The 144179-nt window shown below is 44.9% G+C and overlaps 2 protein-coding genes across 2 annotated transcripts in view; both read left to right on the top strand.

The window, feature by feature from the left end:
• LOC120930396 (F-actin-capping protein subunit alpha-2-like) overlaps positions 1–44238 on the top strand; it is a 54890-nt gene extending 10652 nt beyond the window's left edge. The window contains exons 2-11 of the mRNA XM_040341588.1: positions 6435–6579; positions 19529–19592; positions 23853–23904; positions 26154–26217; positions 29545–29751; positions 29877–29956; positions 33673–33751; positions 35610–35681; positions 37776–37838; positions 43294–44238. Of these exons, the coding sequence (XP_040197522.1) occupies positions 6435–6579; positions 19529–19592; positions 23853–23904; positions 26154–26217; positions 29545–29751; positions 29877–29956; positions 33673–33751; positions 35610–35681; positions 37776–37838; positions 43294–43434 (967 nt within the window). The 3' untranslated portion in view covers positions 43435–44238. The remainder of the gene's footprint in view (positions 1–6434; positions 6580–19528; positions 19593–23852; positions 23905–26153; positions 26218–29544; positions 29752–29876; positions 29957–33672; positions 33752–35609; positions 35682–37775; positions 37839–43293) is intronic.
• A 20785-nt stretch (positions 44239–65023) lies between these two features.
• Positions 65024–115516, top strand: LOC120931870 (F-actin-capping protein subunit alpha-2-like). The gene is made up of 10 exons (XM_040343771.1): positions 65024–65125; positions 73718–73781; positions 82546–82597; positions 87766–87829; positions 92276–92482; positions 92582–92661; positions 97004–97082; positions 98300–98371; positions 100368–100430; positions 114662–115516. The coding sequence occupies exons 1-10, from the start codon at positions 65087–65089 to the stop codon at positions 114800–114802; spliced, it is 861 nt and encodes a 286-aa protein (XP_040199705.1). The 5' UTR covers positions 65024–65086; the 3' UTR covers positions 114803–115516.
• The last annotated feature ends 28663 nt before the right edge of the window (positions 115517–144179 follow it).

Here is a 144179-nt window from a genome sequence, read left to right as displayed (position 1 = left end):
CATTTAGGAGAGAGCGTTCCAGACGTCCGAGGCATTCGTGGACATCACTGAATAGAGAGGGGGCTCAGGTAAATATTAGGAGAGCCAAGGGGAGCTGTTGCACACAGTTTTTTTTTTAAAATCTTAATGCATAGAATGCCTTTACAACCACTTTAATGTGTGTTGAAGCCGAAGCAAGAGTAAATGAGCCGTTGGGGCATCGTTTACACTTGCTTCAAAACATGGCTTTGTACAGGCTATTTTAGAGCTCTCTGAACGCCAGTCAAAGTTCCTGTCACTAAATAAAATGGTTAGTTTACAGTCCTGTTTGCTTTGGCTTTGCTTCAAAAGTTATACCCCATTTCACGTTAGTGGTGGTTCAAAGTGTCTTCAAAGCCTCCATAGAAGTCTATGGCAAAGTTCGCTTGAAGCACCTACAGCATTTGACAAGCTTTAATTCAGCTTTAGCTTTGCTTTGCAGGTATAAAATATCAACACACACACACAGGGCATCTTCCAGGCTTTATTAAAGCTTTAAAAAAGCATCACCGAAGCACCACCAAAGTGTCACAAAAGCATCAAAAACACATCAAAAAAGCTTGTTGAAGTGGTAGGCGCTTTAAAATGTGTTGAAGTCGAAGTGTAAATGAGCACAAGGCATTCCTTGCATGTAAGTAAAAAACACCCCACTAACTCTTATACACCCTGCCCTAAACACTTAGGCCCAGATTCACAAAAGAGATACGACGGAGTATCTCAGATACTCTGTCGTATCTCACAGAGTATCTATGCGACTGATTCATAGAATCAGTTACGCATAGATAGCCCTTAGATACGACAGGTGTAATTGTTTTACACTGTCGGATCTTAGGATGCAATACCTCGGCCGCCGCTGGGGGGAGTTTGCATCGTAAACCAGCGTCGGGTATGCATATTAGTAGTTACGGCGATCCACGACGGTTTTTCGCGTTCGCTACGTCGCTGCTAGTCTAGTCTCCCGTCACAAAGTTAGTCGTCGTTTTTGGTGCCCTAACTTTACACAGCACACGTATGTGCTGTATAAAGTATGGCCGTCGTTCCCGCGTCGAAATTTAAAAATGTTTTCTTCTTGCGTAAGACGTCCGGGAATACGAAAGTACGCTACGCACTTCGCCGTTCGAAAAAATGACGTTACTTCGCGCAAAGCACTGCGGGAATTTCAAAACGGAGCATGCGCAGTAGGTCCGGCGCGGGAGCGCGCCTAATTTAAATGGCACACGCCCCTTTCAATTACGCGGGCTTACGCCGGAGGCCGCTGGCGTAAGTTTTCTCGCAAGTGCTTTGTGAATCAGGCACTTGCGATGAAAACTTGCGGCGGTGTAACGTATCTACGATACGTTACGCCGCCGCGATTCTACGTGAATCTGGCCCACACTTACCTAACTCCTCTATTGATCCAGCGCTGTCCTGACTACAGCTCCTCTCACTTCCTGATCTCACAGGAAACACTTATGCCGCGTACACACGATCATTTTTCGGCATGAAAAAACACTTGTTTTTAAAAAATGTCATTTAAAATTATCGTGTGTGGGCTTCACATAATTTTTCGGGTTCTGAAAAACAACAAATTTTTTTTTCCAACATGCTGCATTTTTTAACGTTGTTTTAAACGATGTTGTTTTTCGGGTTGTAAAAAATGATCGTGTGTGGGCTAAAACGACATTAAAAACCCACGCATTCTCAGAATCAAGGTATAAGACGGGAGCGCTCGTTCTGGTAAAACTACCATTCGTAATGGAGTAAGCACATTCATCACGCTGTAACGGACAGAAAAGCGCGAATCGTCTTTTACTAACACGGAATCCGCTAAAGCAGCCCCAAGGGTGGCGTCATCCGCGTGGAACTTCCCCTTTAGAGTGCCGTTGTACGTCACTGCGCTTTGCTAGAGCATTTTTTTAAAACGATGGTGTGTGGGCAACGTCGTTTTAATGATGAAGTTGGAAAAACTTAGTTTTTTCTAAATGCCGAAAAACATCGTTTTTTTAATGCCGAAAAACGATCGTGTGTACGCGGCATTAGAGTAGTGGGTGCCATAGGCTCCTGTCAGTCAAACTCCATTCGTCACACATAGGGTGGCATTTAAATCACCGTCAGAAAAAAATCCTAGCGGGAAAACCGTTCGTCTGTATGGAATTCCGATGGGGAAAAAACCATGCATGCTCGGAAACAATTTGACGCATGCTCGGAAGTATTAAACTTATTTTTCTCGGCTCGTCGTAGTGTTGTACATCACCGCGCTCCTAAAGCTCGAAAGTTCAGAGAACTTATGTGTGACCGTGTGTATGCAAGGCAGGCTTGAGAGGAATACTGTCGGGAAAACACTTGTTTTTTCTTTTTCGATGGGAAAACCGCTAGTGTGTGCGGGACATAACAGTTTGGAGAGCGTAACCAATGGGAGTGTTACATTTCCGGCACATGCCCGAAATGAAACTGTTTTATGGATGGGTTTACTTCCGCTTTAAGGTTAAAGTGACACTATACCTTCAAGTTTTTTTTTTTTTTAAATAACAAACATGTCATACTTACCTCCACTGTGCAGTTAGTTTTGCACAGAATGGCCCTGATTGTCCTCTTCTGGGGTCCCACGGCGGCTCTTCCCTGCATTAGATAACCCCCTCTGGGAAGCACTCTCCCAAGGGATTTACCTTGCGGGCGCGCTCCTGTGTCATACTTTTGGTGTCCATAGCGTCGAGTGTATGACTCGGCCCCGCCAACCAAGTCATTGGATTTGATTGACAGCAGCGGGAGCCAGTGGCTGCGCTGTTATCAATCTATCCAACGAAGATCCGAGAAGCCGCTAAGAGAGCGACGTGGGATCGTGCCCACGTTAATTCGGGGTTCAGGTAAGTAAAACGGGGGGGCTGGGGCGCCGGACACTGCAAGGTGTTTTTTCACCTTAATGCATAGGATGCATTAAGGCCCCATGCACACGGGACGCCTGTGCAAACTCTGCCAAACACACGTTTTCAAAGGCTAAAACCGGCGTTTAAAAACGCCTGTTTTGCCGCGAACTTCGCTGCGTTTTACCGCGTTTGCGTTTATAAGTGTTTAGTTAAGAAACATCATAAGACCCTCCCTAAGCTCAAAAAACAGTATTATTTAACCATTTCAGCCATTTTGTGAGACCAGAGTGAGTAGCAGCTGAGAGAGCAGCAGTGTACTTGTATTTAGCGTGTCACTTGCCACATCACCTGCCACAAGCTGCGGATTGTCCACTTGCCACGTCACCTGCCACAAGTCGTGAATTGTCCACTTGCCACGCCACCTGCCACAAGTTGTGGATTGTCCACTGGCCATCTCACCTGGCCACAAGTTGTGGATTGTCACCTGGCCACGTCAACTGACCACGTCACTTGCCACAAGTTGTGGATTATCCACTTGCCATGTCACCTGGCCACGTCACCTGCCACAAGTTGTGGATTATACACTTGCCAAATCACCTGGCCATGTCACCTGCCACAAGTTGTGGATTGTCCACTGGCCACATCACCTGGCCATGTCACCTGGCCACGTCACCTGCCACATCACCTGGCCATGTCACCAGCCACAAGTTGTGGACTGGCCACGTCACTTGGCCACGTCACCTGCCACAAGTTGTGGATTGTCCACTGGCCACATCACCTGCCACGTCACCTGCCACTCCACCTGGCCACGTCACCTGCCACAAGTTGTGGATTGTCCACTTACCACGTCACCAGGCCACATCACCTGGCCACAAGTTGTGGATTGTCCACTGGCCACGTCACCTGCCACAAGTTGTGGATTGCCTACTGGCCACGTCACCTGCCATGTCACCTGCCACAAGTTGTGGATTGTCCACTGGCCACATCACCTGCAACAAGTTGTGGATTGTCCACTTGCCACGTCACCTGGGCACAAGTTGTGGATGTCCACTGGCCACGTCACCTGCCACAAGTTGTGGATTGCCTACTGGCCACGTCACCTGCCACGTCACCTGCCACAAGTTGTGGATTGTCCACTGGCCACATCACCTGCCACATCACCTGCAACAAGTTGTGGATTGCCCACTTGCCACGTCACCTGGGCACAAGTTGTGGATTGTCCACTTGCCACGTCACCTGCCACAAGTTGTGGATTGTCCACTTGCCACATCACCTGGCCACGTTACCTAGCCACAAGTTGTGGAATGTCTACTGGCCATGTAACCTGACTACATCACCTGGCCACAAGTTGTGGAGTGTCCACTTGCCACGACACCTGCCACAAGTTGTGGATTGTCCACTTGCCACAAGTTGTCAATTGTCCACTTGTCACGTCACCTGCCACAAGTTGTGGGTTGTCCACAATGCAATGCAAGCAATTCGGTTTTTTTTATGGTTTTTTTATGGTTTTTCATCATTTGCCATCATTTTTTAGATTTCTAATGTACAAAAATAGGTCACCTTTAAAAACGGCTATAAACGAAATCGCGGCAAAACGCCGGTACCACATTTTGCGTCTGAGGCCCCATACTCACGACCAAACATGTCTGCTGAAACTGGTCCGCGGGCCAGTTTCAGCAGACATGTTCGGTCGTGTGTGGGCGCGAGCGGGCCGAATTCCAGCAAACATTTGCCCGCCGGGCCTTTTCCCAGCAGACAAATATTCCTGGACTTGTTTTAAAACAGTCCGCTGGAATTCTGCCCACTCGGACATGTACGGTCGTCAGTACAGACCTACCGTACATGTCCAGGCGCCCGCCGTCCCTCGCATGCGTCGAATGACTTCGACGCATGCGTGGAAGCATTTTAAAGGCGGGCCGCCCACGTCGCTGCGTCATTGTCGCGGCGACACCGCGTCATCGACGCGGCGACACCGCGGACACGCCCCGCGTATTGTTTACGCGCGGACTTCTGTACGATGGTGTGTACAACCATCGTACAGAAGCCCTCTGGCAGACATGTATGGTGAAAACGGTCCGACGGACCGCTTTCACCATACATGTTTGTTCGTGTGTACCCGGCCTGAAACGTGGAAACTTTTGCATCTGAACCCATTTTTTTGCTTCTGAAAAAACGAGGATAAACGCAACTGCCGAAAAACGCTGAAAAACGTGACTGTGCGCATGGACACCAAGGATAATATTGAATGTGTTCAGGGGCAGTTGAAAAGGCTGTCCAACTGCCTCTGAACACGTGTTTACCAGCGTCTCGTGTGCATGGGCCTAAGGTGAAAAAACACGGGGGGTTACAACCCATTTAAGAAAAAAAGAGGGAGAAAAAATGCATCAAAAACGCACATGCAGAAAAGCACTGGAACGCATCCAGACTGCATTTCTATGGTGTGAACTGTCCCTCAATCATTCAACCAGCACATTTCCAGCCTCATTCACACTGGGTGAATTGTTATGTGAATGTTTTATAATCACACCCCGCGGTGTGAAGGAGCCCAGACTGGGTAAACAAGTGAAAGCAATCCTCCATGACAGGAATACAGACAGCATAACACCCTGGCACATACCTCCCAACATTTTGAGATGGGAATGAGGGACACCTATCAGCAAAAGTATGCTGGCATAGGACACACCCCCTGTCATGCCCCCTTAAAGGAGTTCTCCAAGCTAAAACTTTTAACCCCCGCTGTGCCCGGGCTGTAAAACTATACAAAATAAACTTTCACTTACCTGCCTACGATCCCCCGTTGTTCCGATATCGCCGTCCCGTTCTCCGGTCCCGGTCTCTTCCACTTCCTGCAGGTCGGTGACTCACAGTGCGCTCAGCCTATCAGCGGCCGCAGCAATGTCCCGTCGCGGCCGCTGATAGGCTGAGCGCACTGTGAGTCACCGACCCGCAGGAAGTGGAAGAGACGGGACCGGAGAACGGGACGGGCGATATCGGAACAACGGGGGATCGTAGGCAGGTAAGTGAAAGTTTATTTTGTATAGTTTTACAGCCCGGGCACAGCGGGGGTTAAAAGTTTTAGCTTGGAGAACTCCTTTAAAGGAAAATTGTACAAAAAAGAAGATTTGGTAAACCCACAAGTGTTTTTTTTTACCACTACTATTCCTTTATATTGGCTTTTGGAATTTACAAATGCAGCAATTTAGAAATCAGATGAAAGGTTTATAACCGGGAAACATTTTTTGAAAGATAAAAAGTGCATTTTATATACAACTAAATAGATCATACCAAAATGAGGGACAGATGAGGAGGAATGAGGGACAGAACAGAGGGACATTTCTCAAAATCAGGGACAGTTGGGAGCTATGCCCTGGCAGAGGTTCCAACCCCCCCAGTGGTGGCGTGGTTGTTAGAAGGCCTGTGCCCAATTGTGACAACAACCACCCTCTATACTTCTCATAAAATCTTCTATCTATAGAACAGCAGGGAAAGTCCAAACACTGAACTGGCGCAGTGTGGCAGGTGAGGGCGCTGTTTTGAGACATGTCACAGCACAGCGCGCTCCCGTCACCCCAGGCCGAGCGCGCCCCCGTTCCTTCTCCTGTGGGCGGGCCGCGGAGGGGACCTCAGACTCCGCCCACGTGTGTCGTGCGCAGTCAGTCAGGAAAAGGGGGTGAAGAAGATGGCGGATGTGGAGGAGCAGCTGTCTGATGAGGAGAAGGTCGGTGTTGTGTGATGTGTGTGAAGAATGAGCGCCTCTCCTTGTAGAGGGAGGGGTGCGGGGGAGTCCGGTGTAGAGGGTGGGGGTCCCCGGTATGTGGGGGGCGGGGAGGGGCCCGGCTGAGGTGTCTCAGGTAAGTGGGCTCCGGTCAGGGTGGGGTTGGCTGACTTCCGCCTCTTCTTCCTCCCAGCCGGTCCGCTCCTTGTACGGCCTCAGCCGAAAATAGGAGGCAGAAGGGCGGAGGCTGTCAGTGTGTGGGACATCCCCCCTGTCACCGGTCACCCTGCACACCCCCCACTCCTCCTCATTAGTCTGGGTGATGTCCGCCTATTACTGACCCCTGGGAACTTCTCCATCCTGGGTGTTTTGGTACTTCCTCCCCCCCTCCTGCTACTATGATTACCACCACACTATGACTGAAACAGGAAGTGAGGGAATCCACAACTAGTGTCCCCATTGGAAGATTCCCCCTCTATTCTTCTGGTGACAACCTAAAGTTTGGGATTTCCTTTCACTCTCGATAAGCAGCCCAAATAGAGAGTGTGATTCGCCCTAATGGGACACAGACAGCAATAAAAACCTGACAGGCTTTGATCCATCTTCACTCCAGAAGTTTCGGCATCCGTTTTCATTTAAGGTGGAATAGTTTTGGATAGAGTAGTTGAAACCTCCAAGTTTTCTGTAAAGTTTTTGGAAACTTTTTTTTTTTATCTATTCTCCTTCCCTGCTCTTTGCTGTGGTTTTGCACAGAGCAGTCCTGATTCTTTTTGGGTTCCCCACCATTGCTCTGGGCTCCTCCTCCTCCTCCTTGTTGTGCCTCTATGGGTCTTCAAACTATGGCCCTCCAGCTGTTCAGGAACTACAATTCCCATCATGCCTAGTCATGTCTGTGAATGTCAGAGTTTTACAATGCCTCATGAGATGTGTAGTTCCGGAACAGCTGGAGGGCCGTAGTTTGAGGATCCCTGCTAGGAAGAAGTTCTGTCTCTCTTCACAGGGCAGAGAGGCATCAGGGAGAGCCATTGGCTCCTGTTGCTCTCAGTCTGTGTCTATGGATGCTGACGGTGCAGCTCAGGATCAAGCCCGCAGCTGTACCACCATTGGAAGTGGCTTCCTATAGTGGCACACCTTTTGGGCTCGATACCGAGCCATGCTGTTGGCATCCATAGACAAAGACAGCAGGGCATCCACCCCACCTCTCAGTGTTTGAGAGCAACTGGAGCCAATGGCTCTCCCTGATGCTGCTCTGCCCTGTGAGAAGGGACAGAAGTGGGAGAGCTGCTGCTCTTGTGTACATCGCTGGATCGGGCTCAGGTAAACATAGGGGAAGGGAGCTGCACACAGAAGTGGGGTGTTTTTTTTTTGTTTTTTTTTACTTTAATGCAGAGAATGCTATAAACGGCTTAAACAAAAACCTATGGACTATGAGGACAAGCCTACACAAGATATTCACTTGGTGTCAAATCAGGCAGGAGCTCATACTTCATACAACATGGTTGAAGGTACAATCATATTGTGTAGTGTGTGGTCAGCTTTAGATTCCCTTTCCATTTCTTTTGTGGTGCCAAGTCATCAGAAGTCGATCTCCTATAGAATGAATCTGAGGCTGCTGCCATACAAACAACCCTGCCACCTGCGAAAAATTGTCAGAAAAAGTTCATTAACCACTTCAATACCAGGCACTTGCACCCCGTTCCTACCCAAGCCAACCTTCAGCTTTCAGTGCAGTCGCTGCTTAACCACTTAAGCCCCGGACCTTTAGGCAGCTAAATGCCCAGGCCAGGTTTTGCGATTCGGCACTGCGTCGCTTTAACAGACAATTGCGCGGTCGTGCGACGTATCTCCCAAACAAAATTGCTGTCCTTTTTTCCCCACAAATAGAGCTTTCTTTTGGTGGTATTTGATCACCTCTGCGGTTTTTATTTTTTGCGCTATAAACAAAAATAGAGCGACAATTTTGAAAAAAAAATGCAATATTTTTTACTTTTTGCTATAATATCCCCCAAAAACATATAAACATTTATTTTTTTTCCTCAGTTTAGGCCGATACGTATTCTAATGCCTATTTTTGTTAAAAAAAATCGCAACAAGCGTTTATCGATTGGTTTGCGCAAAATTTATAGCGTTTACAAAATAGGGGATAGTTTTATTGCATTATTTTTATTTTATTTTTTTTACTACTAAGGGCGGCGATCAGCTTTTTTCTTTTTTCTTTTTTGTGACTGCGACATTATGGCGGACACTTCGGACATTTTTGACACATTTTTGGGACCATTGTCATTTTCACAGCAAAAAATGCATTTAAATTGCATTGTTTACTGTGAAAATGACAGTTGCAGTTTGGGAGTTAACCACAGGGGGCGCTGAAGGTGTTATGCTTCACCTGGTGTGTGTTTACAACTGTAGGGGGGTGTGGCTGTAGGTCTGACGTCATCGATCGAGTCTTCCTATAAAAGGGATCACTCGATCGATGCAGCCGCCACAGTGAAGCACGGGGAAGCCGTGTTTACATACGGCTCTCCCCGTTCTTCAGCTCCGGGGAGCGATCGCGAGGGGGCGGCTAGAAACGAATAGCCGCACCCTCATCGCTCCCTGAGGCTTACCTGACCGCTGCATGTACCGGGGGGGTCTTGATTGGACCCCCGACCCTAGGAAAGGCAGCAACGTGCGGGCATGTCGTTCTGCCTGTCCGTGCCATTTTGCCGATGTATATGTACATGCGGCGGTCGTTAGGCGGTTAAATTACAATTGCGCAGTCATGCTACACTGTACCCAAACAGAATTTTTATAATTTCATTCCCACAAATGGAGCTTTCTTTTGGTGGTATTTGATCACCTCTGTGATTTTTATTTTTTGTTAATCAAAAAAGTTTCTTTTGTTTCTGTTACAAAATTGTATAAATAAGTATGTTTTCTTTTTCACTGATAAGGTGGCACTGACAGGCAACAATGACGTGGCACTGAAAGGCTGCACTGATGGGTACTTATGGTTGACACTGATATGCGGCACTGATAGGCATTGCTGATGGCACTGGGAGGCATTGGGGATGGGCACTGATTGGCAGCTGCCTGGGCACAGATTGGAATTTCCCTGGTGGTCTAGGGTGTCATTTCTGGTTGTCCAGTGTGGTGGTCAACGGCTTTTCCTGTTTACGTCGTGATTGGACCCGGCTGATCACGTGGTAGAGAGCCTCCGTCAGAGGCTCTTTACCGAGATCTGTGTAAAAGTGTGTCACACCGCACCACCAATCGCCACCCCCAAGGGCGCGCGGCAGCTGTTATCCTGCTGGATGTCATCTGACGCCCAGTCAGGATAAGTGAACCACCGCCCGGCTGTCATTCTGCTATAGGCCGGGTGGGAAGTGGTTAAAAAGGAGGTCTAGCCTCCCCACGAAAAATTAAGTTGGCTACAAATACTGCAGCTGCTGACTTTTAATATATGTACACTTACATGGCTGGGGTGCCGACAGCGTGAGCTCCCTGGAAAGGTAAGTTTCCAGTCACAGCCGATCACATATAAACAGACTTGATGGCTATCGGCATTCCTTTCCTCACGCCAGTCACAGGGGACATGTACACAGATAATCAGAGCACTGATCATCCATGTCTTGATGATCAGTGCAGCTTTATCAGCGCTCAATCAGTGAAGGAGAAAAGTTCTAATTTGCTAAATTTTATAACTAATACAAAGTTGTTGTTTTTTTTTTTTCAAAAATGTTGGTCTTTTTTTCTTTTGTTTAGCAAAAGAGTAAAAAAAAAACATTGGCAATTAAATGCCCTCAAACTAAAGCTCCTTCTGAAATGTATACAAATTTCATTTGGGTACAGTGTTGCATGACTGCGCAACAGAACGGAAAGCTGAAAACTTGGCCTGGTCAGGAAGGGGGAGGAAGTGCCCTTTATTGAATTAGTTGAACCACAAAGGTGTGAACCAGCCCTTTCAATGCCATCTCTCATCCTTGGGTTAATACTTGTTAAAGGGTTAATACTTGTTCTTTTCACACCTCCAATCTAAACTGTTTTAGGACCCTCCGACGAGCAATCCACAGGGGCTTGCTCTTCAGAAGGCTATGACAGGGAGGAGACGTTGTGTTGCCTGCTCCCCACCTGTTTTAATACCTAAAAGCACACACTTTTTTTTACAATTGTATACATTTGTGGTGCAACCCTATTCAGTATTGCCCAGTACAGAGGGTTTAATTTGCAGCAGCAGTATGTGTACACATCCGTTCCCTGCCTTCGCCGCTTAAGAAGGATTGGTTAGGGGGGCAGTAAAAATGTGGCTCAGCTTTGTGTAAACTATAAATGAGCCATCGATGAACGGCACTGGTTGAAACATTTTCAGCGTTTAGTAGTTTTGGTATTGTCAGATGTCTGTTTCCTGGCTGTGCGATGTGGTTTCTTACTACAGCCCCTACTTCCTGTAGTGAGTGGTAAGTATTAACCCTTTGCCGGAGTGCCTTCATATTTGAGTAAAAAAAAAAAAAGATGACAGTCATTTTACATCACGCTAGTTGTAGTTAAAAATACATAACCAAGTTAATTGGTGTTTTTATATCTGTGTGGAGTTCGGCTATAAAAAGAATCTGTCAGGAGTTGGGAAAAAGAAATCTCTCAGGTTTAAGAGTGCAAGCACCTAGAGATGCCTGTACATACGTGCCACAGCCCCTCGGGTACAGACAATACTGAGCTGGTCTGACTTCTCATTGGTGCCCAAAGCTTGTACGCCCCCCTCTGGCTTCTGTGCATTCCTGTTAGCCACTGATTGAGCCCATTAGAGAAATGTGTGGGGGTGAGAGGTAGCAGCAGCCTAATACTACCCAGAAGCTTCTGAGCCTCAGAACAGACTTATGTTTGGCTTAAAGTGAACCTGTGACAAGGCTGTGGACAATCGAGTCTTTACATATGGGTATCAAGCAGTAAAGTATCTATCTCTCTTCCAGTAGTGATTTGACAGCCTTCCGATCTTATGTAAACATGCGCATGTTTGTTGCCTACATCAAAAGGCTGTTATGCGCTTTGAGAATGAATTGCTTCTAAATGACAACAGCTACATATGTCATTGAGAGTTGGTTTTAACCGCTACCCACCCGGTCAATGTACATAAATGGCCAGGAGGGAGCTTCCCCCTTCTGAGCGATGTATGGGTACATCCACTTAGAACAGGTGCCTGCACACGCCCCTATCCTGTGATCTTTGGACACATCACAGATCAGGACATGGGCGCTGTGATTGGCCCTCCCGATCACATGATGGCTGTGTCCAATCGCAGCCATCAAACTGTAAACAGAGACCTGTGTCTGTGTTGTCTTCCTTGCTGAGCTCGGGGTGGGGGTAGCAGTAGCAGGGGGATGCTGCAGCTTGTGACAGCTCTGTGTGTAACTGATGATTTGTATTCAGTTACACAGAGATCACATATACTGCAGCCATCCCCACACAGTACACCAAGCACCACTGTCCCTGTGCAAAATGTAAAGTCCCCCCGTGCTCGTGGGCAAAGGTGAATGCACATGTTGGTCCTGTACACATACGTAAACAACTATAGCCCCACACATGAGGTATCGCCACAAAAGTCAGAGCAGGAGCAATAATTGTAGCACCAGACCTCCTGTGTATTATATTAGTATATATTTTTGATATCTGATTTATTATGATGTTACGGCTTACTAATTCTTAAATGCAGTGCATACATTGGCATTGTTTTTCAACAGACCAAGCTGTCCAGCAAAACTGGCAGTTAGAATGTTGAGACAAGCCTTTACCCCAAGGGCTCTTTCACATAGGCGGTCCACTGATCCCCCACTGAGCAGGTGTATGAGAGGTCCATCTTCGCTCACTATGCAGAGACGGACCTGTCTGACCCCCGATCTCCTCTATGGGGAGATCGGATGAAAAATAGGGTCTTCATCAGTCTGGCAGAGGGCTTGTAGTTTGCAATAAACAGGGAGGATGATGATGAGCAAGCACCTAGTTCATTCACAAGCCATTACGCTTTCATGCCCACTGTATTGAGCTGAAAGCTGTAGGGCTGGTGTGGGCCTGACATTGCACCCACGATCACTGATCACAGGTGCAATGCTTTACAGGCTCCTGTGGGGGGGGGGGGGGATGTTCATTTATTTAAAAAAAAAAAAATCTGCAAAAATATGTGCACTTATTCTTTCCCAGATGGTGAAGGTAGGCTTTAAAACATGTTAGCTGGAGTTTGGCTTTATTTGTTAGTGAAGTCTCTGTAGACATTGAGTGTACTGCAGCTAATTTTAGCACATTGCAGCTAAAAAGAACCCATATGTTACAGGCATTTAACCTCCCTTTTTTGTTTCTGCCTCTAAACACCCTTTAGTCAGTGTTAGCCTTTGTGTCCATGCACACATAGACATTTAGCGTCAGGAGAAAAAAACATCATCAATTGCACATTCAGAGAGGAGAGTTTGGCCAGAAAAATGTGCAAACACAGGTTTATGCACGTTCACATTTTAATGCATTATAATGACTAGAGTGATTTATAGGGGTGCACCAAATGGGACATTTTGTTGCTGAAAATGAAGGATACACTAGGCCAAAAACCAATACTGAAAATAACCGTTTAAAAAAAAAATATTTTTATACATAATTGTATTATATTCAACTTTTTAATTAATATCATCAATTTAAGATGATATGAATGTGTTGGCTATTATTTTAGTGCAAGAAAGGTCAAGTAAAATGCAGACCTCAGTCTCTAACCATCTCATGTATCATGTCTGCAATCTCTTACTTAAAGGAGAAGTCCAGGCTGAGCTTTTTAGGCTGGGTCTCTCCTAAGGGTCACAGGAGTACAATTAGTTTTGCACTCCTGTGACCCGTTTTCAGCAGAGAGCGGTCTGAAGTCCACTCTCCGCTGACGTCACTGCCATCCGTAAGGGCCAGTGGGTCATCCCGACTTCCAGGTCTGGATCCGCCAGCTGCACTAATTGATGGCTGTCTCAGCGTATCTGTGAGCTGCTGAGAGGGCCGCTACTAGCCCCTCCAATGAGTGCTGAGAAGTAGAGCAGAAGCTGTGCTGACTGACAGTCGGTATCACTCTGCTCGGGGAGGAGTGAGAACCGAGCCATCGGCGCTGTTTGGTGGCCCGGTTCTTGGTGCAGAGACGCCGGGGGACAGATGCAGCATCGGTCTGCATCCACCGAGGTAAGTATGAATAGGGAATAAAAAAAACCCCTATACATACTCTTTTAAACGCACTGCTAATAGTATTTGCAAAATTTCAATTCGGTGTACCTCTAGAAGACATGATACAAGAGATCAATGCAGCCTCAACAGTGACTGTCATATTCGGCTGGATCAGAGCGGCATCTCCATGTGTCCCGGAGCAGATTTGAATTGACTCGGCTGCAATAACAATGTCCCGCCTCCTGTGATCACGTTTTACTGATTCAATTTTCCACTATTGGATCAGTGTGCCGTCTATCACAGGAGGCGGGACATTGTTACTGCTGTCTGTGTAATTCTGACAGGCGCGAGTAGAGGAGAGACGATCGGCTGCTCTCCTGACGGGTGGGGTCTGTGTTGATTGTTTATCAGCGCTGCCCGCCCAGGACCACCAGGATGCTGCCGGAACCACCAGGGATGGCCACCACACTGGACCACCAGGTATGCCCCCCCTAGACCACCAGGCAGCTGCTAATCAAATGCCTACCAGTGCCAGAGCCACCACTGATGCCTATCAGTGCCACCCATAAGTACCGATCAGTGTTGCCTATCAGTGCCACCCATGAGTGCCCATCATTGGTGCCGCCTTATCAGTGCCCATCAGTGAAGGAGAAAACGTACTTATTTACAAAATTGTATAACAGAAACTTTTTTTTTTTTTTCAAAGTTTTTTTTCTTTGCTTAGCAAAAAATAAAAACCGCAGAGGTGATCAAATACCACCAAAAGAAAGCTCTATTTGTGGGAACAAAATGATTAAAATCTAGTTTGGGTACAGCGTAGCATAACCGCGCAATTGTCATTTAAATGGCGCAGAAAGCTGAGGCTTGGGCAGGAAGGGGGTGTAAGTGGCTGGCATTGAAGTGGTTAAGCAGTTTTTTTTCCTCGAGGAGGAAAGGTGTCTAAAAGAGCGCAGTGTGCATGAAGCCTAAATGTAATCGTGCATCTAACACTATCCTCTCCCCAGATTGATAATGTTGCTGTTTAAATGTGTCTCGGTTGCAACTCTGCCTAGAGTGGATACACCCTAAGGGCTCTTTTAGACCTGTGATTTGGGGGCAGTAGACCCTCATGAAAAAATGGATGTTACCGGCGCAAAAAATACAAATAAAAAGAAAAAAGGGGATGTTTTACTAAATGAATCCCTTGTTATTTGGTTTGCTGCAATCAAAAATGAATATCACTTGGGGTGATGTGCCAAGAATATTTAAACAATAAATGGATTACGCTAACCTATTAAATCCAAAATTGGCAAGTAATCTATCTTTATAACCCTAATAAAGTGTATCTTGTGCAGTATATCTATGTGCATATGTTACAAAAAGTATATATTTTGTGTGTCCCACTGTTTAAGTAAACCCTCATGGTTGAGTTTTTCCCTTTTTACATCGGAGGCAGTGGCCGGGGATGTATACGTGCAGCGACACTGCTTTGCAGCTGCTGCAGGAATTATACCCCCTGTTGCACTCGGTAGGTGTTATCATCTTTACAGTTGGAAACCACCCAGATGCCTGGGTCGGCAGCTGGCTCAGCCTCTCGTCTGTGCCACTGAGAGACTGAGCCAGCCACTCCCGCTCCCTCCACAGTCACCAGCTCTCTGCAGCCTGAAGACTGAAATCTGAGCTTTTCTTGGAATTTTCTAGGGCAGTCATCTACTTCCCAAACATTCCCTTTATTTTTTTATTTTTTTTTAATCTTGGTTTGTCCTCTTTTGCAGTTCTCAAATGGGAGGGTCTTGGTCTTGCCTTGCATGTCCTATATCCTATAGCGGGTTCCAGCTATCTCTTGTCGGTGTTATGGAAGATAATTGGAATATATATATATTTTTTTTTTACTAGTAATGGCGGCGATCTGCAAAATTTTGTTTTATTTATAGTGACTGCGATATTGTGGCAGACGTATCGGACACTTGACACTATTTTGGGACTATTCACATTTATACAGCTATAAAAACGCACTGATTACTGTATAAATGTGACTTGCAGTGAAGGGGTTAACACTAGGGGGCGATCAAGGGGTTAAATGTGTTACCTAGGGAGTGATTCTAACTGTAGGGGGAGGGGACTCACAAGGGGAGGAGACCGATCAGTGTTTCTCTGTACTAGGAACACACCATCGGTCTCCTCTCACCTGACAGGACATAGATCTGTGTGTTTACACACAGATCCACAATCCTGCTCTGTTACCGGGCAATCGCATGTGCCTGACGTCATTTGACGCCCGGCCAGAACGAGAGCCGCACCGCCCAGCCGTGATTTGACGGGCGGGAAGCAGTTATAGTAATACTAAGGCCTCATGGCACACTGGATATTTTTACAGCTACTGTTTTTGGCTTTAGACGTTTTTTTTTTCTACAGTCAATAAACTCTCTAGCATGTCATCCTGTGTGTCCAGAGGCGATTCAGTTCGCATGTGTTGCGCTTTACAAGTCTCTCACTCACTCATATAGGCTGTTATCAACTGTTTTGGCTGTAAAAAAAATAAATAAAAACTTAGTGGGTTCTGAGAGGAGTTTTTCAGCTCTAATGTCAACGGCCCAAAGATGCGGCTCACCAACGTTTAACAACATGTTTGATCCATTGGACATCAAAAAACTTTAAACTCTAACGCTGAGCCCTGGTTCACACTGGGTACGATTTGAGATGCGATTTGACATGTCAAATCGCATCTCAAATCGTCGGCAATGGCACTGTCCTAATCAGTGCGACGCCGCATCTGCGATTTCAAAAAGTAGTTCCTGTACTACTTTTTGCGATTTCGGGCCGCGATTTACATTAAATTGCGGCCGAAATCGCGGTAATATCGCGGTAAAATTTTACCGCGATTTTTGAATTCGCAGCAGTGTGAACCTAGGCTGAAACACGCTAAAAAAACGCTATTGCAAAAACATTGAAAAACTCACTGCAAAGCTACTGCCATTTTTATGTTATTATAACGTCCAGTGTGCATGAGGCCTAAAGCTTTGTTTGTTATTTGGGGGGCAAACTGTTTTATGCTTACTGCTCTGTGCAGTAGTTTTTCACACAGCAGCCCTGATCCTCTTCTTTTCAGGTCCCTTGCCGGTATTCTGTCAGAATTGGCAACCTATTAAAATGGGTAACGGAAGTGACGTTCCGTCACAACACCTCGATGGCCATCTTGCTACACCCCGCACTTGTCCGCAGTAATCCTGCAGTCAGAAGGTGACATCTTTTTACACCCAGCCAAGTCTTTAATTTCACACTTATTCTTACCAGTAAACTGAGCTTATATAGTGAAATACAGTATTTTATAATCCGTGCAGCTGCTTGCTGATCTCAGAGATTTGCTAATCTGACAAAACACTGCTGCTTTTATTCAGCATCAAAACAGTCTGATGGATTTAAAAATACTGTATCTCACTATATAAGCTCAGTTTATTGGTAAAAAGTGTAAAATGCAAGACTTGGGTGGGTGTAAAAAGATGTCTGCTGCCGCCTTCTGACTGCAGTGGGGTGTACCAAGATGGTTGTCCGTGTAGTGATGGAGCGTCACTTCCGTTGCCTAATCTGACGGGTTGCTGATTCTGACGGAACACCAGAATTCCTGGCTCGTCCCCCTCCAGCAGTGCCCCCAGAGAAAGCTGCTTGCCATGGGAGCAACACTTATGTGCTCGCTCCCAAGCTGCTTCTCTATGTGTTAATAAGACACACAGAGCCGTGGCTCTCTCCTCATTGGCTCGCTTGTTGTGATTGACAGCCGTGGGGGGCCAATGGCCTCCCGCTGCTGTCTCAGCCAATGAGGAGGAAGAGTCCCCGATCCAGCAGGACCATTGCTGGATCGGGGGGGGGGGGGGCTGCACACAAGGTTTCTTTTACTTGCCTACATTAGGTAAAAACCTTCAGCCACTTTAGCTAAAATCCAGCCACAGACAACATATTTTATGTAGCACTCACCTCTCTTGGCAACAATCCTCCAGTGTTTGTCTTTGGACATAGTGAATCTGTCTTTGTAGCTTTCCTGCAGCAGGTTGAAAGCTACAACAATTATACTTTCTATTAACTCGGCAAACGGGAATTAAAACAAAAAAAAATCCTCCAGGCAGACCTACAAAACAAACTTGTCATAGCAGTTTCGCACTGGTTTTTTATATTGTCCTAGAAGGAGGTGATTATAGTATTTGTGTATTTTCATTTAGTTTCTCTCCTCTCTTCCACAAGCGCTTTGATTTTAGGAAGGGCTAGTCGTTTTGTTTGCATAGCAATTTCACAGTCCATAATAATTTGACACGCGTACCGGCGCAGGAGCTGAGCATTTTTGAGCTGTGCAGCCCTGCTGTCTTGCATTCCTTCAGCTGATGACAGGTCAGAACATGGAGTGGACTTGCACAGAGATGGGGGAGAGAAAGAGGCTGTGTCTGAAATGTGCAGTTGGATTCTTCTACATTTCTTATGATCATTTCCTTCCCATGCTAGCAGTGCCACACAGGCAGCTTGTATACATGCATGGCACAGAGGTGGGAGGAGAGGAAGCCTTGCCACACAGGAGTCCTGTGTATGCTGCTGTTAATACAAGCAATACCATAATGTTGTATTATTAACATGGAGTGCAGTTTTGTACAACGGTGTATTCCAGCGAAGAAAGGTGTGTTGTCACCTTCCCTGTTGCCAGCTAAACACACCCACAGCAATACCCACATACCTAGAACCCACCTATAGATACAATCTGTAGGCTAAGGGCTCATTAGAAATGCCATACGGTGCCTTGGTGGATGCACCCTGTCCTCAGCTTCTGAGGCTGCATGTTTTTTTCCGCCCCCAACATAGCAGGGGGTAAAAAAAATTAGCCCATTAAGTTAACCTACCAGCATGTCTTTGGCGTGTGAGAGGAAGCCAGAGTACTCAGAGGAAACCCACGCAAGCATAGAGAAAACATGCAAACTTTGGGCATGCAGTGCCATGCTTGGGATTTCAACCAATGACCCTAGTGCTGCTAGGCGGAATTAAAAAAAAAATTAAATACAGGGTGATGGTATATATGGGTAGAAGGGGTTTAGGGCAGCACAGTGACTCAGTGGTTGGCACTTCTGCCTTGCAGCACTAGTTTTCAATTTAATATTGCAGCCAGAACACTATGCATGCGTGGGTTTCCTCTGGACACTCCAAAGTACTGCTAATGGGTTAATTGGCTTGATGCGTTCACATTCGGGAAAATGTGCGCGCATGTGCAGGTAAATGCCAATGCACAGAAGCATCGATGTTTACACGCGTACAGCCATTCAGTTCTATGACCGATTGTATGCCCCACCTACGGCCCCCTGGGCCGTAGGCATATTTTATTGGATTGCATGGGGAAAATAAAATGCTTTTTTGCAAGAAGCTATTGCCAAAGGGTAGCTTTGTCTGTCATGAAACAAAACCCAACATTATGGGTGTGTGTATTCAAATGACTTCAGTGGGTTTTCCTCAGTTCAGTTATTCAGCGTTGGGGAGCAGTTCCCTATCTGTCCGGTGGATCGTATCCGACGAAAGTTGTATAGAAAATTACAGACCATCCTTTCCCATTCGACTGCCCCATATAGAACAGCGGACTGTGTCTGTGCCCGTTCTGCATAACGGGCACGGACCTGTCATCCCTCACTGAGCAGGCACATCTGCTTGGCGGAGTTCACCCTGTCTGCTAGGGGCCATAATGTGACAGTTTCTTTTAAAAGTAAATTTGTAACTAATGGTCTTTATTTTTTTTAATGTGTGTGTGTGTGTTTTGTCATTGGGAATCATTGTATCAAATTTTTTGTTTTAGGTACGTGTAGCGGCAAAATTCATCATCCATGCCCCACCAGGAGAATTCAACGAAGTATTTAATGGTGAGCAATCCAGTTGATTTGTCTTCTTCTATTCGCTGCTCTCTACTGACATTTACAGATAAAACCAATAGGCAGCTTTTAAAATGCTTTTGTAGCTCAGGACTGGTTTCCAGGGAAATACAAGTCATGACCCTTAGTGGAGCAGTTAAACTGTATTCTTTTTAGGCCTCATTCACACTGGTCTTTTTTGAATGTTTTTTTGGGTGTGTGTGTGTGTGTTTTTTTGTTTCAAACGAGTGGGTTCTGAGAGGCGTTTTCAGCTGAAAAAACGCTCTAACGTCAAACTACGAAAAACGTGGCTCGCCAGTGTTTTTTTAACGTTTTTGATGCATATGCATAAAAAAATGCAATTGCAAAAACTTTGAAAAACTCACTGCAAAGCCACTGGTGTTTTTATAACATTATTATAAGGTCCAGTGTGCATGAGGCCTAAATGTTCTGTAGATTATCTGTATATTTCTGCACAGACTGAAGGGAAAATTTTAGCAGATGAATATCAAGCAAACGGCCCCAGAAGGCCCTTTCACCCCCTTCTTGCTCTCACACCCATAGCCAAATTCTTGTCGGATCATTTCGGCAAAAAAGGTACCCAGAATAAGAATTTACCACACAATTGGACTGTGAAATCCTTCCCCCCCCCCCCCCCCCTCATTTTATTAACCCTTTCATGCCTACACCTATTTCTGACATTTGTTGCCTACAAGTTGAAATGTGGAGAGGGGGGTGTGCCTTTCCGCCAATCAGCAATTTTAGCTATCTTGGCTGTATGCCCAGATATCACACTCTGTTAACCACTTAAGACCCGGACCAATATGTAGGTAAAGGACCTGGCCCCTTTTTGCGATTCGGCACAGGGTCGCTTTAACTGAAAATTGCGCAGTCGTGCGACGTGGAGCGACAATTTTATTTATATTATTATATTATGTGTATTTTATATTACTTTTTGCTATAATAAATATCCCATAATATATATGTGTGTGTGTGTGTGTGTGTGTGTGTGTGTGTTTTTTTATATATATTATTTTCCTCAGTTTAGGCCGATACGTATTCTTCTACAGACGATCACTGACAGCCACACTAGGAAGAACGGGGAAGGTTTGTTTACACTCGCCTCTCCCCTTCCTCCTCTCTGTGACCCGATCGTGGGACACTGGCGGCGAACAGGTCCGCGGTCACGGAGGACCGGGTCGTGAGCGCGCTGCCGGCGGCGTGCTCGCGACCCACGGCTGGGCATCTTAAAGGTGACGTACCTCTACGTCCATGTGCCCAGCCATGCCATTCTGCCGACCTAAATAGTCGTGCGGCAGTCCTTAAGTGGTTAAACAGGAAGAGAGAATTTCCTAACAAGTTCTGAACTTTCTAAACAGTCTATAAATGTGAAGAAAGCAGATATGGATGTAAAACCTATGTGGGGAGATTTGGTTCATCACTGTGTATCATCTGAGGCTGTTCACTTCACTGGGTGTATGGAGGGTTTACATCCACTTTAACTGGTAATTGTGTGGTCATGCAATGCTGTACACAATGAAATTTGCGTCCCTTTTTTTCTGAAAATAGATCTTTCTTTTGGTGGTACTTGATCACCTCTGGGATTTTTATTTTTTGCGATTAAACAAAAAAAAGACCAAAAATTTAGAAAGAAAAGATTTTCTACTTTATTCGTTTTTTTCATTATATAAAAAAACATGTTTAGTCCTACATTTAGGTCAAAATGTATTCAGCCACATGTCTTGGGTAAAATAAAATCTCAATAAGCTTATTTATTGGTTTGTGCAAAAGTTATAGCGTCCACAAACTAGGGTACATTTTCTGGAATTTACGTAGCTTTTAGTTTGACCGTGTATCTCATTTCGCTGCAGTTTTGTAAAGTGACAGTGATTTATTGATACTGCAGTTTGGGGGAGCTCAGCTGGCCGGAGGGGCTAAACTCGGGTGTCTCGGCTGATCCTGCTTTTGGTAACGCTAGTATAGATTTGATCAACAGTGAGGACAAGGGGGCACTCTTTACGTCTAGAGGAAAAGAGATTACACCTCCAAATACGGAAAGGTTTTTTCACAGTAAGAGCTGTGACAATGTGGAACAGACTCCCTCCAGACGTGGTTCTGGCCAGCTCAGTAGATTGCTTTAAGAAAGGCCTGGATTCTTTCCTAAATGTACAGAATATAGCTGAGTACTAAGCTTTGTAGGTAAAGTTGATCCAGGGTAAATCCGATTGCCTCTCGGGGGATCAGGAAGGAATTTTTTTCCCCTGCTGTAGCAAATTGGATCATGCTCTGCTGGGTTTTTTGCCTTCCTCTGGATCAACTGTGGGTATGAAGTTGGGTGTATGGGATTTTACTGTGTTTTTTATTTTGTTTTTTTATTTTTTGTGGTTGAACTGGATGGACTTGTGTCTTTTTTCAACCTGACTAACTATGTAACTATCAGTTCAAAGATATTAATCCGTTCAAACACTATTCTAGTAAGAGAGGTGTATGGTGTGTGTTAGCGCTACTGGCAATCTGACACTGATGTCACCTATACAGTAATTAGAAAAGAGATCTCTACACTATACTAATGACACAGTGACAGGGAGTAAAAAGGGTTAACTAGGGGGCAATCGGGGGGGGGGGGGGGGTTAAACCTTTATTGGGGAAATATATGGCAGGTACACTGACGCTATACAAGACTTACTCTGCCACTAACTAGCGTCACCTGTGACACTAACTACAGTGATCAGACAGTAAATCGGTACACTATGCTAGTGACACTGTGACGGGGTTAAAGGGTTACCTGGGGAGCGATCAAGGGGTTAAACCTTCTTTGGGAAATATATGGTGGATACACTGGTGCTATACAAGACTAATGCTGCCGTGACCCTAAATACAGTGATCAGAAAATAGATCTGTACACAATATTAATGACAGAGCGTGAAAGGGTTAACTGGGGGCGATCAGGGGTTTAAACCTTTATTGGGAAATATATGGGGGGTTACCCTAAACCTACCGGGTTCTACCACTACTGCGCAGCCGAGCCGCCTTGCCGCAGTATATAGGCGAAAGGCGGTCGGCAAGTGGTTGTAAATCTTCTCCTATACTCCGTGAAGTGACCGGCCTCAGATGATACACAGATATGGAACAAATCTCCCCACATAAGTTTTACATGTATGTCTGCTGTCTTTCCCTTTCTACGCTCTTTGGAAAATGCAGATTGTGTTAAAAATCTTTCTTTTTGAGCAGTACATAGGGGTGGGTGTGGAGTCTGGCCTTATACTGTCTGAGAGCTGATTGGAGGATAGGCACACACTCCTACTCCACATAGGCAGAGGAATGAAGGAGCATCCAGACCTGTATTATGAATAGATAATCTCCATGCTTCTCTACCTCAAAGATCCCTCCCCCACTCAAATTTTCAACTAATGTTATCTCGTGTGTTGGAGAACTTGTCAGAAATGACTGCTGATAACAGAGGAACGGAGCACCAGAAAGACTGATTGGTTACCGTGCACAACTGCGCCAGATTTTGCACTCTCAAGATTAGTAAATCTAAGGCAATGTATTGGTATGAAAATTTCATCAGAGGGAGATTGATTTGTGAATAAAAGCACCCTAGAATGTTTTCATAGTTTCACATTATTGCTGTATGCCTTCTGGTGCAGTATTAGGCTGGATTCACACCTGGGCATTTTTAGTGCATTTTGCATTTTGCAGCTTTGCACTACAGAACGTGTTTCATAGGAAACCATGTTAAATGGACTGTAGTACAAATCTTACAATGCAAAAAACACTAAAACTGCATAGGTGTGAATCCAACCTAAATCTGCAAAAATAAGAAAAATGGCAAAAAACGAATCCAAAAATAACACAACATTTAAGAGCCCTTTCACACTGTGCCACCCGAGCTATAGCGTCTGCAAAACGCCCTCTGTGTGAAAGGGGCCTTATCTTAGAACATAAATATTTAACACATTTGGTAAATAATGCATGTTTTTTTAGTGAATTTTCTACTTTTTAAATATTTTAACACAAAAAATCATGCTGTATTTCCAAGGTTAGATGAGTGTTGCCTTACCATTTCAGTGTGTATGAATCACTGTATTATCTACATCTTGTGGTAGGTGTCTACAAGTGGCAAGTGTTGCATACATCTAAATGTACAGCAATTGAACCTTCACTGAAAATCTAAATGACTTTTAGCTGTTAACTTTACATTTACTATGCTTGTATATAATTCAGTAATAATTCTAATACATTCCACTTTTGTATGCATTTCCTGTACAGATGTTCGGTTCCTCCTTAACAATGACAATTTACTCAGGGAAGGTGCTGCTCAGTAAGTTTTCATGTCGTTATGGTTACTCCAGAATTTACACAATTTACACAATGTTGAAATCCTGTACAACACATCTAAAATCTATTGCTGCACATTAGCCCACATATGTAGTTTAGCTAGAAGTGCACCATAATGTTCATTATGAAAGTTACAAGAAATGAATGTTAACCAAAAAGTGACCTGACAAATTTCTCCTTTTATAGCTGATGGTCCTAATCGCTGTAGTTTACATTTTCACCATGCGCTGACATTATTAAAACGTTATTGATAAACTTTGTACCGGTAATTGCCTTCTTTGTACCTTGCCAATGGAGGTACTTGTTGTATACTGCCCCAGTTAACAGGTAAACTTGAAAACCTTAAAGGGGTTGTAAAGGTAAAAAAAAAAATCCCTAAATAGTTGCCTTTACCTTAGTGCAGTCCTCCTTCACTTGCCTCATCCTTCGATTTTGCTTTTCATTGTCCTTATTTCTTCTGAGAAATCCTCATTTCTTGTTTTTCTGTCTGTAGCTACACACCGTAATGCGACACTTTCTCCCTGGTGTGGAGAAAGCCTCTTGAGGGGGTGAGCAGGAGTGTCGGGACGCTCTTTACTTTGCAGATAGAGAAAGGAGCTGTGTGTTAGTGGGCGTCCTGACACTCCTGCTCGCCCCCTCAAGAGGCTTTCTCTACACCAGGGAGAAAGCCTTGCATTACTGTGTGTAGTTACAGACAGAAGAACAGGAAGTGAGGATTTCTCAGAAGAAATAAGGACATTTAAAAGCAAAATGGAAGGATGAGGCAAGTAAAGGAGGACTGCACTAAGGTAAAGGAAGCTATTTAGGGAATTTTTTTTTTTTACCTTTACTACCCCTTTAATTGCACACCAAAACACATGCACGGAAAAAAAATTCTGCATTGAAAACGCATGGAAAGTAGGTTATATGGCTTCCAAATGCATTGTTTACACCAGTGCGGTCCGCTCCAGGGATTTCCAGTTCCAGAACATGTTGCATTATCCCTGTACTGTAACATGGTAAAAATGCATCAAAAACACACTGTAAAGCATAACAAAAAACATACTGGACCCCCAGTACAGTGAAAAAAGCATCTGGTAACACATTTAAAAACGCGCATGCAGAAACTCATCCGGAACTGATCTGGATTGTGTTTGTGGTGTGAACCAGCCCTTAATTTCCACTGCAGTCAAGTTGCTGGATATTGAAGAAGCAGCACGCCATTTTGGTCTTCCCTATGCTCTCCAATCCTGTAAACAGGTTCAGAGTGTTGGACAGAAATTAGAAACCTGATTTGCTACTATGCAGGTGATGATAGTATGAGGAAATGGAAGATGGTCATGTACAAGCTAGTAAGTAAAATATTTTCTTGTGCTCAGCCAACAAAACAACTTGATTGTGAGGGCTGCTTCCCCCTAAAACGTCCCAAATACTGGACCTACTGACAACATTAAAATAATGTGCTGTCCCTTTAAATATAAATAAAAAAGGAAAACCCTTTGAGTGCAAATGACCATGTATGAAAACTGCCAATAAAATTAATATAAATTTACACTTTAAATCGCACAAAATGTCTAACGTGCAAAATAAACAAATGTGAAAATACCAACACTGCGTATATTAATTTTCATTAATATAAAATTCAAAGCAACCAAAAAGAATTCGTATAAATTGTTTATATTGAATGAATGGTGGCAAAAAGTGCTCAGTGCTTGTAAACATCCACACAAGTGCTCAAGGTGCTCCTTGGAGAAAAAGAGGGGCCCCCTTCCCAATTAAGGCGATCTCAAATTACAGAAATCGAAAGCGCTCAATCTCCATGTCAAAGGTAGAGACACTCTCGCTGTCAATTTTTCATATGAATTTTTTGGTTGCTTTTGAATTTTACATTGATAAATTTTATATGCAGTATAATGGAATTTTCTCACGTTTGTTTGTTCACTTTTTGGACATTTTATTTTGTTTGTGTAATTCTAAAGTGTCAATTTATATTCATGTATATTCATATGTTTTTTATATTGTCTTGATGGTGTTGCTTTAAACCATTAGGAAACTCAATAAAATAGTAAAAAATAGACTGCAGTCTCTGACATGATATGTCCATAATGTTGCCTGTGGCATTTAATGGCATGAGAAAGGAAAAAGTCAGTTAATTTTGACATGGCCTGTTGGTTTGTGTGACGTGATTTTCTTTTTATTATGCTATGTCTGTTTTGTATTTACTTTAACTTTTTTCTTTCTTGTTCCATTTAGTGCTTTTGCACAGTACAACTTGGATCAGTTCACTCCAGTAAAAGTTGAAGGCTATGAAGATCAGGTACGTCTGTTTGCATAGCTTACTTTTTTCCCAGTATGTTTTACCATCTTCCATCTTTACAAAATGTAATGTTTCACTCTTAGAATCTGTCTGGAGCCATAATACGCACCCAACTCCCATTCTGGGTATTGGTTAAGCCTTCCAATCTAGAGAAACTGGCCCTTTCACAAGTTTCACATTTGTTACAGAAGGGTAGTGTACACAAATCACAATTGTTTGGTTTTAATGGTCATGATTTGTTTAACCACTTCAGCCCTGGAAGATTTGGCTGCTCAATGACCAGCCATTTTTTGCGATACGGCACTGCGTCACTTTAACTGACAATTGCACGGTCATGCAACGCTGTACCATAAAAAAAATGACGTCTGTTTAGAGCTTTATTTTGGTGCTATTTGATCTCTGCGGTTTTTATTTTTTGTGCTATAAACAAAAGAAGAGCGACAATTTTGAAAAAAACACTCTTTACCTTTTTGCTATAATAAATATCCTAATTTGAAAGAAAAAAAAATCCTCGGTTTATATTTATATAAATTTATACATTAATTGGTTTGCGCAAAAGTTTATAGTGTCTACAAAATAGGGGGTATATTTATGGCCAGTAATTGTATGGCCACTGTCCACAATGCGCCACTTCTGGCGCCTAGACACAGACTGGAGCAAAGCCGTTTAGTCAGTCTCCTGAATGTAAACACGGAAGCGACGTCACTTCCGGTTTACTCGGCTGCCAATGGCGCCGGATTTAAAAAAAATATACAGTATTCAGAATCACAGTTTTTAGCGATCTGAATACTTTTAAGTGCAAAGGAGGGATCAGGGGTCTAAAAGAGTACCTGTCACTAGAGGTAGACCAATATATCGGCCTGATTATTATCAAAATTAGGCCGATATTTTACACTGATCACCGTTTCTCCTCCCTTCTCCACACTCTGCGGCTCTGGCAGCATCAAGCGCCGTGCTGAGTTTAAAACTGACAAGTAACAGAGAGAGAGGTGCGGTCAGCTCGATGTCAGGGGTGGGCTGGACCCAGCAGCTATATTACACCAGCCAATGGGATGGTATCTGGGCGGGCCACTACATGTTTTCTAAAGCGGCCCAATCATTGGATGGTGTAATTTAGCTGCCGGGTCCTGCCCACCCCTGACATAGAGCTGACAGCTTCTCTCTCCTCTCTCACACAGTTACAGTTACACTCAGCTTGGTGTGAAACCTGCCAGTTCCAACCAGTGTCACCTGTCAGTTCCAAGCCAGTGCCACCTGCCAGTGCCATCGGTCAGTTTGAAACCAGTGCCACCTGCCAGTGCCATCTGTACTGAGGACATCAAGTGTGTGCTAGAGTGACAGGAGTAAGCAGGAAGGTGTGTGTGTGGTTTTTTTTTTAATCGGCCACAAAAATCGGCATGATATATTGGCCGCCCCAATTTCTAAATATCGGCCAGAGAAAAACCCATGTCGGTCTACCTCTGTCACCACCTATTGCTGTCACAAGGGATGTTTACATTTCCTGTGACAGAAATAAAAGTGATCGCTTTTTTTTTTTTTTAACAATATAAAAAAAAACTAATACGAAAGTCACACCCGTGTATGTAAATGGTGTTCAAATCGCACACGTGAGGTATCGCCATGATCGTCAGAGTGAGAGCAATAATTCTAGCACTAGACATCCTCTGTAACTCTAACCTGGTAACCATAAAAAAAAAAAATGAAAGCATCGCCTATGGAGATTTTTAGGTACCGTAGTTTGTCACCATTCCGCGAGTGCGTGCAATTATAAAGCGTGATATGTTTGGAATCTATTTACTTGGCGTAACATCATCTTTCACATTATGCAAAATAATTGGGCTAACTTTACTGTTTTTTGTTTCTTTTAAAATACATGAAAGTGTCTTTTTTTTTTTTTCCCAAAAAGCTGCTTTAAAGCACTGCTGCACAAATACCGTGTGACATAAGATATTGCAACAATTGCCATTTTAATCTCTAGATTCTAAGCCTTTCAAATCTGTGAGGTAAACTTACACTGGAGACCCCCAGTCCCGCTGTACCGGAGTCCCGTAATAACTCGCTGGCGGGTCCTGATTTGTCTGCGCTGTCCATGTGACTGTGACGACTAATTAGAATGCCTCCTATACTTACTGGGATCCATTGTAAGTTCACTTTACATATTTTCTGTAAAGGTGACCTCACCCTATGTAACGGTCACCACCGTTTACGATTTCCCTTCCATCAACCACGACAGCTTATCTGACACTCCACAATCCAGCAGACACGATCCATAAGAATTCCCTCAGAGAGACGAGACAGAGCTCTGTGTTCTGAGTCAAAATGTATGAACACTTTTAATGGTAACTCTCAGTCTTTTATATACAGTAGAACATATTAAAGTAATCAAAGGAACAAAAAACTCTCCACCCACACATCACTTCAATACACACTCTCTTAGACAATGACATCCCGTTGAGCTAATTATTCCCCAGACATTCCGTCTCCGACAATAAGTGATTCACCTGCAGAATACGCATTTCTATGTCGGACGTTTTGGGCACCGATCTAACATGACCTAATTACTACAGCTGAGAAGTCACATTCCACACATAGAACAGTATTAGTATACTTAATGAAAGGTCTTTGAGGAGCCAGGCTGTCTACCAAGCTCAAATCCACCTCACCCCAGTACAGACTCAATTACCATCTCAACAGCCTGTGCTACACAGAGGAATGAGTCATTATTGAACGGTAGAGTCACAATATTAGTTCTTTGCAGACATTAAGGATTGTATTGTGGATTACTGTCCATGCTAAAACAATCCAACATATGTCCCTTATTTCCTGGCTCAATACATGAATTAACAGTAATGTCCCATCTCATGTAATTTCTAATTAATATTCATCAGTCACCCTATGCCCAAAAGGGACACAGGATGACCCTAGACAAGAGTTATTAGTGACGCTGGCACAGGAGTACCCCTCATCCTTCAAAAGTCTCTGGTTGTCACGGGCCATTCTGTTACACCCTAGAACTGTAATCTTCTCATTATGGCATAAGGTCTTACCTGAACTTAGAAAACTGAGCAATGCCCGGCTATTGCAAGCTAAAAGTCTTTTGTTTCTGGGGCAGGTACTCTCATATGGTACAGCAAAATCCAACTCCCAAATTGGATTCCGGTTATGACCTTTCCTTTTTTATTTTTACTACCTGCAACTTAGGCAAGCACTTCAGGCTCCATTTCAGGACCAAATCCCTAATCTCACTAATTACCTGGTACAGATGATGTGGTAAAGGTTTAATGGATAATCATTGAAGGGAGAATAACATGTTTCTTTTCCCCCTAGGTATTAATAACTGAACATGGAGACCTGGGTAATGGGAGGTTTTTAGATCCAAAGAACAAGATTGCATTCAGATTTGATCACTTAAGAAAGGAAGCCAGCGATCCCAGGCCCCATGAGGGAGAAAATGCCATAGAATCCTGGAGGAATGTTGTGGACACTGCAGTGAGATCCTATGTGAAAGATCATTATCCTAATGGAGTTAGTACTGTAAGTAGAAATAAATCTTTGCATTTTCAGTGTTTTTCTGTCATGGTGCAAAAATTGATGAAGAAAAATTTTAGTTTAGTCACGTAGCGTTGTTTAATGAGCATTACATTTTGTTACCTTTTTAGGTATATGGCAAAACAATTGACGGACAGCAAACAATAATTGTATGTATAGAGAGTCATCAGTTTCAGGCCAAAAACTTCTGGTAAGTGTTTGTTTTTCTTAGAAATACGAAGACAGCTTTTATCTCTTGCTTTTATTTGAATGACGGTTTAGCCTGATATAAAAAGTTAGTCATTTGATCGCAAATGCTTTAGTCCACTTAACCACTTAAGCCCCGGACCTTTAGGCAGCTAAATGCCCAGGCCAGGTTTTGCGCTTCGGCACTGCGTCCGGACCTTTAGGCAGCTAAATGCCCAGGCCAGGTTTTGCGCTTCGGCACTGCGTCGCTTTAACAGACAATTGCGCGGTCGTGTGACGTGGCTCCCAAACAAAATTGGCGTCCTTTTTTCCCCACAAATAGAGCTTTCTTTTGGTGGTATTTGATCACCTCTGCGGTTTTTATTTTTTGCGCTATAAACAAAAATAGAGCAACAATTTTGAAAAAAATGCAATATTTTTTACTTTTTGCTGTAATAAATATCCCCCAAAAACATATATAATTTTTTTTTCCCTCAGTTTAGGCCAATACGTATTCTACCTATTTTTGGTAAAAAAAAATCTCAATAAGCGTTTATCGATTGTTTTGTGCAAAATTTATAGTGTTTACAAAATAGGGTATATTTTTATTGCATTTTTATTAATTATTTTTTTTTTACTACTAATGGTGGCGATCAGCGTTTTTTTTTTTTTTTTTTTTTTTGTGACTGCGACATTATGGCGGACACTTTGGACAATTTTGACACATTTTTGGGACCATTGTCATTTTCACAGCAAAAAATGCATTTAAATTGCATTCTTTATTGTGAAAATGACAGTTGCAGTTTGGGAGTTAACCACAGGGGGCGCTGAACGTGTTAGGCTTCACCTAGTGTGTGTTTACAACAGTAGGGGGGTGTGGCTGTAGGACTGACGTCATCGATCGAGTCTCCCCTATAAAGGGGATCACACGATCGATGCGCCGCCACAGTGAAGCACGTGGAAGCCGTGTTTACATACGGCTCTCCCCGTTCTTCAGCTCCGGGGAGCGATGGCAACAGAGCGGCTATAAACGAATAGCCGCGCCGTCGTCCCGGATCGCTCCCCGAGGTAAGCCGCACGCAGCGGAGGGGGTCCCGACCGGACCCCCGACCTGCGGAAAGGCAAGGACGTGTATATATACGCCCAACTGCCTGTCCGTGCCATTTTGCGGACGTAAATAGTCGTGCGGCGGGCGTTAAGTGGTTAAAGGGTAATTCCACTTACATGAAAAACAATATTGTGAATAAAAATCCTATATAATCCACTGTAATTTTCTGTAAATTTGGCAACCTGGAGGTGTTCTTTACTCTATTGGGCTACAGAATGCCCTCAGAATTGTAATTTTCTGCTTGTGTGATTGGCTGTTAGAAACGGTGTTAAACACATTCCAACTTGCAAATTTTTTACACATTAGCATGTATTCTTTGTGGTTTGGTCATGACTGCAAAAAAGAAAAAAAAAAAAAAAAACGGTTCTATTACCCACCAATCTACAACCACCTTGCTTTTGTTTACATTCTGGTAAACTACTGGAGCAATCCAGTCATGATTACCTCTGTAAGGGGGGCTTTTCATTAGGGTGAATGAGCAACCAGTTTCTACATGGTTCCCTTTTTAGCAGGGACTGGGGCAGTCAAGAGGTGAGGGGTGGACAAATGATCTATAAAATAAGGTACAAAAATGCCATTACATTTTTCTACATTCTACAATGATGATGACAGTGCAGTCATTCTAAAGTTCCCATACTGTCTCTTTATCTGCATCACAACTACATTTAATAATTTGCTAGAATTCTTAATAGTGCATTTTCTTGATGATGCAAAAATAGGCCCATTTTTAGGGAACTGATGCTTGACTTTTATTTTACTAGTCTGTAGTGATTACAACTGTTAGGGCTCATTCCCAAAGCATATGCATATTTTCTGCATGAAGGCTATCTGTAAAATGTATACCTAGGCATGTTTAGTATATATTTTTGTGCGTGGGTAAATTCAGTTCATATTTCTGTGGGTAATTGTCAGTTGTGTGTGTGTGTGTGTGTATAGGTTAATTTATTTACTATAGTGCTGTGTTTAGATGTGCACGGTGTATAGACTTTGTGCATCTAATAGCAGCATTTGTTGTGCCCTTGTGAATGAGCCCTTACAGCATATAAAATTGTCAAATTTGTTTCTGTATTAAATGTAACAATGTTGAAACCTAAAAACATTTTTTTACCTTCAATGCATTGCTTGAATTAAAGTGGTTGTAAAGGCAGAAGGTTTTATCTTCATGCATTCTATTCATTAAAATAAAAAGCTTTCTGTGTTCCTGAGCCCATTTCAATCCAGTGATGTCCACGAGTCCCTCGGCCACCTGGGAAACTCCCTCCTGATTGGCTGAGACACAGCAGCAGCGCCATTTGTCTTCCGCTGCTCCGCTTCATGAGAGAGAGGGGGCAGGGAGAGGGGGCAGGGCAGCAGCTCAGTGTCTGAATGCATACACAGAGCTGCAGCTCTGGTGCCACCATAGCAAGCTGCTTGCTGTGGGGGCACTCAACAGAAGGAAGGGGCCAGGAGCTCCTGCCAGGGACCTGAGAAGAGGAGGATCCGGGCTACACTGTGCAAAACCATCTACACAGAACAGGCAAGTATAAAATGTTTGTTATTTTAATAGAAGAAAAAAAAAAAGACTTTACATTCATTTTTAAGGTAAACATTTTCAGGTCCCCTGTGCCCTTCCCTGTGTGAAGGAGAATGGGGGGGGGGGGGGGGAATAGATGCAGCCGTGCACAGTGCTGATCTTTTTTCCCCTTTCTTCCTCTTCACACAGCATTCGAGCAGGAGCCATTGGCACTTGCTGCTGTCGGTCAAATGTAGTGAAGAAGTCCCACCGTGTAAATCTATGGAGCACGGCTCCATAGACACAGATCGAGAGCGAACACGCACCGTTTGTCCCCATAGAAAACGGCTTGCTTTGGGGACACACACAAGTAGAGGAGGAGCCAAGATTGACGCCAGGGACCTGAGAAGAGGTGGATCAGGACTGCTGTGTGCAAAACCACTGCACAGAGCAAGTGAATATAACATGTTGGTTTTAAAACCAAGTTCCACTCAAAAGTGGAACTTCTGCTTTAAGCACTCCTAACCACCTGACATGCCACATTTGGCATGTTGTTTTTGGGGGGGGGGGGGGGAGAAGAGTGGGTACTTAGTTGACAGGTATCCAGCTTTTGCCACCTAGGCAACTCCCCCTCTCCCCCTTCCTCCCTGCAATCTTCTGGAACCTAGAAGATTGCTCGGCCATTCAGGACACGCAGTGTGCACCTGTCTGTGAGGCCGCAAGCTGTCACAGCTGAGTGCCCACACTAGTGATGCCAGGGAGAAAAACAAGGCTTTGGGCAGCAGCATCACTGGACCGTGGGACAAGTGAGTGTGTTTATTAAAAGTCAGCGGCTACAATTTGTAGCTGCTGACTTTTAATAAAATGAAACAAATGGAACTCCGTTTTAATAAATAAATCGAACTTTAGTAACACTTTAAGCAGTTTGTTGCCTTTTGTCTTCTCAGGCCTTGTGGGGTAACTACCGTATATACTGCATACGAACATTTGAAAGGAGCCTTCTATTCAAATGTGCTTTTCACTAGAATATACATTGATCTGTGTATGTAAAATTTACGTTTTTAATGGTTGATTACCTCCTAGAATGCAGGGATTAGAAACTTTGGAGTAACTTTATTTGAACAATCGTTTATTATTATAGGAATGGACGCTGGAGGTCAGAGTGGAAATTTACCATAACACAATCTACCACAAAGGTGGTGGGAATTCTAAAAATTCAGGTACTTCACTGCCTGCCTTCTGTTGTAAAACAACCTGTATACTGTCTATTGCAGTCAGTTCTGTTCATCATTTAAATATCAAAGTCCATTTGTACTGCTTATTTGTGTGAATATTAGAATATATAAAGTTAGGGTTTGTGGATTTGTATATTTTGAAGCTGGCAATTTTGACATTTCACAAATTGTGCATTTATGGCTAAGCACCATTAAATGTATGCATTGTCATAACGGATTGCAGCACACTCGCTCGTGCTCTGTCTTTCTTTGTAATTGGAACCCCAACACTCTGCAGTAGAGTGCAAAGTAGCACACCACAACATGCATACAATATGCTGTAGTGCACTGCTTTGCAATATAGGATTATTTTATTTTTTTAGCTGTTGTGCGTTGGCAGCCTATTCATAATAAATAACTTGCCTTTAACACAGCGCACATTTAATCGTTTGTTACCCTTAAAAAAATTGATCCTGTTCCTTTAAAGCATGAATAACCGCACAGTGCTTGTGCTGTGTAATTTGGCCTCCTGTAACACCTGAAATACCTGACTGATCCTCCCTGCTTCTGCCTCTCCCCCCCCCCCCCCTCCCTTTTTAAAATGACCACGGTTTATCATAGCTGCGGAACCCTGACACTGGTCAGTTTAAGTGCCTGTCCTCTGTCGTCGTCTTCCCCCCTCTCTCCCTGTCAGTTCGTGACAGTTTCTGTCCCTTCCCCTCCTGCTGAAATAAAAGCGCACCTAATTATATAATTGTATGACAGTGGCTTAACAACCACTTTAAGGTGCAATGGGTTTGCTAAAGTGTGAATGACTCTTTAACCTTTTTTCTGCCGAGTTCATATGACATACAGATCTACAGGACCACTTCCTGTTGGCCAGGTCTGTGTGCTATATGAAACAAATAATCCTCCTTCTGATATAAGCTTTTGGTGTAAAACTGTTCAGCAGACTCTGCTGTGATTGGCAACTAACAATCCATTGATCAGAGCTATTCACCTGAAAATAAACATGTTTACCAGTCCCCTTTCTTCCATGAATAAACACAGTGAGCAATCGATACAGCTTCCCTATGTACCAATAACCACTTGCCAACCGCCTAATTGGGAATGCACATCATGTTTTTTACATCAAATACCGGGGTTATGGCTGCAGCTAGATGCCATAACCCGAGTGTCTTTCTTTCCCGTAGGTGGCCGGCTTACCAATTAAAATTTCATTGGGCAGGGGCGCCTCCAAAGATGCTCCTTGCGGGCCTTTTTTGGACGTCCTGCCAGCGCACCGCTCCAGTGTGAAAGCCCTCGGGCTGATGTTGCGCTGAGGAAATAGATACCTAACATGTCACGTTTTAAAATTGCACTAGCTCGTGGAATGGGTTCAAGGGCAATGAGCCCTCCCCCTGCTTCTTAAAGCGTCCAATGAGCTATTTGGACCGCTTTCGTGAGAAAGCCAGCCACCGGCTGAAAAAAAAAAATACCAGGATAACCAGCCACAGCCCCCCCGGTAAACCACAACATGTATGTGTTGCGGTCGGCAAGCGGTTTAAAAAGGTTCCTACACTACTTTGGTCCAGCTGTTATGCAAATTAAGTGCCTTAGACTGAAATGTAAACCCTCAAAATTTGCACCTGAATGTTATACATGCAACAGTTGTCCATTATCATTGGTCAAAGCCAAAGTTGCACTCCAAAGTCGCACAATTTTGGAGTGGTACAAGTGTGAATGGAGCTTAAGAGTTTCCAAAATGGCTTTAGTTTACTGATTGGTTACACTTGTATTCTGTAATTGTAATTTCTTTCATTAAAACCTTCATCATGGTAGTACTATCTGTAGCATATAACAGAACTTTGTACATTTTATATAGGTCCATTATTATGAAGATGGAAATGTACAGTTAGTGAGTCATAAAGATATTGAAGAATCGCTAACGGTGTCCGTAAGTATGTTTATCCATCCAGATCAAATTGCATATTGTGTGTTTCAGTAATCAAGTAGGAAAATCTGTCCATCGTGGATACTAATAGGTAGCAGGGTGACTCTCAAATGCTATCCAGTGTTTTTCCCCAGATTCTAAATATGTTCAGACAAGTTAATTATTTGAACAAAGTACTACTAAGCATGGGTCGAATAAGGGGATTATTCCAGGATAGTGGACAGAGACATGCAAATAATTCCTTTTAATCCCATTAGTTAACTGTACATCCAGAAACACTGATGTGCAGCATAGATAGTCATCGTATGTGTTATTTCAGTAGCTGAGCAGTGTCGGTTATAGCCAATGCTTTCTGTTATTCAAATGGACGCATGTTAAAGCGGAGTTCCACCCGAAAATGGAACTTCAACTTTAACCTCCCTGACGGTAATCCTGGGGTGGAAATCCAGTACCATTAGCGGTATCCCCGAGCCACACTCAGGATCGCATCGCATTTCCAGGCGGAGTTTACTTACCTTGTCCCCTGGATCCTGCAATGTCTGCCCGCTGTGTGATCGAGCTGTCTCCTCGCTCGATTCACACAGTGCCCGTGTGCCACCGAGCTCCGTTCCCTGCAATGTTACGGTGCACGGGTGGCGGAGATCGGCGCCAAATTCAATAAAATAAAAACACAATATATATACAGTATACTGTAATCTTACAGATTACAGTACTGTATAAAATAATTACACACCCCCTTTGTCCCTAGTGGTCTGTCCAGTGTCCTGCATGCACTTTTATATAATAAAGACTGTTCTTTCCGCCTGGAGACTGGAGATTGTCCATAGCAACCAAAAAGTGTCCCTTTTATGTCAAAAGTGGTTTTAGAGCAGCTAGAAAACAGCGATAATAAATTAGAATCACTTGCACAATTGAGCGATAGTGATTTGTGGGGAAATTCGTCATCAAACACAAAGTAATAATTTTTATTATTGGTTATAATTATTTATAGTTATTTACTATGTTAAAATGTATGATTTTGTGTTTCAAACTTTATCATACCCGGGATGTCTACTAGACTCTTGTTTGGACAGATTTAAGTGAGTTATTCCTAAGAATTACAGGCCTACAGTATAAAACGCCAAATTTCCTTGCAAAGCAATTGTACCGCTTTCAGCACCTAAAATCTGAAAGAATCATACCGCCAGGGAGGTTAAGGGAAGGTGAACCCCCCCATTTTGGGGGGGGGTGGGAGCAGACCTGACCCTATTTTTGGAGGGTTTTCGGCTCCCACTTCCTCCCAGGGCACTGCAGCGCCAGAAGGAAGTTCTCACACACACACCCCTCTGTGAGAGCCACAGCCAGGCTCCCACAGTAGTGATGCCAGTGCCACGGAGAGGAGCGGGGCTTCGTACACCCGCATCGCTGGACCCTGGGACAGGTAAGTGTCGGATTATTAAAAGTCAGCAGCTGCAGTATTTGTAGCTGCTGACTTTTTTTTTTTTAAGTCTGAACTTCGCTTTTAATGATAATGCTATTTAGGGAAAAAAATTGTACCTTTACAAACCCTTCAATAGTCACTGCATGCTGTTGTGTTTGTAAATTAGAGTTTGGTTGGCAACACTTGTCTTTTATGGATGGTTGGTTGTCATAACTCAGAACTGTCCCAAGAAAACTGGGTCATGGTATCACCCTGGGCGTATTTCAGGCACTTTTGGGCTAACGATAGCGCCTGAAAAACTGCTCCCCTGCAGTCTGTGTGAAAGCCCGAGTGCTTTCACACTACGGTGATTCGCTGGCAGGATGTAAAAAAAAAAATCCTGCAAGCAGCAACTTTGGAGCGGTGTACACCACCCCTGCCCATTGAAATGGGCGGGGGGCTTTGCGGGTGGTTTTAACCCTTTTTCAGCTGTTTGCGGGGGTTAAAAGTGCCCTGCTAGCAGCCAAATACCTCCTGCAAAAACAATGGTAAAGCACTGCTAAAAACAGCGGCGCTTTACCGCCGATGCCTAGGTGTGAAAGCGGTCTTGGTGTGAGGAACTTTTATTGTTCACCAACAACCTTCCAGTTTCTCGTTTGCACACATTTTCAGATTTTTAATGTATTTGTATTTTTCAGAATGATATTCAGACTGCAAAGGAGTTCATTAAGATTGTAGAGGACGCCGAAAATGAATACCAGGTATGTTTGTTCTGATTCAATTATTTTTATTGGATTTAAAAAAAAAAAAAAAATACATAACAATGCAGTAAACATACTTGTATAAAGTCACATCACTCATTGAAGCATCACTTAAGCCCTAAAAGGGGGGAGTGAAACATTTATGAAAATACACTCAAGTAATATAAGAATATACGGGAAAAAGGAGAGCAATGGGATGGGAAAGGAGAGATGCAGGGTAAGGAGCACTTGTACATAAGATGGAGAAGAAAAGCCCCAGAAAATATAGATTAACATATTCATTTGTCTAAACCAGGGGTGTCAAACTGGAGGCCCTCCAGCTGCTGCAAAACTACAAGTCCCATGAGGCATTGCAAGGCTAACAGTTACAAGCATGACTCTCACAGGCAGAGGCATGATGGGACTTGTAGTTTCAGAACAGCTGGAGGGCCGCCAGTTTGACACCCCTGGTCTAAACGCTACAGGAGACACATTAGTGCAATTATGCATACGAACTGACAAAATAAAATAACATCAATTATCCATCAATAATTGAAATTCTGCAGATTTTGTAAAGTGAAACCAGCATGCCCATTTATTGTAGAAGCTTTTAGAGGAATCATTAGATTGATGAATCAAATCTTCCATGTTTTGCTATATGTTGAACCTTACGCAGCCAATCAGAAATAGTGGGGGGAGAAGTCTGTGACCATTTAATGGGAATGCAGAGTTTGGCAGCATTGATAAGGTGTAGAACTATTGAATTTTTGTACACTGAGTTAGGTAAAGGAGTAATGAAATAAGTATTGTTCAGCTGTATAATCGGGGATGTACGTAGTAATAGTAGGTATCAGATTGTGGACTGTCTCCCAAAAAGGTTTAATATAATTACAATCCCACCATATGTGGAGCAACGTTCCAGGATTAGAGTTACAGCGCCAGCATAAAGAAGACACATTTGGGTTAAACTTGCTAATAATATAAGGGGTCCTATACCATCTAGAATAAAGTTTGTATCCATTCTCTTGGGTCGAAACATTTAAAGAACCCTTGTGTAAGCGGCGGAAAATAATTTCCCATTGGTCGGCTGAAAAAGAGATGTTAAGTTCTTCTTCCCACTTTAGATTCGTATTGTCAGTTTTTAAATCAAAAGCGGACTAGAACATAGCATACATTTTGGAAATTAAATGTCTCTGGGTAGATTTCTTAAGACATACATTTTCAAGCTGAGTCTTGGGTCTGTGCCAATTAGAGCATAAATTGGGTTTATTAATAAATCGAGTAATTGTCTCAAAGTCAAGAGGGGAAATGTTACTGTCAGGGTGATTTACAAGAAAAGATTCATAGGAAATAAGGTCACCCTGTTTGAAAAGAGTACCAACCCTCAACTCCCTATCAAGAAGTGGAATAATGGGGTTACTAGCTAACAATTCCAGAGGTATTTCCGGGTTACAATTTAGTGGGGTCATGGGACCGTAAATTGAGGAAACATCGAATTTTTTAACAAAGGGACCTAAAAATGTGTAAGGTAGTTCCCGTAACTGGGTGAGAATTAATTTTTTGAGGGATCTTACTAGGGTTAATCCATGGTAGGTGTGTAAGTGGGATAGAGTATGAGTAGGAGGATTCTTCTAGAGTCACCCAGTCTTTAATGTGACTATGAAGGTGCCAGTCAATGACACGTGTCAAATGACAAGCCCAATAATATTTTTGTACATCAGGTAGGCCAATTCCACCCATGAGTTTGGGGATAATGAGTTTATCCAATTTGATTCTAAGTTCTTTCATATTCCAAATACATTTCAGACACAATTTTTGAAAGTGCCTAAAAAAAATGCAGGGGATCTTCATCGGGATCGCCTGCAGTAAATATAAAAATCTTGGGAGAATATTCATTTTAATTATATTCGCTCTACCAAACCATGAGAAAAATCCATTACCCCATTTAAGCAGATCATTTTTAACAGTATTGAGCAGGGGTATGAAATTCTTATCGTACAAACTTTTTATGTCAGGCGTCAATTTAATTCCTAGGTATGACAATCAATCTCCTTCCCAGCTAAAAGGAAAGTTTTGTTTGCAGAGGGCAACAGTAGTCCTAGGCAAAGATACATTCAAGGCTCTGGACTTGGCAAAATTAATTTTCAGATTAGAAATGTTGTGAAATAGGGAAAAATCATTCAACAAATTGGGAATCGTCGTGATAGGGTTGGTTAGGAATAAAAGGATATCATCAGCACCAGGTATGTTTGTTAAGGCTTAAAGTTTAACTAAAGGCAAACTCTTTTTTAGTTTTGTATTGACATTGGAACAGTAATTGAGGGGAAATCTTCCAATGGAGACACTAGTTCTGTTGATCTGCCACGATTTCCTTCACTTTGGAGGGCTTTACACTCACACACACACCATAGCTTGTAGATGCTATAGCTTTCACACAAGAAGTGTGGAGAATAGGGCATTCTGGATTTACAAACCGTACATGACTGGCTCTTGAAATGTGATTAATGCACCACTTCAGAAGAGGGAAGCACATTCTATAGGAAAAACAAAGCAGAGAAGAAGGTTCTTTTAACCACTTCCATACCGCTGGACGTCATATGACGTCCTGTACCTTCAGTTGGTATATCTGAAAGATGTCTGCAGCTACAGGCATCATTCAGATATCCATCTCTTCAGCCAGTGATCCTGTGCACAATAAAAACGATCATAGCGGCAGTTATGCCGCTTGATCGTTCTTATAGGCGATGGGAGGGGAAGTCCTCCCGCCGCCATTCGGTGCTTCTCCTGGCTCTCCCGTGCCATCGGAGACCCCGGAGAAACGATCTGCCGGCGCCGGTTGGGAGGCATAGAGATGACTGGTGCCAAATGGTCACTAGCCATCTCTATGATCGTCGGAGGCCTGGGCACGATGTTATGATGTCAGGCCCGGGTACCGGAATGTAAACAAAGCCGCAATCGCGGCTGAAAGCATGAGATCCAAGAATTTTTTTTTTTTTTCACGATCTCATGCTTTCCAGCCTGGAGGAGAGATGTGGGGTCTTGATCCTGGCTGGTCAATGGCTTTTTTGCTTGTCGGTGTTTAATTCTTTAAAGGAGAAGCGTGGCCAAAGCCTATGGATTACAGGCGTGCAGTTCCTTCTGTACTCCTGTCACCCATTTTTACTCGCACTCCAGCCTGGACCAGCAACTGGCTCAGTCACTCAATTGTATTACTGGGAGACTGAGCCAGACCCTTCCACAGCCCAGAACTCTAGTGAGTGCTTGATGGATATAGCAGAGAGCTGGTGACAGATTGTCACAGCTCTCTGCTCAGAGCGGAGGGGAAGAACTTGATAATCATTCGTCTTTCTTTCTCGTACATCACGGGACACAGAGCGGCATATTCATTACTATGTGGGGTTATATGGAGTACCTTCAGGTGATGGACACTGGCAATCTCAAACAGGAAGTGCCCCTCCCTATATAACCCCCTCCCATAGGAGGAGTACCTCAGTTTTTTCGCCAGTGTCTTAGGTGTTGGTCATGGTTTAGCTTTGCCTCCACATCCTTGGGATCAAGGCAGGCTAACCGGGAGTTAGCCCAGGAGTCAAGCCGCTCAGAAAGAAGTGCGCTTGATTTTCTTGTGGGCAGAAGCCCATGTTCCCTGAAAATCGGCTATATTCATTCCCGGAGTGGACAACCTACAGGCGGACTTCTTAAGTCGCCAGACTCTGTTGCCGGGGGAGTGGTCTCTGCATCCACAGGTCTTTCAGACACTCTGCCAGAAATGGGGAGTGCCGGACGTGGATATCATGGCATCGAGACTGAACAAGAAGCTAGACAGGTTCATGTCCCGCACAAGGGATCCCAGGGCCTGCGGAACCGATGCGTTAGTTTGCCCTTGGCATCAGTTCAAACTTCTTTATGCATTTCCCCCGCTCCAGTTACTACCCCGCCTGCTGCGCAGGATCAGGGTGGAGCACATACCAGTTATCCTGGTAGCTCCAGCATGGCCCAGAAGGGCATGGTATTCACTAATTCTGAAGATGGTAGTGGGAGACCCTTGGACTCTTCCTCTACGGCCAGACCTGCTATCGCAAGGTCCGATCCTCCACCCTGCCTTACGGCATCTAAATTTGACGGCCTGGAAGCTGAATCCCTGATTCTCAGGGGTAGAGGTCTGTCTCAGAAAGTAATCTCTACCCTAATCAGAGCCAGGAAACCGGTCTCTAGGGTGATATTTATTACAGGGTCTGGAAGGCCTATGTAGGCTGGTGTGAGTCCAAGCGATGGCTTTCTCGCAAATTTACCATCGATAGAGTATTACGTTTTTCTCCAGCTAGGAGTGGATAAAGGACTGGCATTAAGCACACTCAAGGGACAGATTTCAGCTTTGTCAGTGTGGTTTCAGCGGCCACTGGCCACCCACTCGCTAGTTAAGACCTTCATTCAAGGGGTCTTACGTATTAATCCTCCAGTTAAATCCCCACTTTGTCCGTGGGATTTAAATCTTGTTCTGTCAAGTTTACAGAAACAACCTTTTGAGCCGTTGGCTGAAATTCCTTTGGTTTTACTGACAAGGAAGTTAGTATTTTTGGTTGCCATGGTTTCCGCCAGGAGAGTATCGGAACTGGCAGCCTTATCCTGTAAGGAACCATATCTTATTTTACATAAGGACAAGGTCGTTCTCCGCCCTCATCCTTCCTTCCTACCAAAGGTTATATACAGTTTTCATCTAAACCAGGATTTGGTATTGCCATCCTTCTGTCCTAAACCTACTTCCAAAAAAGGGATTTTTAATACAGCTTACCTGTAAAATCCTTTTCTTGGAGTACATCACGGGACACAGAGCTCCCACCCCTCTTATGGGGACCATTTTGGGAGGCATACTGCTTGCTACAAAACTGAGGTACTCCTCCTATGGGAGGGGGTTATATAGGGAGGGGCACTTCCTGTTTGAGATTGCCAGTGTCCATCACCTGAAGGTACTCCATATAACCCCACATAGTAATGAATATGCCGCTCTGTGTCCCGTGATGTACTCCAAGAAAAGGATTTTACAGGTAAGCTGTATTAAAAATCCCTTTTTTTGATTGCTCAGTTCTCAGTGCAGAGGTGGTTTGGAACAGATGCAGCATCGGATTGATGCTGCATCCACCTAAGTGAGTATACGTTTTTTTTTTTTTTTTGTTTTGTTTTTTGTGTTGTAAAACTTAGCTTCTCTTTTATGGTGGAAATATAACGCAATCGTCTCAAAATAACAGAATCCGGTGTCCCCTAACAAACTCCAAGAAAGTAAGGCAAATGCAACAATTCTATTTTTTTAAAGGCAATTTGGCGAAAGGTTGATGTCATAATAAGCCTACTAAATAGATTTTTAAAGGTTGTCTTGTCTTAAACATTATCATGAATCAATTAATACAGCCCTTTTTTGTAAACTTGATGATCCTGCATTGATTGTCATGATTTTAACCATTTTTATTTCTTCTTGTCTTAGACTGCAATCAGTGAGAACTACCAGACTATGTCTGACACTACTTTCAAAGCCTTACGTCGTCAGCTGCCAGTGACACGCACCAAGATTGACTGGAACAAGATTCTTAGTTACAAAATTGGAAAAGAAATGCAAAATGCCTAACAGGAATGTTTTTTGTGTTTTTAGTGTCAGTGTACATACAAATAAACATGGCTGCAAAATTCTTTGAAGCTGCCAACTTACCTGGTCAGCATGGCCCTTTGCTATACATATTAAATTACTGTAATTAAAAAAAAAAATTCAGCTACAGCACAAAATTTACATTATAAATTTGTTTACATTTATGTTTTGAGGGTTGGTACATGTACTGCATTTATGTCCTTTCCCTTGTTTACATTTTTAGGAGGTCAGAATGATTTTTAAGATTTTTTTTTTTTTTCAAAATTCAGTTCAAATAATATAAGAAGTCCAAATAATCCTGTAAACTGCCATGCGGGGGGAAAAAAACGAGTTTTGGTGCTAGCATAGAACAAAAATGCTCATTATGGCTTCAGCAGTTACTGACGGTAGTCACAGGTGGTTCACTGTCTGTCTTCCATCCCCAGAATGGGAAAACTCTACTTCATAGACATTTTTGAAGATTTTGTTCTGTCAAACTAACCATTTTCTTAAAATGCAAACTTTGCAAGGCCAAGTTCTCATGTTACATTGAGAATTTCTATAAAGCAAACAATGCTTGAATATATTAAATGCTTTGTTCTTGTGATGGCATTTTCAAATTGGCTTGAAATTAGTCTGCCTATTACTTCCTACTTTTACAATATAATCTCCAATGTTTTACAACAAGGACAATTGTATAATCCTGTGATCTTTAAAATTTCTGTCATTTTTATTTTTATTTTCTATTCTCTGCCCTTGACATGTATTACAAGTTATTGTGACATTAAAATGCAGGTTTTCTATTTGTATGAGTAGAATGTGCTTTAAGCCATCCATCACATGTTTTGGTTCTTAAAAATGAATTAAAGTAGAACTATAGGCAAAACGTCTATCCAAAATGGAAGGTTTAGAACCCCTGTCAGGTTGTTGTTTTTTTGTCACCGTCTGTATCCCATTGCTGAGATCTTCACTTCCTGTCCCATAGCCAAACCAGAAGTAAGAGGAAATCCCTGCAAATTAAGGGAATTGGACTATTTCACCTCTATTACTTTTCTGGGGACAGTCCACAATTTGGGATTTTCTTTTACCTTCTCTTTCAATGGTAAAGGTAAACAGGACAAATGGAGAGGGTCAATCTACATAACGGGGTCACGGACAGCAATAAAAACAGACAAGCAATCTAATCTCTCTACACTATCCAAAACTAAAATAATAATAATAATAATTTAGCCTTTAGTTATACTTTACATTTTGTGACACTCAAATGCAGTATACAACCATGTACACTCAATCACAGCCAGTACCCCTTGACAGTCCTATCTTCCCCAATTATTGGCGAAACCGCTTGGCAGCCACTTACCCCGGCCATTCACAATCAGCAGCCCAAAACGCTGTGATAGCAGTTTGCTCCAATTCACAGTTAGTACTGCCATACACCTTGTTCCACATCCGCTCCATTTGCCACAGTCTATATCTGTTGCAACTTGTAAAATGTACAGTAAGTGCATGCCAAAAACTACACTGTAACTAACCATTTATTATCCTCTATGCTGCCATGGTTGGCATGTAAGTGTGTACTGCATCTGAGATTACTATGGTAGAAGGCAGAAAGCCAGACCTGCATATAACAAATGTTTTATCTGGCTTTGGGAGGCAGGTTGAAGTAAGAAAGCAAACCTGTATTAGTTGAGTGCTGCACTGGTGGAATGAGAATTATGCATCTAGGACAGAACAGAGGCTTGCAATATCGACTTGCTATACTTCAACGGTCTATCCCTTTTTGGTTATATCTATTGTGTGGTTGTTCCCATATTTGCATGTCCAACACCTGCTTTTACTACATTTTCCATCATAAAACCACTTCAAGGAGAGTGGTGAAAATCTCATAAAGACCACAGCAGGTGTGCGGACCCAGGAACCCAAGTATAGACGGCTTACCAATAAAGTCATACGCTTGCCCACAGTGACAACGTTCTGTGGGTGAATCGACAACAAGTCTCATCTAACCGTTATTAATGGAATGCAAGTGCAGTGCTTACTGCACTCGTAGTCCATTGACGCTTCCACCAGGTCATACCTTGGTATGGACACAAGCTGGAGAGAGTCTGCAGAAGTCTTTGCTTCGCCCTGGCAATACACTGATAATATAAATGCAGTTTGTTTTTGCAAAAGGGGGACTTGACTTTTAAGCCAGAGGATTAGCATAACGAGCAACCAGATAGCATTTTCAAAGGAAGGTCAGCAATGGAAGTCTCCATATTCCCTTCACGACCAATTACTTTTAAGGTGTGAATCCAGTTACAACACTTGTAAACAGATCAAGGCTTGTGAAACCAAATTATTAATGTGTAACATATGGTCTAATCAAGTTTGAGGTTTTTACATACTGCTTATCCGTACAATAAACACTCATATGTTACTATTTTTAGTAAGGTAGGTGTTCAAATATCCCTTGTAATGTACAAGTCAGCAATCTATGATTTTCCTGCACAGGTGCAGAATTGAAATGGCAGTTCTAGAGTTGCCACCCAGTGACCTCTGAGAGTTAGTACAAGTATCCTGGAAACCTAATTGTGTGGTAATGTACTTCTCCTGATCTCACATTTACTTCAAAATAATGCCATCAAACAAAATCACTTACACTCCCGGAGTATATTTTTAGGAAATAATTCTGCATAAATAAATATACATTTCTACCAAATTTGTACTTTTGTTTGGGTCTTGCATTTTTTTTTGCTTTTGACCTTTTCTGTATACCCCCCAAAAAAAAAATTATTAGCTGGAATACTGTGTGCAGATTTTGAAAATAAATACATGCTTTAACATGTATAGCTTCTTTCTGTAGTCTGCAAAACCATATTATTTGCATTGCATACATGTAAAAGTAGATATACAGCTTAATGATGCCATTAAACTCCTCCAGTTGTATCTCTATAATGAAAAAATTACTAAGTGTATTTCTGTGAAAGGAAAAGAAGAGACACCAAGAGAGACTTGCTTTAGGTATGTGCTCTGAGGTTGTCATCCTGAACCTGTCTTCATTACCTTGTGAGTTACTAATCTTGAACAGGTATGCAGGAATGAAGTCTTAAAGCAGTATAAAACCCAAAACCTTTGCTTACCAATTCTTAGATGTGATGGCTACGTTTTAGTTTTAGGCTTTTTTTTCCTTTTTCACCTGGTGACCCAGCCAGTAGGTCTGTTATTTTTCAACAGAACAAACTCCTGCAAATGTAGCCTTTAGTGTTGAGCCAAACTATTTACCAGGGTTGCTTACAATGCTCAGCTTTTATTTATTCATGTAAAATCTTTATTCCAAAAGGAAAAAAAACTTGCTGTAACTGATTGAATAACTGCAGTGGGACCTGGAGTTTTGGCTTCAATTTGTTAGTGTATATAAATCTGCTAAATGTTGGGGTTTATTACTGCTTTAAGGGTGGATTCACACTTTTGTGACAGTCACAAACGTTTGCTGTGGTGCCATTCATTGTAAGTTTATTTTTTTGTGTGTGGCGTTCAACATGTGCATTTACAAGAGTGAATTAAAATTTCTAAATGCCACCTGCATTGCAATGCACAAAAATGAACGAATGTGCCTTAAAGTAATGCATGTTAACCACTTCTGTACCACCCACTGTATATATACACGTAATTTGTTTTATGTTAAATACCGGAGTTATGGCAGCAGCTAGCTGCCATAACCCCAGTATATTTTTAAACAGCAGGTGATGCGGCGTCAGAAAAGTGTTATAGTCAGCGGGAGAGGTGCCCCCCCGTTGCTGGGTGCTCTGCTTTCAGGTGCCCTTGCAGTGATATGGCTGTGGTCGACGAGTCACTTGGTGGTGCTAGACACTTTTGCTGGTGTTTCAAGCAGTTTTTCCCACCTGACTCCCCTCTCAGAGGCTACAGGTCCCTCGGGATGCACTAACTGTGGTCCTGGAGTCCATTGTTTCCCAGGTGGAGGGCTCGCAAAAAGTGTCTCCCGCCTTCCCCTGCTTCATCTGTCTCGTCGGATCCTGAATCTGGCTCTGCAGACGTAGCTCACCCTGTGTGGTTTGTAGCCTTCGCTCCCAGATTTGTCAGATGCTGAGGATGATTCCTCAGTGACTAGCTGCGCATGAGAAGGTGCTGGTTGCCACTCTGATTACATCCGTGCGGGATACTTTGAAGATGGAGGATGTAGCTGAATCGGCTGTGGAGGTGGCCATACCTTTTGGCCCCAGCAAGCCATCTCGCATGGCAAAAGTGTTCCCTTATCCCTCCTATTTTGACAAGTTTGTCTACAAAGACTGGGAGCCTCCCATTGGGGTTCCTAAGCACTTTGCGGTGAGGTTACCCCTTTGAGGTTTGAGGAGTCTCTTCTGAAGAAGTGGACCCTCCTATCTCCAGGTTGAACAAGGCAAACATTATTCCGGTAGAGGAATCCCCAGCCTTCAAAGACCTGGCTGACAGATAAGGCAAAGTCTGTGAATCACAATACAGGTGAAACTCAAAAATTTTGAATATCGTGCAAAAGTTCATTTATTTCACTAATGCAACTTAAAAATGTAAACCAATATATGAGATGAACTATCGTGCTTTGCATGTAATGAGTCTAAGCTATGATTTGTCATAATCGTGATGATTATGGCTTACAGCTCATGAAAACCCCAAATCCACAATCTCAGAAAATTTGAATATTACATGCAATCAATAAAACAAGGATTGTACATAGAACAATATCGGACCTCTGAAAAGTATAAGCATGCATATTTTTGGACCCCTTTTTCAGCAATTACTGCCTCAATGCAGTGTGGCATGGAAGCCATCAGCCTGTGGCACTGCTGAGGTGTTATGGAAGACCAGGCTGCTTCAATAGCGGCCTTCATGTTTCCCTTGGCAATGCCCCATAGATTCTTTATGGGGTTCAGGTCAGGTGAGTTTGCTGGACAATCAAGCACAGTAATCCCACGGTCATTGAACCAGGTTTTGGTGCTTTTGGCAGTGTGGGCAGGTGCCATGTCCTACTGGAAAATGAAGTCGGCATCCCCATAGAGCTAGTCTGCGGAAGGAAGCATAGAGTTTTTCAAAATCTCCTGGTAGACGGCTGCGTTGACCTTAGTCTTAAAGGGTTAGTAAAGAAAAAAATGTTTTTCCTTTAAAATAACAAACATGTCATACTTACCTCCACTGTGCAGTTCGTTTTGCACAGAGTGGCCCCGATCCACGTCTTCTGGGGTCCCTCGGCGGCTGTCTCTGGTCCTTCCCACAAGTACTGACCACAGTCATGCGAGAGAGCTTGCATGGTGGTGAGTAATTGAGGGAGCGCCCCTGTGATACAGCGAGCGGCCATAGCCAACAGACTGTGGAAACTTCACACTGGACTTCAAGCATCTTGCAGTGTGCGCCTCTCCATTCTTCCTCCATACTCTGGGTCCTTGGTTTCCAAATGAGATGCAAAATTTGCTCTCATCAGAAAAGAGGACTTTGGACCACTGAGCAACAGACCAGGTCTGTTTTTCTTTTGCCCAGGTAAGACGCTTCTGATGATGTTTGTTGTTCAGGAGTGGCTTGACAAGAGGAATATGACATTTGAAGCCCATGCCCAGGATCCGTCTGTGTGTGGTGGCTTTTAATGCCCTGACTCCAGCCTCAGTCCACTCCTTGTGAAAGTCCCCAACACTTTTGAACGGCCTTTTCCTGACAATCCTCTCCAGGTGCGGTCATCCCTGCTGCTTGTGCACCTTTTTCTTCCACTTTTTTCCCATCCACATAACTTTCTATTCATGTGCTTTGATACAGCATTTTGGGAACATCCAACTTCTTTTGCAATTGCCTTTTGAGGCTATCCCTCCCATATGGAGGATGTCAATGATGGTTTTCTGCACAACTATACAAAAAACAACTGTCACTGCCCCTACCTATGACTGGTCTTTACAGCAAGGAGCACTGGAAAGGGCAAACGCATGTCAAAAAAAAAAAACAGAGGCCCAGATTCACGTAGTTCCTGCGGCGGCATCGCGTAAGCCATTTACACTACGCCGCCCCAACTTACAGGAGCAAGTGCTGTATTCCCCAAACACTTGCTCCGTAGTTTGGGGCGGCGTAGTGTAATTGGCCCGGCGTATCCCCGCGTAATTCCAAGGGGGCGGCTTGTATTTAAATTAAAAACCGCCCCCGTGCCGTTCGAACTGCGCATGCGCCGGGCTTAAAATAGTCCAGTGTGCATGCTCCAGTTCTCGACGGAAAACGTCAATGACGCCGACGTGTGCGTCATTGACGTAAAGTCGTATTCAAGAACGACTTAGTAAAACGACGTACCCGACGGGAAAAGACGATGCGGACCCGACGCCATACTTAACATGGCATACGTGGGACTGGCGTAAGGTTACCCCTCATATAGCAGGGGTAACCTTACGCAAACGACGTATCAGGCTCATTTGCATAAACAAATGAGACCTGAACGTAAACGCCACCTAGCGGCCGGGGGCGAATTACATTTAAGATCCGACAGTGTAAGTGACTTACACATGTCGGATCTTCAGCTTATCTATGCGAAAATGATTCTAGGAATCACTCGCATAGATATGCGGGTCAAAAAAGAGAGATACAACGGAGTTTCCTGAGATTCCCAGTCGTAACTCTACTCAGAATATGGCCCAGAATATCCAAGCTCAACTTACCAATCAATCAGCAACCAACATAATTCACAGTCTAACAGTGCGATAAAAACGGGTTTAGATGCACGCATTTGCGTTTCATGTGCAAACACTTCATCCGGGGTGACACGAAACGCGTCTGGTCGTCTCCACTGCCGCCTCACCTATGTATACATGCGTGACTTTTACATCTTACATGTCAGTGTACCTGCTGCTTTAATAAATACTGTTTTTATGAAACTGGATTACGCTATGTGGCCATTTTTCTTCCCTATCTTCTCTTGCTATTGATTTAATTGGAGCGATACTACCGAGGAACCTTCCATTCTATCGTATGTCGTTCAAAGTACCATCTATCAGCTAACCCGAAGTGTATGTCAACATACCCTCCGTTCGCATGATTGAGAACCGCATTTAAGCCTGTTTTTACTTTTGGTGGCGTATGTCACCATAAGTCCACCCTTTCTGGTAAGCCTCCATTTTATCTGGTGGTGGTTTATCTTCACTGAAAAAAGTATCCAGTTTTCCATGTTCACATCATTCTATCTTCACGTGGTGGAATCCACTCCCATGGACTTTAGCACATTGCACTTTGGACTATTCATGTATTGAGTGTTCCATTATTTGGTGGAACACATTTGCATGGACTTTATGTTACATTTTTTTTTGCATATATATTCACATTCAGTGTGTTACACCTTAACCAGTTAAGCCCCGGACCAATATGCAGCCTAAAGACCCAAGGTGTTTTTACAGTTCGGGACTGCGTCGCTTTAACAGACAATTGCGCGGTCGTGCGACGTGGCTCCCAAACAAAATTGGCGTCCTTTTTCCCCCCACAAATAGAGCTTTCTTTTGGTGGTATTTGATCACATCTGCGGTTTTTAGTTTTTGCGCTATAAACAAAAATAGAGCGACAATTTTGAAAAAAATGCAATATTTTTTACTTTTTGCTGTAATAAATATCCCCCAAAAACATATATAAAAACATTTTTTTTCCTCAGTTATTGGCCGATACGTATTCTTCTACCTATTTTTAGTAAAAAAAAATCGCAATAAGCGTTTATCGATTGGTTTGCGCAAAATTTATAGCGTTTACAAAATAGGGGATAGTTTTATTGCATTTTTATTAATTTTTTTTTTTTTACTACTAATGGCGGCGATCAGCAATTTTTTTCGTGACTGCGACATTATGGCGGACACTTCGGACAATTTTGACACATTTTTGGGACCATTGTCATTTTCACAGCAAAAAATGCATTTAAATTGCATTCTTTATTGTGAAAATGACAGTTGCAGTTTGGGAGTTAACCACAGGTGGCGCTGTAGGAGTTAGGGTGCACCTAGTATGTGTTTACAACTGTAGGGGGGTGTGGCTGTAGGAATGATGTCATCGATCGTGTCTTCCCTATAAAGGGAATGACGCGATCGATGCGCCGCCATAGTGAAGCACGGGGAAGCCGTGTTTACATACGGCTCTCCCCGTTCTTCAGCTCCGGGGAGCGATCGCGACGGAGCGGCTATAAACAAATAGCCGCGCCGTGGTCCCGGATCGCTCCCCGAGCGGACCCGACCTCCGCATGTAGCGGGGGGGGTCCCGATCGGACCCCCCACCCGCTAATAGGCAAGGACGTACATGTACGCCCATGTGCCTGTACGTGCCATATTGTGGACGTATATGTACATGCGGGGGTCGGGAACTGGTTAATATCATATCTTGTGATTACCATTCACCTATCTACTGTATACTGTTATCAATATTTATCGATATGATACTTATTGTCTAAGCGCTACACTATATTCCATATTTTTGTTTTTGCTAATTTATTATTTTTTGGCTGTGTTAGCAGCAGTTTTTCTTTAGGCAGCGCAGTGTATACCACATTTGCCTCTCTAGATGAGGCCCCTTTGCTTTCTAAGCTATCTGTCTCTGCAGTGGTGTTTAGGCGTGTGTTGTGGCTTAAGTCTTGTTCTGCGGACCAAACCTTCCTATAAAAAAAAACTAATTTGCACTTTCAAGCCGATCGCCTGGATGACATCATTAAGAGTCTCATTAGGGGGAAGAGTACTGTTTGGAGGTTCTAAGTAATTTTTTTATTGCATACTCGCACATTATATGAAACCTTTTTATTTATTTTTTTATATCTCCAAGTATACAAAAACAAAATTGAAACAACATAAAAAAGCACAGTACGATCATGCAGGGGGCTGCATAATAAAGGATCCATTACTCGGGCAACTATCACCCATCTAACAAAAGTGCCATGGCGTGGCCTTTGCGCAAAAAAAAAGGGCTCAGGGCTCAAAATTTCAAGTCCTGAGCTACTAGCCAGGTCTTAAGGGTTACTTGCCACCAGTTGCCCCACCCAACCCCTTACCCCGTCCCACCCCTAAACACATTTGTAAATTATTTCATGAAATGACAAAGTGTAAGTAAACCACGAAAGGGAAGGTACCAAACATCCTCCCAGTCCTCATTATCTAGGTCAGGAATGTCTCAGCCATTTCTGTTGGTGTCAGGGAGGGAAACTCGGGTGGTCGTTCCTTCAGAGGAATGCATGTATAGTAAAATCTCCTAAAGGGTGCATGTTTAGGAGATATTTACAGTACCTATAGGCAGTGGCGGCCCGTCCATAGGGGGCACCCGGGCGCCGCCCCCCCCCCCCCCCCCCCACCTGTAGTCATAAAAAAAAAGAAAAAAAACGGGCCCTTTAAGGCTTTTAAAAATTTGTTTTGCAGCGCCGCGCAAATAATATACACTCGAGCATTGCATGAGTGTATGTTATTGTGGCCAGCCTATTCAGATAACCAGACATTAGGCGCGGATTATCTGAATAAGGACAGCTGGTTGGCTGTGCGGAAGTGCCTATCAGAGCCAGCGGCTCTGATAGGCTTTCCCAGTACAGCCCTTCAGCTGCCGGATGTCTTATCCTCGGAACGCAGTTACTGACGGCCGTCTCAGCCAATCAGGTTCACTGATTCTGGTTATCAGTAACCTGATTGGCTGAAGCATCATCGAGGGCGGCAGAAGACATCGAGGGACCGTGGAAGGAGGATGGCGAACCCCAGAAAGGTAAGTGGCGGGCGGGGGGGGCAATCTGACTGGCAGCATTTTACAGGGCACAGTGGGGACAATTGATGTGGGCACAGTGGGGGACAATTGATGTGGGCACAGTGGGGGACAATTGATGTGGGCACAGTGGGGACAATTGATGTTGGCACAGTGGGGGACAATTGATGTGGGCACAGTGGCGACAATTGATGTGGGCACAGTGGGGACAATTGATGTGGGCACAGTGGTAACAATTGATGGCATGGCACAGTGGCTGCGTTTGGCATGGCACAGTGGTGACAATTGATGGGCACAGTGGTGACAATTGATGGCACAGTGGCGACAATTGATGGCATGGCACAGTGGCTGCCTTTGATGGGCACAGTGGCTGCCTTTGATGGGCACAGTGAGGCTGCAATTGTTTTTTTTTTTTCATTTGTTTGCGCCCCCCTAAAAATTTTGAGCACCAGCCGCCACTGCCTATAGGTACAAATTATGCATAGCAGTTTACTCCCACTGTAAAGGAAATCTATGGTCACAACATACACTTTTAAATATATAATCATCAGCAATACAGACAATACTTTTACAGTGTATCACAATCCAATATAAGCTTGAAAAATCTACTTTCATGTTGTAAGTGCTGTCAGTCTGCTGATTATCTGTCTTCACAACTTCCTGGATTCCCTGCTGCTGTTTACTTTACAAACTTCAAGATTCATCAGATTACTAGAAGCAGACTGGAAAAACTGTAATACAATACTGTAAATACAATTTGGGAATGATTTTACATTTTTACCATAGATACACTAATACAATTAAGAAACCTCAGATTAACTGTTCTATTCCAGTAGGTAACCAACTGGTAACTATTACATTTTTGAAACAAAGCCCATCTCTAGGGAAATAAAAAAATGCTTCCTTGCAGTGGGGCAAGTGGGCAGACCCCACACTGCATAAACAAAAATAGGAAGGTCCTCCAGTGGGGTTTTTTTGCGGCATGATGTTCTAGATAAATAAGAGTAGTTGAATAATATTGACGTTAAAATCTTTACTTGGTTTCAACATTGAATTACAATAAAATGTACAACATGGTTGGAGCATTTGTAAAAAAGTGTAGATAATATACATATAGTACACTCTGATTATACATCAGACAGGAGGCTCATATCTTATGCATTAATCCTTCTTTATTAATGCTCACAGCAGAAGTGTAAAACATCTAACGTATGTAATAAAAGAAAAAACTGATAGAACCACACCTCCCAGCAGTCCCATGGCCTAAACCACTCCCATTCTAGTCTCTATAAATGGACTGCTCTCACTAGAATCTTCCTCTTTCTTTCTGCTCACGGCGGAGCACAAGATAAGTATCACCAAAAGAATTTTATTGATATTGATACATCTATTATTTTATCTTTTCATATTTACATGTCTATTATTGGTGCGATTTTGAAGAAAATCCCTGCCTTTCTGACACCCAAAGCTTTTATTCCCCAAAGCTTTTATCCCTATTTTACTGTTTTCTTTTTCCACCTCTGTCTTTAGCACTTCTGTGCCCCTATATTCTTACCTCCGCTCCGCTGGGATCGCTGCGATCGTCAGCGGTCTCCAGCGGCCATACGCTCCCTTCTCTCTTCTTTTCCTCATCTCCTATGCGGCGCGCCATCTTAGCCAGATTCCCCCTCCTCTCTCCTCTATAGAGCGAGCGCGCGTCGCCAAGGAGGCGGATCCTCCGCCTCGCTCTATTCCTGCAGAGCCGCCCCCGCCGTCCTATCGCTTCGCGTGCTGGACTCGGGAGGCGGGCTCTCTCACTCCTATTATCCAATAGACGCCTGGGGGCCGTAGTCTCGCGAGACTTCGCCCCCAGAGCGCAATCGCTCCCAGGCTCTCCTCCCGTCGCGTGCCAGTCAGCGCTGGTGACCGGAGGGAGAGCCTGGTATAGTTTTCACCTCAGCACGTTTTTTGTTCCTGGGAATTTAATTCCCATCACTGCCCTGTGCCCACATTTTCTTCCCCTAAACTCTCACCAGATATTCTGTGCATTACAGATCCTTGCCGGTTAAAAATACCATATATATTTTTTTCCCCTTTGCACTGCTGCCTCCCTCTCCCATTACCATGGCAGAAGAGGGTTCCCCCTCCCCCTTAGGGCAGGAATTGGTCCTAGAACCAACTCACCTTCTTAGTACTTCCCAATTACAGGACCTTATTAATCAGTCTGTCCAAGCAGCACTAGCAGTGGCTGCCGCTTCTGGACCTTCCCAATCCAAGTATCCCCCTGTGCCCGTACCACTCGGCACAGAACCGGCCACAAAGAAAGGAAAATCTTCCTATAAAAGGAAGAATGTGGTGACGGTTTATGACTCCCCGGCAGGGGAAGCTAATAATATGCTGCGAGCAGATGCTTCCACGGACTGCCACCCCACGCATCCTACAGACCCTTTTCAACCTCTGAGCCTCAGAGAGTCAACAAAAAGGCATGGTTCCGCTAAGAGAGCCAAACCAGACTCATACGTCATAGAGTCGGACGACGATTCATCCGTCGAGTCGGATAAATCCGATGTCTCAGGGTCTGAATATTATGAGGAAGAGGATGCGGGGGCTTCGGCAATCCTCCCGGATGCCAACCCTGACAACCAGGGCAAAGACGTACGAGACGCCATGGGGGAACCCCTATTCAACCCGGACACTATTTCCCATCCCCGCTCGGGGGACTGGTCCCCCCTGCCCCACGTGTCCCAATATGTAGAGCTCTGGGCACGTAAACCATTAGATAAATCCAACCGCAATAAACTTAGAGCGGAGTGCCCCCGCCCGCACATCCCCATGAAGGCGGTTGTCACACCTACAGTGGACCCCATACTAATGAAATACCTGCTTAAGACAGGAAAAATGCCTAAGAAAGGGATAGACCGGTCCTTTACAAATATCCAGGATCGCATCCTGGACCTGTTCGGGCCCCTGACCAAAATCCTGAATTTGGCGGAACAATCCGCGACAACCGGCCAAGGGGTTGATCTGACACAACTTTGCGGTTGGGCCCAAAGAGCCATATGCCTTACGGGCAACGCCAACACCGCCTGTTCAGTCGAGCGCAGGCGTTCAATCCTCATGCGCCTCGACCCGCAGCTGGCCCATCTAGCGGAGTCCGAGCCAGGCCCCTCAGCAGGGGGCATGCTTTTTGGCGAGTCCTTAATAAAGGACATTAATAAGTTCGTTGGCATGTTCAACAGCCTGGATAAGGCACAAACGTCCCTGAAAAAAGCCAACAATACCAGAGTTTTTCCCCGGGCCGGCAGAAGCAGGGGCCGTTCTGCCGGCCGATACAACACGGGCAGACCCTTCCAGAGGTCTTCTGCTCAAACACACTATACTCAGGCTCCCGCCCACTATACCACCACCGCGCAACCGGCACCCTTCTTCCCTCCCCGTGGAAGACCCTGGAGGGGACGCGGCCAAAGAGTATACCCTCGTTCACGCCCGTATTCCGGTGAGTACCACACTCATTCCCTTTCCCCTCATACCGGTGGGAGGCCGCCTAATGTTTTTTACGCACGCCTGGTCTGCGATTACGGCAGATACCTGGGTTCTGAATACGGTAACGGGTTTCCAAATAGACCTTGTTTCCCCACCGACTCTGGGGATAGTACCACCCCCTATCCACTTTTCAGAACAAAATGTGACCCTCATAGACACCGAACTTCGGGAATTGATAGCCAAACATGCGCTCACCGAAGTCGTCACCCTGTCACCGGGTTTCCTCAGCAACCTCTTCCTGGTCAAGAAGAAAGGGGGGGGTTATCGTCCAGTCATAAATCTCCGGGACTTGAACCAACATGTCGCCTATCGGCATTTCAAGATGGAAGGCATTCACTGCCTTCGAGATCTACTCACCCCCGGGGACTGGTTAGTGAAGGTGGACCTAATTTACGTGCCTACCGTTCGGCCTGTCCTCAGCCCCATGGTGTTTCACCAAGCTTCTGAAACCGGTCGTGGCATCGTTGAGGAGCAGGGGAGTTCGTCTGATCATTTATCTGGACGATCTCCTCATAATAACTTATTCCAAGAGTCTGGCGTATCGCCACATGAACTGGACCATCGACCTGTTACAAACCCTGGGTTTCGTAATCAACCGAGAAAAATCGGTTCTCGTCCCTGCACAAGAGATGGAATTTCTGGGCTTCTCGATAGACACCAACCTCGCTATCCTTCGACTTCCCAGCGAGAAGTTGGCCCTAATCCGAAAGGAGATCAGGGCGGTTCTGCGCAGGGGTTCCCTATCCCTACGCATTCTGGCACGCATAGTCGGCCTATTAGCTGCGTCCATTCAGGCCATCTTTCCGGCTCCCTTACATTACCGGGCCCTCCAGAGGTTAAAAATCCTACATCTGCGACGGGGCCCCTGCTACGCGGACGAAGTGTCCCTATCCCCAGAAGCTCAGGTCGAGTTACGCTGGTGGCTCCGCCACGCCACCGAGTGGAACGGCCGGACAATTTTCAATGCACACCCGGACGTAGTCATAGAGTCGGACGCGAGCCGACGTGGCTGGGGCGCCCGCTTGGGGATGGTGTCCACGGGAGGGATCTGGTCCAGGGAGGAATCCCTGTTACATATCAACGCTTTGGAACTCTCAGCGGCTCTCTTCGCCATTCAGAGTTTCTTGGCAACACGGACCAACTGTTGCGTCTTATTGCGCATGGACAATATTTCAGCGGTTCAATACATCAACCGCCTGGGAGGTACCAGATCCAAGATTCTAGCGGACATCTCTGCGGAGATTTGACACTTATGTCTGTCTCGAGACATCTCTCTTATAGCAGAGTACATCCCGGGGGTCTCCAACACAGTAGCAGACTGGAACTCTCGATATCTTGTAGACTCCAGCGATTGGGGTTTAGACCGTTCGGTTTTCGCCCAGATAAACTTACTTTGGGGCCCCCTGGGCATAGACCTTTTTGCCTCTCGCCTCAATCACCAACTGCCCCACTTCTTCAGCTGGAGACCGGACCCAGGGTCCTCGGCAGTGGACGCTTTCCGCCACTCTTGGACAGGGGGTACGCATTATGCGTTTCCCCCATTCTCGATGATCCCCAGGGTCCTTCTGCAGATTACCAATCAGAGAGCAACAGTGGTTCTGATCACACCGTGGTGGCCAGCTCAACCCTGGTTTCCTCTGCTGCTGGACTCGATCATCGACCATCCCAGACTCCTTCCCCGATTCCCTCGTATCCTGTCACACCCGACCAAGGGCATTCATCCCCTGGTGGAGGAAGGCACTCTGACGCTCCTAGCGTGGCTGGTCTCCGGGTGCCGGACCCGGGTGACGGCCTTTCAAGCTCGGCTAGAGACCTCCTCGCCATGGCCTGGGCCCCCGGGACTCGGTCGGCATATCGATCAGCCTGGCAACTCTGGGTACGTTGGTGTGACCAACGGCAAGCTGATCCCTTGCGTGCCCCTGTAAACGTCATTGCGAACTACTTGGCGGATTCTTTCTCCTCCGGCAAGGCATACAGTTCCATCAATGTTTACAGGTCGGCCATATCGGCCTATCACTACCCAGTGGATTCCATGCCTGTCGGCAAACACCCCCTGATCTGCAGACTCCTGCGAGGTATCAGGTTCAAACGACCCCCGCGTCCTAAGTATCAGTCCACCTGGGACGTTTCCAGGGTCCTTGTCATGCTCTCGGGCTGGGAGGACAACGATTCGCTGTCTCTTAAGATGCTGTCATTCAAGCTTACTATCCTGCTTTGTCTGATTTCTATAAAACGTGTCTCCGACGTTAGAGCCTTGGACATCTCAAGGCGCCAATTCTCACCTCAAGGCGTCAAGTTCACGATAGTCCGCAGGACGAAGACCGGCCTGCACTCGGTTTTCTATCCCTTTTTCCCTACACACCCACGACTCTGTGTGGTTAGGTGCCTACAGGCATACGAAGCGAGCACTGCGGACCTACGAAGGCCAGGTTCCTCTCAACTATTAGTATCTTACGTCAGACCTCATCACCCGGTCACAACTGCCACTCTAGCACGCTGGGTTAGATCCACCATGGCTCTGGCAGGTATAGACATCACCCTGTTTGGGGCACACTCCTCCAGAGGGGCCATGGCTACCAAGGTGATGACGACCGGAGGCTCACTCTCTGATCTGTTAATGGCGGCCGATTGGTCTTCTGAATCAGTCTTCCGTCTCTTTTATTTCAGACCGGAGGATCATGTTGCCATGTCTGTTTTATGATGTTTGATTGCTATGTAATGTCTTGCCTTTTTCCTCTGGTATATGTATATGCTGTGTTAGCTTTGAACTTGCATAAGATATGAGCCTCCTGTCTGATGTATAATTCGAGATTTTCCTAGCTTGTGACGGAAAATATTGATTATATGAAGACAGGAGGCGAGTATCTTCCCTCCCTTCCCAACCCTTTCACGTTTTTGGGTTTTATTTCAGGCTATTGACATATCTATTACCTGGAGTTTTTCGTTTAACCTATGGTTAGGGTGATGTTCCCCTGTTCGGTTCAATCAGCAAGTCGACGCGGCACTGTGGGTCGGCATAGTCGGGACCTGCAGCCTATCTTCTTTGGAAGTCTTCGGTTACAAATCGTGGGCCGGCTGGCCGAAGAGTCGATAATCGGAGACTAAGAAATGACACCTCGTACTCACACAAAGAAAGAGGAAGATTCTAGTGAGAGCAGTCCATTTATAGAGACTAGAATGGGAGTGGTTTAGGCCATGGGACTGCTGGGAGGTGTGGTTCTATCAGTTTTTTCTTTTATTACATACGTTAGATGTTTTACACTTCTGCTGTGAGCATTAATAAAGAAGGATTAATGCATAAGATACTCGCCTCCTGTCTTCATATAATCAATATTTTCCGTCACAAGCTAGGAAAATCTCGAATTATACATGAATACAGAAATAACAGTAGCAAAAATCAACAGCAATACAATACATATTACATCGTAGTTCAATTGGTTTCCGTATGAGTACCCTGACGCGTTTCGACCTAAACTGTCACGGTCTTCTTAGACCCCACACTGCATGGGTTAAATGCTTGGTCAGGTCTAGGGGACTGCAAAAAGCAGTTTTACTTACGTAATTCGCCACTTCCCCAGCAGCCTGTGCCCTCTCCTACTCTCCTGCGCTCTGGCTGTGGATTGTCCCTTGGTGTCCTTTTGTCCAATGCAGGCAGGGGCGAACTGACAACTCATGGCATATATGGCAATAGGAGATTATGGGGCCACACAGTATACACACACGCATACAGTATACATAAACAGTATACACACACGCATATAGTATACATACACACACTGAAAAGGTACTGGAGAGGCGGGGCAGCAATAATCTTGTGTTTTTTTTTAAAAACACAGATTTTTCCATACTGTCCCTTGTTTTACTGAAGCTGGCAACCCTGATGGGGCCCTCGGGCAGTGCCTAGGGTTGCCACCTTTTCTTCAAGCCAAACCCGAACACTTGCAGGGCAATTTTTTTTCTGTAGTATACACTATGGGAGTATATAAGGCCTGGGACACCTTTGGGTGCCCCAAGGATAGCAGTAAGGTGAATAGCGTGCAGTGAGAAACAATGGGTGTGGCCAAAATGCTCTTGTTGACATTACCGCCCAACAACACAGTGATGCTAAACCTGCCCCCAGACAGGCACCCGCAGTTCCCGGACGGCACCAGATTTGTGTGTGACTATCTTGGTTACTTGGGGAGCAACAGCCCGGTCTGAATAATGTGTCCGGGTTTCAGGTGGACTGAAACCTGGACACATGATTTAAAACCCGGACTGCCCGGGTGAAACCTGGACAGGTGGCAACCCTAGCAGTGCCCGATTGCCGGAATGGTCCACCCACCCCTGAATGCAGGGCTATGGGTTCTACATTGGGCTTGATGGTGCAAGCACCACTTATGCACCATCAAAACAAGGCCCTAACTAAGCTAGCAAAAAAATAAAAAGGTAGAAAAAACGAAATTACAGTTTGGGGACAATATCCTCTTGTCTTTATTATTAGCACTTGTCTCACTAGTTCCTGAGCCTCCGAGTTAACTTAGCTACCTGAAGTTTTATTATTCTTGTAGCTACAATGTTTGGACTCTGGACTCTGGTGATCCTGTTATAAGTCAAGTGATAGAGGTGGTGGAATCTGGGCTCAGCCACCTTTAGTGAAAAATCTCCATATTTAATCCTGTTTTATGACTGCATTGCCTACCGTGTTTCCCCCGAAAATAAGCATGGGTCTTATATATATTTTGGCAACAAAAGACACAGTAGGGCTTATTTTCGGGGTAGGTCTTACCATGTAATGTACTGTGTTCTCTCTCCCTGCCTGTCAGGAATCCCCAGAGTGAACCGAGTTAAAATGCTTGTAATATCCTATAATCCACTGTATTACAGTAGTGTATAAAGTACAATGTGTGTGTTTCTGTAATATAGTTGTGCCAAATACCTTTGTTATAGCGCCGCTCTGCGCTTCTGTGACCCGCTGAAGCTCTCTTCTCCGCAATTATATTACAGAAACGCAAACATTGTACATTATATAATAATACTGTAGTAGAGGGGATTATAGGATTTTACAAGCATTTTAAACTAGGGCTTATTTTCGGGGTAGGGCTTATATTACAGACCTCCTGGAAAATAACGCTAGGTCTTATTTTCAGGGTAGGTCTTACTTTCGGGGAAACACGGTAGTAGTAAATTTTTATAAGGTTGTGGTTATATTTGTATAACTTTGTCTTTGTTGACTCGCTTACCTTCAATATACTTCAATAGAAGGTGATTTTAAGTTTAAACTGGTGTGGGTTTTTTTGTATAAAGGGTGTGTCAGGGTGGTCGAGTTAATACACCACTCAATTCAGTAAACGAAGAATCACTTCAGATGGCTTACCAAACTAGCTTCTGTGGGGTGTGCTACATTTTATTTTTTATCAATATACAAAATACAAAGTGAGTGAAGAGAAGAAAATGTCAAATCAAATCAATATTTGATGTGACTACCCTTTGGCTTCAAACCAGCATCTAATCTCACGCTCACTTGGTACACTTGCACAAAGTCAGGGATTTTGTAGAATTAGAGTCAATTATACCAAGTAGGTGCTAATGATCATACATTTTTTATAAAAACAAAGTAATTAACTGGAACAGTTGTGTAGGAGGCTTAAAACTGTAGGTAACGGTAGGAACAGCCAACCTCTGCTACTAAGGTGAGATTGTGGAAGATAGCTTCATGTCCTAGGAGGTCATACTCGATGGCAAGACTGAGCACAGCAACAAGACACAAAGGGCCAGATCCACAAAAACGGGCGTATATTTAGGCGGGCGTATCGCATCTCATATGCACTACGCCGCCGTAAATCAGAGTGGTTCGTAGGGTATCCACAAAGAACTTGCTCCCATATGTGGGCCGGCGTAACGTAAATCTGCCGGCGTAAGCCCGCCTAATTCAAAGTAGGCTTGGAGTGGGCGTGTTGTATGCTAATCTAGTATGACCCCACGTAATTGACGCTTTTTACGAACGGCGCATGCGCCGTCCGTCGACGTATCCCAGTGCGCATTAGCAAAATCACGTCGCAAATAGTCAATGCTTTCGACGTGAACGTAACTTACGCAAAGCCATATTCGCGAACGATTTACGCAAATGGCGTAAACAACGAAAAATTCTACGCTGTCCCGACGTCCATACTTAACATTGCGTACGCCTCATAGAGGCAGGGGTAACGTTACGCCGAAAAAAGCCTTACGTAAACGACGTTAAAAAATTGCGCCGGGCGGAGGTATGTTTGAGAATCGGCGTATCTATCTAATTTGCATACTGTTCGCGGAAATCAACGAAAGCGTCACCTAGTGGCCAGCGTAAATATGCACCTAAGATCCGACGGCGTACTAAGTCGTACGTCGGTAGGATCTAGCCCACATGGCGTATCTTGTTTTGTGGATACAAAACAAAGATACGGCGGCGCATCGTAGAACTTACGCGGTGTATCAATAGATACGCCATCGTAACTCTTTGTGGATCTGGCCCACAGTAGTTATACTGCATCAGCAAGGTCTCTCCCAGGCAAAGATTTCAAAGCAGACTGGGGTTTCAAAATCTGCTGCTCAAGCTCCTTTGAAGAAGCACAAAGAAATGGGCAATGTTGACGACAAGTAATCATAATTATTTCCCTTCGATATCAGATGTCCAGCAAAGCCATCATCACAGAACTGGCACAAACCAGCGGGACCCAGGTATACCTATCTGCTTTGTGGGGAAGCCTGCCGAGAAGTAGTCTTCATGGAAGAATTGTGGGCAAAAAGCCATACCTCCCATGTGGAAACAAGGCTAATGTGTGTGTGCCTGCCCATTCTAATAAGTTGCCCTCCTGAGTCCTGTCCCTGAGCTAATAATTACTATATTGAAAATAAAATAAGAAAATGCTTTTTGCCTTAATATCTACCTTAAAACTGTAGTTTTGTAACTATTGGAAATGCCATTAAAACCTTGGCCATGTCAGTAAATTTTTGGTGTTGTGTCAGTAAATTTAAATCTGGTAGGTTGGCAACACTGGACGGAGGTTCTCGGTCACCCTGTGCCCCTATTAGAGACACAGGGTGACTTAGACATAGGAGGTGCATGGGAAACTGAAACAAGGGCTTCCCAACCTCTCCAAAGGAATTCTGGGTTCCACAGGCCCCTCCCCCCCCGCCCAAAGTGACTCCCATCACAGTGATTAAAAACTTCAGCCCCGAAAAGGATTTACCCCCTTAATGACCAGGCCATTTTTTGCGATAAGGCACTGCGTCGTTTTAACGGACACTTGCGCGGTCGTGCGAAGCTGTACACAAACAAAGTTTATGTCATTTTTTTCACAAATAGAGCTCTCTTTTTTGTTTTCCAACTTTTTTTTTTGTTTACAAACAAATAGAGCTTTCTTTTGGTGGTATTTGATCACCTCTGCAGTTTGAATTTTTTACGCTATAAACAAAAACATTTTAAAATGTTTTACTTTCTGCTATAAAACATAAAAAAAAAGTAAAAAAAACGAATTTATTCATCAATTTAGGCCAATATGTATTCTTCTACATGACCGTGCAACTGTCATTCAAAGTACGACGGCGCTAAGGCTGCATTCACACCTGAGCATTTTGTCGCCTGAAGAGCGATGCTCCAAAACGCTAGAGGGGAAAAAATACATTATTCTCAATGGAGATGGTTCACATCTCCACTCCAAAACGCCTGACGCTGAACGCCTGAAGCTCAAACAAGTTCCGGACCCTTTTTTGTCGCGCGAATGGGGCGGTTTGGGCGTTTTTGAGCGTTTTCATTTCCCATAGAAAGTAATGGAAACGCTCGATTCAAGCGACTAGCGCGACAACGAGAGTTTGCTACGGGCGTTTTGACGCTTTAATCAATAGAACATTTCACCCAGGCAGAAGATAAAAAAAATCTACCAACATAGCAACAAGTGATGAAAAGATGATAATTTTTCCTATTGGCTAAAATAACAAACGGCGAAGTACAAAAACGTCGGACGACGCTGTATGCAAACGCGCAAATACGCATGACAAAACGCCGGAAAAAACGCCGGAAAAAACAACCAAATAAGCTACGCTCAGGTGTGAATGCAGCCTAAAAGCTGGTCTGGGCAGGGAGACGGTGAAAGTACCTGATATAGCTAAAATCTTACATTGAGAGCAAAAAAAAAAGCTCCATCAATAAAAGGGATATACTGTATATCACTTCAGAATTGTAACAGATGACATTACACTGAACTGGCGCAGTGCGGCCGGTGAGGGCGCTGTTCTGAGACATGACGTCTCATCCTCTCCTCCCGCCTCTGTCACAGCACAGCGCGCTCCCGTCACCCCAGCCCGAGCGCGCTCCCCGTCCCTTCTCCTGTGGGCGGGCCGCGGAGGGGACCTCAGACTCCGCCCACATGTGTCGCGCGCAGTCAGTCAGGAAAAGGGGGTGAAGAAGATGGCGGATGTGGAGGAGCAGCTGTCTGATGAGGAGAAGGTCGGTGTTGTGTGGTGTGTGTGAAGGATGAGCTCCTCTCCTTGTAGAGGGAGGGGTGCGGGGGAGTCCTGTGTAGAGGGTGGGGGTCCCCGGTATGTGGGGGGCGGGGAGGTACCCGGCTGAGGTGTCTCAGGTAAGTGGGCTCCGGTCAGGGTGGGGTTGGCTGACTTCCGCCTCTTCTTTCTCCCAGCCGGTCCGCTCCTTGTACGGCCTCAGCCGAAAATAGGAGGCAGAAGGGCGGAGGCTGTCAGTGTGTGGGACATCCCCCTGTCACCGGTCACCCTGCACCCCCCACTCCTCCTCATCAGTCTGGGTGATGTCCGCCTATTACTGACCCAATGGGGGGGACTGTCACTAGTAATCTCTAGGAAATGGGGGTCTGTGTGATTACATGGCTGTCATTTTCTATGTTGATAGACTATAGATGATAACAGGGGACCTTATTTAAAACACACCATTCCTGTGCTTAAAGCGGAGTTCTTACTAAAAAAAATATTACAAGTCAGCAGCTACTGACTTTTAATAACCGGACACTTACGTGTCCTGCGGCCCAGCGATAGGGGGAGGAAGTCCCGCTCCTTGGCGCTGGCATTGTCGCTGTGGGCATGCACTGTGCATGCATGGGCTGGGCAATGTGACTGGTCAAGCAATCATCTGGGACCTGTAAAGTGTCCCAGATGATTGCTGAGAGGGAGAGGTGAGCTTTAAGGGTACTTTCACACTGGGGTGGCGTTGGCGGTAAAGCGCTGCTAGTTTTAGCAGTGCTTTTTGGCCGCAAGCAGGGTGCTATTAACCCCTGCTAGTGGCTGAAGAAGGGGTTAATAGTGCCCGTGTTGCAGCGTGCTGCCCATTCATTCCAATGGACAGTGTAGGAGCGCTGTATACATTGCTCCTACACTGCCCCAAAGATGCTGATTGCAGGACCCCAGTGTGAAAGCACTCAGCTTTCACACTGGGGAGCTAGGAGAGGCAGCTTTTAGGTGCTGATTAAGCAGAACTAAGCCCTTCACCATAACCATATGCCGACCAGCGCACAATGATATACGCACAATGGCTGGGCAAATGGGCATACAGGTAGGTCGTCTTTATGGCATTGTGGGTGCGTGCTGCCAGCGGGGCACGTGCACCCGCCACGTGCTCTGTGCCTGCGAGACCCGCCTGTATCCAGTGATCCTGTCACGGGGAGGCAGAACGAGCAGATGCCTATGTAAACAAGGCATTTCCCTGTTCTGCCTAGTGACAGGACAGTGATCTGCTGCTCCCTGTCATCGGGAGCAGGGATCACTGTCGTGTCACTGGTAGCCCACCCCCATAGTTAGAATCACTCCCTAGGATACACTTAACCCCCTTCAGTGGCCCCTAGTGTTTAACCCCTTCCTTGCCAGTGTCATTTACACAGTAATCGGTGCATTTTTATAGCTCTGATCGCTGTTTAAATGACAATGGTCCCAAAATGGCGTTAAGTGTCTGTTTCCGCCATAATGTCGCAGTCACGATAAAAAAACGCAGATCTCCGCCATTACAATGCCCAAAAAAATGCCATAAATCTATCCCCTATTTTGTAAACGCTATAACTTTTGTGTAAACCAATCAATATATACGCTTATTACGACTTTTTGCTGTAGATCTGGGGGGGGGGGGGGGGGAGATCTAAAATGAGGGGAAGCTCTGCTGATTTTATCATCCAATCTTGTGCAAGCAAAAATGCTGTTTTTTATCTTCCTTGCATGTCCCCCTCGGATCTACAGCGACTGAACTTGTAGTGCAAAGTGGCTTTGCCTTTCATAAATAACCCTCATTGTTGAGAGCATCACGCAGTTGCTGCAGATTTGTAGGTTCAAGAAACCAGTTTGAGGCATTTTGAGCTTTGTGACCTGGTGCATGTTCCTGCTGGAAGGAGCCATCAGAAGACGGGTACACTGTATCATAAAGTAATGGACATTGTCAGCAACAATACTCAGGTAGGCCGTGGCATTTAAACGATGCTCAAGAGGCCCAAAGTGTACCAAGAAAATATCCCCCACATCATTCCACCACCAGCCAGGACCGTTTATACAAATTCTGACCCTACCAACTGAATGTGAGACGACTCAGACCAGGCAATATTTTTCCAATCTTCTATTGTCCAATTTTTGGTGAGCCTGTGCAAATTGTAGCTTCAGTTTCCTGTTCTTAGCTGACAGGAGTGGTACCCTGTGTGGTCTTCTGCTGCTGTAGTCCATCTGCTTTAAGGTTCGATTTGTTGTGCATTCAGAGATGTATTCTGCATACCTTTGGTTGTAACAAGTGGTTATTGGAGTTTCTGTTGCCTATCATCTCAAACCAATTTGCCCATTCACCCCTGACATCAACAAGGCATCTTCCGCAACACAACTGCCATTCACTGGATATTTTCTCTTTTTCGGAGCATTCTCTGTAAACTCTAGAGCAGGGCTCGACAAAATCCGGGCGCCCGGTCGTAATTGCGACTAGAATTAGTGACTTGACACCTGGGGAAGCATAGGCCTGCAGAAGGCCGCAAAGCCGCGGCCGGCCCGGCCCAACGCGATCGTGCGGTGGGGGCGCACGAAGACACAGGATACCCCATCCTGTGTCTCCGTGCGCGCTGGCCGGTAATTGAGGCCGCGACTTTGCGGCCTTCTGCAGGCCTAAGCTTCCTTCTGTAGTCTGGTGCCATCTTGTGGTGGCCACTGGCATTAAAGTAATCCAGCAATTCCTTTTTTTTTTTTTTTAAGTTTTCTTTATTCATTTCATTTCAAATCTTTACAAAAACATTTCATCTTACATACATCTGTATACCTTCAAATACATACATTACCCCTCCCCATTAAACCCGGTCTCAATATATTCCTCCTTAACCAATACTTTAAGCATGCAAGAGACCCCGAGGTCCCGAGCCCCTAATCTGCTCTATAGTGCCTTTTCCCACTGTCCTCTTATCTCGGCTTAGGGTTTAGCAAATACTATTTCTCTACTGAGGGTCAAGGTCCCCCTATTCGCGTAATATGTAAAAATTGAGAGAGATGAACTTGGGGAAAATAGAGATAAGAAAAGGAGAGAAGAAAAGAAAAGAAGGAACAGCACACACCCCCATATATGTGGACCTGACCCTTTGGTCATGCCTCTTATATTCGTGTCAAATAAAGCTACCCGCTCAATAAAGTGCCTGTGCAGTATATCAATTGGATGTGAAAAAAAAAAAAGGAAGGGGTGAGTTTATATACTTTATAATATACCCATCCCATTAAGTTCGTGTATATAGTGTTTAATAAAGTGCCCCCAAAAAAAAAGAGGAGGAGCCCTATTGTTAGCTGAAGTATATTAAACTTTAGCCCGATAAAGGACTCTAATTATAGGGATTATTCATACAGCCCCAAGCACCACGAACCCCCCCCCCGTGTATGTGCACTGGACATGGCTATCCATGTCTCGTGAGAGTAAGTCTAAATTTTAGACTCCCTGATCTCTAAGTGCCAGTGCAGTAAATTTCTAGAGAGAAAAAAAAGAAGTGTATTACACGTATGTTTAGTGTCATGATGCAGCAATTCTAATGGAGCTTCCCCAGTGTTTTCACTGCCATCTCCTTCCCTCTAATTAGAACCCCCAAACATTATATATATTTTTTATTCTAACACCCTAGAGAATAAAATGTCGTTGCAATACTTTTTGTCACACCGTATTTGCGCAGCGGTCTTACAAGCGCACTTTTTTGGGAAAAAGAAAATACACTTTTTTTTATTAAAAAGTAAGACAACAGTAAAGTTAGCCCAATTATTTTTTTTTATATTGTGAAAGATAATAATATGCCGAGTAAATTGATACCCAACATGTCACGCTTTAAAAATGCGCCCGCTCGTGGATTGGCGACAAACTTTTACCCTTTAAAATCTCCATAGGCAACGTTTAAAAAATTCTACAGGTTGCATGTTTTGAGTTACAGAGGAGGTATAGGGCTAGAATCTTTGCTCTCGCTCTACCAATCGCGGCGATGCCTCACGTGTGGTTTGAATACCATTTACACATGCGGGCGCTTCTGCGCGCAAGCTCGGCGGGACGGGGGGCTCATTTTCTGGCTCCTAACTTTTTTAGCTGGCTCCTAGATTCCAAGAAAATTTGTCAAACCCTGATCTAGAGATGCCTTGTGTGAAAATCCCAAGAGATCAGCAGTTTTTAAAATACCCAGAACAGCCCGTCTGGCAGCAACAACTATGCCTCGTTCACAGTCATTTATAAATCCCCTTTTTCCCCATTCTGCTGCCATAACCGAGGTATCCATCTCTTCGGACGGCGGTTCGGTAAACGATAATGGTGGTCTCTGCAAGATCATTATCAGCGGGGGGAGAGGGCCCCTCCCGCCACTTTCCCGCGCCCTTCGCCACTTACTGGAGCCGTCGGTAGCAGTGGAGGTGATCGGGTCCTATCCGTGGCTGGGTATAGATAAGATTGAGGGCAAGATGGGCCCCCGCCCGTCTCCATACCATAGCACGGTGTAAGCGACGTCAAAACGTCACTTCCGCTCATAGTTCTTAAAGGGCCATTTTATTTTTGTCACTTTTTTCAAATGACAACTTTTTTTATTATTATTGCATTTTAGTGTAAATATGAGATCTGAGGTCTTTTTGATCCCAGATCTCATATTTAAGAGGACCTGTCATGCTTTTTTTCTATTACAAGGGATGTTTACATTCCTTGTAATAGGAATAAGCGACCCCATTTTTTTTTTTTTTTTTTTTTCAATCGCCCCATCCCGACGAGCTTGCTCACAGAAGCGAACGCATACGTGAGCAGCGCCGCATATAAAAACTGTGTTCAAATCACACATGTGAGGTATCGCCACAAATGTTAGAGCGAGAGCAATAATTCTAGCCCTAGACCTCCTCTGTAACTCAGAACATGCAACCTGTAGACTTTTTTTAAACGTCACCAAGGAGATTCTTAAGGGTAAAAGTTTGACGCAATTCCACGAGCGGCACAATTTTAAAGCGTGACATGTTGGGTATCAATTTACTCAGCGTAACTTTACTGTTGTCTTAATTCACTTTTTTGAATTAAAAAATATTTCCAAAAGTGCACCTGTAAGACCGCTGCGCAAATACATTGTGACAAAAAGAATTGCAATGACCACCATTTTGTTCTCTAGGGTGTTAGAAAAAATATGTATATAATGTTTGGGGTTTCTAAGTAATTTTATAGCAAAAAAAATGTTTTTTTACTTGTAAACACAGAGTCTAAAAAACAGACTCAGGGCTGAAGTGGTTGGAACTTTACCTTTATCTTCACAAATAGAAATGTTTACAAATGGAAATCTACAAACAGATAAGAGATGTAGATATATGCAGGCTTTTCATTCTTTGTATACCTTTTATATTTCTGAACTTCCCCATTCTTCTTACACTGACCCGTTTCAATAAAGGAAGATAAAACCATCTTTCTTTACTTCCTGAAACTCGGGGTGTGCCTTATTGACCATATGACAGTGCACATTGTGTGAAGGGGAAGGCACTGGTGACGTAGCCTACCCAGGATGCATCTCGGAATCCAGGGCTACATCACCAGTACCTCACTAAACTAGGAAGTTTTAAATAAACTGTAACTTTAAGTAAAAGCAAACCATATTTGTTTAAAGTGGTTGTAAATGTTTGATTTAAAACAAAATGCTTATACTTACCTGCTCTGTGCAATAGTTTTGCACAGTGCAGCCCCGATCCTCTTCTTCTGGTGTCCCCCGCCGGACTACAGGCCCCTCCTTTTCATTGGGCGCCCCCACGGCAAGCCGCTCACTACCGAGTACCCTGATGTGTCCATTGACACAGACAGTGGGACACAGCCCACCCCCCCACATCACAGCTTTTGATTGACAGCAGCGAGATCCAATGGCTCCTGCTGCTATCAATCTGTCCAATGAAGTGAGCAACATCGGCTGGACCTGCTGCGCTCGTGCCCATAGCTTGATCGGACTGAGGTAAGAAAGGGGGGGGGGGGCTGCAGCACAGAGGATTTTTCACCTTCATGCATGAAGGTGAAAGATCTTGCGGCTGTAGCAAATTGGATCGTGCTCTGCTGTTGTGGGTTTTTTTTTTTTTTTTCTTCCTCTGGATCAACTGTGGGTATAAAATTGGGTATATGGGATTGTGTGATATTATTTATTTATTTTTTTCATGGTTGGACTGGATGGATTTTTTCAACCTGACTAACTATGTAACCACTTTAAAACTTGTCATAAATAAATACATACAAATGGCCCCTGGGAGCTTACCATAATGTTCTAGTATGCACTGCACATTAACACAAACTTACCTGCTAAACAATCCCCTCCAGCGCTGAAATGTCAGCACTCTCGACTGTCACGGGTGCTTTTAAAGGGTCACTAAAGGAATTTTTTTTTTTTTTTTGCTGAAATGGCTGTTTACAGGGTATAGAGACATAAAAGTTAACTGATTCCTTTTAAAAATGATTACAAATAGATACAAATCAATCATATAATGTGCCTGCAGTTTAGTTTCACTTTTAAACTGGTTTCCTGTTCCTGTGAACTAGAGACACAAAAAACATACAAATCCAGGGCAGTGTTTTGTTTTTAAAATGAATCTGATTGGTTCTGTTAAGTTTTAGACACACAGTAATGACAGCTTAGACCACCGTGAAAGCTCCCAGTACTGTGGTTATAAGGAAACGGACAACCAGGAAGTGTGGAGATCACAGCAGTTTTACAGCAACTTCAAAGCAAAAACGAACAATAAGGACATGAAACCAGTACTGCAGTAAGGTAAAGGAAGCTATTTAGCTAAAAAAAAAAAATTTCCTTTAGTGATCGTTTAACTTCTCCCAATCATCTTTCTTGGTTGGCCATTCTATGATGGCATCGCTCCTACATATGCACATGTGAGTGGTATAAAGCTGTGCCATATGTGTATGCTGAGTTGTGCATGCGTGGCTCAGTGTACATTACCACTGACCAGTATGGAGGAAGACGTATGACAGAAGAGACCAATGGGGTTCCTTCTGTCATGCAAATGCTACCTGCCAGCTATATTTTCAGAATGGAGTCCCTCTTTAACTAATGAATGTAAGATAATCTCTTATTACCATGCAAAGCTGTATGCTGCTGTGATTTGTAGAGAAAGGTCTGCTTTAATATGGGAGGACTCTGTCAGTTTTTTATCAACGTCTGTAGACCTAGTGTGGGAATTCTCCACACTTCCTGCACCAGAAATACAACAGGAATAGAGAAGATTTGCAAACTTGGTCTCTAGGAATAGTAAAGCAGCATGAACCGGATTAAATGTAGGCCAGGAGGAGGTCCCAGGCACTTGTCAATGAATTCTGGACATGCCACTTGACCCAAGTCTTTTCCACTGATGTGGGGGTTTTCCTGTGCATTCCTGACCAGTCTACAAACCAGAGAATTCTCAGTCCTGATACACTGGGGTGCAGTAAAAACATACATCTCTTTGCTTGTTTGTTTGATTCTGAGCAACAGTAAAAAACCTCAGTCTGGCATACGCTGCAGAGGAATGTTGATATCTGTGGAAGCAGCAGACTCTCTGCAGCATGTTGACCAGCCCTACTGCCTATCCTTGCAGAATCGAAGCTAGAGCTCTCCAATCGGCAGCTCTGACTAAGAGGAGGTCCATACTTTATCACTGCAGAGTAGGGCTGGCGAAAAAATCGATTTGAATCTAGAATCGAGTTGAGAGGTCAAATCGATTCAGGTTTTCAGCAAATCGATTTTTTTTTTCCACCAGGACTGGCGGGTAGGAGTTTTTAGGCGAGGCCGGACGCCGTGGACTAGGAGGAAGCCGCGGCCTCCCTAAAAACTCCTACCCACAGCTCCTCAGGACCGGTGATCTGCCAATATGGTTTCGGCTATCCAGATGGTTCCTGTAAGGACTGCACAGGCGCAATCCTTGCCTCGGCCGGCATCCAGGGCGACGTGGAATTTGAGGAAATTTGAGGAAAGTGGCCAGTCGGCCTCGCTTCGCTTGGATGGCTCGCTCCGATCGCTTGGCCTCCTGGCTCTTTTTTTAACATCCTCCAATCCACGGGGATGTTAAGGAATGAGCCTGGATGCCGGCCGAGGTTCGGAGATTTCCATCGGCAAGGATTGGGCCTGCGCAGTCCTTACAGGAACCATCTGGATAGGGGAACCATAACGACAAGTCACCGATGTGGTGCCCATAAAAAATAGATAAATTAGAAAATTCGAATCATGAATCGAGTTTTTTTTTTTTTTTTTTTTTTTTTTTTTAATCGCCCAGCTCTACTGCAGAGAGACAACTACTTCCACGTAGATAATTGTTTACCTGGTTTTGCTTTCTTTGGCAAGATACTGCTTATTGAGACAGCAGAAATAAGACGGGTGGAGGGGATTTTATGTAAATTGGAGCAGACACAATAAGGAGGAGCATGGCAACTAACCAGGTTCTGGTTTTCATTTTCGAAACTTAACTGACCAAGCTAAATATAGGAGCTGATTGGTTGCTATGAACAGGAACTCCAATTTTAGACAAATGCAATGGCAAGGCCAAGTACACTTTAGTGTTGTGTTGGTCATTGGAAATGTATTCCATATATTTTTTTTTCTTTTACCAGGTACGTGTAGCAGCACAATTCATTATCCATTCTCCACCAGGGGAGTTCAACGAAGTATTTAATGGTGAGTAACTCCAGGGTAATGGAAATAATGACTTTTAGCAGAGCAGATGAATTGGACATATTTTTAATGCATCTTTGTTTAATTTTTGGCAAAGAATAAAACATGGCATAGAAAAGCACAGCAAGCACACAAAATGAAAGTATGTCTGTTACTACAGTCTTATTGTTACAGATCTGCAAAAGTTACGTGAATTTATCAAATCATGTCCTCTTGACAAGTAGACCCAGAGGAATTATTTCTTTACTGCCTGAGGCATTAAAGTGTTTGTTACCCCAACAATTCATATTTCTGAGATGTCTGTGTTACCATGTACTTGTATGATAAAGTATCTTGTTCTCTTTGCATTGCTTGCTTTGTATGAAATACATGGTAATCCCTCTACTTTCCTATTTCAAACTGACCACACTAGGCATGTAAGCACATCTGTCCCAGCATGGTCAGTTTTCTTCTTTGCCTTTTACTTGGAAGTACAGCCTGCCTGTACTCCAGTGATCAGATTGTGCTGACATGCCCCCTGCACAGCTATTTCTCTGCCCCTAGCTAGACAGGTTTACCCTCACTTCCTGTCCTGTCCAAACGGGAACTTCCAGGAGTTCTAACCTTCTCCTACTCTACTAAAGAAAATAATTTTATTTCTGTCTGTAGTTGGAGTGTTCCCTTCACTCTTGTCTTGTAAATTGATGTCAGGAGAAGATTAATTGAGGAATCTATAACCGAGCCTTAGCTGTAAAAGCTGTACTTCGTTCAAAACGAAATAAAGCTCTTTATTCTGTCGAATCAGTTACAGCTGGGATCGGCTGCATCAGCACTGCTTGTTTTTGGTGCAGTCTGGGTAGTTTTAGCACCAGTTTAGAGCTCAGCATATGTTGTTTGTACTATTATCTTTCTTTTTCAAACTGAAGAAAAATATATTCGACTATATTTTCAATGAGTTGAGGTTATTTATGGATTTTAAAGAATTTAATTATTGTTAGGTTAAGTATCTCCGGCAAAACTTTTTTTTTTTTTCGACATCTTTGATAAAGTGGGGTGGGTTATAACCTCTGTCACATTTTGTATTGATGTCAGTGTCCCCATTGGTGACATTTACCCCTCTATTTGTACTGGTAACTATTGTCACAGAGAGAGAAAATGAGGGAAAATCTAGGATTGTAGAGCTATCCCCAGAACATGAAGCAAAGGGAAATGTTAAAAAAAATAAAAATATTGTTTTCTGCCAGCCGGGATTGCACCCCATGGCCCCCCTCTGTTGGCAGCATGCAACAGTACTGCAGGAAGCTCTGCCCCATCAATACTGAATGAGGGGTCACAGTGGAGCAGCCGATTGGTTGATTCGCGCGGCTAGCAGCCCGCGCTGACAAGAGCCTATTTATAGGACCGGGTGAGGTGGCCGCTCAGACCGTCTCCGACGCGCAGCGACGCCCACCCGCCCCCCTCCTTTTTTCTTCAAGTCATGATGTCGTCCAAAGTGGGGAGTAGTCGTCCAGCTTTGGCTGGATGGACAGCAAATAATTTTATTAAAGATAGTTTAGCCAAGATGGCTTATTTATTTTATTTATTTGAGATTGTAACCCCCCATCCTTGTGGATGACACCGTGGCCAATTTTAAATCCAAATTTAATAAATGTGTTATATTACATTGGTGTGTTGTCTTTTTTTTATGCTATATACCTTTGTGCTAGCCCATGTGTTGATGGAGGAATCGAGCTATTTTTTTTTCCTTCCACCTATTGTAGAGGGAAAGAAACATCAAGTAATCTATAGGCTGCTTCCCCTCTAATTTCCTATTACACTTCTGTTAAGGAAGTAAAAGAACATTTCCCCAGTAGTAGACAGACGGCAAAACATAACCTGGCAGAAAGTTGTAAACCTCATACGTGGAAAATGAACAAAGCGCACTCTACTATAGTGTGTACTTACCTGAATCCAAATCAGAGAGCGGATCCTCTCTGATCTGTCCTCCTTTTTGAGTGGCTGATCAGGCGCTAAAGCGGCACTGTATAGTTAACTGTGTGTGTGTGTGTTTTTTTTATTTTATTATTATTATCCTCCTGATACAACCGCCTCCCAGGAGATGTCCCCCCAAAGCTGTGTATAATTCCCTATATGATGGTTGTTTCCATTACCTCTCAAGAGTAGGTTTTGCTGGAGTTCTGTGCTCTGGCACTGTAGTGTGTGTGTGTGTGTGTGTGTGTGTGTGTGTGTGTGTGTGTGTCAGATCCCCACCCTTTGTCTGCTAGAGCTGAAATAAAAAAAAATCCTTTTATCTGTATGTCTTTAGAAGGTTCTAAAGGAGAAATGGCTTTAAATAAACAGTTACAACCTGTATAAGAGGAATTGTTTCATATGTGTGTCACCTGAGGCCAGTCACTTCACTGGGTACACGTTGAGGGTTTACAACCACTCTTTCTAAAACTAGTGGGATCTGGATGCAAGATAGGGTGGTTAAGCAAGTTCTTTGGTCCCATGCATACTCTTTAATTTTATTACATCGGCATTGTATTAGCAATACAAACAATAGTTATTTCTCTTTCGTCCATGGACGGACGCAGCTTCCTTAAAATTTGACGTTTGGGTTATGTTCCGTCTTAGAAGAGGACTAGGCAGACATGTTGGATATATAAAAACATGTAGTTGTAACAAAGCTGAACAGCCCCACCCAGGGGCGGTCCCTCTGGTCATAACCCCTCACCCTGCACTCAGCAGCTCAGTTTTTTTTCTGCCTAGTGTAGAAGGACCTGGCTCCCTAAGGGCCCATGGTCCTGGAGAACTTTTTTTTTTTTTTATTATTATTCGATCCTGAGATCTACTATCAACTGCTGGCTGGGTGACAGGCTGGATAATATAGATCCTTGTAGTCTCCCCAGTCCGGCCATCGAGCATGAGCAGGCCTTAGCTACGCGCTGGGTCGGCCACGACATACCCCGTCTGCTCCAGGGGCGGCCGGTGATCTATATGCTCCGGAGTCCACATATGACCGGACTACTGCTGTCCAGTCACAGTGGGCCGTGGCCGGCAGCCACTCCATACTGCTCGGTTTGGGTCTGTCGGGAACGCGTCGAGCAGTCCTCGCAAGGATGGGTAAGTAGATTTCTCCTGTCTTGGCAGGATGGAATAGCTGGGCATTCCTGGGGTGGTCGATTAGGGGGTCTCTAGTCCTCCCTTTCCTCTCTCCCCATGCTATGCTGGGCCTGCTGTGTGCCTCACAAGGGGTTCCTGAGGGGGGCTCTGGGACCTAGCTGGGGGCTACAAGGGGTGCCCGGGTCCGCTCTAGTGTAGGTGGTCTGCTTTTCAGGCCCTTATTTTTTACCTCCGTACGATCCGCGCCATTTTGGAAGCGCCGGTGCCATTTTCTTTTGGCCGTGCTGTTATATGTAATACAGCGGCGGCCATTTTCTTGTAGCCACACTGTGTCTATGGAAGATACAGCAGTCGGCCATTTTCTTGTAGCCGCGCTGTCTATATAGCTAATACAGCGGTCGGCTATTTTCTCGTAGCTCGCGCCCTTTTTTCCTGAGGTTACTGGCGGCTATCTTTTTGAGGCCTTTTTACATTGGTTTGGCCTCTAGCGATACTTCTCTATTCTGAACGGCAGATCACCTCAGAGACACCTCGGGCACATGCTGTGCGGGGGTTAGAGCGGACAGCAGCGCCTGGTGCAGGGTGGTGAGTCCTCTGGGAATACCCCTTGGTCTGTGCAGCTAGGAGGGTGGGCATTTTTGTACCTTAACTTAGTCCCTGAGTGGCTGTCAGGTGTGTGGTCAGCATGGCGTCAGAAGCTCGCGCTTTCCCAGACATTCCTGTGTTGGCAACCGGTTCCCCGGCACCTGCGGTACCTATGGATGTTTTGTCGGCATTCCTGGAGTCATTTGTTGCCAGGGTGGAGGCGGTGTGCGGAGAAAAAGGGGGGTAAAAAATGCCCCTCCCCCACCATCTTCTGGGGAAAGCTCTGACTGTGAAATGGGACCCCTGTTCTGAAGGGTCAGAGTATGTGGACCAGGACATAGCTGCTATCATTCAGATATCAGGATTTTCAGCCGGCGATTCCCTACACCATAAGTACGATCATAGCGGCTATTTTTCGCCGCTTAATCGTTCTTACGGACGACGAAAGGGGACGTTCTGCCATACTCTGGTGCTTCTACCGACTAGCTGCTACAATTGGTGAGTCGGAGAAAGGATCCGCTGGCCCTGGATGCTGATCATATAGAGTCTCTATGATCGTCGGAGGCCGGGCGCAGTGTTATGATGTCGCGCACGGCCTTTGCAATAAAAAAAACGGCGCCGGATCGGCTGGAAAGCGGTGATCTTCTTCCTTTTTTTTTTTTTTTTTTATTTTAGGCTTCCCAGCCTAGTGGTGAGAGATGGGGTCTTATTGACCCCATATCTCACTGTAAAGAGGTCCTGTCATGTCATTCTATTTATTTTTTATTTTTATAAAGTGCCCGTGTGCTCTCACACAGAAGGGAACGCATACATAAGTCCCGCCCACATATGAAAGCGGTGTTCAAACCACACATGTGAGGTGTCGCCGCGAACATTGGAGTGAGAGAAATAATTCTAGCCCTAGACCTCCTCTAACTCAAAACATGTAACCAGTAAAACAATTTAAAGCGTCGCCTATGGGGATTTTTAAGTAACGAAGTTTGGCGCCATGCAATTTTGAAGCGTGACATGTTGGGTATCTATTTATTCAGCGTAACTTCGTCTTTCACATTATGCAAGATAAAACGTTGCAATTGTATTCTCTAGGTTCTCTGCTAAAAAAAACACATATCATGTTTGGGGGTTCTATGTCATTTTGATTTTTATATGTAGGAGCAAAGTGGTTAACTATGTAACTACAGTATATGTATAACCAACAGGTGCTTGCTGCAAACCATATATAGAATAAAAAGATTTTATTTTTAATGCTACAGATTAATTTTAAATGTGAAAAAGTAAGTTATCCAGAGGTGTCTGTGGCAGCTTTAATTGTTTCTTGCACATCTGAATGGCAGGCTGTTTTGGAAAGGCAAAATACAGTAATGTCATAGTTAGGGTGGATTTGATGTAAATCAAATCGATTTTAAATCGACTCAATTATAAATCATAATTTTTAAAGAGCAGCTGTCATCTGTCCCGCAGCAGCTCCTCCTCTGACCCGCTGTTGACTCGCCGACAATTCAGTTTAATGGGACCGCTGGTGATGTGGCAGTGACACAACAAGGTGAGGGAGGTGGCGGCAGCAGCAGATGAGTGGATGCCCACTAACAGGCGCTGCCATGATGGATGTGAAATGACAGGTGCTCTTTAAATATAAGCACTTATTCTTTCTGGTAGTTAAAATTCTTTAATATTTACAAACAAAATGAAGGTTTCCCATTTAGAATAATAAGCTGTCGGGTTAGTAAAATGGCAATATCAGAACCAATTCAATCATACAGTTTGTAGTGTACGTAGATTTGCAAAATAGGATAAAGGAATATTCCTGAACTGTGTTTTATCTCATGGTTACCGTGAAATTATGTGAATGTATCCATGCACTGCATTAACATCTCGGCTTGCAAAGCTTGAATTCATTGAATGAGTTTACAAAAAATTTAAGTATTGCAGAATATACAGCCTCATGCTACATAACTAAGCTCCATTTCATCCTGACTAAACAAAATGATTAATGTACCTTAAATAGAAAACTATCTTTTAGATGGCTATTTACTCCAAAAGCATTTTGTTAATTTTAACCACTTAATTTTAACCACGGACCATTTGGCTGGCCAAAGACCAGAGCACTTTTTGCGATTTCTGTCCTGCATCGCTTTAACTGACAATTGCGCGGTCGTGCGACATGGCTCCCAAACAAAATTGATGTCCGTCTTTTTTTTTTCACAAATAGAGCTTTCTTTTGGTGGTATTTGATCACGTCTGTGGTTTAAATTTTTTGCGCTAGAAATAAAAATACAGCAACAATTTTGGAAAAAAAACAATATTTTGTACTTTTTTGCTATAATTAATATCTATATCTATATCTATATCTATATCTATATCTATATATATATATATATATATATATAATCTCTATTTTTTTCTCGGTTTCGGCCGTTATGTATTCTTCTACATATTTTTTTTGGTAAGAAAAAAAATCGCTATAAGTGTATATTGATTGTTTTGTGCAAAAGTTATAGCGTCTACAAAATAGATTATTCTATGGCGGACACTTTTGACACGTTTTTGCTATAAAAATGCACTGATTTACTGTGAAAATGACACTGGCAGTGAAGGGGTTAACCACTAGGTGGCAGTGAAGGGGTTAAGTGTGTCCTAGGGAGTGATTCTGACTCTGATCCTAAGGAGCTACCAGTAACACAACACTGATCACTGTTCCCGATCACAGGGAACATTGGATTACTGACGTGTCACTAGGCAGGATAGGGGAATGCCTTGTATATAAAGACATCCCCCTGTTCTGCCTTTGCCGACCGCCCGGGAACATCGAGTTCTCGGGACCCACAGACGCACTCATGAGGCACGCGGCGGGCGCCCGCCCCTGGGTGGCAAATTTAAAGAGACTCCCAGTTACGCCCATTTGCATGCCTGTGCCATTGTGTCGACGTACATCATTGTGCGGCAGTCGGCAAGTGGTTAATAAACAAAATTTAGATATTTTTTTAAATCATTGATTTTTTTTATTTTATTTTTTAATCCACCCTGGTCATAGTAGATCTACGCTTCCTGATGCAACGCGTGGATCTACTATGGATGTTTTTAACTGTTCTATGCATGTAACTGTTTGCACATGTGACAAACACTGCTTTTGTTTAAATAAAAAATATATATTTTCCCATACTCTTGGGACTATATTTAAAGGTGAAGTCCAGCCTGAGCTTTTTAGGCTGGGCTTCTCCTAAGGCTGCATTCACATCTAGACGGACGAAATCGCGGCGTTTTGTCGCCGCAAATCGCGGTAAAAATAGCGGCGTTTTGTACCGCGATTTGCGGCGACAAACCGCGGGTATTGTCCGCCTAGATGTGTCCCAAGATGACCCCCTCTATGGAGATGATTGCCATCTCCTAGCCAAACGCTCGAAGACGCCTGAAAAAAAGGTCCGGGACCTTTTTTCACGCCGCAGGCGACAGGCGTCCGGCGTTCGGCGTGGAGATGTGAACCATCTCCATAGAGGGACATGTATTTCCAGCCCTCTGGCGGCAGAGGCGTAGCGCTACAGGCGTAAAAACGCCTAGATGTGAATGGGGTCGCACTCCTGTGACCCGTTTTCACTGGAGAGCGATCTGAAGTCCGCTCTCCGCTGACGTCACTGCCATCTGTCGGGGCAGCGCATCATCACGACTTCCAAGTCGGGATCCGCCAGCTGCCCTGATTGATGGCAGGCTCAGCGAGCCGCTGAGACAACCTCTCCCTGCCCCTCCACTGCTCGGCGATCCAATTAGCGTGGAGAAGCAGAGAGGAAAGCCTCTGACTGACAGTCGGCCTCTTTCCTCTCGGGGATCTGTGAGGCCTCGTACACACGACAGAGATTCTCGGCAGAATTCACCGAGAAACTCGGTCAAAACCCGGATTCTGCCGAGAATCTCTGTCGTCTGTACAGTTTTGGCTCGATGGAGCCGCTGAGGAACTCGACGAGAAAATAGAGAACATGTTCTCTATTTTCTCGTTGTCCTCGTTCTTCTATGGGAGAAGCCGGCCCGCCGAGCTCCTCGGCGGCTTCATCCCAAAACTCGACGTGCCAAGCACGTCGAGTTCCTCTGTCGTGTGTACGGGGCCTGAGAACCGAGCCATCGGCGATGTTTGGTGGCTCGGTTCTCAGTGCACAGACGGCGGGGGAAAGATGGAGCATCGGTCTGATCTAAAAAAAAAAATTGCCTATATTCAGCATGTTATGTGGCTGCATCTGTGAACAGTTATTGATGTGTTCACTTAAATTATTTTCCAACGATTCAGGAGCTTCCTACCGCATCAATTGTGTAGAAAAGATTCTGCACATCTGTATGGTCACACCTTTGTGTCTGCCTCTTTTGTGTAATGAGGTTAGGGGAGTGTTTACACTTTCAGCACTGGATACAGTATAACTTCTCATAAAATATTTGTCACTGTAATGTCTACATGTTGTGGCAGACATCACAGGAAGTTATAAGCAGCATAGTGCGGGACTTCTTTTATAGGGCTGAATACAGTGTATTCCATATAAAATCCTTCTTTACTAGAATGCTTAAGCAAGCCACACATTTTAATGCTTTTTTTTATTTGTTATTTTTTTTTTCTCTTAGCAAGCAGGTTGAGCTGGAAAAAAAGATTGGATTCCCCAAGCCACGCATTTGATGTGGATAGGGGAATCGCTATAGTGCTATTGTATACTGCTGGTGGAAAGCATTCCCTATCAACAGACTACAATGATCAGTGTTGCTGTCTATAGCACAAGCAGCTAGCCCATACACAGATTGCAATTCGGCCCGTTCCTGCTGAGCCAGCTGAATTTTCAATCCAAGTATGGCTGGCTTCAGAGGCCGGTGTTGCATACATCTAAATGTTCAGAAATTGATACATGGCTGGAAACAACTGCATCTAGCTATAAGTTTTTATTTTAGTATGTATGTAAAAATATATAATTTACTCATTTTATTATTTTTGAATGCTATTGCGCAGTTCTTAAATGATGTATAATTTCCATTTACAGCAAGCATATGTTTACTCATACAGCTGAGGCTCTCTTATATCAGAAGATGGCTAATGATTCCTTTTTTTTTTTGTATGTGTTTTCCTGTACAGATGTTCGGTTCCTACTTAACAATGACAACTTACTCAGGGAAGGTGCTGCTCAGTAAGTGTTCATGTTATTACAGTTCTTCCAGAACCTCTAACACACTGATGAAATCCTGTACAGCACAGCTAATGCCAATTCACACTTGTGGGTGGGGCTGTGTGCAATTCCACGTAGGATCCCCAGTGGAGTTTCCCAAGATCAACTGCAGGAGGAAGCCCCATTTAGAACGGCTGCTTGCATGTCATCTGTGAGTGTTCGGCCCTGAGCGAAGACTGTCTGTTTCCAGGGCCGATCGCTCACAGGTAATTGCTGCTTGAGCGATTACCTGTGAGCTACTGTGATTAGCTGTGGGAGCTGTCCGTTTCCCATTGCTTTCAATGGAGCTTTCTCCTGCATCTAATCGCTGGGAATCCCCGGCTGGGGTTCCCCCATGTAATCGCGCGCACACAGCTGTATTTGCATGTGTGAATGAGGATTTTAAGTACAACTGCCTAATAGCCTAGAGGTGTAGTTAAGCCATAAATGCAGCAGTGTGAACACTATGAAGGTTATAAAGTGAGTGGATGTTATTCCTAAAGAGGCCTGATTGATTCTGCTTTTACAGCTTTATAACCATGCATACTTGATATTCATATATGGGAGATGACTTGCGTAACTGCTAAAGGATTTGTATTTCTGTCTCTCTGGTCCGGAGATTTACACGGCCCCTAATAGAAGGCACAACCACCCTGGTGGTTGGTGACCTGAGGTTTATTTTTTGCAGCAGTTAAAGTATAACTAAAGGCAAACTTCTTATTTTCTTTTTTTCTTTTTCTGGATAGAGTGGAGATAGAATGGAACACCTGTCGGTTTTTAACCACTTAAGACCTGGACCAAAATGCAGGTAAAGGACCTGGCCAGTTTTTGCGATTCGGCACTGCGTCGCTTTAACTGACAAATGTGCGACGCGGCTCCCAAACAAAATTGGCGTCCTTTTTTTTTCCCCCACAAATGGAGCTTTCTTTTGGTGGTATTTGATCACCTCTGCGGTTTTTATTTTTTGCGATATAAACAAAAATTTGCGCCAATTTTGAAAAAAATCAATATTTTTTGCTATAATATCCCCCAAAAATATATAAAAAAATATATTTTTTTCCTCAGTTTAGGCCGATATGTATTCTTCTACCTATTTTTGTTAAAAAAAATTGCAATAAGCGTTTATCAATTGGTTTTGCGCAAAATTTAAAGCGTTTACAAAATAGGGGATAGTTTTATTGCATTTTTTTATTAATTATTTTTTTTTTTACTACTAATGGCGGCTATCAGCGTTTTTTTTTTTTTTTTTTTTTTTTTTTTTGTGACTGCAACATTATGGCGGACACATCGGACAGTTTTGACACATTTTTGGGACCATTGTCATTTTCACAGCAAAAAATGCTATAACAATGCATTGTTTACTGTGAAAATGACAATTGCAGTTTGGGAGTTAACCACTAGGGGGCGCTGAAGGGTGTAAGTGTGACCTCATATGTGTTTCTAACTTTAGGGGGCGGGGCTGGACGTGTGACGTCATTGATCGTCTTTCTCTATATTAGGGAACAGACGATCAATGACAGCGCCACAGTGAAGAACTGGGAAGCTGTGTTTACACACAGCTCTCCCCATTCTTCAGCTCCGGGGACCGATCGTGGGACTCCGGCGGCAATCAGGTGCCACGGTCATGGAGCTTCAGACCGGGTCGTGGGCGCGCGCCCGCAACCCATGGCTGGGCACTTAGAGGACGTACAGGTACGTGCTTGTGCCATTCTGCCGACGTATATATGTGCAGGAGGCGGTCCTTAAGTGGTTAGTGCTGTCTGCCCCCAGGCACAGATTCACCCTCTCTATCCCTCCTGTTTACTGTTATCGTTAAAAGAAAATGCCAAATTTTGGGTTGTTCTTAGAAAAGTAATAGCTGGGAAATCTTCTAATGGGGACACTAGTTCTGGTAACCTGGGAGTCCCCAAGGAATTCCCTTCATTTGCAGGGATTTCCTCACTTCCTGCTTGACTATGGGACAGGAAGTGAAGCAAAATTTCGACAATGGGACACAGATGAAGAAGAAAAAACCTGACAGGTTTTGATCCTCCCTTGCTTTATCCAAAATGGGGGGGGGGGGGGGAGTTTTGCCTATAGTTTTACTTTAAGCAATTGATAAAGCTAGGCCTGTCAACCTTGCTTTTAGTCAGTGATTTGGCAGTGAAGGAACAACATACTAATGAGGTCAACTTTGCACTCTCTTCTCTTATTCTTTGAATGCAGGATACATTTGTGGCTCTGTGTTGCAAATTTATAAAAAAAAATAAAAAGTCACATGTACATAAGTATTCACAGCCTTTGCCATGACACTCAGAATTGAGCTCAGGTGCCACATTTGCCACCTTTTCGGGGGGGGGGGAGCGGATACGCAGTCGTTGACGTCATCGCTCGCCTCCCTCCTCCTTCCCCTGCTGCCAAGCCAGTAGGAGAGAGGACCGGAGCCTTGTACACACGCAGTAGGGTTCCCGGCGTGAAGCCGTAAGGCTACACTGCTGGGTTCCCTTACCCGCAATGGAGGCGGCAGAACCTGACCGCTGATGGAAACGCGTGTATGCTATAGGACCCCTAACCAGAGGGAGGAGGCGGACCTCCTATCACAATTTGGATTAGCGGCAAGTATGGGAAGTGTCATTATAATGGGGGATTTTAATTATCCAGACATAGACTGGGTGGAAGGAGTCGCGCCTAAATCTAAGGCTTGCCATATGGTAAATGTCTTGCAGGACAATTTCATGGGTCAGATGGTAAATGCACCAACTGGAAACAAAGCGTTATTAGACCTACTGATTACCAACAATACAGACCTGATCACGGATGTGGAAATACAGGGCAATTTAGCAAATTGCGATCACAGGTCAATTGGTTTCAGTATAAATCACACAAATGGGAAACATAAGGGGAATACAAAGACACTGAATTTCAAAAGAGCCAACTTCCCTACGACGTTCCTTGCTAGAAGATACTAAATGGGATAAAATGTTAGGAACAAGGAACACAGAGGAAAATGGGTATGCTAAATTTCAAAAGGGGCTAATAAGTCCTGGGTGGCTTGCCTCCAATGTAAGAATGCATATAAAAGCAAAGGAGAAGGCCTTCAAAAAATACAAGGCTGAGGGGATCATCATCAGCATTCCAACTTTACAAAGAATAAAACAAGAAATGTAAGGGTGAAATCAGGACGGCTAAGATAGAACACGAAAGGCACATATCGGGGGAGAGTAAAAAAAATCCCAAGAAATTCTTTAAGTACATAAATAGTAAGAAAGGGAGGTCCGATCATATTTGTCCCACAAAAAAGGATGAAGGGAAGAATTGGAAAGACTTGTAATGTCACTTTTAACCAGGAGGAAGGAGTTGTTTGATCTGAAATCTGAGTCAAATAAGTTACTACAGGAAGGAAGAACCACAGGAGGAATCCCCAAGCTGTTACATATTCACTACAGGCTTTTTTAAAAAAGCCCTTAAGGTGAGGGTACATCCAGTGGAAGGGTACACCAGGCTTGTGTGCACACTGCATGAAGGCACCAGCATCACTTTCATCCATCTTATGATGGACTGTCAAGATTTTGTTTAATATATCAAGGATGGTGTGCAGCACATGGAAATTGAATGTTATCTGCACGTTTTTGGACTTTTTGCAAAGGCTTAATTTATGGGTCAGCTCAATATTGAACCCTACGGACTAAGATTGGGATGCTATTAAAGTTCATGTGTGTGTAAAGGCAGGTGTCCCAATACTTTTGATAATATAGTGTATATGCAGAGGACTTTGCCTATCAAAAGATTTGTAATTCTGTTCAGGCAGCCTTGAAATCCTTACAGTACAGGAAGGCTCTTTAACTTCCACTGCAGCACAGCTCTACTAATGACCCTCCCCAGGCTGTGAGTGGATAATGAAGGAGCAGCAGCTGGTTCTCCCTTGATTCTGTAGTCAATAGTACTGCTGTGTTAGAGCCGGTTTACACAGGGGCGACATGACTCTGGCCGCGACTTTGCGAGTTGGGGCAACTTCCAGGACAGGAGGCTTTCCAGTGGCCAATCAAACAACAATCAGCTCTGTGGGAGGGAGAGGTTTGCCTGAGAAAACAATTTTCTCTTCCTGGAAAGTTGCTTCAGTTAAGACAGTGATCCGACTTTGGAGGCGACTTCCATTGAAATCTATGGGTACAAGTTGCCTAGAAGTCGGATTGAAGTAGTACAGGAACCTTTTCTGAAGTCGGAGCAACTGCAGTAGTGTACATTGACGGCTCCATTCACTTTCTCAACCGCGCGACTTGGGGCGACTTCAAGTCGGATCCAAAGTCTAAAGGACTATGGTTTAATAAAAGTTTAAATAGACAGAATTGTTTACATGCTTTAGCTAAAATAAATAATGGTATTTTTGTCAAATGGTGTTATGTTAGATTTTTCTAATTATGTTATCTGTTAGTTTTTTCTTCCTTCGTTCAATATAAGACATAGTAATAAACTTTGCAGACATTTGCCCAAAAAAAAAAGAAAACCAGACCTGAAGCCGGCAAAATACTGGCAGAGCAATTTTTTATTTTCCTATTAAATACCAGCTATCTATTGTCATTCTGCAGACTATAGTATTCTAATATACCTGGTAGTGATACCTTCAATAATAAAGGGGCAAAGATTCGTAAAATGAATGACGGTTTATCATATCAATGGCAGTATACAACAATTAATGTTCATGACACATATGTGCAATATTTCATTATGTACTTTCCATCCATGCGTTCAGCTACAGACTAAAAGGTAGAGACTGGGGAAAGGTTAGAACCTCTGTAAGGTTTTCATTGCTATCTGTGTCCGTGCTATGATTAGGCCTTATTTCTTTATGATCACAAAAGAAATTAAATTAAATCTTTCCAACAGGGGCACAGATACCAGTAAACATTTGACAGTGACCCTTATTCTTGTTTTACAAATTTTCTTTACTCAATCCAGGTCTACCTGACAAGGTCTGTCTTTTCAGGCTGACATCTAACATTTACAGTCCTGGGTCCAGAGGACACATGACTTTGGATCCAGGAAATAAAATGTCTTCATTAATGGGAAGGCTAAAATAATGTAATTTTTAATGGTCCATTGATTCGTGTGATGTAAAGTTTGTTTTAGGATATTTGGCGTTCAATATTTACGGTTATTTTTTTCCTCCCTAGTGCTTTTGCACAGTACAACTTGGATCAGTTCACGCCAGTAAAAGTTGAAGGCTATGAAGATCAGGTATGTCTTTGTCTTGGTTTTTAGTGTTTATTTTTCTAAATGTGTTGTAAGGTTTATTGAATTAAAAAAAAAAAAGCCTATGGGCCATGTTCAGATATAGCAAGATTAGCCAATGGTGTAGATCAGGGGTGTGCAAACTTTTTTTCAAAGAGGGCCAAATTTGATGAACTGAACATGCATGAGGGCCGACCATTTTGCCTGACATTCTTTGAACCATTAGAATTCGCGCTAATGCCCTGTACACACGATAGGAATTTCCTATGGGCTTAAGTCTGATGAAATTTTCTGTCAGAATTCCGTTCAAGCTGTTTTCCATCAGTCTTGCATACACACTGTCAGACTAAATTCCGACTGTCCAAAACGAGGTCATGTAAAACACTACGATGAGCCGAGAAAAATGAAGTTCAATGCTTCAGAGAATGCGTTGGCTTGATTCTGAGCATGCGTGTTTTTTTTCTCCATTGGAGTTCCACACAGACTATCGGAACATGTTTTATTTCCAAACTCCTACAGAAAAAAATCCTATGGGGCCCACACACGATGGGAGTTTCTGATGAAAAAAATCGATCAGACTTTTTTCATCAGAAATTCCTACCTTGTGTACAAGGCATAAGTGTGTTAGTTTGAGCACTAATACACTGCCCAACAAGAATTCTCTTGCCTTTTTGTGACTGTGTGTAAGTAAAGAGATGAGCTCAGGTGTATTATTTGGATATACCGTATTTATTGGCGTATAATACACACCTTCATTTTAAGAGCGAAGTTTCGGGGGGATAAAAAACATTTACGTAAAGAACTGTGAAGCAAAATAAGGGTCAGTGCCCATCTGCAGACCCACCATTGCCAGGAATGCACTCACGAGTGTCAAAGATGCCTACAGGAGAATCTCCTGTTTACAAGGCGGCCTCTTTTAATAGAAAAAAAGAGAGCACAACCTGCGCGTATGTAAGGTGGAGATAAGGAAGGTATGTGTGAACAGACTGCTGCCCCCCCTAAAAGATGTTTACCAAGGTAAACATAAATAAACCAAAATACAAAAAATGTGGGGGTAGTGGCGCTGTCTGTGTATGCCCTGTGTGACCAGGGTGTGCTCTGGCTAATTAGCCTGAGAGTGATCCTAACGCTCAAATGACGAGGATCGTAGAGTGACAGGTGAATACCACAAACCAGTGTGTTATGTGAAAACTAAATGGCCACTAGGTGGCAGTAATAGGTACCTCCGTTTTGACTAAAATAGTCAGAGTATATGGGTGCAAATGCACCAGCTATTTATAGCAGAACATAACATTAAGTACTAGAGAAATAGTAAGTAGTGTAATTGTCAAAACTGTAAGGTAAGTAGTTAATACAGTGAACCAACTCAATGTAGGTGTAGAGTGTAGCGTCCACCAATGTGTAAGGTGGGTGGTTCTAAATTGTTAAACCAATAAAGGAGTGCAGTAAAGTCATCTACAGATAACACCAAAATACTGAAAATGAGCAATATACTGTGACCACCGTCTATTATATGTGAATCAGGGAAAAAAATGACGACATGAAATAATTCATTCAGACGGTGTCATCTTAATACCTAACTAAATGAACAAACACAAAACAGTGTAGTGATGTGATTAGAACATCCACAGATAGCAACAAGTTGATATGGTAACCATCTGTTGGAAGTAAGTCACAGAAAGTCCTTCCACCTAGAGGCAGTAATTGAGTGACAACATAAAGCAGTTCATTCAAAAAGGTGTCATCTTAGTGGCTTGATGGGTGAACAATCATAATGCTTCAGGTGCATTCGCTGTGGCTCCGGTGCTCCCCCTTATGTGTCCCCACTCACCAGAGTTGAACACCCCTACAGGGGTAACCAGCATAGATAGGATATCCACCAGATATTGCACGGCTTAAACCTGGAACTGCACGGCAATGGACTCCCCGGCGTTTCCTTTGGATCCACAGTGCGGCTAAGTTGCTGTATTTATACACCTCCAAAAACAAAAAAGAAGACAGGAGATCCCATAGCGTAGTAAAGTTGAAAAAATAGCCCAAGGCTAGGTTTATTGGCGTTGCCAGCAGAAATGACAAAATTGCAGAGGGTAACAGGGGATAAGTTGTAGTAAAAAATATAAAAATGCAAAAAAATATATATAAAAAAGAGTTTTAAAAAGTCCAGGCTGGTAAATATCCCAGCCGTGGAATATAAGAGAAAGTACTGCTGATCCAGCAGTATTCCCACTAGGCACTGGTCGTCCGGTGCTAGTGACTGAGCTGTGGAGCGGCGTGCGCTCCAGGTGCGTTCCAGCTCGTCTCCCGGAAGTGCGTGGGGGTATGCGTGTATCCGCTTGACGATCGTTTCGTCCAATCACGTCTTCTGAAGCGTCTTCACGTCTTCTTTTTTGTTTTTGGAGGTGTATAAATACAGCAACTTAGCCGCACTGTGGATCCAAAGGAAACGCCGGGGAGTCCATTGCCGTGCAGTTCCAGGTTTAAGCCGTGCAATATCTGGTGGATATCCTATCTATGCTGGTTACCCCTGTAGGGGTGTTCAACTCTGGTGAGTGGGGACACATAAGGGGGAGCACCGGAGCCACAGCGAATGCACCTGAAGCATTATGATTGTTCACCCATCAAGCCACTAAGATGACACCTTTTTGAATGAACTGCTTTATGTTGTCACTCAATTACTGCCTCTAGGTGGAAGGACTTTCTGTGACTTACTTCCAACAGATGGTTACCATATCAACTTGTTGCTATCTGTGGATGTTCTAATCACATCACTACACTGTTTTGTGTTTGTTCATTTAGTTAGGTATTAAGATGACACCGTCTGAATGAATTATTTCATGTCGTCATTTTTTTCCCTGATTCACATATAATAGACGGTGGTCACAGTATATTGCTCATTTTCAGTATTTTGGTGTTATCTGTAGATGACTTTACTGCACTCCTTTATTGGTTTAACAATTTAGAACCACCCACCTTACACATTGGTGGACGCTACACTCTACACCTACATTGAGTTGGTTCACTGTATTAACTACTTACCTTACAGTTTTGACAATTACACTACTTACTATTTCTCTAGTACTTAATGTTATGTTCTGCTATAAATAGCTGGTGCATTTGCACCCATATACTCTGACTATTTTAGTCAAAACGGAGGTACCTATTACTGCCACCTAGTGGCCATTTAGTTTTCACATAACACACTGGTTTGTGGTATTCACCTGTCACTCTACGATCCTCGTCATTTGAGCGTTAGGATCACTCTCAGGCTAATTAGCCAGAGCACACCCTGGTCACACAGGGCATACACAGACAGCGCCACTACCCCCACATTTTTTGTATTTTCTTTTAATAGAAAGTCCCACCTCCTTTTATGGACAGAACAGCCGTCCAATGGCAGCCGCCGGTGTTTTCCAAGTATTCCAGTGGCCCAAGTTCACACCAGTGCCGTCAGTTCAGTACAGTCAACAAAAGTAGAACCTGCTATGAAAGCTCAAACTTGGAAGCAATTGGCCATCCTATTTCCAGATTTTACAGAGTTGAGAAAATCAAAGAAGCAGGATATTTGTGAATAAGAAATGTCTTCCTATGTATGCAAATTAATTGTCCTACATTTTATTTAATATATAAATCCTGTTCTTACCATTGTGACACCTTTCTTCCCACCACCAAAATATCTGACTATCCCTTAGAATCGCCCTCAATATTGTCACGTTATCAGTGAAAGTATAATCTAAAAAACGGAGTTGTTCCCAGGGATTTCATGAGGGATTTGCTCACATTCTGCAATGGCTATAGAACAGAAAAAGGTGAAGGGGAACCCCCCCATTGATTTTAAGATTGCAATACAAATGTAAATTGCCTTTTAATTGCAAGGCAACTTACTACATTGACTAGTGTATGTACATATAATGATTTAATATATAGTGTGTATGTATATGTAAACTCCTTTCGATTGTCAACTGTGTAACTATGAAAAGCTTTTTCAGGGTGTATACAGTGTTTAAAATTAGCCCTTCTTCGTTCAGCAGTGGATGTACCCAATAACACTTGACAAGTACGTCGTTTTAGGAGTGCAACAGCCATCGGCATAAATAAGGCAGCCCATATATGAGTCAGTTGTGATGTTTTGTGTGGGTGTGTTTTTTTTTCATTCGGCTAGCAGGTTGAACGAAAAAAGCTGACTTGATTTTAGAGGAAGGGGAATCCTCCCCATGAGGTATTGTATTCTGACAACAGGGAGACATCCCGTCTTCAGAAAACTCTGATCAGCAAATAGTTATTGGGCATTACTCTTGGTCCTTCTTATGTTAGGTTTATTTTACAGGATTCACAAGTGTCAGTACAGGATCTCCTGAGGGAATAGCAGTGGCTTACCAGCTGAAACTAAGCAAACAGTTTTACTGTCTTCATCTCAGGATAATAATAGAATTGATAAATATTTGTTTTCCCTAGGTGTTAATAACTGAGCACGGAGACCTGGGTAATGGGAGGTTTTTGGATCCAAAGAACAAGATTGCATTCAGATTTGATCACTTAAGAAAGGAAGCCAGCGATCCCAGGCCCCATGAGGGAGAAAATGCCATAGAATCCTGGAGGAATGTTGTGGACACCGCAGTGAGATCCTATGTGAAAGATCATTATCCCAATGGAGTTAGTACTGTAAGTAGAAAAATATTTTTGCATTTACAGAATGTTTCTCTTAACAGTGAATATTTTAATAAAAATTGTGTTTTTGTCATATTGCATTTGTTACCTTAGGTATACGGTAAAACAATTGATGGACAGCAAACAATAATTGTATGTATTGAGAGTCATCAGTTTCAAGCTAAAAACTTCTGGTAAGTCTTTCTCCTTTTTTCTTATTTTTTTTTCCCCTAAGATACAGCAGATAAAATAAGTATTGAACACGTCACCATTTTCCTAGGTAAATGTATTTCTAAATGTACTATTGACATTACATTTTCACCACATGCTGTTAACAACCCATATAATCCATACATACTAAGAAACCAAAACAAGTTCAGAAATTTTAAGTTGTGTGTAATATAATGTAATGCCACAGGGAAAGTATTAAAGTGGAGTTCCACCCATAAATATAACATTACATCAGTAGTTTTAAAAAAATGTCATTAGTCCTTTACGAAAAAAAATATTTTTTTTAGATGCTTTCAAAGTGTTGTTGCTAGGCAGAATAGTTAATCTTCCCACTTCCTGCACCTAGGTGCTTAATGCTTCCTAACCTACACCGCACAGACTCCTGGGAATGTAGTGGGTGTAACTTTCCAGGAGTCTGTGCATTCCCCAGTCTCAAAGAATCATGTGACTTGGACAGCACAGGTGCTGAAACATGATCTGACACTGCTTGTGCAGCACTGAGCATGTGCGAGATTTGCAAGGCTGAAATCCAGGAAGTCATACAGTCTGGCTTCATGATGCCCACACTTAAGATGGCCCTAGTCAATTTCTATTTTATAAAGTGTCTAAATGCTGTAACAACCTAACAAAACGGACCTTAGTTTACAGACTAACTTTACTAGAATACATTAAGCTTGTGTATTACAGGGGTATTTATATATAAAAAGTGAGATTGTGGCCGGAACTCCGCTTTAAACACATGAAGAAAGGGGGGTGCAGAGAAGCATGGAATACAAGACACCAGCTGAAATCTATCAGTAATTAGGACACAATCTTGCCCCTTGTCAGTGCTAATTAATAACTGCTGGGTCAGTCTCAACTGATGGGCTATAAAAAGGTGTCTCGATACCAAGGTGTCACACAAGAAACCTCTCATAATGGATAAAAGCAAAGATCTCCTTTTAAAGACCTTTGCAACCTTAGACCCCTTTCACACCGGCGGCTTTTGCAAGCGCTATAACACTAAAAATAGCGCCCTGAAACAGCCGCTGCTGTCTCTCCAGCGTGAAAGCCCTGAGGGCTTTCACACTGGAGCGGTGCACTAGCAGGATGGTAAAAAAAAATGTCCTGCTAGCAGCATTTTTGGAGCGGCGTCTAATACCGCTCCTCCACCACTCCTGCCTATTGAAATCAATGGGGCACCGCAGCTTTACCGCCGGCAAAGCGCCTCTGCAGAGGTAATTTGCGGTTGTTTTAACCCTTTCTCTGCCACTAGCAGGGGTAAAAGCATCCGAATGGCGGCGCTGACACACACACTGCCCCAGTGTGAGAGGGGCCTTACTGTTGCAAAACATGCTGATGGCATTGGTTGCAGAAGGATTTCTAAACTTCTGAATGTTTCAGTGAGCAGTGTTGGGGCCGTAATCCGGAAGTGGAAAGAAGATAATTTCACCATAAACTGGCCACGACCAGGTGCTCCTCGCAACATTTCTGACATAGGAGTGAAAGGAATTATCAGAAGAGTTGTCCAAGAGCCAAGGACCACTTGTGGAGAGCTTCAGAAAGACCTGGATTTAGAAGGTACAGTTGTTTCAAAGAAAACCATAAGTAATGCACTTAACTGCCATGGTCTGTATGCACACTCACCACGCAAGACTGAGGAAAAGGCACGTTAAAGCTCCTTTCAAATTTGCTACACAACATTTAGACAATCTTGTGAAATATTGGGAAAATATAGTCTGGTCAGATGAAACCAAAATTGAACTCTTTGGATGCCATAATACACACCATGTTTGGAGGTCAAATGGCACTGCACACCACCCCAAAAACGCCCCCATAACAGTTAAATTTGGAGGTGGGGACATCATGGTGCTGGACTGTTTTTCAGCATACGGTACTGGCAAACATCAGGTAATTGAAGGAAGGATGAATGAAAAAATGTACCAAGACATTCTTGATAAAAATCTGATGCCATCTACCAGGATGATGGAGATGAAACCTAGAGTGGCCATTTCAGCAAGACAACGATCCCAAACACAAAGCAAATAAAACTCTCACTTGATTTCAAAGAAAGGAAAATGGAATGGCCCAGCCAATCACCTGAGAATAGACAATAGAATATATATGGAAAGAACTAAAGATCTGAGTTCATGGAGGCTCATGGAACGATGCATGCGACTAGTTTCTCCATACAGGAGGCGTCTTGAAGTTGTCATTACCAACAAAAGATTTTGTACCAAGTATTACATTTTCAATTACCATGTTCAATACTACTACCCTGTGTCATTCCATTTTATTACACATAACTTCATTTCTGAACTTGGTTGTTTTGGTTTCTTTGTATGAATTGCATGGGTTGTTACCGACATGTGGTAAAAAGACCATGGTGCATTTTAGAAATCTATTTACCTAGAAAAATGGTGATGTTTAATACTTATTTTACCCGCTGTATTTGAAGATATGGCCTCCTAGATATGGCCTCCTAGATATGCCCCAATAGTATGCAGATGCAGCTTTGCAAAATTTGCATGTCCCCTTCCTCTTTTTTTTGTGTGTGTGTGTGTATATATATGTGTATGTGTGTATGTGTGTATGTGTGTGTATATATATATATATATATATATATATATATATATATATATATATATATATATATATATATATATATATATATAATGCATTGTTAGAAACCATGTAACCACATTCCAATGTATACACACACGTTTGCATGCATTTGCTATGCGTTTTAGTAAAAATAAAATCGTAAAAGCAACCTTGCTTTTTACATTCTTCTGTACTGCTAGATAAACCTCTTATTCACCACTAGAGGGGGCTCTGCATTAGTTTAAGTGGGCTGGGGAAACAACCTTTTGCAGTACAGTAAGATACATATACATAGTGTATAATGCAAGGCTTTTATCCTTTTTAATTTCATGTTGCTAATTCTTAATATGCACTGCAACAGTATTTGCTTGTGGATTTTAGATATGTTTCAATTTTTTACAGTAGTTTTTATTATATGCATGCTTCAGTGTTTATAGAAGGTCTGAATTTAGTGCACTGAAAACGGATCTCATGGGTACTGGGAAAAGATTTTTGAAATCCTAAGTAGTTAATGCTACATCAGTTTGACCTACGCAGAACAATGCAGGCTCAATCCTAGGAAATGTGTGAATTGGCTTTTACAGTTCAGTGCGATACAAAGAAAATAAACTTTGATATGTACATGTGTCAACAATTGCAGATGGTTGCAGACAATTTGTATACTAGTATTTTTGTACACAATGTGTAGCACAGTGGCTGTAACTAAATAGGTGAAGAATTTTAAACTGTTACATCTCAACTATTCCAAGATAGATTTTGTCAGCTGTGAGCGAATAGTGCTGAGATCACAGTACTTTTTAGATCACTCTTTGCTGAGGAGACAAGGAAATGGGAACTATATTCTTTTCATGCTCAGATTAACAAAGACGGCCTAGGACCTTTGATGGGGAAAGGCCTACAAGAGAGGAAGATTTCATTTGGGCCTCTTGTGCATGGGCGTCATAATTTACTGATGTTTACTCAGGAACTTGTTGACAAAGTCTGAGTAAAATGTGTGTAAAGACCTTGCATAATGTGGAGTATAGGCATGTGGTCACAGGTGTGCGCAGCCCATTGCATTAGGGTGTGCACCCCAAAGCTCATACACACACGTGTGTATGTGTCTACATGTATATTGTCCCGGTACATTAATCTCCCTGCTGGCACAGTAAAAGAAGCAAGTAAGCACTTTTCTTATGGCAGAGTGGGTAAGAGGGAGATCTGTCCCACCTCCCCACTGACACACAGAGCAATAATGCTAATGTGCACTAGATGATTAGGGTGTGCCCAGGCACACCCTGTGCGCACGCCTATGCATGTGGTGCATAAGTGTATAGACAAGTAAATTCTTCATTGCCAGTGTTTATAATAATACTCATTTATACTCGGGTAAACTCCGCTTTAGGAGTGTGAGCTTTAGGAATGCACGATTTTCAGTATGACAAGGTCAACAACACAGGGCCATGACCTCCAAACTGAAATGCTTTGGACAAACCTCTAGAAGAAGCAGCGAGTCTGCCACCAATAAATTAAACATTTTTAAGTACTTGGAGCAAACGTGTATCTTTACAAAAAAAATGGGTGGACTCGATAGACCACTTGGTCTTTTTGTTCCATTGCTCTGTTTTCTGTGTCGCGGTTTAATTCCTGCATGCAGTAAGGCAATAATCTACTAATGTATTGTCGTTCTGTTTGTTTCATACTGCACTACTGTTCAATTTGTTGACAAATTTTGTTTTCCAGGAATGGACGCTGGAGGTCAGAATGGAAATTTACCATAACACAATCTACTACAAAGGTGGTGGGACTTTTAAAAATTCAGGTATTTCACAAATTCTACCTTCTGTGGTCCATTTTATCCGTTGTGTGTGTGTGTGTGTGTGTGTGTGTGTGTGTGTGTATGCATGCGAGTAAGAAGGTTGGGATGTTGTTTAACCAGTGGGCTTGGATAGTGTTCTCATTTCACTCATAGTTTTAATCTATTTAAAAATTAACCTTGATTTTTTTTTTTTTTTTTTAATGCCGGTTCTGCAGCATTTCCCTTTAATTAAATGTTTTTCACCAGGGCAATATTGCAACATGTCAAACATCTTAAAGCGGAGTTCCACTCTTTCATACGTTTATTAAAAATCAGCAGCTACAATGTGTAGCTGCTGACATTTAATAAACGGACACTTACCTGTCACGTGGCCCAGCAATGTGACCGCCCGAAGCCTCGCTCCTCCTCACGTGGCACAGTCATTGCAAGTGTGGGCACCCAGCTGTGACTGCTTGCGGCTTGATTTGCGCGGCGCTCTTAGTGGCCAGGCAATCTTCTGGGACATGTGACGTGTCCCAGAAGATTTCAGAGAGGGAGAGGAGTCGCCGCCTAGGTGGCGAGGCGCAGAAAGCAGGCAGTGGGACGGGAGGTACGTAAATAAGAAAAAAAAAACTTTTAAACACGCCCCGTCGAGCTTGCATGCAGAAGCGAACTCATACGTGAGCAGCGCCCGCATATGAAAACGGTGTTCAAACCATTCGTGAGGTATAGCCACGATCGCTGGAGCGAGAGCAATAATTCGAGCCCTAGACCTCTGTAACTCAAAATATGCAACCTGTAGAATTTTATTAAACGTTGCCTATGGAGATTTTTAAGGGTGAGTTGTTGGGTATCAATTTACTCGGCGTAACATTATCTTTCACAATATTAAGAAAAATTGGGCCAACTTAACTGTTGTCTTATTTTTTTTAAAATGTAAAATGTTTTAATTTTTTCCAAAAAAAAGTGCGCTTGTAAGACCGCTGTGCAAATACAGTGTGACAAAGTATTACAACGGCCGCCATTTTATTCTTTAGGGTGTTATATATATTTTTTTTTTTTTTTTTTCTGAGGTTCTACGTTATTTCCTAGTGAAAAAAAAGTTTTTTTTTTACTCGTAAACGCCAAATCTCAGGACTTAAGTGGTTAAATAAGTGTCAGAAATAGGCTTGGTCCTTAAGTGGTTAAATCATTTGACAAGGTAGTTTCTGCAGCGTAACAATCTTGTATGTTTTACATAGGTCCATTATTATGAAGATGGAAATGTACAGTTGGTGAGCCATAAAGATGTTGAAGAATCACTAACGGTTTCTGTAAGTATGTGTTTTATTTTATTCTATTTGTGGGGGGAAAAAAGGATGCCAATTTTGTTTGGGAGCCACGTTGCACGACCCCGCAGTTGTCAGTTAAAGCGACGCAGTGCCTAATTGCAAAAAGGGGCAAGGTCCTTAACCTGCATAATGGTCCGGGTCTTAAGTGGTTAACCCATCCAGAGCACATGGCATACATTTCTGTGTTTTTTTTTTTTTTTTTATTAATATAGTGAGAATATCCCTCCAACTTGGATCCTTGTATGGTAGCAGGCTGACTAAAATGCTATTCACTATTTTCCCGAGTCTAAATATAGCCACATAGTTACACAAATTGATTGTACAACATACAAAGTTGGGTTAAAATTAAAATCTTTAAAATGTAAAAAAAAATATTGATAAACAATGTATTCATCTTTTACAGGCCGCTCAGTAGTGTCTTGGACTGTAGTTGGCTACAACCTAATGAAATGAGCCCTTTACTGAAATTAGTAACCAATTAAAATGTCACCAAAAAGATCAATAACATGCAGGGTACTATAGCTACGCTTTCCAGATGATATGGTAACCTTGGTTAAGTCACAGCTTTGATAAAACTTAGAACAGTGATGGTAAAATGTTAAAAAAAAAAATAATTCAATTAATTTTTATAATATAGTAATATATTTACAAGGGTGGTTTTAGTGTTTTTCCACACTATCAGAATTGAAAATGTCTGAGCATGGCACTGGAGGATTGTCAGTAAAACTTTAGAAAAAAAGTGACAACAGCACAGAGCTGAGTGTAATCTGGCACCTGAGTGGAAAACTAACAGAAGTGACACATGCAGATAGAGGAGAGCAGCCAGGATCCACAGTAGGTGCCATGGATTGAGGAACGTATACTTTTATACAAGATATTTGCTTTGTTTTTTCATTTCAAAGGTTTACAAGCACTTTAAAACCTTGCACTGTGGCAACCTAGAACATTTGTTCAAAATTTACTTGAGTAAAATCAAACGCATTAAAAAAAAAAAATATTTAGTTGCTATGGATCACTTTTCATGTTGCTTTCCTGAATTATCCAATCCAGGGCTGCAAGATAAAAATTGGTCTTGCATACATGCACGATTGTTGCAACATGCATGCATACCCCACTTTTAAGTACTCAATGGGACCAGAGCATGTATGTAAAGCAATACCGTTTTTAATTTTTCAGTGCATGTAAATACACTCTATGGGAAATCTTGGTCAAATTGACATGGCACTGCTCCCGAACCATAAGTGACAGGGACACCAAACTTGGGGGGCACGTTAAGGGGACCCAGGACCAGGGCTGTCTTAATGAGAGGGCACACCTGCACTTTCCCCAAAGCAGCTGGTCCTTGAGCCCACGCTGCCCCAAAATTGGGGGGCCCCATGATGGCACGGAGCGTGATAGATGCACAGGGGAGGCAATCTGCCGCCTACCTACTTGATGTCTGTTTACCTGCACTGTCATCATTGTAGGGGCCCCAGAGCATTATTTTGCCCAGGGGCCCAAGATGCTATTAAGATGGCCCTGCCCAGGACTATGACACAGATTACCTAGGCAAGCTGGCTGAACCCAAAATCGGATATGTTGTAGTTCTGTGTCCCCTCTCGGTGCTCCTGAAGGTTGGTGTCCCTGTCACTTATTGTTCGGGAGCAGTACCATGTGAACCTTACCAAGATTTCCAATAGACGCCAATGTTAAAAACTGGGAGCAGTGCCGCCGTGTCAAGCTGACCAAGTTTTCCCGAAGATGCCAATGTGTCCATACTAGTGAGTGTACATAAAGTAAGGGTACGTAAAGCAGGGTATGCCTGTATTATTCTATATTGAAATATATTGTGATCACATACTATAGTGCTTGTTAATTTGAGTCTGCATATTAACACTTCCCTTTGTATTTCGTGGGTGCTGTTGTAATAAAGTGTTGCTCCAAGAAAATGTTACCATGGGATGATGATTGTGATATTTTGATACAATGTATCTTTCAGAATGAAACTCAGACTGCAAAGGAGTTCATAAAAATTATAGAAGATGCTGAAAATGAATACCAGGTATGTCTCAATTATGGCTTCAAGATTTTGGTACCAGGGTGGGGGGGACCCATATTTCTTTAACCACCTGCGGGCCGCTCACAGTAAATATACTGCGTGCGTCAGGTGCAGACTCGGCAACATACCTGTACGTCAAAGCCTTTCCTTCTGGGTTCAGGGTGCGCATGTGTGTGCCCTCTAGTGACCCATGCTATGATTGGCTACAGCACAAATTTGTCTGCTGGTTTTGGTCAATGATTTTGGCCATGAACCTGCTAATCGGCTGTAGCCAATCACAGCACGGCCCTATATAATCTTGTTGGGCACTTTTTTTTGATTGCCCTGTCACTCAGCTAGTGCCATTGGTACATTGTTGTGTACAGTATTTATCGCTGATCACTGTATTAGTGTCACAAGTGACGTCAGAGTCAGCGATAGATTGCCACCACACAATTGCAGTCACACTATAAGTCTCTGATCCCCACCATTGCTTGTATAGTGTCTGTAAAGATTAGTATCTTGATCATGAACAGAATTATACTTGTGTCCCTAGAAGCTCAGCATGAGCAGGATCAGCCCCCTTCACTACCAGCACTTGTGTTTATCCCGGATCCAGGAGCTCTTTTTCCATTAGGTACCTGTAAATTTAGGGCTCAGAACATGAACCTGTAGAAAGTAGCGGCACCCTGACAGCTATCTCAGATGATTAAGAAGAGGTCCCTGCAAAAATCAAGCATGCTTGACCCCATGTTGCAGAAGTGCTAGAAACGCATAATTATTCACCTATGCAGCAGGGCACGCAATGTACTAATGCTACACTACTTTATGGTGATCTGGCAAGCACCAGTGGCATAGTACATCCTAGCCTTTTAGACCCAAGCACTGCAGTATTTCATGGTGAAGTGGGATGCAGTACAAATTGGGGAGATGGCTAACACTTGTAGGCCTGTAGAGCCCATAGTAGCCTTTCAGAGGTGCTTGCAAACCCTAACGGCTGCCCCAGATTTAGCAGCACGTTATCCCCCGCTCCCCCCCCCCCTCCCCCATTCACAGCCCGTGCCGGGGTTCAGGTGGAAACTGCAAACTTGGCAACACCCCTTGACTTATTTTGAGCTGCTTTTTCACCGAAGACCTCTACAATTTCATTATGGACTAAAGTAATGTTTATGCCTGACAGTACATCACCCCCCAACCCAAATTCATACCTTGGCAGGCCATTCGAGTGGAAACCTATCATGATTTCTGAAATTGAAACTTTTTTTGGACCTAACCCTTAACATGGATGTTACAAAAAAAAAAATGAATTGCAGTCATGTTGGTCCAGAGACCCGGTTCATCATATGCACGTATATTCTGCTGCAATATCAAGGAAAAAATCAGAGACAATAAAGCGTTCTATGCATTTCAGGAACATACCCTCTGTCGTCCCTGGCGTGACCCTGACTATGATCGGCTGCACAAAATTTGGCTTCTCACAGATTACCTGTCCAAGAAATTCAGACGTGTCCACGCCCCAGCAAAACATTAGCATTGACAAGTCCCTTAGACATTTTACTGACAGGCTTGCAACAAAGCAATATCTTCCCCAGCAAGCATGGCATATATGGCGTCAAACTGTATAAGCTCTGTGAAATGGCCACAGGATATACATTTAGTTTGAGTTTACGGGGGAAAAGACAGTGAAGCCCCCTGGATGCCCAGACTACACGGGAAGCAGTGTCAAGCTAGTGTGGGACTTGTCATCCTTGTTTTGTAAAGGATACCATTAGTACTTGGACAACATTTATGCAAGCGTGCCACTTAGACATTTGCTCATTTAAAGTGGAAATTTTGCTCAAAAGTGGAAGTTCCTGTCAATCCAGTGGAAGTTGAACTTCCCACTAGAAGACTACGAGACTATTTACAAAGCGGCTTGCACATGTGGAAGCGGCTTCACAGCTGGTTTCGCTTGCGATGGTGGCACATGGACACGAAGCCCATTGGGGCATCCAGTGCTGGATCCCTGGACAGGTAAGTTTCCTTATATTCGGTCATTAGCTACAGTATTTGTAGCTGCTGACTTAAATTTTTTTGTGGTGTGGAGACTGGAGCTCCTCTTTAAAGAAATTGATGTCGAACCATGCAACATAATCACAGGGGCTTCCCCCAACGGCTTGTAAACCCCCTCCATTTAGGAAGTGGGAGAAAGCCTGCTTGCTCAATCAAGAACTACTAGCAGTGAAATGGAAAGACAAATGTGATGTATAGGGAGTGCAGAATTATTAGGCAAATGAGTATTTTGAGCACATCATCCTCTTTATGCATGTTGTCTTACTCCAAGCTGTATAGGCTGGAAAGCCTACTACCAATTAAGCATATTAGGTGATGTGCATCTCTGTAATGAGAAGGGGTGTGGTCTAATGACATCAACACCCTATATCAGGTGTGCAGAATTATTAGTCAACTTCCTTTCCTTTGGCAAAATGGGTCAAAAGAAGGACTTGACAGGCTCAGAAAAGTCAAACATAGTGAGATATCTTGCAGAGGGATGCAGCACTCTTAAAATTGCAAAGCTTCTGAAGTGTGATCATCGAACAATCAAGCGTTTCATTCAAAATAGTCAACAGGGTCGCAAGAAGCGTGTGGAAAAACCAAGGCGCAAAATAACTGCCCATGAACTGAGAAAAGTCAAGCGTGCAGCTGCCAAGATGCCACTTGCCACCAGTTTGGCCATATTTCAGAGCTGCAACATCACTGGAGTGCCCAAAAGCACAAGGTGTGCAATACTCAGAGACATGGCCAAGGTAAGAAAGGCTGAAAGACGACCACCACTGAACAAGACACACAAGCTGAAACGTCAAGACTGGGCCAAGAAATATCTCAAGACTGATTTTTCTAAGGTTTTATGGACTGCTGAAATGAGAGTGAGTCTTGATGGGCCAGATGGATGGGCCCGTGGCTGGATTGGTAAAGGGCAGAGAGCTCCAGTCCGACTCAGACGCCAGCAAGGTGGAGGTGGAGTACTGGTTTGGGCTGGTATCATCAAAGATGAGCTTGTGGGGCCTTTTCGGATTGAGGATGGAGTCAAGCTCAACTCCCAGTCCTACTGCCAGTTTCTGGAAGACACCTTCTTCAAGCAGTGGTACAGGAAGAAGTCTGCATCCTTCAAGAAAAACATGATTTTCATGCAGGACAATGCTCCATCACACGCGTCCAAGTACTCCACAGCGTGGCTGGCAAGAAAGGGTATAAAAGAAGAAAAACTAATGACATGGCCTCCTTGTTCACATGATCTGAACCCCATTGAGAACCTGTGGTCCATCATCAAATGTGAGATTTACAAGGAGGGAAAACAGTACACCTCTCTGAACAGTGTCTGGGAGGCTGTGGTTGCTGCTGCACGCAATGTTGATGGTGAACAGATCAAAACACTGACAGAATCCATGGATGGCAGGCTTTTGAGTGTCCTTGCAAAGAAAGGTGGCTAGATTGGTCACTGATTTGTTTTTGTTTTGTTTTTGAATGTCAGAAATGTATATTTGTGAATGTTCAGATGTTATATTGGTTTCACTGGTAAAAATAAATAATTGAAATGGGTATATTTTTTTGTTTTGTTAAGTTGCCTAATAATTATGCACAGTAATAGTCACCTGCACACACAGATATCACCCTAAAATAGCTTAAAAAAAAAAAAAAAAAAAAAAAACCTACTTCCAAAAATATTCAGCTTTGATATTAATGAATTTTTTTTGTTCATTGAGAACATGGTTGTTGTTCAATAATAAAATTAATCCTCAAAAATACAACTTGCCTAATAATTCTGCACTCCCTGTATTTAGCCAGACACAATTGTCCAAATGAACATGGTGCCCGGTGTTGAAAACTTTCTGCATTCAATACTATAATCTAAATATGGGAGGTGTAGACTTCAACAATCAAATTATGAAGCCGTATTTAGTCTCCTGCAGTTAGACACTGGTGCAAAAAAGTGACAATAGATTTTTTTTTTTTTTTTTTTTTCAATTGGCTATATACAATTGAAGATCTGGATGCGTCCTAAAAATTCAGGAAGCGATCATTACAGCTCTTTTGTATCCAGAAGCTGCTGTGACCCAAATCTAGATGCAGTTTGCCGGCTGAAGGAGACTCATTTCTCTTCCGTTCATAGACGGACACAGCCTTCTTTGACATTAGGGTTCTGCTTCTTCCTACCAGGAGAGTTTAGGCAGAATTTAACAGCACCTAAAGTGTTAAAACCTTTCCTTCGTGCCCCTCCTCCCAGGGGGCGTGGCTCCCCCAGGCATAACCCACACCCTGCTCTAGGAGCCTCAGTCTTTTTCTGCCTAACGACAGGAGAGTCAGGCGCTCTCTGGAGTTCCTGTACTCTGGAGTTTTTTTCTGGCGATTTTTTTTTTTTTTTTTTTTTGTTTGTTTGTTTTTTTTGTTCCTGCATTTTTGAATCCTGCGATTCTTCTATCAACAGCCGACTGGGTGACGGGCTGGGTCCTCGACTCTTGTAGTCCCCCCCATGTTCGGCCATCGAGTGTGTGCCGGCCCTTAGCTCAGCTTTGGGACGTCCACGACAGGCCCCGTTGCGGCCGGGGAACTTCGGTTCTAGGGCACACATATGACCGGTCTCTATGGCTGTGTCACAGTGTGTCTGGCCGACAGCCATGCCGTTTACGGACGTTGGTTCTGTCTGGGATACCTCCAGCCGGGTAGTCGCAGGACGGGTAAGTAGTGGCCCCTTACTCAGGTAAGTGGTCTGGCTGGTGTTTTCCCTGGGAAAGTCGACCGAGGGTCTGCCCTGCTTTCCTCTCTCCCCTTCCTCTCCCTCCTTCCCCTGACTGGGTGGTGGCTGTGAAGGGGGGTTTCCTGGGTTTTCTTTATTACCACCGGGGCCCGTGTGTTGTTGGGGGACTGTGTTGTTACTCTGGGGGGGTGCTGCTGTGTGCTGCTGTGTTGTATGAGTTGATTTTTACCTCAGACGGTGGCCATCTTGGAAATCTCTTGGTCTCTTGTGACAGTTTTAGTGCTGTGAAACGCTGTGATTCTTCCCTGAGGTGACAGACACATCACAGCCAGCACATCAGAGCACACCTCAGGTTTTCAGCTCTCTCTGCAGCTGGGTGGGGTGGTGAGTACCAGGGGCCCCCATACTCTGCAATAGCAGCAAGGAGGTGACCAGTGGGGGTTTTTGTCCTGCTTTGCAGGGTGGGTGACACGGCGCTGACACTATGGAACCTGAGCCAGGTCTCCCTATACAGCAACGCCTGAGTTAACCCTTAACACCCTTTCCCCTGCCACATCTGTTATGTTGGCTGTCCTGGGTTTCTTGCCAGGTTTGAAGCAGCTAGTGTCCGGATGGGGGGTAAAAGGCGCCCCCTCCCTGAGCCTGCTTCTGGGGATGTCTCTGCAGAATTGCTGTTTTCTGGTTCTGTTATGTCAGAGGCTGCGGGCTTAATCCACATGGATAGTGAGGATGACTCTGCTGCAGAGTCAGTTGCTGGCAAGGAATTTGTTGGAGCTCTTGTTTCTGCGGTGCGTGAGACTCTAAAAATTGAGGATGTGGCGGAGACACCAGCCGTGTCAGTACCTTTTGGATTCCGCAGACCGCTACGCACCGCTAAAGTGTTTCCTTGTGTTCCTTATTTGGCGAATATGTTATACGAGGAATAGGATGCACCGCAAAAAGTTTGTCAAAAAACTTTGCAACCCATTACCCCCTTGAAGGGGACTTTTAAAAAAAAAAAGTAGGTCTCTCCTCCGCCAGTGGACCCCCTGTGTCCAGACTGAGCAGGGCCACCACGTTGCCTGTGGAAGGGGCTCCTGCATTTCAGGATCCCGCTGATAGGAGAGTGGAGGCCGTGGCCTGCTCCCTTTTCGCGGTGGTGGGTTCGGTGGTGAGGCTGGCTCTGGCCGGGGCCCTGGTGGCACAGGCACCGACTGAAAGGGCGAAGCTCCTTCTGCAGGAGCTGGAAGAAGGGGACGCTTCCGAGTCCTCTAGGGACCTGGCTAAACAATTGGTTCAGGGTCAGAAATTTCTCTGCGAGGCGGCCATGGATACGATCCATTGTGTGGCTGAAGAGCTGGTCTGCGGACTAGTCCTCTAAGGAGGCCTTGGTGATGGCCTTTAAGGGTGAACGGTCCTTTTGGGACTTCCCTGAATGGCATTATTGAGGATGCCACGGGTGGTAAGCGCATGCTGTTCCCACAGTCTGGGAAGGGCTAGGGACCTCGCCATGTGCAAGGACCCTCCTTGACTACCTCCGAGCGTTTTTTTCGCCCGCCCTGTGCGGTGGGGGTAGGTCTACAAGGTGCTTAAACCCCCGCCGCTGGGCAGCATGCCTAACAAGTCTGCGGACATACCTGCTTCCGCCTGAAGGTCTGCTCCCGCCCGTGTCTCGGGTGGGAGACTGGCTTCGCACATTCGTGGCTCGGTGGAGGTCTCTCCTCTCCGACCGTTGGGGTTGCGAAGTGGTTTCCTTGGGGTACAAGATTGAGTTTCTCTCTTGTCTGCCAAACAGTTTTTTTCCCGCCGGCCTCTGGCCTCATCCGGTTCGCCGGGTGGCTCTGTCAGGGGCTGTCCAGGATCTTCTGGTCAGGGGAGTGATTGTGCCAGTTCCCTCGTTGGAACGGTCTCAGGGGTTTTTACTCCATTCTGTTTGTGTCCCCACGGAGGATGGGGCCCGGTCAATCCTGGGCCTCAAGTCCCTCGTTTGTTTTGTCAAGGTGCAAACTTTCAGGTGGTGTACGATTCGCTTGATAATAGCGGCACTCCATCAGGGGGATTTTCTGGCATCCTTGGATGTCATGAACGTGTACCTGCATGTTCGCATATCCTCAAAGCACCAGAGATTCTGTGCTTTGCGGTCGGGGGGGGGACCATTTTCAATTGGTGTCCTTCCTTTTCGGCGGGTCTTCGCCAAGGTGCTCGTCCCGATACTGGCCCGGCTGTGACTGCGGGGGTTGTTATCATGGGATGTCTGGACGACATTCTCCTATGAGCTTCTTCGAGCTCTGCATTGGTGGAGCCGTGTCTATCGCGTGTCAGGCTCTCCGAGAGTCCGGCTGGTTTCTGGATTGTCCTGAAATCAGGGTTGATTCCGTCTCAGGGACTGGAATACCTGGGACTAGTCCTGGATTCCGCCGGGGCGGGAGTGTTTTTCTCCTAGCGGAAAAACTTCAGACTCTGCTATCTGCTGTGCAGCAGTTGCCGACCCAGAAACGGTCGTCTCTGCGATTCTGCAGGAAGGTTCTGGGTCCGTTGGTGGCCTCTTTCGAGGCGGTTCCGTATGTCCAATTCCACGCCAGGGTACTACGGAGGGAATTGCTGTCACGATGGGACTAGCTTCCGTCATCTCTGGATTACCAGATTCAATTGAGTGATCTGATCATGTCTCCCCTGGTGTGGTGGCTGGCGTTTCCGGTGCTTCGGGCCGGAAAGTCGTTTTTCTGCAGGCCACTGGACAGTGGTCACGACGGATGCCAGCCTCTCCGGTTGGGGAGGGGCGCTTGGGGCACCCAGTTAGCCCAGGGGCACTGGACTCGTGTGGAGTCCTGCCTACTGATCAACGTTCTGGAGCTCCGAGCAATCAAGCTTTGCCTTGCCAGGTGGTCCCTGGATCCACAGGGCCGACAGGTCAGGATCCTGTCTGATGACGCCACGGCCGTGGCGTAGGTTGATCATCAGGGAGGCACACGGAGTTCTGTTGCAGCGACGGGGGTCGCGCAATCCTTTCGGTGGGCCGAAGGGTCCGTTCCGGCTCTATCGGCCGGGTACATTCCGGGAGTACGGAATTGGCTAGCCGACCTCCTAAGTCGCACTACACTGGGCCAAGGAGAGTGGTCTCTCCACCCGCAGATCTGTGCCGAAAGTGGGGCACTCCGGACGTGGACCTTCTAGCGTCCCGTCTCTATCGGTAGGTGCCACGGTTCGTGGCCAGGTTTAAGGACCCGTGGGCGGACGCGTCAGGCACGTTGGTGGCTCCTTGGGGTCACTATCGCCTAATTTACACCTTCCCTCCTCGGAAGCTTCTTCCTCGACTGCTGCGCAGAGTGGAAGCCGAAGGGATTCCAACAATCCTGATCACCCCAGATTGGCCGCGCTGCTCCTGGTACGCGGACCTGGTGCGTCTGGTGGCAGACGCCCCCTAGCGTCTTCCCCTGGGAGTTTATCTTCTGTTACAGGGTCCGATCTTCCACCCTGTCTCACAGCCACCGGCTTTAGCGGCGTGGCTGTTGAGAGCCAGGGGCTGAAGGACCGAGGCCTATTGGGCTCGGTGGTCTCTACCGTGCTGCGTGCACGGAAGTCTACCTCACGTAGGATTTACCATCATACGTGGAAGGCCTGCATCTCTGTGTGTGAGGAGATGAAATGGCACCCTCGTACATACGTGGTGTACAGGGTTCTGCTGTCTTTACAGTAGGGAGTGGTTCGGGCTCTCGCCTTAAGTACGGTTAGGAGCCAGATTTCTGCTCTGGCTGTTTTTACTTGCAGCGACCCTTGGCGTCGCACTCCTGGGTGCGTACGTTGGGTCAGGGGGTCTGGCAGGTGGCCCCTCCCGGTGCGCCCTCCATTACCCCCATGGGACTTGAATTTAGTCCTTTCGGTGCTTCGGGATGCTCCCTTTGAGGACATTCGGGAGGTTTTTTGTTTATTGTCACAAAAGGTGATTTTATTTCTAGTAGCGATTACCTCAATCAGACAAGTGTCTGTCTGATCTGGCGGCCTTGTCTTGCAAGGCTCCCTACTTGGTCATCCATAAATATGAGGCGGTGCTGCGGCCGCAGCCGTTTTTTTTTTCTCCCTAAGGTCGTTTCGGGTTTTCACATTGATGGGGACATTGTTCTTCCATCCTTATGTCCTCGGCCGAAATGCCAGGAGGAGGCCACTTTGCATCCTCTGGATGTGGTTCGGGCCCTACGAGTGTACATATGTTACGGTTCCGTTCCGGAAGTCGGACTCACTGTTCGTGTCGGTGGCTGGCCCTACAAGAGGACCTGGCGGTCTCGTCGGCCACCGTTCCTAGGTGGTTCCGATGGATTGTGCTTCAGGCCTATGCCCTAAAGGGGCGTGCGCCCCCCTTTCGGGTTATGGCGCATTCGACCAGGGCAATCGGGGCCTCTTGGGCTTTCCGGCATCATGCCTCTGTGTTACAGCGGTGTTAGGATGCACGCTTTTTTCAAAGTTTTACGAGGTGGATGTGTGTGCATCTTCTGATGCCTCCTTCAGCCGCAGGTGTTACGGCGGCAGTTTATGTTTTGGAGTTTCTCCATTGAGCAACTCCGGTTTTTGTTTGGGGTGTAACCTGGTTTGCTGTGTTATTTTCCCACCCCTCTAATTTTTTTGACACTGCTTGGGGATGTCCCTAATGTCAAAGAAGGCTGTGTCCGTCTATGAACGGAAGGGAAAATAGGATTTTTGTACTCGCCGTAAAATCCATTTCTCTGAGTTCATAGACGGACACAGCACCCACCCCTCCTTGGTTTGTACTGCTTGTTACCGACTGAGGCTCCTAGAGCAGGGTGTGGGTTATGCCTGGGGGAGCCACGCCCCCTGGGAGGAGCGGCACGAAGGAAAGGTTTTAACACTTTAAGTGCTGTTAAATTCTGCCTAAACTCTCCCGGTAGGTAGAAGCATAACCCTAATGTCAAAGAAGGCTGTGTCCGTCTATGAACTCGGAGAAATGGATTTTACGGTAGTACAAAAATCCTATTTTTCCAAGGTACTCAAACAAGTCACCCAAAAAAAAGATGTGTATGTGGAAAACACGGAATAAGGTGTGTGTGTGTGTGTGTGTGTGTGTGTGTGTGTGTGTGTGTGTGTGTGTGTGTGTGTGTGTGTGTGTGTGTGTGTGTGTGTGTGTGTGTGTGTGTGTGTGTGTGTGTGTGTGTGTGTGTTTTGTCACCGACCACACACACCCACACCAAATGACCCTTTTTGGGAAGTAAATAGTCCAAGATATTTGCTGAGAGGTATGTTTTTTTTTTTTTTTTTTTTTTTTTTGCCTGCAAGTTTTTCGAAAATGTAAGAAAAAAAATCTTTCTCACACCTGTCATGGTATACATGGCATTGCACCCCAAAACACATTTTGCTACTTCTGCTGAGTATGATGGGGATACCACATGTGGGAGACTTTTTGTGAGCCTAGGCACATGTGGGGGAGGAAAGTCCAGTGAGCACCTTCAGGTTTTCAGAGGATGTAACTTGCGTATTTGATTTCCTGATTAGCTATCACCGTTTTGGAGACTCCATTTACAAAGGCAAGCTAGCGGCAGAAAGGGGGACTTGTACCATTTTTATATTTGGTGACAGTACACACTCTGAGTGTGTCACTGCACTGCGCGTAAATGTGGCACTTTCACGCACGCACACCTTCTTGGCTTTCCACCCTCTCCTAAGTTGCACCATCAACAATCCTCACAGGACAGTCATCAACAGGTTCTTTGCTGCCTTACAATGATGAGGGCACAGGCAACCGGATAGTCTCCCCTGTTTCTGACGTTGGTCTGTAAGTACCCCTTGCGAGGCTGGCACATTTGCACTTGCCAGTATAGTGTATTGTAGGCACAGCGGATCTCCCATGTTGTTTTGACAAAACTCCTTTCTAACTGAGCCATTGCTGTTTACCCCATTCTAGACCTAAAGACTCCCAATGTCTTAATATGAGCACAAAATGTACACGTACTGTTAGGTTAGTCATTGCTTCCCTCTGTCGAGGGGACCTTCTGGCCTCTGTAGAGATTAAGGATGTCCCCTATATCCTGTGTGTAAATCCTACATGTCTGTTGCCATTTCCTTCGGTCTGTCCATTGCACCTTGGGGCTTCACCAAGGTGTTTGCTCTTGTACTTTCCCTGCTTTGTTTACAGGGCATCCCCATGGTGGGATACCTAGACGAGCTTTTTTTCTTCAAGTCCATGCAGGCCTTGTCTGCCAGTGTCCCATCAAGCTGTTTGGGGGGAGTGGGCGTCCTGGACGCCCTTTTTTAATGTGGGGGCTTGGTTGATAGAAGAAAGTCCCCTCCCAGTTGACATATTGGAGCTTAGAGCGATTTTAGGTTATCTCTTCATTGCTGGAACCCGTAACTGCAAAGTCATCTAACCCAGGTTCAGATGAACAACAAGACTGCAGTGTTGTACAACAATCATTGGGGAGGAACCATAAGTCTTGTAGCTCAGAGAAGCTGACCAGTTTCTGGTTTGGGTGGAACTTCATGCCACCCCTGTCCACCAAGCACATTGCAGGCGCAAACAAATGGAGGACAGAGAGGGAGTGGTCTCTTCACCCGGAGGTTTTTCTCTGTCTTAGATTGGAAAAGCATTCTGGCCTTTCTTTAGACTGGTCTGTAGGAGCATTTGGCTTTGCGTACCATCAAAATTCAGAGCTTGGCTCTTGCGGGGGGTTTTTTTTTTTTCAAGGGCTGCATGCCTCTCATTCCCTTGTGAATTATTTAATACAGGGTGTCGCATAGTTCCACCTGTACATCCACATTGAATACTTGACTCTCAACCTGGTTTGTTTACTTCTTCAAAAACTCCCTTTTGAACCCATCAGATTCTGGTCTACTCCACTGGTCGTTTTTAAGGCATTCTTTCTGATGCTACACGTAGACGAAGATATCCCTTATGTCTAAGGCTCCTCTTCGCCCTTAGGTGGTTTCTCTCTTTTACCTTAACCAGGACATTGTGCTTCTATCTTTCTGACCTGTGGCGGTACATCCCAAGGAGATGTTGGATGTGGTGCGAGCGGTTTGTGTCTTGTTCAGCTTTCCTTCTAAGTGATTGACTTCCTTTTTGTCATTCACGAGGATCCCTGGAAGGGACAACCTGCTTCTTGGTTCACAATTGCTATTTGGATTAGGCTGTACATCATTTTAAGCCTATTGACTTATGAACAAAAAAGAAAAGTTTTTTTTAATTTTTTTTTTTTTACTTATAAAATCCCTTTTCTTGGAGTTTATTAGGAAACATACAGCATCTCACAAAAGTGAGTAAATCCCTCGCATTTTTGTAGATATTTTATTATATCTTTTCACGTGACAACACTGAAATGTAGAGTGTATAGCTTTGTATAACGGTGTCAATTTGCTGTCCCCTCAAAATAACGCACAGCCATTAATGTCTAAACCGCTGGCAAAAAAAGTGAGTACACCCCTAAGTGAAAATGTGCAAATTGGGCTTGGTGTCATGTGACTCATTAATGTGTTACAAGGTCTCAAGTGTGACTGGGAAAGCAGGTGTGCTAAATTTGGTGTTATCGCTGTCACTCTCTCATACTGGTCACTGAAAATTTAACATGGCAAATTATGGCAGAGAACTTTCTGAGGATCTTAAAAAAAAAAAAAAAAATTTTTTTATTGCTCTACATAAAGATGGCCTAGGCCAGGGGTCTTCAAACTACGGCCCTCCAGGTGTTCAGGAACTACAATTCCCATCATGCCTTGTCATGTTTGTGAATGTCAGAGTTTTGAAATACCTCATGGGATCTGTAGTTCCACAACAGCTGGAGGGCCGTAGTTTGAGGATCCCTGGCCTAGGCTATAAGTAGATTGCCAAGACCCTGAAACTGAGCTGCAATGTGGTGGCCAAGACCATACAGCAGTTTAACAGGACAGGTTCCACTGAGAACAGGCTTCGCCATGGTCAACCAAAGAAGTTGAGGGAACATGCTCGGCATCATATACAGAGGTTGTCTTTGGAAAGTGGACGTAGAAGCGCTGCCAGCATTGCTGCAGAGGTTGAAGGGGTGGGGGGGGGGGGTCAGCCTGTCGGTGTTCAGACATACGCTGAACAGTGCATGAAATTGGTCTGCATGGCTGCTGTTCCATCTTCTAAAGATGCACAAAGCCTGCAAACAGTTTGCTGAAGACACGCAGACTAAGGACAAGGATTACTGGAACCATGTCCTGTGGTCTGAGACCAAGATAAACTTATTTGGTTTAGATGGTGTCAAGCGTGTGTGGCGGCAACCAGATGACAAATACAAGTGTGTCTTGCCTATTGTCTATTGGTTGCATGAGTGCTGTCGGCACTGGGGAGCTACAGTTCATTGAGGGAACCATGAATGCCAACATGCACTGTGACATACTGAGGCAGAGCATGATCCCCTCCCTTCAGAGACCTCCAAGACCACCGCTGCCTTGCTAAAGGAGCTGAGGGTAAAGGTGATGGACTGGCCAAGCATGTCTCCAGACCTAAACCCTATTGAGCATCTGTGGGGCATGCTCAAACGGAAAGTGGAGGAGTGCAAGGTCTCCAACATCCACCATCTCCGTGATGTCGTCACTAAGGAGTGGAAGAGGACTCCAGTGGCAACCTGTGAATCTCTGGTGAACTCCATGCCCAAGAGGGTTAAGGCACTGCTGGAAAATAATAGTGGCCACACAAAATATTGACTCTTTGGGCCCAATTTGTTGCCAGCGGTTTAAGCCCCGTACACACGATCCGAAAATCGTACGAAAAATGCCACTTTCGAAACGATCGTACGATAATCGGATCGTTGGTACAGAGCTTCCGAGAGCCGATCAGGACAGTTTATCCGATTTTATTCCATCGGAACATGCACGGAATTTTTTTTCGTACGATGCCAGATCGTATGATTTTTGTTTAATCAGTACAGCTGTGGTTCGAAAATGCAATACAAATGCATTACAACACATGACATCACTTACGATTTTTTATTCTGCCGTACGAGAATTTTCGTGACTTTAGTAAACTCATCAGATTCGATGTGAGATTAGCATACAAAAAAAAACGGACGATCATTCGTCCGATAATCATGTCGTGTGTACCGGGCATTAGACATTAACTGCTGTGTGTTGTTATATTGAGGGGACAGCACATTTTACATGGTTGTACAAGCTGTACACTCACTACATTACATTGTAGCAAAGTGTAATTTACTCAGTGTTGTCACATGAAAAGATGTAATAAAATATTTACAAAAATGTGAAGGGTGTACTCACACTTGTGTGATACTGTATCCAGTATGTGCGACGATTTCAGTTTATTGGCTCTTAGACTAATAATTCTCTAGCATAGCCACTCTGTAGATTAGAAGTACTTGTGAGACAAGATAACTAAACAGAATAGGCTTGGTGCGTGAATAACATTTTGTATTCTTTGGGGGGGGGGGGGATAAAGCTTCTTAATTTTGTCTTGACTGCTACACACTACCATGAATAAATGTATACTGCCCCTTTGCAAACGTGGTGCTCTTCTGTACATTGATCACCATGATTTTAACTCTTGTGTTTCTTTCTATCTTAGACTGCAATCAGTGAGAACTACCAGACTATGTCTGACACTACTTTCAAAGCCTTACGTCGTCAGCTGCCAGTGACACGCACAAAAATTGACTGGAACAAGATTCTTAGTTACAAAATTGGGAAAGAAATGCAAAATGCCTAACAGGAATGGTGTATGAATGGATTTTAGTGTCTGTATACATACAAATAAACATGGTTGTGAAGTTTTTTCAAGCTGCCAGCAAGCTTGGTTAGGATGGCTCTTTGCTTTAAAAAATTAAATACTGTAATTAAATTCAGCTACAGCACAAGATTCACATTATGAATTCATTTTTATTTCAAGGGTTGGTACATGTACTACATTTTGAGGCATTTCTACTATGTTCAACCTTTTAGGAGGACAAAATGCTTCTTTGTTTTTTTTTTTTTATGACTTTTCTAAAATGAACTTGCATTTGTAAAATTCGGTTGTTACTGCAGTTCTAAAAAGAAACTAATTCTTGTGCCAGTGTGGAACAAAAGTGCTCATTATGGCTTCAGTATTCATTGATATAGATAGTGTGGCCATATGTAATGTGCTAGAAGCTTATTGGCTTCCATCTCCTCACTAAGTGGGAAACAAAGCTTCATTGACTTATTATATTGTTCTGTTAAACTAATACCTTACTTAAAAAAACATGCAAGGCCAAGTTCTTATGTTTTTGTTATTTCAGAATTTTCCGTCAGTGTTTAAGTATATTAAATGATTTTGTTTTTGTGATGGTGCTTTTAAATTGGTTTGAAATGAATCTACCAGGCTAAAACTTCCTACTGTCCACTGTATAGCATCCAATGTATTATAACAAAACAAATTGTAATATATTTAATCCAGTACTTGTATGTCTGTCAGTTATTATTTTTTTCTATTCTCTGCCCCTGTATTCCAACTCAATGTGACATTAAAATGCAGATTTTTCTATTTGTAAGAGTAGAACTTGCTTGCAACAAACCTTTTTATATGCTTTGGTCCTTGAATATTATGTATAAGAACAGTATTGAAATATTTTGCTGCAAAATATGCATCTACAATGTGTCCAGTGAAATTCCTTAAGGCTGTAGACAATATGCCTTTAAAAATAGGAGAAAAGCGCACATGGACAGGGCAATATATAAAACAATTCAAATGGGTTCCCACTTCCAAGCACACTTTCCAGCTAGCCAGCAACAGCCAGCCTTGTGGCTTCAATGTGTATTTGCAAATGTATGCAACAAAAAACCTGCTTTGTTACCTAAAGCCTCGTAACACACTACTAGTTAGTTAGTTAGTTATTTATTTATTTTGTTCGATCCAGTGGGTCGGAGTCGTTGTACTAACAATCAGATGTTAATACAGTGATCTCCCTTGCTGTGCTATTGTGTTCTGATGGGGACGGCCCCAACGCCAGAACACTCCGGGACAGTGCTCTCAGCTATTGGCTGAGCACGCTGATTGGGAGTTGATCGGCTAAACTACCTTTAGGAGACTATACTGCCTTACAGGTGACCAGGCTCACTGGGCAAATGCACTGGTTAAATGTGTAATGAGTAGGGGCTAGTAGAATAGCTGGGTGGGGGCAATGCTTTATGATCTTCTGTGTTGATTCATTTAATCATAGTCTTGATAAATTGGCACGCTGTATAAGTGCAGTCTAATGTGTCCTGCTTCTTGCGGCTGTCCCTGCTAGTCAGTGTGTGAAAATAGACAGTCCACCCTTTCACCAGCTCTTGTGATGCAGCTGTAAAGTTCCCGCAGCCACGAGCGCATGAGGTGAGAAGAGGCTCTGATCTCCCTGTAGCAAAAGCAGTATTGATGTGATCACTGTGGTCCCCACTCCGCTTTTTCTGGTGTTACTGCCCTCAGGCTCTGGCCCCACTGGCTTGGTCTCCTGTCAGTGTGTGGGCATGCAGGCAGAAGGGCTCACTTGTGGCACCAGAAGGAAGTTCTTAGAGTGGTCACTACCCTTCGGCCTCAGGGTTCTCTGGCAATAGTAGTTCTGAGTCCCATCCCCTTCTCATGCACCACTGGGGTCCAGAAGTCCACGGGCTTTCCTTGCTATAGCTTTTCCCCCTACTGACTGGAGGGGATAGTGCAATGTCCAGCACAACCTTAAAAGTGAAATCAAAGCTGACTGTAAAGAGAGCAATGTCTCCATGTTTCCGTAGTCAAGCATATGGCTACTAGAGTTGGGCCGAACAACCCCTGGTTCGGTTCATGCCAAAAGGTAAGACCCAAACCCTATTAACCACTTAAGCTCCGGACCAATATGCTGGCTAAAGACCCAAGGGGTTTTTACAGTTCGGGACTGCGTCGCTTTAACAGACAATTGCGCGGTCGTGCGACGTGGCTCCCAAACAAATTTGGCGTCCTTTTTTCCCCACAAATAGAGCTTTCTTTTGGTGGTATTTGATCACCTCTGCGGTTTTTATTTTTTGCGCTATAAACAAAAATAGAGCGACAATTTAAAAAAAAATGCAATATTTTTTACTTTTTGCTGTAATAAATATCCCCCAAAAACATATATAAAAAAAAAAATTTTTCCTCAGTTTAGGCCGATACGTATTCTTCTACCTATTTTTGGTAAAAAAAATCGCATTAATCGTTTATCGGTTGGTTTGCGCAAAATTTATAGCGTTTACAAAATAGGGGATAGTTTTTTGCATTTTTATTTACTAGTAATGGCGGCGATCAGCGATTTTTTTTTTTTTTTTTTTTTTTTTTTTTTTTTTTTTTTTTTTGTGACTGCGACATTATGGCGGACACTTCGGACAATTTTGACACATTTTTGGGACCATTGTCATTTTCACAGCAAAAAATGCATTTAAATTGCATTCTTTATTGTGAAAATGACAGTTGCTGTTTGGGAGTTAAACACAGGGGGCGCTGTAACATTTAGGGATCACCTAGTGTGTGTTTACTAGTGTAGGGGGGGTGTGGCTGTAGGACTGACACCATCGATCGAGTCTTCCCTATAAAAGGGATCACTCGATCGATGCGCCACAGTGAAGCACGGGGAAGCCGTGTTTACACACGGCTCTCCCCGTTCTTCAGCTCCGGGGAGCGATCGCGATGGAGCGGCTAAAAACAAATAGCCGTGCCGTCGTCCCGGATCGCTCCCCGAGCGGACCCGACCTCCGCATGTACCGGGGGGGGGTCCCGATCGGACCCCCCACCCACGTCTAGCAGAGGACGTACAGGTACGTGATTGTGCCTTTCCGTGCCATTCTGCCAACGTAAATGTACATGAGGAGGTCGGGAACTGGTTAAAGGCTATGGGACCTGAACGTGAAAAATCAAAAGTCCCCATTTTTAAGGCTTGTATACAAGTTATTTAAGGGTAAGGGGGGCCCCCCGATACTACCTTGGGGTGGGTGTGTGTATTTTTTATTATATTTTTTTGCCCCCGCGGTATTTGGATAAAATGTTTATCAAAGCAATATATTTGCAAAAAATACACTAAAACCATTATTGGCAGATAAAAACAAAGCAAATTTTACAAAATTCCTACTAAATATAAAAGCTTAACCTGTATGGAATTAATAAATAACAAATATTTGTAAAAATTTTAAATTGTGCCTTTTTGCAAAATGGTGAAAATTGAACGTACGCAAAAATGTAAATATCCAAAAATATAAAAACACCACATAATATATACTCAACAGGGTATAACCATAAACTAATAATGTTCAATCCACATGAAAACAATCAGTCCATGTAGAAATTCAACGAGGCTGTCAGCGACGATCCAAAACGAAGTGGAATACACCTCCTTGGTGTCCAGAAGACGTCAACCGAGGGTAAGGTCAAGGAGCCTGGTATTCCTCAGCCGAAGGTGACTCCGATAAAGGTGTCTTAACCAAGGAGTAGGTAGAGAAATCATGAAGATCCAACAAACATCTGAGAACAGCTCAGTTCAGACAGACAGCAACCCTTAATAAGGTAATGGGGACCAGCTGGAGACATTTAAAAAAAAAACTTTTCCTCACACACACACACACCTACCTTTGGCTATCCTCATAGGTTAGAGGACAGGTGCTCTTTGTGTCATTTCTGTCCTTTCTGGATCCCAAGGCAGTTTAGAGGTCTCTTGGTTGAAGCGGCACCAATTACTTTAGAAGCATTAAGAACATGGGATAAATTAATTTGGGGACAATATAATAGCCCATTAACCCCCCCTGGTGGTATTTCTGAGTCTGGCTCGGGGTGACCTTTCAGAACCGGTAAAAGCGGTAACCCCGAGCCAGACTCGGGATCGCCTCGCAGTGTCTACAGGCAGGAAGTTATTTTCCTTGTCCCTGGATCCTGCGATGCCTCCCCGCTGTGTGATTGAGCTGTCTCCTCACTCAATTCACAGTGCCTGTGTGCTGCCGAGCTCCATTCCCTGTGACGTTACGACGCACTGCGGCGGAGATCGGCGCCAAATTCAAAAAAGTAAATGCACACAATACATACAGTATACTGTAATCTTATAGATACACACCCCTTTGTCCCCAGTCGTCTGCCCAGTGTCCTACATGCATTATATAATAAAAACTGTTCTTTCTGAATGAAAACTGGAGATTGTCCATAGCAATCAAAAAGTGTCCCTTTACATCAAAAGTGGTTTTAGAGCAGCTAGAAAACAGCGATAATAAATTATAATCACTTGCAGAATTGAGCGACAGCAATTTGTGGGGAAATTCGTTTTTGATTTGATTACATTATTTAATAATTTTTATTATTACATTATTATTTGTTATAATTATGTATAGTTATTTATTATATTATAATTTATTTTGTTTTTCAAACTTTATCATACCCGGGATGTCTACTAGACTCTTGTTTGGACAGATTTAAGAGAGTTATTCCTAAGAATTATAGGCCTGCAATATAAAACGCCAATTTTCCATGCAAAATAATTGTTCAGCTTTCAGCACCTAAAATCTGAAATAATTATACCGCCAGGGAGGTTAATGCCCTTGACAGGAAATAACTATTTACCACTGGGGAAACGCAATATATTATATTTAAAATTGCAATAATAGGACCACATCGACCTACCTGAGATTAAAAGATGTTATGAAGGGGAATGTCCTTTGTTCACTATCGGAATTGCCTGAAAGATATGGGACAACTCCATGGGATGTTTGGAGATATAAACAACTTCAACACTTTGTAGAGTCCCTCCCAAAACCCCTTCGGTGGATGAGTAGGCTGAATCCATGGGAAAAACTAGCCGATCAAGGAGGGATAGATGGGCATGGAATCTCTAGTATTTATAAGATGTTGATGATACACTTAGAGGGAGGATCCGTGTGCCCAATGGAGAGTTGGGAACTGGACTATGTGTACGTGTGTAAGAACTGGAAATAGAAGTAACTAACAGCGCTCAGAGGCTCGACTGAAAACGAATCACTAATGACTGAAATAAACCCACAAATACTTTCAAATAGGCTTGCAACAATTTATTCAGATAGATGAAGAGAAAGTTAAAAACAGTATATAACTCATGGATTGTGAGATTGCAACGTTGCCACATTTGCTGGCTTGGGCTTCGACGGATTACTGAGGCAGACTGAGTAAATCCAGGGAAGGACCATTGTAGCCGCAAACTGAAACAGACTCCAGGGTATTCTGTGCTGGACCCACTGGCGTGAATAGATGACTTCACTGGAGCTGGACAACAATGCCCAAAGGGAAAAGCAGAATGGAGGAAGGCGTCACTGGATCCTCTCCTATGACAGCTGCAGTGGGCGTCACGACAGGAGGGGAGAGGTGTCCCTGTCCGCTGCAGCTTATAGCTCTCAGCAGGCTCTTTTGGGATTGTTCAGTCTACCGACCTTGCAGCGGACATCGAGGAGAGTTGTGGTTGATGAAGACATGTTTTTTTTTTTATCTGGAACCATGTGAGTGCATTCTTATAAGGTTTTTAACATTGCTTCTAATAAATTGCAATTTACACTTGGGCAGTTATGTGCCCTATTTTTTATGTTGTTTCAGTCATTTTTTCTTAAATTATGGTTTGGGTTATACTTGCTTTTTTATTACTACAGTCTATTTAATCTTGGGATTACTGCACTCTAAAGGTGCTTATATATCTTAAAATGTGCCTCTCCGGGGAGGAATTCCTCAACTTACATGGTCAATCAATAGACATTGCCTGACTTGAGCTTCCAAAAAGTTCTGTACCCTCTCACAGCACTGATTATTATGTCCGCAATAGTGTTCCTAGCTTTCGCATCATAGAATAGATTTTCACTGAGATGTTTCCATGTCCAAGTTTATGGAAGTTCCTGTTATGCCATAGGTCATCTCATTCTCCCCCAAGGGATTGTGAGATTTATGGGAACTCCATTAACATACTTTTCTTTGTACTGTTCCTCAGTTTCTACAGACTCTGGATTTTAGACTATGCACAACTGATAGTCCTTGATATATCAGATTTCATTTTCGTATGCTGGTTTCTGGCTAGGATGGGAGTTCTCCCTTCCCCTCTCTTTCATCCAGAAAACATTTCTTAATGGACAGTGTTTCCCAATAGTTTCCTTACACAGATGAGTGTTTGCAAACATCACATAATTACATACTTGGTAAGGTTGAATAAAGATACTGGTCCATCCAATTCTACATGTGCGTGTGAGTTTATGACACTACCATTTTCAGTATCCCTGTACAATGTCTAAACGTTTTTTATTTATCTACACTCCCTGCTGACCCCACCAATTGTGGAAGTTAGTTCCACATTCTTACAGCTCCAACAGTAAAGAACCCTGTTGGTTGTGTGAGTGAAGATGGGAGTTTGCCCCAAGTTAAAAACCATTAAAGTAATTTTCCACACTTCGGTTCCTATGGCAATAAATTCTTCATGCCAGGAACCAACAGACACTATTATCTCCTGTCTCAGTCTTAGTATCCTTCAGTGTTTTAGGATGGGGATGCAGAAATTTACCCACTCCTCACCAGTCACTCATGATGACCCCCCTTGACACTTGAACATTAGTGTTACTGTGTATTTAGAATTCACTTTGCCTTATAGGTACAAACCACAGTAACCACTTGTTCTCAATTCTTCCCAGGTCAGGGCCATAGGCCAACCCCAGACCACAGCAGGCTCCAATATGGAGGTGAAGGACAGAAAGGACAAAAAGAGAACCTGTCCTCTAACCCAGTGGTCATCAACCCTGCCCTACAGGGCCCACTAACAGACCAGGTTTTATGTATTACCATGGGGATATGCAGTCTAGAATACTGCAATCACTGAGCAGCAAATGATATCACCTGTGATGTATTTCAGTTATCTTGCAAACCTGGCCTGTTAGTGGGCCCTGTAGGGCAGTGGTCATCAACCTTGTCCTGCAGGGCCCACTAACAGGCCAGGTTTGCAAGATAACTGAAATACATCACAGCTGATATCATTTGCTCCTCAGTGATTGCAGTATTCTAGACTGCATCGCCCCAAGGTAATACATAAAACCTGGCCTGTTAGTGGGCCCTGCAGGACAGGGTTGATGACCACTGCTGTAGGGCAGGGTTGATGACCACTGCTCTAACCTATGAGGACTGCTGTCACCCACCATAGTCACCTGCTTTCTACTCTGATTAACCTCTATTTTTCCTTGAAAAGGTGCCTCAACCTAGAAGGTTAAATGTGTGGTTCATCATCTGTACTTAAGCTCAAGAGATATCCTGGTACAAATACTTAGCAGCAGCACAAGGCTGTTTAATTCGGAAGGTTGAACTCCCGAAGATGTGTTCTTTTGATACTCCAAGTTTACACTTGTTCTTAAACATCCCTCACAGTAAATTAGACTGACCACTTTTACTGAATATTTGAGGTTTACATGTACATCTTACAACATTCTCTGCATACATGTATAGACACTTGCATTAAAATTGGTTGTATGATTTGGCTGAGAATGGCTGTATTGCTGAACTGGTACACAGTTCTTGTCAGTTTGTATAGAAAAGGTGCATAGAGAACTAAGTGCAGCCCATATCTGTACTGGATAATGTCCATAACAACAAAAAGTCCATGAAACTTGGATTCCTTGAAGAACGGCTCATGAAAGAGATGGCAAGTCATTGGACAAAGGGGAGGGATCTCTGTCATCTACTCTTCACTCACTCGCTTGACCGAGAAGTCTCCCTACATGTTAGCATGGGAGGCCGACCTTTAACATGAATGGGACCTGGAGACCTGGCAAGCGGCTTGCTCCGACTTATTTCGAGGTATCTTGAATACTTCCTTGATGGAAGCAAATTTAAAAGTACTCATGAGGTGGTACATGACTCCCACCAGGCTTGCGGCCATATACCCATTATTAGATCCCAGTTGCTTTAGAGGCTGCCAACTCCTGGGTTCGATGGTGCATGTCTGGTGGGAATGTCCCAGAATTAGACCAGTCTGGAAGAAGATATTTAACCTTATTTCTATAGTCACTAAATGCGTGGTCCCCAGGTCTGCATCAGTTGCTCTCCTTAATGCCAGGATCCCTTGTATATCCAAGCCCAATCAAAAGCTGATCCGCTTTATGCTCCTCGGGGGAAAAAAATCACCATTGCTAGGGCTTGAAAACAGCCCAGGGTTTCCGTTGAAGAGGTAAAAAGCAAGATCTCTTGTATTATGGTGCAGGAAAAGTTGGCCAGTATCTTATCAAACACGACCTCAAAGTTTGAAGCTGTGTGGGAACCATGGGCGGCCCACTGTGGTATATCTCTGGCTACTGGGGTTCACCCTGTGCCCCCTCCATCCTCAAACTCCAGTTAGGCAAATGGTTCCTTTTCTTTCTTTTTCTCTTTCCCCTATCTCTATTTCTGTTTCCCTCTGTCACGGAACCATGAACCAGACGTACAACAAGAGATAAGTGAAAATAAGAAGGCTTTATTGAAAATCAAGCTGTAAAGCAAAAGTCCAAACGGATGGTTAAACAGAGTCTTGCGAAGCCAGAGGTCAGGAACCAGAAGGGTAGTCGGACGAAGCCAGGATTAGGAACCAGCAGGGAAGTCAGACGAAGCCAGGATCAGGAACCAGCAGGGAAGTCAGACGAAGCCAGGATCGGAACCAGAAGCAGCAGCAGTCTTAGAAGCATGTGAACACAGGAGGACCAAGCAAGGAACTAAAGCCACAGAGCTCCTATATATGTGAGCCAGGCATCCAGCTCCTCCCAGTGGGAGGATGCCCCGCGGTCTTGGAGTTATGGTAGGTTCGCAACAACCGAGTGCGCAACTCCTCAGGCACAAAACATCTGCCGTTGGGTCTCCCAGAGGGAGCACCAGATTGAGCTGCCAAAATCTGCTCACCAAGGGGAGAGGTCAGGCTGGTGCGAATGGCGGCCAGGATCTGATTCGGAGGTATGACCGAAGTCGGTATAGATTCCTCCCTGGACAGCTCGGAGTACTGCCGTGATAAGGCATCCGCCCTGATGTTCTTGGAACCGGGTAGGTAGGAGACCACGTAATTAAAACGTGACAAGAACAGAGCCCATCTGGCCTGACGTGGTGTCAATCTCTTGGCCTCAGAAAGGTAGGTCAGATTCTTGTGGTCCGTCAGGATGAGAACCGGAACCACGGAGCCCTCGAGCAAGTGCCTCCACTCTTTGAGAGCCTGCACTATGGCCAATAACTCCCTGTCACCAATCTGATAGTTGCACTCCGCGGGTGACAGTTTCCGGGAGTAAAACCCACAAGGAAGCAGCGGACCCTCTGGTGTTCTACGCTGAGACAGAAGGGCGCCTACTCCCGTCTCAGATGCGTCCACCTCGAGGACAAAGGGCAACCCAGGGTTGGGATGAGACAGAATCGGGGCCGACACAAAGGCGGATTTTAGGGCCTCAAAAGCCCGGATGGCCTCGAGCGGCCAGACCTGGGAATTACTGCCCTTCCTGGTCAGATCCGTGAGAGGCTTGGCCAGCATGGAGAAGTCCCTGATGAACTTCCGATAATAATTGGCGAAGCCCAAAAAGCGCTGCAAGGAACGAAGACCACTGGGCTGAGGCCACTGTAAGACAGCCGAAACCTTCTCAGGGTCCATGGAGAACCCCTCAGCGGAAATGATGTAACCTAAGAAGGTTACCTGGGATCGGTGAAATTCGCATTTCTCAAGCTTACCGAACAGCTTGTTCTCTCGTAACCGTTGCAACACTCGCTTGACATCCAGAATGTGGGCCTCCATGGATTCAGAGTATACCAAGATGTCATCCAAATAGACCACCACACACTGCTGCAACAGGTCACGGAAAACATTGTTGATGAATTCCTGAAAGACTGCGGGTGCATTGCACAACCCAAAGGGCATAACCAAGGATTCATAATGACCGGTCCTGGTGTTAAACGCGGTCTTCCACTCATCGCCCGCCTTGATCCTTACCAGGTTATATGCCGCCCTCAAGTCGAGTTTGGTAAAGACCGTGGCCCCCTTAAGGCGATTGAACAGCTCGGAAATCAAGGGTATCGGGTAAGCGTTCTTGATCGTGATGCGATTAAGGCCCCTGTAATCGATGCAAGGCCTCAACTCACCGCCCTTCTTTTTCACAAAGAAAAATCCAGCCCCTGCCGGGGACGAGGATTTGCGAATGTGACCACGGGACAGCGCCTCCATCACGTACTCCTCCATGGCCTCATTCTCCGCAACCGACAGTGGATAGACCCTGCCGCGAGGAGGAACGGCACCAGGTTGTAACTCTATGGCACAATCGTATGGGCGATGCGGAGGTAGGGCAACTGCGCGCACCTTATCGAATACATCCCGGTACTCCTCGTATTCAGGAGGCAACAGAGAGTCCGAGGAAGTACACAGCAACTTGACAGGCCCATGGATGCAACTAGCCCCACACTGTGGTGACCATGAGAGGATCTCGGCCGATCTCCAGTCAAAAGTCGGATTATGCTTCTGGAGCCAGGGGTACCCCAAGACCACCGAGTAGTGTGGAGACGAAATAACCTGGAAGCAGACTGACTCTCTGTGAACGGCACCAATGGCTATCCCCACTGGAAGGGTCTCATGAGTCACGTGTGACGGCTGGAGGGGTCTGCCGTCTATCGCCTCTAGAGCCAGCGGGGAACCTCGAGCCTGCAGAGGAATGGAATTGGCGGCAGCGAACTCACTATCAATGAAAAAACCACCAGCACCAGAGTCCACCAACGCCTGGGTCGTCACCGAGCCCCCGACCCAGGAGAGGACAACAGTGATCAGTGGTTTATCAACACGGGAAACCGGGGACGAGGAGACTCCACCCAAGATCTGCCCCCGACAGGATCTCAGGTGCGAGCGTTTCCCGGACGGTTCGGACATGCCAACCGAAAATGCCCACCGAGACCACAGTACGTGCATCGGCCCTCGCGTCTCCGGAGTACCCTCTCCCCCTCGGACAGGTGAGCAAACCCCAGCTGCATGGGTTCACCCCCAGACAGGTCAACCCCAGGAGGCGTGGGAGGAGAGGGAGGCACGGGTGGGACAGCAAACGTAGGCGCCAAACTGTTAGGAGGCCTCCGCAGGCTCTCCTTAAAGGAAGGTCTCTCCCTGAGTCTGGTGTCAATCAAAATCAGGAAAGAAATAAGAGCCTCGAGCTCCACTGGTAGGTCCTTAGCTGCAACCTCAACCCTGTCTGACGGACATAAGGAGCTTCGCAGCAGAGGCGGCGCGAGCCTGCACATCGAATAACTTCCGAAGAGAAGCAACAAAACCGGAAAACTCGGCAACCACCGGATTGTTGTTCTCCCATAAAGGGCTGGCCCAGGCTAAGGCCTTGTCCGAGAGCAGCGAGATCAAGAAGCCCACCTTTGATCTCTCAGTGGGAAAGGCATGTGGCAGCAACTCGAAATAATGCCCACTTGGTTAAGGAAACCTCGGCACTGAGTTGGCTCTCCCCCAAATCGCTGTGGAAGGGGGCAGAACCGGTCATACCCCGAAACACCGCAGGCGCAACAACAGGTGTCGGGGTAGACTCTGGCGCAACAACCGGAGCGGCAGTAGGAGCGGCCCCAGGAGCGACAACCGACCCATCGGCAACGGGAGCGAAATGAGCCGTGCGTTCAAGCAGGGTTTGCAACGCCACGGCGAACTGACCCAACAGGTAATCCTGCTGATCAAGTCTGGCAACCAGCGTGGGTAGCGAGGATGGCCCTGTACCGTCAAAATTCATGGCTTGGTCCTAATGTCACGGAACCATGAACCAGACGTACAACAAGAGATAAGTGAAAATAAGAAGGCTTTATTGAAAATCAAGCTGTAAAGCAAAAGTCCAAACGGATGGTTAAACAGAGTCTTGCGAAGCCAGAGGTCAGGAACCAGAAGGGTAGTCGGACGAAGCCAGGATCAGGAACCAGCAGGGAAGTCAGACGAAGCCAGGATCAGGAACCAGCAGGGAAGTCAGACGAAGCCAGGATCGGAACCAGAAGCAGCAGCAGTCTTAGAAGCATGTGAACACAGGAGGACCAAGCAAGGAACTGAAGCCACAGAGCTCCTATATATGTGAGCCAGGCATCCAGCTCCTCCCAGTGGGAAGGAGGAGCCGCAGGGTGGGAGGCTACAAGAGTCCCAGAAACCAAGATGGCCGCCAGCACATGTCAAACGAAGGAGACAGGAGAGAGGTAAGACCATGACACCCTCCTCTTATTCTCTCTAGATAGGAGTATGACTTAAGGGTAATAATATATCTTTTTACTTTTTATGAAGTCATTTCGCCAACACTATAGGCCTGATTGAGTCTGTAATTACGAGCTAGGGGTGCATTGAAGGTTATTCGGGATACACTAATTTCCTTGCTAGTAATCTTATAGGAGGGGGCAGGTTGGGGGAGAGGGCCTGACCGGGGCACAGAATGATCCCATTAGGGGGGCCTGGGACAGGTAGGACTCCCTGAGCGACGGACACCTTAGTTCATTTTTCTACCTCCCCTTCCCCTACTAATTGGCTTGTAATCTTCCATTAATCAGCCCACAGTTGGGCCTAATAAAATCAATTGTGGCCTTGTTGCTGACACTGGGCCAGATTCATCAAAAGATACGCCGGCGGATCTCCTGATCCGCCGTCGTATCTGTGAGACCCGACGGCCGGATCTGTGAGATCCCACGGTCGGAGCTATGCGACTGATTCATAAGAATCAGTTCCGCATAGATCTCCCTTAGATCCGACTGGTGTAAGTGACTTACACCAGTCGAATCTTAGGCTGTAATCTCCCGCCGGCCGCTAGGTGTCGTCGCTTTGTTTTACACGTCGCATATGCAAATGAGGAAAACCGCAGATTCACGTCCATACGCCCGCCCGTCGCTCTTTTTCAACGTCGTTTGCGTTCGGCTTTTTCCGGCGGAGAGCTACTCCTGCTATATGAGGGGTAGCTAATGATAAGTATGGCCGCCGTTCCCGCGCCGAGATTCAAAATTTTTACGTCGTTTGCGTAAGTCGATCGGGAATCCCGATGGCCGCAATTGACGTACACGCCGCTAACAATGACGTCCTAGCGACGTCATTTGGAGCATGCGCACTGGGCTTTTTCGCCGGCAGGGCATGCGCAGTTAAATCGGCGCGGGAACGCGCCTGATTTAAATTGTACACTCCCCCTAGCCGCGGAATTTGCATTCCGCCGGGGGGAGTTACGATCCAACGGTGCAATTTGCGAGGTAAGTGCTTTATGAATCATGCACTAGCCTCGCTAAATTGCACCGGCGGATCGTAAACCAGGTAGATCTGGCGGATCTAAAGATCCGCTGAGCTACATGAATCCGGCCCACTATGTTTATTTTGTTGCATGTTAAGATGATGTAGACCCAACCTTTTGTCATACTGTAACTGAATTCTTGTTTTGAGTTACAAAGAAGGGGTAGGGCTAGAATTATTTCTCCCGCTCTAACGTTCACGGCAACACCTCACATGTGTGGTTTGAACACCGTTTTCATATGTGGGTGGGACTTACGTATGGGTTTGATTCTGCGTGCGAGCACACGGGGACAGGGGCACTTTAAAAAAATTATTTTGACAATTTAAAATAAAATAAAAAGTTTTGATCACTTTTATTCCTATTACAAGGGATGTAAACATCCCTTGTAATAGGAATATGGCATGACAGGACCTCTTTACAGTGAGATATGGGGTCAATAAGACCCCACATCTCATCTCTAGGCTGGGAAGCCTAAAAAAAAACAAAAAAAAAACAGATCACCGCCGCTTTTTTGAATGCAGAAGCCGGGCGTGACGTCATAACATCGCGCCCGGCCTCCGACAATCATAAAGACTTTGGCGACCATCTGGTCCGCTGGAAATCTCTATGATCAACATCTGGGGCTGGCGTATCCTCCCACTGACTCACCGACCGAGGTGAGTCGGTAGAAGCACCGGCGGGAGGGGGGACGTCCCCTCTCGCCGCCCTTAAGAACGATCAAGCGGTGAAACAGCCGCTATGATCATTCTTATGGTGTATGGAATCGCCGGCTGAAAATGCCGATATCTGAATGATGCCTGTAGCTACAGGCATCATTCAGATATCGGCATTTTCATATATCATATCATATCGGCATTTTCATATATCATATCATATCATATCATATATCACCACAAAGCCGAGGTGACGGCCAGCGGTCTGTAAGTGGTTAAACAAAGTTCTGCCCTCAGAATAGGGTTACTTGGGAAAGTCTTTGTGATGAATCTTCTGCAATCTACGTTGGGGCCCTTTAAAACTGTTGGCAAACAAGGTGATGACGAGTATAAGTCAATGGGTGGAGTACAGTAGTAAAGTGACCTGCAGACTAAAGCCTCGTACACACGATCAGATTTTCGGACGACCGTTGATCTGTTTTTTGTTGCATGCTAGTCTCATGTCGATAGTGAAGAGGTTACTCACCATACGAAAATGTTCTTACGACAGAATACAACTTCAGAAGTGACGTAATGTGTTGCTTAGTTTTGTATGTACTCTTTCGTTTCTCAGCATGCATAGTTTTGCTCTTATGATTTTTTTCATATGAAAACCGTACTAATTATAGAAAAATCAGACATAGAGTTCACTTTCGACAACAATTTTATAGTCTGCACATCCAGCATTTGTCAGACAAAAAAACGGAATCGGCTGTCGAAAGCACCATACTAACGATCCGAAAATCGGCAGATCGTTAGTCAGACAAAATGTTATTTCTGATTGTCATATCGCGTGTACGGGACTTTACGTGACCAGTTATGGGAGTGTACACAGGAGGAATGGGAGCACACACAGAGAGAGGAGAAGCCTCCCTGAATTTACAGGTTTAGCCGTTGTGATACATAATGTCTTTATAAATAAAACCAAGTTTCATAAGCAAACAAAAATATTGCTTTTTGACAAACAGAAGTGCAACTTTAAAATAAATAAATAACTGTAAACTATGTTGGCTGTAATGCCATTGCACATTTTATGTGAATATATTACCATATTGTGGTTGTGCAATAGTGCAATACAAATGTGCTATTTTTATAGGCTGGGGATAGAATTGTGTTGCTGATTTAGAAAAGGCCAGCAGAGGGCGCCAAAGAGATAGTGTAAATGAGTAATGTGTGGAACTGCATAGGAAACGGAAAGGATTGATGGTAGATTGCATACAGCTTGCCAATAGAGCTGGGGCTTTAACAGACAGGTGGAGCTCAGAGGAAAGTGGAAGTTCAGGTGGGTAAACTTTCCTCCCTCACATTTCTGTTCTGTTTTCCATTATTGACGAAAGTAGGAATTGATTTTCCTCATAGTTTTCGTCAAGTGACCTAATTCGAATTTTATTTTTCGTTTTGTGTTTGTCGCTGAAAACATGCAGCTTTTTAGGGAAAAAAGTATTTGATCCTCTGCTGATTTTGTACGTTTGCCCACTGACAAAGAAATAATCAGTCTATAATTATAATAGTGGGTTTATTATAACAGTGAGAGACAGAATAACAACAAAAATATCCAGACAACGCATTTCAAAAAAGTTCTAAATGAATTAGCATTTTAACCACTTCAGCCACGGCCAATTTTACCCCCTTAATGACTAGAGCATTTTTTGCGATACAGCACTGTGTCGCTTTAACTGTCAATTGCGTGGTCGTGCGACACTGTACACAATAAATTGGCGTCCTTTTTTCCCCACATATAGAGCTTTCTTTTGGTGGTACTTGATCACCTCTGCGTTTTTTATTTTTGGCGTAATAAACAAAAAAAGACTGTCAATTTTGAAAAAAAAAAGCTATATTTTTTACTTTTTGCTATAATTAATATCCCCAAAAAATATATAACACATACAAAAATCAGCAGGGGGATCAAATATTTGTTTCCCCTCACTGTATGATGAAAATATTTTTGTCTATGAAATTATTACTGATCTGCAGTAAGGTGTTACTTGGTCCAGCAGTGGGACATGCTATGGATCCGCAGGACTCCAGGATTTTGGTCAAATTGTTAAGTAGTCCCACGAGATTCAGGACAGTTGGGAGGTATGCTGTTACAGGCAGGATCACCAGGTGAAAACAAGGAAAAAAACCTGAAAAGAAAACGAATGCAGCCACCACATCTAATGACTTGTAAGCTGCAATGTATGACATTTTGTTCTTGGATTTAGAGACACTTTAGGCAGTAAATCAATTACAAGGCATGTAAACAGAATAAAGGCCTTTTTTTAAATATGACATGCTTTATAGTATAACAATGTTGCAAGGTTTTGCATACAGCCTATTCATAAAATAAAATGCATATGTTACTATTTTAGCAAAGTAGGTGTTCAAATATACCTTGTAATGTACAAGTCAGCAATCTATGATTTTCCTGCACAGGTGCAGAATTGAAATAGCAGTTCTAGAGTTGCCACCCAGTGACATCTGAGAGTTAGTACAAGTATCCTGGAAACCTAATTGTGTGGTAATGTACTTCTGCTGATCTCACATTTACTACAGAATAATAATAATAGCATTAAATCAAAAAAATATATAAAAAACAATAGCAATGTATTTTATGTGCCTGGAATTTTGGTAATGCCGAAAGCCGCCTGAAAAAAGGGTCCGGGACTTGTTTTGAGCTTCAGGCGTACAGCGTTTCGGCGTTCGGCGTGGAGATGTGAACCATCTCCATAGCCGACAATGTTAAATCACCCCTCCAGCGTATTGCAGGCTGCAATAGCGTGGGGCGTCGGGCGTAAAAACGCCTAGATGTGAATGCAGCCTAAATATACAATGACAGCTATTGTATTCTGACAGCCAGCACTTGCACTGTCAGAATACCTGAACAGTGCCTGCATCTGATTGGATGCAGGCTCTGTTCAGACAAGAATTTTCTGTCCTGCACCCTGAAAAGTTTACCTTTGGGATTATGTAACATGTTCCCACTCCTGCAGAATCTCCCTGATCCGCTGCATCTAGATCTTCTCCCCCCACTTGCTGTCACAATTTTAAAAAAATTGCCTTTGCCACAGCAGTCTGAGCAGTGATAAGTCTGAGGACACTCTCTGGTACTAGGCCGGAAGAGAAACTGCACTCCAGGGCCCAGGCAAAGCTCCTCTCCCAAGCCCAAGGTGGGAGTGGCACTGCAAGCCAATGGAAATACAGGGTGTAGAGAGCAGTGGGCAGGACTACAGGCACCGGCAGCTCCCATTGTGCCCGGTGTGCTGCCTGGTGATAGATCTGTCAGCCTTCAGCCCGAGCCCCATTGTACCACAATGTGTGTGTGTGGGTATTCCTAATGATCTATTACACTTTCTGCAGCTGTGTTATTACACTCTGTGCCACTGACTGCAGTGCTTCCTCTCGCTGGTGCCATGTGTGGCTGCAGAACAGGGACACCATTCATTTCATTTTGGCCCTGGGGGGGGTTTGAACATCCCTGACCCCCCTTATCTACGCCCCTGGTAACGACTCACTTCCTGCTAAGTTAACCCCTTGTGATGGCCTTGCATTTCTTCCTCTTCATCCCATATGTGCTTTACAGGCCCTGTTTTTCCGATATGCCATGTACATTCATGTACCCCTTTTGAATAACTTCAGACCAGGCATGAATCAGTTAAACAGACTTTACTTGGCAACTCTGTAAAACAGTTTAAGATTGCAATGACAGTTCATTCCTGACCAGCTAGACCCAGAGGTGAGAGTTCATAAGGTGGAATTCCTAAAATGCGCTTCCACATTCTGCTCATGGTTATATCTCAGGCTGGGCCTCTTGATACCATCTTCTGCTGGCCATGGACACCCGAACCAGAGCCATCCCACTGTTTATATATTACCACAGGGTGGGGGGGAGCCTGAAAATGCCTATGAAAATTCAGAGATAGACTGATAACTATCCAACCTGTAAGCACCTGCTTACACAGGGACTTATACAGTTGGCACCAACATCTGCCCATTCATAAACCCCCTTACACTTCTGCCTTACAGCACTACCGGTAGGATCATTGCTTTGAATCCCAACCTTGGAGTTTGCATGTTCATCCTGTGCTTGTGTGAGTTTCTTACCCAGCTCCATAGACATTCTGGTAGGTTAATTATCTCCTGTCTAAATTGGCCCTAGTATCTGTACAGCAAGCCCGGACTGGGACAAAAAATAGGCCCGGGCATTTTAGACTGAGCAGCCAACTTTTGCAGGGGGGGCTCGGTAGACATTTGCGGGTGGCTGGTGTCGGCCCTCCACACTGTAATGTACAGGGGAAACTGTAATATAAAGGGAACTGCATTGTAAAGGGGCACTGCAATGATTACAGTGCCCCTTTACAGTGCAGTCTGCTTTATATTACAGTGGCACAGTCCTATTATGGCCATACAATGTTAGTACAGTCTGTCTCCTATTGTGCCCACACTGCCCAGTGACACTGACCTGCTCTCTTTTTGGTGGTGCGGTACAGCGTGGCTCTCTCTCTGGAGGTGAAGGAACAGTGTGTCTCTCTCTCTGGTGGTGTGGTAAAGCGTGGCTCTCTCTCTGGTGGTGCGGTACAGCACAGCATGGCTTCTGGTGGCGTGGGTACAGCGTGGCTCTCTCTGGTGGTGTGGTACAGCGTGGCTCTCTCTGGTGGTGCGGTACAATGTGGCTCTCTCTGGTGGTGCGGTACAGCGTGGCTCTCTCTGGTGGTGCGGTACAGCGTGGCTCTCTCTGATGGTGCGGTACAGGGTGGCTCTCTCTGGTGGTGCGGTACAGGGTGGCTCTCCCTGGTGGTGCGATGCAGGGTGGCTCTCTCTGGTGGTGCGGTACAGCGTGGCTCCCTCTGGTGGTGCGGTACAACGTGGCTCTCTCTGGTGGTGCGGTACAGGGTGGCTCTCCCTGGTGGTGCGATACAGAGTGGCTCTCTCTGGTGGTGCGGTACAGCGTGGCTCTCTCTGGTGGTGCGGTACAGAGTGTCTCTCTCTGGTGGTGCGGTACATGGTGGCTCTCCCTGGTGGTGCGGTACATGGTGGCTCTCCCTGGTGGTGCGGTACAGTGTGGCTCTCTCTGGTGGTGCGGTACATAGTGGCTCTCTCTGGTGGTGCGGTACATGGTGGCTCTCTCTGGTGGTGCGGTACATGGTGGCTCTCTCTGGTGGTGCGGTACATGGTGGCTCTCTCTGGTGGTGCTGGGGCTATTAGTTCCCCCAGCACAGTCCTCTCTTTCATTTTGCATGTCTCCTATAATAGCTGCTATAAGCACTCCTCAGCGTGTTTTTGGGTTCCCCCAGCAGAGTGCATGCTGGGGAGTGTAATCAGCTCCCTGCTATCTCTGCCCACCTATCTCTGGGACTGCATTTCCCATGATGCCCCTCTATTTTTTCCGATTGGCTGCTGTTGTGAGGACATCTCCTCACATGTGCTGCTGAGTCCCGACAAGAGAAGGGGAGGGGGTGAGCGGGGGAAACATCCTGCCAGCAGCCTGCAGCTCTCCCCCTTTCCCCACCGTGCAGACGCCTTGGCTGGAGGAGGAGGAGCAGCCCCTGGGAGCAGAGGAGCGGAACTGTTTGTATCGGCTCTGAGGCTGAGCTGTGTGTGAGAGAGACACACAGCTCAGCCGATGCAGCCGAAAGTTCCGCTGGAGACACAGGCACGGCCGCATAGCGGTAGTGGCGAGCAGCAGCCACGGTCTGTGTTAACCATGTTCAGGCCGCGGTCGGCGCTTACCTCCCGCTGTGCGGCCTGAACAGCAACAGGCTACGGCGCGGGTGGCCCTGGCCGGGTCGGCCCACTGGGCATGTGCCCGGTCTGCCCTATGGCCAGTCCGGGCCTGCTGTACAGTATAGGTACATTGTATCCTCCTTGACGACAGGGACTGATGTGAATTTATAATATATGTAGAAAGTGTTGTGTATATTGTTGGCACTACATAAAAAATAAATACAATTCTATTTGTACAGATATAACTACATTAAAACCTTGGTTTGAGAGTAACTTGGTTTGAGAGCGTTTTGCAAGACAAGAAAAATGTTTTAATACATTTTGCCTTGATATACAAGCGATGTCTGGATATAAGAGTAGCCTCATGTCACAACTGAGTATAAAAGAGAAGAGGGGATCCTCTAATGCCCTGTACACACGATCGGTTCATCGGACGAACCGATCGTGTGTGGGCCCCATCGTTTTTTTTCCCATCTGTGAAATTAAATAGAACCTGTTTTAAAATTTTCTGATGGTTAAAAAAACGATAGAAAAAAACGATCGTCTGTGGGGAAATCCATCGGTCAAAAATCCACGCATGCTCAGAATCAAGTTGACTCATGCTCGGAAGCATTGAACTTCATTTTTCTCTGCACGTCGTTGTGTTTTACGTCACCAAGTTGGACACGATCGGATTTTTAACTGATGCTGTGTAGGCAAGACTGATGAAAGTCAGCTTCATCGGATCTCTGATGAAAAAATCCATCGGTCCGTTTTCATCGATGGATGAACCAATCGTGTGTACAGGGCATTAGTGTAACAATTACACTACATTTAAAGAAGGTACAACATTTAGCAACTTATTGCTACACTTAGGCCCCGTACACACGACCAAACATGTATGCTGAAACTGGTCCGCGGGCCAGTTTCAGCATACATGTTTGGTCGTGTGTAGGCGCGAGCGGGCCGAATTCCAGCAAACATTTGCCCGCCGGGCCTTTTCCCAGCGGACAAATATTCCTGGACGTGTTTTAAAACCGTCCGCTGGAATCCTGCCCGCTCGGACATGTACGGTCGTCAGTACAGACCTACCGTACATGTCCAGGCGCCCGCTGTCCCTCGCATGCGTCGAATGACTTAGACGCATGCGTGGAAGCCTTTAAATGGCAGGCCCGCCCACGTCTCCGCGTCATCGCCGCGTCATCGTCGCGGCGACGACGCGGACACGCCCCGCGTAATGTTTACGCGCGGACTTCTGTACGATGGTGTGTACAACCATCGTACAGAAGCCCTCTGGCAGGCATGTACGGTGAAAATGGTCCGACGGACCGCTTTCACCGTACATGTTTGTTCGTGAGTACCCGGCCTTAGAGGCGCCTCCCTTCTCTTTTATACTTTGTCAAAAAAAATGCTTTGATATACAAGTGCTTTGGATTACAAGCATGTTTCTGGAACAAATTATGCTCGCAAACCAAGGATTTACTCTATGACCTTTTTCTAGACATTTCTGGATAGAGCTACTATAAATACACAGATTTACACAGGATATACTGAATGTTCACGTTTTCAGATAGTTACATGTGATCTGCTTCCAGAATGCCATAACATTACTGTGTGAATACTGCCGAGTATATGCCTAAATAGAGCTGATCATAATTGTATCTAAAAGCAAAAAGAAGGGGAAAAACAAATTATAATAAAGACAGTAAAATTCCCCATTTATTTGTAGCACCCTCCTAGGTAGGTGCTAGGGTTAGGTAAATAGGTGCTAGGATTAGGGAAGTTTACTTTTGGCTCACTGTATCCTGTGGAGCTGGATTTCGTTATTAGGCGATTTTCAGTGTCTGCAGGATTCATTGATTCCCCCTGGCTGGTCCAAAAATGTTCTGAAAGTTAGTGTGCAGGAAGAGACTAAACAGTGGCTGAATATTCATACAGCCCAGGCCAATCCCTGAGGAGAGGGACCCAGGTGGTGTCTGGGAGTCTGAATAAATACTCTGGGACAGAGTCTGGTCTTTTTCCCTGAGGAGATCACAGCTTAGGGGGGCTGCTAGCCCTTAGGCCTTTCTGCCATGTGTCTGTGGAGTGTCAAGCCAACCTGGAGGTCTGCTTTGCTGAAAGTGTCTGAAAACTGACTGAGGGGCTGCCTTCTGTGGATCTAGTCTGGTATCATAGGGTGAAAGTGTTAGAACACATTGGAATATATATATATTGATATATTGGAAAGAGGGAACCAATTTTCCAAGGATATTTGTGAGTACAGACTGGTGGGAGAGAGCCTAAAGACTGTGTGCTGTCCGGGACTCTCCCTCCCGAGACACAGCAGTGGGCACCATTGGCTCCCGCTACTGTCAATCAAAGTCAGTGAGCCAATGAGGAGAGAGAAGGGGTGGGCTGAGCCACTGCTCCATGTCTGAATGGATACATAGAGCAGCGACTCGGCTTGGGTGCCTCCATAGCCAGCTGTGCGTGCTGTGGATGGTGCTCGGCAGGAGGGAGGGGCAGGAGCGCCAGAGAGGGACCAGAGAAGAGGAGGATCTGGGCTCCTTTGTGCAAAACCAACTGCACAAAGCAGGTATGACATGTTTGTTATTTCTAACTTAAAAAAAACAGGACTTTAATATCACTTGAAAGGAAAAGGACATAAATTTCATACAAATTACCATGTACATTTTTTCCTAATAAAACATTTAGATACCACCCCCACCCTTGCCAGTTCCAGGCAGGTCCTCAGTGCTGCTTTCCTAAAACTTTTAGGCAGTGGAGTTGGTTCTATGTTGGCACCAATGATCCTTTCTACTAAGTCAACCAAGCCTATTACCCGAAGGTTCATCATGCCATGTCCTCTTACTAAACCCTTGTGTACATGCATTTTCTACACATGTTATATTCTGTGTTCCTATGTGTTATCTTCATCATTGAAGGAAATGTGATGTGTGATGAAGTGCCTTGTTCAGTTTCTGTGAATCACAAAAACAATCTATTGTAACAAATATGCAGCCATTCGGGTTCCACTGAGGTCCCAGGAGCACAGAATGTGGTTTGCTCTGGATCAGTGGCATCTGTTTCCATGGTGCAGGCAGGCCCGTCACCAGCACCATAACAACCATTGGAGTACATTGGCCAGGAAGCACAGTGTCACTCATTGCTATGGAGCTGGTTGCTGGCTGTTGGTGCCATAATGTAGGTGTAGCACCCTGCTCCTGATGAACAGGTGCTGCCTCAAATTTAATGGGGGTCTGAGCTGTTATTTGGCTCAGATCAGAGTGATTAAGGGCAATTTAGCCTCTGTTCCAGCCATGGCTTTGCTGGAAGTGATCCACCATTGATCGCCTGGGGGTGTTATTACCCCCCAGGCCAAGGGTGGCAGCAGTCAGGTCATGGTACATTGAGTGTCCCTCCTCTGCAGTGAATCAGTGGGAGTGGTTGCCCCGCTGGGCATGCTGGGAGGGGTACTTGAGGGACAGACGCCATTGGTGCGGGGTCCATTCGCGCCTCGTGGCCCGTCTGACCTGAGGTGCGTGTTGTGAATCCTAGCTCCGGGACCACGTTGGCCCAGTGTTGCGGCTTTGTCTGGTGGGCCCAGTTGTCCGACTGGGGCCCATACCGCAGAGGTGATCCCGTGCTGTCCGTCCTGCGGGAGGAAGCCACTTGATGAAGTAGACCAGTGGAGGACCTATCCTGGTAGGGACCATGCAAGTGGCCAGTACCTTAGGAGAAGGCCTGGAAGCTTCATCTAAGGATGCACCGTACACCGAGAGGCTTGACAGTGTCGCCTGTCGGGTCTAAAGGTCCTAGTGAGAAAAGCTAAAGAGATCCGGGTGCTGAATCCTGTGGCAGAGGATTCCGGACCGAAAATATTTCACGAGAAAGGAAGGTCTGTGCAGAGACTGTACTTTATTTTGTGCGCCATCCTGGCTGCTAGGCCAGTGAGAGGGACCTATCCGGGTGAGCAATACCCACTCTGGCTAGAGTGGCGACGAGAACTGTTTGCTGGAAACAGGAGACCAGAACCTACCTACCCTTCCACCTAGGGTTGCCACCTCATCCCTTTAAAAAGGAACACATATTAATTACACAGGTTCTGTGGCTAATTAAGGAGGTAATTAGACTCATTTGGTGCCTTACCTGCATTAAATTAACCTCAGAACCTGTGTAATTCATATGTGTTCCTTTTTAAAGGGATGAGGTGGCAACTCTACTTCCACCCCTTATTCCTCTTTTCTACTAAAGTTCTCCAAAATAAACCCTAAGAGAAAGAGGTACATTGTGTGTGGACATTGAAATTCTTTGGTCTCTCCTTTCACCCTGGACAGCGAGAATAGAGGTAACGTGCCACCCAAAATCTAAACCAGCAGCTCCTGTGGGGGTATTGCTACATAGGCATCTGATGGGAATTGAGGACTCTGTGATGGGGGACTCTGATGTGATGGGGGACTTTGGCATGAATGGGGGACTCTGATCTGAACGGAGGAATCTGATGTGATGGGGGGATGGACTTTGGCATGAATGGAGGACTCTGATATGAAGGGGCGATTTTTTTTGTGAGGAAGGGACTCTGATATGATTGAGGGACTATGACATGAAGAGGAAAACTAAAGTAATGGGAAGACACATATGTGAAGGAGAGACTCTGATGTGATGGTGGGAAATTATGACATGTAGAGGACCTCTGATATGATAGAGGGACTCTGACGTGAGGGGGGAACTTTGACACGAGGGAGGGACTCTAACATGATAGGGGAACCCTGACATAATGGAAAACTCTGCCGTGAAGGAAAGACTCTGACATAAAGTTGAGACTCTGAGGTGATGGAGAGACTTTGATGTGAAGGGGAATCGCTGACATGAAGAAGGGATTCTGACATGATTTGAGAACTTTAGCGTGAAGAAGGGGACTCCAATGCAATGGAGGGACTCTGATTTGAAGGGGGGACCCTTATGTGATGGGGGACTCTGACATGAAGGGGGATCCTTATGTTCCTTATGTGATGGGGGACTCTGACATGAAGGAGGGACCCTTATGTGATGGCGGACTCTGACATGATGGAGAGACTCTTATGTGATGGGGGGCTCTGACATGAAGGGGGGACACTTATGTGATGGGGGACTCTGACATGAAGGGGGGACCCTTATGTGATGGGGGGACACTGACATGAAGGAGGGACACTTATGTTATGGGGGACACTGACATGAAGGGGGGACCCTTATGTGATGGGGGACACTGACATGAAGGCGGGACCCTTATGTGATAGGGGGACTCTGACATGGAGGGGGACCCTTATGTGATGGGGGGACTCTGACATGAAGGAGGGACCCTTATGTGATGGGGGACTCTGACATGAAGGGGGACCCTTATGTGATGGGGGACACTGACATGGAGGGGGGACCCTTATGTGATAGGGGGACTCTGACATGGAGGGCGGACCCTTATGTAATGGGGGGACTCTGACATGAAAGCGGGACCCTTATGTGATAGGAGGACTCTGACATGAAGGGGGACCCTTATGTTATGAGGGACTCTGACATGAAGGGGGGACCCTTATGTGTTGGGGGGGGAAACTGACATGAAGGGGGGACCCTTATGTGATGGGGGGACACTGACATGAACGAGGGACCCTTATGTGATGGGGGACTCTGACACGAAGGAGGGACCCTTATGTGATGGGGGACTCTGACACGAAGGAGGGACCCTTATGTGATGGGGGGACTCTGACATGAAGGAGTGACCCTTATGTGATGGGGGGACTCTGACATGAAGGAGGGACCCTTATGTGATGGGGGGACTCTGACATGAAGGAGTGACCCTTATGTGATGGGGGGACTCTGACATGAAGGAGGGACCCTTATGTGATGGGGGACACTGACATAAAGGAGTGACCCTTATGTGATGGGGGACACTGACATGAAGGGGGGACCCTTATGTGATGGGGGACACTGACATGAAGGGGGGACCCTTATGTGATGGGGGGACACTGACATGAAGGCGGGACCCTTATGTGATGGGGGACACTGACATGAAGGGGGGACCCTTATGTGATGGGGGACACTGACATGAAGGGGGGACCCTTATGTGATGCGGGACACTGACATGATGGAGAGACTCTTATGTGATGGGGGGCTCTGACATGAAGGGGGGACACTTATGTGATGGGGGACTCTGACATGAAGGGGGGACCCTTATGTGATGGGGGACACTGACATGAAGGCGGGACCCTTATGTGATAGGGGGACTCTGACATGGAGGGGGACCCTTATGTGATGGGGGGACTCTGACATGAAGGAGGGACCCTTATGTGATGGGGGACTCTGACATGAAGGGGGACCCTTATGTGATGGGGGACACTGACATGGAGGGGGGACCCTTATGTGATAGGGGGACTCTGACATGGAGGGCGGACCCTTATGTAATGGGGGGACTCTGACATGAAAGCGGGACCCTTATGTGATAGGAGGACTCTGACATGAAGGGGGACCCTTATGTTATGAGGGACTCTGACATGAAGGGGGGACCCTTATGTGTTGGGGGGGACACTGACATGAAGGGGGGACCCTTATGTGATGGGGGGACACTGACATGAACGAGGGACCCTTATGTGATGGGGGACTCTGACACGAAGGAGGGACCCTTATGTGATGGGGGACTCTGACACGAAGGAGGGACCCTTATGTGATGGGGGGACTCTGACATGAAGGAGTGACCCTTATGTGATGGGGGGACTCTGACATGAAGGAGGGACCCTTATGTGATGGGGGGACTCTGACATGAAGGAGTGACCCTTATGTGATGGGGGGACTCTGACATGAAGGAGGGACCCTTATGTGATGGGGGACACTGACATAAAGGAGTGACCCTTATGTGATGGGGGACACTGACATGAAGGGGGGACCCTTATGTGATGGGGGACACTGACATGAAGGGGGGACCCTTATGTGATGGGGGGACACTGACATGAAGGCGGGACCCTTATGTGATGGGGGACACTGACATGAAGGGGGGACCCTTATGTGATGGGGGACACTGACATGAAGGGGGGACCCTTATGTGATGCGGGACACTGACATGAAGGCGGGACCCTTATGTGATAGGGGGACTCTGACATGAAGGGGGGACCCTTATGTGATGGGGGGACACTGACATGAAGGGGGACCCTTATGTGATGGGGGGACTCTGACATGAAGGCGGGACCCTTATGTGAGGGGGGGACACTGACATGAAGGCGGGACCCTTATGTGATAGGGGGGACACTGACATGAAGGGGGACCCTTATATGATAGGGGGACGCTGACATGGAGGGGGACCCTTATGTGATGGGGGGACTCTGACATGAAGGAGGGACCCTTATGTGATGGGGGACTCTGACATGAAGAAGGGACCCTTATGTGATGGGGGGACACTGACATGAAGGGGGACCCTTATGTGATAGGGGGACACTGACATGAAGGAGGGACCCTTATGTGATAGGGGGGACTCTGACATGGAGGGGGGACCCTTATATGATAGGGGGACTCTGACATGGAGGGGGACCCTTATGTGATGGGGGGACTCTGACATGAAGGAGGGACCCTTATGTGATGGGGGACTCTGACATGAAGAAGGGACCCTTATGTGATGGGGGGACACTGACATGAAGGCGGGACCCTTATGTGATAGGGGGACACTGACATGAAGGGGGACCCTTATGTGATAGGGGGACTCTGACATGGAGGGGGGACCCTTATATGATAGGGGGACTCTGACATGGAGGGGGACCCTTATGTGATGGGGGGACTCTGACATGAAGGAGGGACCCTTATGTGATAGGGGGGACACTGACATGAAGGGGGACCCTTATGTGATAGGGGGACTCTGACATGGAGGGGGGACCCTTATGTGATGGGGGACACTGACATGAAGGCGGGACCCTTATGTGATAGGGGGACTCTGACATGGAGGGGGACCCTTATGTGATGGGGGGACTCTGACATGAAGGAGGGACCCTTATGTGATGGGGGACTCTGACATGAAGGGGGACCCTTATGTGATGGGGGACACTGACATGGAGGGGGGACCCTTATGTGATAGGGGGACTCTGACATGGAGGGCGGACCCTTATGTAATGGGGGGACTCTGACATGAAAGCGGGACCCTTATGTGATAGGAGGACTCTGACATGAAGGGGGACCCTTATGTTATGAGGGACTCTGACATGAAGGGGGGACCCTTATGTGTTGGGGGGGACACTGACATGAAGGGGGGACCCTTATGTGATGGGGGGACACTGACATGATGGAGAGACTCTTATGTGATGGGGGGCTCTGACATGAAGGGGGGACACTTATGTGATGGGGGACTCTGACATGAAGGGGGGACCCTTATGTGATGGGGGACACTGACATGAAGGCGGGACCCTTATGTGATAGGGGGACTCTGACATGGAGGGGGACCCTTATGTGATGGGGGGACTCTGACATGAAGGAGGGACCCTTATGTGATGGGGGACTCTGACATGAAGGGGGACCCTTATGTGATGGGGGACACTGACATGGAGGGGGGACCCTTATGTGATAGGGGGACTCTGACATGGAGGGCGGACCCTTATGTAATGGGGGGACTCTGACATGAAAGCGGGACCCTTATGTGATAGGAGGACTCTGACATGAAGGGGGACACTTATGTTATGAGGGACTCTGACATGAAGGGGGGACCCTTATGTGTTGGGGGGGACACTGACATGAAGGGGGGACCCTTATGTGATGGGGGGACACTGACATGAACGAGGGACCCTTATGTGATGGGGGACTCTGACACGAAGGAGGGACCCTTATGTGATGGGGGGACTCTGACATGAAGGAGGGACCCTTATGTGATGGGGGGACTCTGACATGAAGGAGTGACCCTTATGTGATGGGGGGACTCTGACATGAAGGAGTGACCCTTATGTGATGGGGGGACTCTGACATGAAGGAGTGACCCTTATGTGATGGGGGGACACTGACATAAAGGAGTGACCCTTATGTGATGGGGGACACTGACATGAAGGGGGGACACTTATGTGATGGGGGACACTGACATGAAGGGGGGACCCTTATGTGATGGGGGGACACTGACATGAAGGCGGGACCCTTATGTGATGGGGGACACTGACATGAAGGGGGGACCCTTATGTGATGCGGGACACTGACATGAAGGCGGGACCCTTATGTGATAGGGGGACTCTGACATGAAGGGGGGACCCTTATGTGATGGGGGGACACTGACATGAAGGGGGACCCTTATGTGATGGGGGGACTCTGACATGAAGGCGGGACCCTTATGTGAGGGGGGGACACTGACATGAAGGCGGGACCCTTATGTGATAGGGGGGACACTGACATGAAGGGGGACCCTTATATGATAGGGGGACGCTGACATGGAGGGGGACCCTTATGTGATGGGGGGACTCTGACATGAAGGAGGGACCCTTATGTGATGGGGGACTCTGACATGAAGAAGGGACCCTTATGTGATGGGGGGACACTGACATGAAGGGGGAC

This window comes from Rana temporaria, chromosome 3 (assembly GCF_905171775.1).
Source record: "Rana temporaria chromosome 3, aRanTem1.1, whole genome shotgun sequence".
Taxonomy (NCBI): Eukaryota; Metazoa; Chordata; class Amphibia; order Anura; family Ranidae; genus Rana; species Rana temporaria.
This window is presented reverse-complemented; position numbering and strand designations above follow the sequence as displayed.

What these genes read in the sequence shown, in the direction of transcription:
- LOC120931870 (XM_040343771.1), top strand. Translation starts at nt 65,087, where the DNA reads ATGGCGGATGTGGAGGAGCAGCTGTCTGATGAGGAGAAG. An exon ending in GTTCAACGAAGTATTTAATG is followed by an intron (nt 73,782 to 82,545) that starts GTGAGTAACTCC and finishes TTTCCTGTACAG; the next exon opens with ATGTTCGGTTCCTACTTAAC. An exon ending in TGGGACTTTTAAAAATTCAG is followed by an intron (nt 97,083 to 98,299) that starts GTATTTCACAAA and finishes TGTTTTACATAG; the next exon opens with GTCCATTATTATGAAGATGG.